The following is a 121,896-nucleotide window of genomic DNA, read 5'->3' on the forward strand; positions in this document are numbered from 1 at the left end:
TTTATTTCGCTATATCTCAGAAATCATATAGAAACTATGGTATTAAAATTCCTTGTCTGCTTGTGTTAGCTGCCATATAACTTCATAATTTTTGATGATAGCTCAGGAACTATTAAAGTTATAAAGCTGAAATTTTGAAAAAACGAATTTGGAGATGTGGCCATTATTTTCAGTAAAACTCTCTTAGATTGTATGGGTTTATATAGCAACTACCACACACGCATAAAATAGCACTACAGCTATAATTAGGAACAAGTTGTACGAAACTTTACGTCAATTATCTCATAGTTGAAATGGTCAACTATATTTAATCTCGTTTTTTTTTTAATTTTTAAAACTTCATCTTTCTAATCGTTTAGAAAATTTATGTTTGCAACTTATCATAATTTATCACCTTTTCGTCACTTTTTAATTGCAAATTTTAAAAAAGTAATTGGTTATACTTAAAAAAACATAAAAGTAAATTCTACTTATATTTTAAAATTACAATTAGAAAATTTCTTTCTCGTCTTTAAGCTTTTTATAAATCTGCAACTTTTTAACATAAATCTTTTTTTCTTTTAATTTAACCGAGTAGTCACGTTCTTAAACAACAAAGAAAATGAAATAAAAATAATAATTATTATTATTTTCTATCATCAATCATATTACTTAAAACCTCTCTATATATAAAATTTTAATGATGCGTCTATTCTATGTCCGCATAATTCATTATTCTTTAAATTAACTCACGATCACTTTTAAATTTAAAAGAAAATTACATGTGATAATTATAAGGAATTGTTAGAAAATTAAAAAAAAAATTGTGAGCAAGCTCACATTATGTACATACATACATACATAAAAAAATCCGCATAAATTTCAGATTGGATTTACCGTTTAAAATATGTACATGTATATTTAGTTGACCAAATCAACTATGGGATACTCGTTTGAACTAAATAATTCAATTGCTCTTATTGCCTTGGGAAACTAATGTTCTCATTTAAAATTTTAACTCAAAGTTTGAGTCTTTCTTTGTTTATCAATATGTGAAGAATTGTAGTATTCCGTATTTTCGAAAACAAAATTTTGAAACCATTTCGAGATACAAGTTTTGATTTGTTGGCATTGACGTTTTGTCTTTTGTGAAAGTTAAATAGGTACATTCTTTTGATCCTGATTAAAATTACCAGCCTAATGCCAATTTTCAACACAAAAATTCAACGCAAAAAGCCAAGTATTAACCTTATATCAATTTACGTACTGCATCGTTTCGTATTTAAAATTTAGTAATCTATGAAATATACATGCATTATGTGAAATATGGATGTGTATGGAAATATGGATGTATGTATGTTTGTATGTATGTATAACACAAATTACAAAATAAATTGAATTTTAGAGATTAATAACTTATATTTGTTTCAAATTTCTAGCATGATAGTTGTAACTAGTTCATCACTAGTTTTAAGCGTACGAGGAACACTATAGACACTAGGGATAACATTTTCATTTGTTGCACTGCAAAAAGATCGCACCATTTTGAATTGTAAAAAGAGAAAAACTGACCTTAAAAAAAATTAGCCAATCAATTTTTCCAAGTTTTTTTTTTTCAATTCTTGTTGTGCTATTATTTCCATTTTCCTCATTTTTATTCTTCATATTTTTCCTCTTATTCATACTAATACATGAATGTATGTATATATTTTCATTTACAGACAATAAGAAATATCTGTAATTAAATATTACAGTTAAATGGTCTGTCTTGAATTTTCCATAAATTTATTTCATGTATTCTAACATGAAACAATACTACATGTACAAACAACAATACAATTTATTTACAAATGCTTAGGCTGTTAAATGAAATGAGAATTTCTGAAATTAGTTTTTATAATTTTAAAATTCGACCTAAATTTTTTGACATTTAAAGTTGCCCATAATTGTTGCTATTTCAAAAGATACATTGAAAGATTCCAAACGGATAGATAAACGAAATTTTGTTTCGTAAAAGATCTTCTGCAGAATAAATTTTGCAAACATGAATTAGTTTTGAAGATTTTTAAAGGATCACGATTCAATCTAACAATATTGGGTATTTCTCCAAAACCTTCGGATCTAATCATTGTACAGGCTATATGATTGTTATCAAGTTGACATATTCATACTCAATATAATGAACTCAAATATAAAAAAAAATTTACTAAGTTTATTAGATTAAAGTTCCCCAATAATATATGAGTGGTTAAAACAAATATGTATCGATTAAATTGAATAGTTTGTTGAAATTAGTGTCCTCAATTAAAATTTTCATTAAAAGATCTAAGCGATTATTGTTTAATGTTTAACAAAACTTCATTTACAAAATTGTAAGTACCTCCACATTTGGGAACAAGCTTCTACAGAACTCGTATACATTTGACAAAACTTACATATTATCTATATCATATAATATGCAGTTAAAACTATTTAATTATGATTAAAATTACTAAATATGGGTATGCCATATTTTACTTTCAGAATTTTCTTCATTAAAAGATTGGCCAACAAAAAACCTGCAATTTTGCCATCATATGTTCTATCAAATTTATTTATATTTTGTAGTTGATTTGCAATTTTAATACAATATAACAGTACAATTATAACTAAATTAGTAATTACATAGCACATGCAAAGCGCGCATAATAATAATTAATGCTCAATTCAAACAATCACTTGTTTGCTTGTAATTCGCATCTATGCATTCAGCTCTCTTATATTTGATAATTCGTTAAAATAAAACAAAAAATTCAAATCACCTAATGAAATCTTTTTGTTCACATTAATTTTTGTTATGTCCTGTAATGCACCTGGCATTTGCAATATTTACATTGTCAATTTCTCATTCCATTACAACAAAAAAGGCAATTATTAGTATATAACATAAATCATGAATCTCAAGAATACCACAATTTCTTGTTAAAGGTAATATAAAAATAAATTTACAATATCAAGTAAAAACTCAGTTAAGAATTTAAAAAAAAAAAAATTGTCCATTTTATATATTCTTTATAACTTATGACTGAGAAACTACACAGGTTGCCGATAATAGCTCTATAACCATACAAACAAATATTTTAAATGTCACATTTAGTTTTTGTACAGAAAATTTTCAAATATAGAAATAAATATTAAAACTGATTGATTGATGTCATAGTAAATAAGCTAAATATAATGTAAAATAATTTTAAATCATATTTGATTACGTACGAGTACATACATATACACACGTACATATATCAACTTTATAAGCGCTACAGTAGATTTCTAAAGATGTAATTTATTTAATCTGGAATATCAAAAAGATTCAAGAAAATTTTAATATTAATAATGACAGCTGCTTTAAACATAATTAAACTAATTCTTACGCACAATTTTATATTTTAAGATTTAATTAGGTTTGGCATTGTTTTTAAACCATTAATCTAAAAACCGCTTAAATTAAAGATTGGATAAACAAAACCTTTTATTAAAATTAATTCGTATATTTTAAAATTTCAACTGTAATTTTAAAAGTCACCATCCCATATACTTGCAAAATCGGAATAAAGTTCATATTTGCAAATTTCTAACTATAATTGCAATTAACTGCTTTTGAAAATCTCGCTTCCGATTTCCTGCAATATATCATATGCCTTATAAATTTCTACACAAAAACAGGCTTAAAAATTTAATCTTATAGAAAAAATCTGATGTGGTCAGTACACAACCGACCGCAATGTATACAGTCTAACTCAGTCAAATAAATTCCATCAATCCGTTCCGTACATATGGTAAAAATCTAAAATGAAAAGTTTGGTTTCAGAGTCCGGAGAATTTATAAATCTTTCCAAAAATTTATAAATTCCTTGCTTTAACTCCCTGAATTTAAATATTAAATTTCAAGTAAATTTGTTCATTATTTTCCTAAAAAATGTAAATTCGGCCCGGAAAAAGGTCCAGCTCCTGAGACCTGATTATAGTATATCCAAAAAGTTAATAAAATCGCGACATAGCCAAAAAAAAACTCATATAAAAAATTTCGTAAAAATTAGTTCAGTCAAACTTGAGATGCGTGCACACACAGCCCGACAAATCGACATCTCTTCAAAAAAGTTTATTATTTACACATTCGCATGGTGGGAAGAAAGTCCGTTCCCACCGAAAACTCGACATCCAAAATTTGTTGCTATCACATAACCTTTCTTATTGTATGCAATGCGGTCGGTAAAAAGTGAAATTTTGAAATTGAAAAATCACATTCTTCCAGATATCGTTTTCATATGAAATTCTCATATGAAAATCCAAATTCTATCATAACAAAGAATCATATAAGAAAAAACATTGTATCTAGTTGTTCTACAATTATTTTTATGAATTTTTTAATTAAAAATGTTTATGCGCATGTATTTAAGTATGTTACTCTCCCTTTTCTACCTACCTTTAAACTTAATATTTGAAATCACCGCAATAGTATGTAATTTGAATGAAAGCACCTTTGAAAGGGAAAAAACTTCTCATTATGTTAAAATGAGATCACCTAAAAATTTTTTTTTCTATTCTCACGATCATTTACAACAATTCTCGTATTTAATTTCATTATAACAAATTTAAAATTTTTTTTAACAAGACACACACACACAAATGTTTAATAACATAATGAATTTTTAATTTCTTTAAAGAATATTAATATTTATGAAGGGTTCTCATAAAAAAGATTTTCCCTCTTTTTTTTGCTTCTATTACAATTAGAATTTGTAATGTTATTAATTAAAGTACATAATCTAATTTATAAAGTAATTTAAAGAAAAATTTATTACATATATGTATATATACGAGTATTCATAATGTTGTAAATAAAGTTAAGAATTTTGAGACTACATACACATTCCTCTTAATTGAAATAAGTAAAGAGTTTGAACGAAATTCAGAAAAGTAAGAAAGGAATTAACTCAATAAGAAAAAATTAAAGAACTCTTATCTTCTTACGACAGATTAAATTTTTTATACTTTAAATTTATTTATATTTTACAAATAAAATTTCAATACACACATATATATAAAAATGTTATTTATAGTGGTTTATATTAAAAATTTCCTTAATTAACCCTTTCGAAACTAGCAAAGTAAAGACTGTACACAACCGCAGAAGCTTTCTCTTTACCTTTTTCTGGGGGGCAAGCTAAAAAGCATTATAGTTCGCTATTTTCATATTTGTTGTGATTTTCATTTGTTACTGCAACTATGAAATAAAACTAATCGCACCATACCAGAAAATTCCATGCAACAATAAAAAATTTCAGCAATCAATTAAACTTTTTTACAGAGCAACTTTTTACCAAAATCTGGAATTGAAGTAGTTAAAAAATAGTGTTAGTTTCTAATAGGCGACTGCTAAAAAATTGTGGTATATGAAAACTTGTGCATATATGGAATGTATTCATTATTTATTAATGACACTCTCGGTCACTTTGCATAAATTCAGTTCTATATTCATATAATTCAGTTTTATATACAAATTGAGTGGAATAAAAAAAACTTTTAGTACTTGCATATTATTCCGAGCTTAGATTGATTTACTCAACACTTATCAAAAGTTTTCCTTCTCGGTTTGAACATCAAATAAAATCTATTTTGTTTTGTTAAATTTTACATAAATATTATTCAAAACACAATATTTTCAATTTGAATTTAGATACTGTTATTAACACTCATTTTACATACTTGTAGAAAAATAAGAAATAACGATAATTTCTTACAATATAAAATCCGTTATTAAGATTTTATTAATTTCTTTTTTCTCTTTTTAACAAAATAATACAACAAAAAAAGAAACAAAAACATTTCTTTTAACAAAAGGTCAAAGCAAATCTAACTAAAAACCCAAAAATTTAAAACTAAACATACAAAAATAACCCCAAGAAAACCAGCATATGTCACACACTAAAATTAAAGCTAGCAACTAAACAATGAATAAATCAAAAAAAAAGCTGCGCTATAAAAGATAATCGGAAATTAGACGACCTGACCTAATATTTTCATATTATTTTCGTTTATTTTTCTTGCTTTTGACAGCAGAGGTGCTGTTATCGCAAATGTACAACACTACTATTATTAACTATTATTTTGTCTATTGTTTATTTTGTCTAAGAAAAAAATTTTTTTTTTTATTTAACATTAATCCGAAAATTATTTTATCGTATCTAGCGTATTTATAATGTCAATTTTCATTCAATCCACAGTGAAAGTAACAAATTTTGTGCTATAAGTATGAATTCAATGTAAAGAATAGACAAAAGTAATAGACAAAGGCAATGAAAAATTAAAATTTCTTAAAGATGAAAATATAAAAATTAAAAGAAATTGAATGAAAGATTGAAAAAGAATCGTTTTCCATAATTTCTATTGTTTATTTTAAGGAGCCGTATAATTTTTAGGAATTTTGGGAGTATGAATGTAAGTACATATGTACATAAAAATCGCAATACATCAGCTTTATTATATTAGTACACAATAACTCGAATAGATATATTATTATCTATACAAAATATAATATTCATAATATGCTTGAATTCATGTAATTATTCATCATTCAAAAAATTAAAGGTTAGGATTTGTTAAAGTTGAACACATACGCCAAGTATAAGTACACTAATATAACATATTACTGTCTAATAACAATAACAACAGTGATACAAAATTTGTATTGAATTTTTGAATTTACTTTATAAATCTCATTACTATTGAATGAATATTCATAATGAAAAATTGTACATTTAGATATAGAGGTGACCATGTTATTACTTAATTATCACTTTTAACTAACTCAACAGCATCCTACAAAACCAGCTCGAACAGGTATTATAAATGCTCTTCTATATACACATACATTATGTCACCTTATGCATTATCAATATGAACATACAAGTTATTGATAACAGCTATTATCAACAAAATTAAATTTTATTAAAAGTAAGCTAGAATGAACCTAACTACTTGTATATAAAGTTTAATGATCTGTAATCTTTAAAAGCTTTGCAGCTATCTATATATGTAGGTAAATAGGTAAATGTGTACAACTTGCAATATAAAATAATTCGAATCAATTAGAATAGACATTCATACATGTATATTTCTATCCTATTAATAATTTAATATCCATTGTTAATTGGTTCCGATATCATATATGTACATATGTATGTATATTATTGGGGAACTTGGTTTTTCAAAATAATATATGTACATAAAAAATCATCTGTTGCGGGAAAATCACTTCGATTAACAAATATCGTGTTCATTCATCGTGTTGAGATTCAAAATAATAAATCGCCATGTACAATACCGGAAACTTTTTTGTTTTTGTACAAAAATATTCAATTAAAAATTTGTATAAATTGCAGAATAACACTAATTTACTCGAATACATGACCAATAATGTATAATAAAATGAGCAGTACGAGTATATAAAATTAGGTCACATTTATAATCAACTAGAAAATTTGATTTCATATTAGGGGAATAGTTTTCTAAGTATTCTAAGTCGTTTGGTTCTTCAAATACACCAGGTATGTATTTCAAAACTTTATGATCGTAAAAGCTTTTGAAAAAAAACAACATTATACACATATACCATAGTTGCTGCTACATCATATTATGTACAAATATCGACAATTTTCATATTCTGAAATAACAACGGTATAAAAAGCTTCTTTTATTTTAAGTGTTACTCGTTATTGGAATGTATAACAGTATACATATAAACAATATACATATATAAATAATCTATATTTCCAATGTAGATTTTGTTTATTTTGTACAATTTGTTCTATATCGTTAGCGGATCAGGTATGTATTCAATTTCTTCTTGAATACTCATTAATTGAATTCATGAAAAGAATTGTATGAAATGTGTCTCTTGCTTCAATGGCATTTCTTATCTATACCCTATATTTCTTGTATTTATTTTTTTAATAAAAAAAAAAACGAACAAACCTAACTTCGAATGCTTGATTCGGTAAGAAAGCTGTACAATTATAGCACCGCTTTCATAAGTATGCCGTCAACAAACTCGTGAAATAAAATGCTAACTCGTGAAAACATAGCAACACACTTTATTACTCAAGAAAATATACTTGTTAAAAAACAGCAAGGATGAGTTTGAGTGTGATTTTTTATTGCAATTAAAGTATTCTGAAAAATGAAAGCTTTTTAATAATCTTTGGTATTTGTACGATTTCTGTTCTGAATTTGTTACAATTTAAAATGTTAACAATTTTAGCTACACATACATACACGTACGTATGTATGTGCATATACATAGATCCCTGTATTAGAATGTAGAATAAACTCTTTGTAGATTTAAATTTTTTATTTTACAGTACCTCTTCTTCTAAAGAACCCTTGCTTCTAAATTCTAAACTTACCAGTATCAAAATCGTCTTTAACGAGCCTTTAAACTTTGTTATTAAATGCTCTACATTACATAACGAGTTTAAAATTTAAATTGTCAAAATCGTACGTTTTGACATTCGCATATGATTCAAAGTTTGACAATTTATAATAAAACTTACCAACTTTTTTACAATTTAAGCAGAAAATAACAAAAGAATTCCAACAAATGTAGTTTATGTTAAACAATATCAAATTGAATGCTTCATCGAAATTTCTGTATACAACAATATATAAGGCGACACTTCGTCTACCAATATGAAAGTGTCTAACAAAACTGTTAATAGCACGTTAATGGTACGAATAGTACATAATAATAACAAATAAACAATTCGAATTACTTTGTGTATGTAAAGTATGTATTTATTTTTATTTAACATTTTTTCTTATTTTCTCTCTTATGAAATCTGCAAACAAATGTACATTTTCAACGGAACATACTCCCTTATGGTCGTCACATCTTGTTAGTTCTCCATATTGTTTTCTTAAAACTTTTATGCTTGGACACCCATAATTTTCTAAATCCAATAAGAAAAACGAACGCTCTGGCATACTTCTTATAATCCAATTAAATTTTTCTTTCCCTTTACAAAAAACAACTCGCGATTTGAGTTTTTCTTCTAAATACTCATTAATATTACTCAATTCAGTTGTACCACGATCCCATGATATACCATGAAAATGCTTACTTAGCCATAAATTTTGTCTTCGAATATCGCGTGGTAGTTCCTTTAAGTCGTATGGCGCTTTTATGATAAATTTTGTTGCAGCATTGTTATTAATATCATCGCCCATTGCGCTACTGACTTCATTTTCTTCTAAAATTGCAATTTCCTTAGGAATAAATTCATTTTCCGAGCCACGAAAACCTTGTAAATCTATTATTAGTGCCATCTGTTTTTCTTTTTTTTTTGCAAAGAAATTAATTTTTATTTTGTTAAATGTTATTTACATTCTACTTATTTTTAAACAGATTGAAGAGAGTTTTCAGCTTTTTTGTTAAAGGTTTTCTGTAAACTAAAAATAAAATCTTGCTGAATACCAAAATATAAACGAAAATCGTATAGGTAATAATATTTTACTATAAAATAACATAAAACAAAAGAAAAACAAAATAGAAAAAATCTACAACCCACGTGTACAGTCAATACTTATATACTATGTCAACGTTACCAACAGGCAAATATTGAAGACGCTCAATAATATGTTGAAATTAAAGTCTATCGCGAAACTTTCTTTATTCAAAAATTATCAAAATTGTATTTTGAAAAAAAATTATACGAAAAGTATGTATAATGTTTGATACGCAGTATGGGAATAAAATTAAGTGTAGGTGTACAATTATTGGGGCGTGTCAGTGTATGCAACATGAATTTTACATAATACTAAAGTAAATTTGCATTTCGTACGGGAAATTTTCCAGTTTGTACCATATCTTTCCTTTTCTAATTAAATTATATGAATTAAATTATGGTATTTTACATTAAACCATCTGGCAACATCATGTAATTTTCTTTTTCACTCTCTTTAAATACTAGTATAAAAATATCAGTGGCTACAAAACAAAAAATTTACGCTACGCGTGGTATTTGTATGTTTTCTACTTTTATATTTAGTTTGTACTTGTGTTGTTTTCGATTCTAATAAATTTCTAAATTTGTATGTATATGTAGTCTATCAAAGTCATCTTCAGAATTTTGTGTTTTTTGTATTGTACGCAAGCTTTTTGTAAATATATCTGTTTATAAACATTTATACTGTACATAATATTCATGTTTCGTAAAATCATTCAATGTCAGACTTGTCTCATCTTGTCTATTCATAAATTTTTTAGTCATGCAATAACATGAGTATTCCCTATTTATTCTAATACAATTAAAATATTTATGTAGGTATTTGCATATGTACAAACATATATGTATAATATGTTTGTATGTACGTATACGATAATATTATGTATGAACTATATAATGTATGCATGAGTATTCCATATGTTCTCACATAGTTAGTTATTTTTTTTACTTTTCCGAAAATTTGCGAAATTTTACTTTTACTGGTTCATGAATAGTTCTTACATCCAGTCAAATTGAAAAATGGTTGTTTAAGTATAAAAGCAGAAAACAAATGTGTGTAAGGCATGTGTTGTATAACAACGTATGTATGTATATGAAATAATTTCAAAAAATAAAGTTATAAATGGCCAGGATTTATTTTTTATTAGACTCGCGTTGCTATCGTTTTTGCACAGATCTAAACTAAAAAAGGGAATTATCCTTCAAATAATTTGAAGGATAAACGCAACACCGCAGTAAACCTCAAAAAATATTTAATTTATCCGATCTGAGAAAATTTCCTTTAAAATTTCAATTCCTAGTTGGATTTGCAAATTTCTAAATATTTATACATATCTTATTAAAACTCATATGTACATATGGATTCGTTTATATAAGTATGTGCATATATGTATATATGTACATATATTATGTAGATTTATGTAGATGTCCATACACGCAAATAATTACTTACAAATGAATATGCTATCCACACAATGCAAAAAGGCAGCTGAGATCGTACTGATTAAGTTTTCAACTAAATATCCTTTTTGACGTATCCTTATTTTGAGAAAAAACCTCTCATAAAATAAAAATATACGCATGTACATAAACATATATATATGCTATACCTACATCTACATGATACATTGAGTGTTGAGTGTTGACATACATACATACATGCCATACAATATGTATATTTGTTTAAAATATGAGTGTAATTGGGATAATGTGTTGCTAATGATAAGTACATACACAAAGCAAGTAAACACAAGTTAACAAATATAAGTGTATAGGAATGCAACATTCAAGCAGAGTTTTGAATTTTGAGTCTGAAATATGAGTACTTTTTTTTTTCATATTCATTTCACCACTGCATGAATTAAAATACAGATACATAAACATGTGAAAAATATAAATTCATACATAGATTTTAAATAATTGTGGTGGGGTGCTTAACTTCTGTAAAATATTTTTAGTCATGCAGAAAACCTTAAAAAGTAATTTAATCAGACGAAAATGGTAGTCATAGCTTTCTTTATTAATGCATAAAGAAACCTATTACATAAAAATTAATGTTTTATTATTTTATAAATATAAAAATGGTGAATATAATTTGTTGAATTGAATTTACTGTACCGTTATTAAAATTTGTATAAATTTAGAAAACTAACAGGATATGTCCTGCGAACTCTCTTTCATATGTTTACGACTCTCTTTCAATTTTTTTTCTTCATCCTAAATGTATGCGACCTTTTAAATATTTTGGTGTATGAATGAAAGCAATTTTAACAATGTGATTATTAGATTGTTTTTAAGAGCATAAAACTTTTCACTTCAAACTTAGTAGTGAAAACGTATTTTTATACCCTGCACTTCGTGAAGGGTATATTAACTTTGGTATGGAGTTTGTAACTACTTGAAGGAGTCATCTGCGGTATGGACATATATATATATTCTTGCTCAACGTAAAATTTTGCGTCGATTTAGACATGTCCGTCCTTCCGTCCGTCCGTCCGATCGCACGATAACTCAAAAACGAATAATGCAACCGACACCAAACTTTCACAAGTTTTTTCTTTTGTGCCAAGGACGAACCCTATTGTTATTGGACTAATTCGGACAACGGGTTCGGGTAGCTGCCATACAACTCAAAGAGTTTATTTTAAATATTTCAAAAACTAATAAAGCTATAAATATAAAATTTTGTATACATGTGTCCAATTATATTCTACATATGCTCTAAAAATTATAATGGGATAGCTGCACCGGTTCGGGTGGCTGCCATACAACTCCAACAGCAAATTTTTTATATTCGGCAAAATAATGAAGTCAGATTCATGCAACTTGGCAGTCATGTGTCCAATTATAGGTTAAATATATTTCTGAAGTCTTACAGGAATTGCTTGACAGGTTCGGGTACCTGTCATACAACTCCGGAAGCTAATTTTAAATATTTCGAAAAATAATAAAGTCAGATTCATGAAACATGGCAGTTGTGTGTCGAGTTATACGTCAGATATATTTCTGAAGTTTTGGTGGAATTGCTTGACAGGTTCGAGTAGCTCGCATACAAGTCTAAAAGCTTATTTTAAATATTTGGAAAAATAATAAAGTCAAATTCATGGGACTTGGCAGTCGTGTGTCCAATTATAGGTCAGACATACTTCTTAAGTTTTGGTGGAATTGCTTGACAGGTTCGAGTAGCTCCCATACAAGTCTAAAAGCTTATTTTAAATATTTGGAAAAATAAAGTCAAATTCATGGGACTTGGCAGTCGTGTGTCCAATTATAGGTCAGACATATTTCTTAAGTTTTGGTGGAATTGCTTGACAGGTTCGAGTAGGTCCCATACAAGTCTAAAAGTTTAATATTTAAAATTTCTTAATATTTGGAAAAATAATAAAGTCAGATTCATGAAACTTGGCAGTTGTGTGCCCGATTATAGATCAGATATATTTGTGAAGTTTTGATGGAATTGCTTGACAGGTTCAGGTACTTGCCATACAACTCCAAAAGCTAATTTTAAATATTTGGAAAAATTATAAAGTCAGATTCATGAAACTTGGCAGTCGGATGTCCAATTATAGGTCAGACATGTCTGTGAAGTTTCTGTAGAAAAATTTCACAGGTTCGAGTAATTGCTACACAATAACGAAAGGTGCAGGGTATAATTCAATCGGTTTATACCGAATGAAACGTTTTTACTTGTTTAAAATTTGTTTAATCACTTATAACTTGTTCTTCAATATTGTGTAACAAGAATGTATAACGATTTTATTTTCAAAGCACAGAAAATAAAATCGTTATACATACATTAAAGAAAATGCAAAGCACAAAGGACAAGCAAAAAAAGTTTTTATTAACTGTAACAGAATCAATCAGCGAAATCAGTAGAATGCGAGGGCAAATAACCGATCGATTTAACTATTTCCTATATGGAATTTACAACATTTCTACTATCGTCTGTAGTAATTTCAAGAACATTAAAAACTTTTAATTAATGTACCCACAAAAATGTAAATTGCTTTTTAATGTACAAGTAAAATGTTTGAAATCCAATTTTTCTATAAAATTTTTTAAACTAATACAATTTTTTAAGCTAATTTGAAAAAGAATTGTTAACCATTATCTGAAATATGCAGATATGTCACAAATTGACTATATAATTTGGCAAGAACTAACTCAATCCGTCATAAGTGAAAATTTGGCAAGTTTTTCATATCCTTATATTAATAACGGTGTTTTTTAACGAAAATCGCTTCAGTCGAAACCTAGATATGAGAATACATATCTAAAATTTTTTAACATTTCCCATTAACCCATATTTGCATTGTGTTATGCAATCGGTAAAAATCAATATTTCTGAATATTCATTCTCTAAAAGACCTAATATAGCTCATATACAAGTCTGAAAATTCAAGCTATAGATGTTATTTCTGCGTAAAACTATTATTTCTGGCTTTATCAAAATAGGCTTTTAATACATAAACATAAACAGAACGTCAAATGAATAATGTCCAACTTGCCATGCCACATGTATAGCATCTATATGTTCAAATGCATATATATAAGATTCCCATGATTGTGTTTTTAAAGTCGTAATTCGTGATTAATTGAAAAGTTCGCATATTACAAAGTATAGACCCTTATCTTTCCGATTATAACTTTTCTCTACATGCTATTTCGAATATCTTTTGAATAGTTATGAATATTTTTTGAACATTTTTTGAATTTTTTTTTGATTTTTTGTTTCATTAAAAATCACATCTTATTGTCATAATTAAACCATAAAAACTGCTATTTAACATAAAAAAGCCTTTAAAATGCATGTTCCCATATTATTTTTTTTTTAATTTTGTTATGGTGATTATTACTAGAATTCATTTTAGTAGATTTTGTATATTCTATACGAATTATATGTGTTACATATTTCTGTTTAAATGTAAGAATTAAAAATGTTAATTCCAATTTATGTTTTTTTTTTTGTTGAATATTGTAAAAGAAAACTTAATGTTAATGCTCACTAATGCTCAAAAAAAAAATACATACATATGTTAATTTTATTGCCGAATATTTTAACACGCTGCTGGCATTTATTTTTCAATAGTTGATTTTTTTTTTTAAGGTGTATTCTATATACAATTATCATACATAATTTATTACAAAAATTTTAATATTAATAGACTGCATATAAATTAAACATAATGAAAAAAAAAACCAATACGAAATAAATTAAGTGATCTTAAGATAATAATAATAAGAAGTGTAATTTAGAGATTTACATAAAAATGTTAATAATTCTATTAAAATAAATATTTGAAAAATCACTAAGAAAATATTTAAATTTCCGAACAGAATAAGAATCAAATAGGCGAAGTATGTATAGTCATTTTTAACCTGTTTATAAATCTCAACAATCAAAGAGTTTATAACCTTTAGAAAAATTGATTGGTTATTATTGTAAGAGTAATGAAAATATGAATGGAAAATCAAGAAAACACAAATATTTTACGTGCATTATTACAATTTAATCTTATAACAAAATAAGGTCAAATTAATAAAAATAGGATAAAGGATTTTAATCAAAATCAAATTGTATAAGAGCATAACATAAACTCAACAGTTTTGTTTTCAAAATTGACAAAATATCTAAAAACAAATTTGTTTAAACCGAAATTAATAAATATTATGCAACATTAGATGGTTTATTTTAAAAATTGCTTAATTTCAATTTTATTGCGAATCAAATATTGCAACATTTGGGTTAAAAGTAATGCAAAAAATCTGGTTAAAGGGATCATGTAGTGTTAGTTGTTCATTTATAAGTTTAAATTCCAACTATTGATACCATTATTGCTCAAAAAAACGAAAAATAAATAAAAATTTCAAATATCACCTTTCAATTTTTCAATTCAGATCAATTTAGGTATATTACGTTTGTATGTAAGCCTAATTGCATAGAACTAATTAATTTTTAATTCCATTAAAAATCATATACTGAAACCACGACTGACAAAAATACTGACCTGGCTGCTGTTTTTTAGTGAATATCGTAATAAAAATGTAAGTCTATTTTTAAGGAGACGACACTTCTAAAGTATTGCTTTTCCTTCTGTTTTTCCTCTTCATATTCATTGCAAATTTTCTAATGTAAACTTGCCTCTGAGAATAAAATTAAAATTTCTAATTTAGTATTGGATAAAATAACGAAAATTTAAATTTTAACTATTATTCGGATAAATCACAAATTTTTGAGCAGCTCAAGTTGTGCAATAAGATAGAATATAAAAGAATTTTGCTAAAATTTTAAGGAGAAACATTTTAAAATGTGGTAGGTTTTAGTTTGATTTTAAAATGTCATGATGAGATAGACCTACAAACATTATGTTTGCTCTAAAAATTTTTAAAGACAAAATTTTAAGATTTGCTATTAAAAAATTTTGGAAAAATTGATTTTTTTTGTCTCTTTCCTCTTATAACTGCCAGTCTCTCTCTTTGCCCAGACCTGCATTTTTGTCAGCCTATTAGAACTGCGTGCAGTTCTAATGTTGAACACATCTATGTACGTCATTCAAAAAAACGAGACAAGCCCAATGAATTTTCATTTACTTGCATAATCTCAAACACTTTCATTGAAAAATCTATCAGTCTGTTGAATTTACTTGTTTTATATCACAAGGTGTTAATAAAATCTTAACACTTTAAACATGTTTCTTGAATGAAACTGCGTTCATTTTTTTATAAAACAAGACATTTTACTATGTCAAATGACAAAAATGTCAAATATTAAATGTCATAGGAAATGTTAAAGTTTTAAATATCAAAAATTGAAACTTCAAGTTTTCACGATGTGTACGAAGTCATCAAACCGTCTAAATATGAAATAATTTTTACACACATATTATTGCAGCCACATTAATATAAAATCAATTTTTTTACGCAAAATTGAATAAAAACCAATTTTTGTTTATATTATCAATTTACAGTAATTAATCACTCACAGAGCATATAGAAGTTGAACACCTTATCATGTTACTAGACTGGAAATATTTTTTGCTTTTACATTTTTCAATTAATAATGCTAAAATTTGTTATGAAGAAAAAAAAATTAATTTAATTTTCTCACTTAATAACTTCAAAATCAAGTAATAAAAATTTTTGCTAATACAAATGCATCCACTGATACACATATATATATATATATACATATATATATATGTATTTAGGTAATATATACGTAGGTATAAGAAATAGTCAAATGTTATCTCTATCTCTTAATAAAATCATTATTACTTTCACCTAAATTCGCGTACGCGTACATTATGTACGCTGTTGCCTCCAAAAAAAAATCTATATTCGCGGACAATCAAAGTCAATAAACTGATTAATCTTAATATTCGCGTTATTTACTTTAATTTATAATTTTATTTTACTTTTTATTTTTTTTATCCATAAACCTGTCCAAATATAAGTATAAAAAATTAATTTTTAAAAAATTACCTTGTTAAATTCCATAAAAAAGCAAAAAACGTTTTTAATCTTGCGTACTAACACAAAATTTGTAAAAAGCGTGTTATCTGATGCGTTAACGTTATATTACATTACAACATTAACGCGTAATATGAGTATCTAGTGATAATGCCGGTTTTGTAATGTAAAAAAATGTGGTATTTTTTTTTTTTGATTTTTCCAAATTAAAATTAATTTTATTAAATATTTTTTTTCTCCCATTTAATTTTTTGGGACCTTTTTTCTTTCGTTTTTGTGATTTTGTTTATTAAGTGGCAATTTATTCTGTACTTCAGTTAGGGCCGTGCTTCTTTAAGTATACAACATACATTTCTTTATACTTCTGCAGTTTGAGAAATTTTTGATTCGCTTTCAATTATTGAGGGATTGTCAACGTAATTATACTTGAGCAGTAAAATAAATTTTATTTGATATAGTTAAGTTACTAAATATAATATGAGCTAATACAAGAAATAAAAAAAATAAGCATACATATCTGGTGGCTGGTTGAATGAGTCGGTCTTATCAAATTTAGAACAAAATTGACTTTAATTGATTTGGTATCTAAAATGCTAACATCAGTAATTTTTGGTACACCTTAAATTCAAATCATTTAAGAATCAATTTAATCGCCGCTTGCTGTAAGAAATGGTCATAACAGTAGTCAGTCACCTAAGTGGCAGGTTCGTGTCCTAGAAATTTAGAATTTTTATTCAGAAAACTGTAATACATTCCTATCTTTAGTAGTAATATATTATTAATTTTCAGTCAGTGCTATTATTTGTGGCAATAGCAGCCTTTATCAATTTTCTTAACTTCAAAAACTAATCTAATTATATTTTCTGCAAAAAAAAACCTAATAATATGAGCTTCCAGCGTGGAAATACAATTTTTAAAGATTAATTTATAAAGATCTAGGATCTTCATCAAGATGTTCAATACATCCCTCTATTACAAATAGAAACATTATGTAAAAGACTATAAAGTATAAGAATGTAAGACTTGCAACTAGGCGACTAAAATAATTTTAATTTATTTTAATATTGGAACTTTAATTATAATTACTTTATTTAAGCTAATTTATGAGTGGTTTATGAAAGGAGCACAATTTATTTAATTTATACATATTCTGTACGCACATACATGTGTACTGAATAAAAATACTGATAACATCTTTGATCCTGAGCATTGGGAAAAAAATTAATTTAAAACTATTTTATTTCTAAATTATTTAATTTCAAACTCTAAAGACTTCAAAATATATTACTGATGCTTTTGAATATAAGTCTTGAACGATCAGCTTATACAAAATTTCAAATTAGATCCAATTAAATCAAAACAAGCTAATAAAAATTATGTCTTTATTATTTCACCTCTGATTTCACTGATAATATTCGCATATTTAATAATTTGATATAGCCCACATATTACCCACTTTTTATGGTATTTGTCCATTTACATCAATTCTCGATAAACCAATAACCGATTAAAAAAACCAATTTTTTTCTTATAACACGTTCTATATTTCCGTAAACAATATTCGCAAGAGTATATTAAAAACCAGTTCAAATTTTCTCATTCACATTATCTTTTATTTTCATAGCTGTGTACTACCATACAAGTATGAAAAGATTGTGTCTCGTAGTGTACATCACGTCATCATTCAATAATATTGACATCATAAAATATTTTTACTTTTAATTTTAATTGAACCTCAAATCTCTAATTAACAAAAAATATAAATGAACTGGTAAAAAAATTATTAGTAAAATGAAAGAAAAAAGCAACCAAAGATAACAAAGACCCCATTGTGTACTAAGATTGTTAAGAGGTAAGCATATATGAAAAATAAAAATTAACAAAAAAGAAACCAAAAATCTTAATTGCTTCAAGGCAATTTTTTTTTTTTTGTAAAATCATACATAATTTCAAAAGATTCATCAAAAATTATTCTTATGGTTAAGAAGTGAGGAGGCATATTAGATGAGCTTTAGAAAATTTTTTAATTTTCAATTTATTCAAAATTTATTTGAAGAACTTATAATTACACCATATCACTCAAAGATGTTAGTTCTAAATTGAATACGAGACATTAGAAATGTTCATTTAAGGAATGCCATACATTACAAATGCCTGAATTTAGTACCTTGCATAAAGTATCTGAGAAATAATGTGGTAGCTCAGAATATAAACAAATATACATAACATTTTTGTTTAACGTTGAATGCGAGGCTGGTTAAAACAATGGTATTCTTCCTTTCCAACAATGTCTAGCATTGTTGTAAAATTTGGAATCTACTTAACTTACGTTGTTCTGATCTAGTTCAAATTTCTAACTTACACCGAAATTCCTAATTTAGACTAGATAGGAACAACGATGCAAATAGATATTCATAGAACAGAAACAAAATAAATGCCGAAATGTTCAGATTTTAGAGAAACATGCGTTTAGTTAAATCGGTTCGCTATTTTATTGAAATTTGACTATACAATTGTAGAATTTTTATGCAAGTTACCACAAAACATGACAAGAAATTCGCGCATCACAGAGACCACATAGTAGTCTATTAAAATTTATGTTTTATTATACGTTTCTTGTCAAACAATTCCCTTTCAGCTTAAATGAAATTTAAAATTAGAATCGAAAACTTAAACTCATAACATCTAGCCAATTTAAAAATAAATTTCTACAACGTAAACACAATTAGAGATTTTTTTAATATCATCTCTTCGCACACAATACACACACATAATATGTACATACCTATATAAAATTTGGGTAATTTGGATGAGGTGTTCAACTATGCAATCGATATTTTTAAAATATTGAATTTTTTTCCACTGTTATTGTTATAATTTCACAAATTCATATACACTTATAGACATATGTATTCACTTACATATGTATATCATCTAACTAATGTTAAAATTAGGTATGTAAGTTTTTTTAAACTTCTATCAATTAAACGTTAAATTACTTTATTCAGAAAAAAAAATGACCGGAAGGTTAACAAAGACTCATAATAAAAAAAGCTGAGTTGCCTTGATGGCGAAATTATATTTTGATATAGACGTCATAATACACACCATAATGACTATAATAAAATTTCCTTCTAATTTTCATATCAGAAAGAAATTACTTAGTCTAATAAAACATCGATCATAAAAAAGCAAAAAAAATTTTTCCTATACTTCATAATATTCAATTATACGCCGATTCTTAAAAAAAAGTGGTATAGGATGCACAGCATGTCAATTTCTTTAGCCGGATATTTTTTTCTTTTGGTATATATATTGACCTAATAAATTTGGAACTATTAAGAAGAAATTATTTAGAAGAAAAGGTTTTTAAGTGAAAGAAAGGAAAAGCAACAAGAAAATCGAGTTGGGGTTTTTGCTTATAAAATGAAGAAATACAAAAAAGTAAGTATCAGTATGTAAATTTAATATAGGAGTTGGAAATACGTCCTTACCCATATTACACTAATAGATTACGGAGAAAATTGTCGTTCACTTTAAACTAACTTCCGACGCGCATTTCTTGAAAATGCGTACACAAAAAGACAGGATTTTTTTCATAGACATTACATATGCATTACTTTACATTATAGGTGTCACATAGAGAAATAAGGTTTTAAAAATATGTGCATACTTTCTACGGCATCTGTCACTATAAAGGGAAATATAATAAACGTGATTCAATAACTGTGATCTTGTCAATAAAGACATCAATTGATACTGGTTTACTTGAAACTTTCAACCCAGTTATCATAAAGATCAATGCTTAAATAAGGAGCATAATTGCAGTTTCAATTTGTTTTTTTGTACAATATTCTTTTACCTACGGCATTGCATACAATTAGGGATCTTATGTGATGGTACCGCATTCCACATGAGTAATAAATTAACTAGTTTTAGCGAAATTTCGGTTAGTTAGCTTGTCTGCATGTATTTCAATTTCGGCTGAAATGATTTGATGAAAATTTATATCTATTTATATGTTGGGTTCCAGAAGGTGGATTCATATTAAATTTGAATAAAAAATGTTTAGGTTATTAGCTGACTGTATGAAACTTTTTTTTTCACATAATAGTTGCTTACAGTTTATTTACAATTGTTAGAGTACAAAATTTTTTTTTAAAAAATTGAAAATATTTTTGGAAAAATGTACGCTACATTTCTAATTTTTCTTTACCAATAGCTTACAGATTTAGATATATAGGCACACATGCTACCAAACTAAATCACTGTAACGTATAATAAATATTTGTTTTCTTTCACCTTCACATGTCTCTTTCACACCAGAACTACCAATCCTTTCGTTTACTAGAATTAATCTAATAACATTGTAATTTTACCAAGTTTTTCTGTGTAGATTTTTACCTAGTGAAATAAACTTAATTTTTTCAATGATCTTAAGTTTAACTCAATAAATCATATATGGATCGAATATTATACCAAGTGACGAAGAAATTATTAATTTGTTAAGATAAATCCAAGATATACTTGGCTAGCTTAACCTAAAATTTTCCAATATTGTGTTAATATCAATTAAAAATGAGTGTCAACTTCGCACTGTAACACTCATCTACTCGTCATCTTATCAAAAACTAACTGAAATTTAAATTATTAATGAATTGCTTTAAGATTCATAAAAGTCTTTAAGCGCATTGAAAGTTATTAGGCATTATGTTTATCTGTAAACTTACAATTATTGTAACATTTTCGATCCACGAATTTCATTTGTGTGAATAAATCAATGATCAAATATTTTATTACTATTGTATACTTCCGTTTTTCTATAAAAACACAATTCAAAAATTCAATAGATCTTCATTAATTTTTTTTTTGTTTATAATTTCCCTCATATTAACTATAATTTTGATCATACAATGAATTAGATTTTTAACTATTAAAATATAATTTAACATGCTGTGAGCAAATTTCTCCAAGGTGTCAAAATTTTAATTTTTTCATGATTTATATTTATGGCGTTTGTTTTTACATGATTGTGGAAATTTTAATTAAATTTTAATTGAAATATTTATAAAAACATTCAATATACATCAAAGACTATACGAGTATTAAATTAGTGCCAATACTTTATGGTTATTGTTACTAGAGAGAGTTATTAATAAAAAAAACACCCCGTCTTCGATTTTCATTTTTCCCCCTATTTGTCGTTTCTTTTAATTTTTCTTTGACGTATTTTCCAATTCGGGGATGAGCTACTACCGAAATTTTGTGGTAATTAGCTTTTAATTTAGTTAAATTTTTGCGGTGACTAATGACTGTGTATCGTTCATAATTTTTGATCAAGTTTTTGTATTGAGGAATTTTCAAACATATATGAAAAATTCCTACTGCATAAATAATATTTTTAGCAAATTTTTGATAAACAAACAATCAGTATAGTAAAATGATCCTCATATGCTACTTTACGCTTTTACGGGGAAGGAGGGTATTCATAATATTTACTACTATTATACTTTACAGTGGGGCAGTCAGAAATGTCATATATAAAAACCTGTTGTAATCAGTGTGAAAATCTCAAGAAATCGAAAAATTTTTGTCTTCTCATTTTTCAATACAAAAGAAATAAAATTTTTACATTTCTAAATCGTATATTCGTCAATATATTTTAAGTTCGTAAAAACGCATGTGGATGCTGGTTGGAAATTGGAAAAGTTTTAAATTTTCCAAAAATTTTGTGACATTTTATAACTAACGTATTATTAAAGTTACTTTCATTCATATAGCAAAATATTTTAAAGATTGCATACATTTCGGATGAGACAAACAAAAATTGAAAGAGGTGTTAACAAAATAGTAAATTCAAAGGTAAATTGCATGAGTTTAGAAAAATAATTATATTTTTTTACGGTATATGCCATGATAGCATGGCATTTACCGTAAGTTTTCTACATATGTATGTTGAAATTAAAATTTCAAATTTTAAATTCATTTAGGAGATCGAGGTGGAAAAAAAATTTTCTTCTAACAAAATAAACTACTTCTAAGTATCTAACAGCTGCAAAAATTGATACAACAACAGCAGACTGATACAAGTTGCCGCCTAGAAACGGATTTTAGATAACGGTTAATTTTAACATTTATTTGGTTTTGACAGTGTGAAATTAAAAATCTCTATCTTCTGTATGAAACGTTCCAGTCATCTAATTTTCGAATCTAGTAAAGTCTTACAAAAAAAAAAATTGCATTCTTTGCATAATATCCTTTCTTTTATCTGAAATATTTTCTTTTGATCTTGTATTTTAAAAGATATTGCAGCATTATGACCATAAAAAACTAAATTAAAAAATAACAAACTGGAAAATTAAAATTAACAATTAATTACATTAGACAATTCTTTAATGCTCCGTAATGGAACTATTGCAATATTTCACACAGCACTGAAATAAATCTCTTTTTGAAACCATTAGATGAAGTATACACATACACAAAATATGTACTATACATACATCTAATAGATTAAGTCTATAATGTATGTTAAAACACAAAATGAAAATGAAATTTTTTATAAGGTATTTTGAGAAATTCTATAGACCTTGAAATATATTTCAAAATGGGAAACACAAAGTCAAAAAAAAAACAAAAAAAAAGAGTAAAGATTTGAAAGCCTAAAAGTATAATGCACATGAGCATATAAAGCAATTGAAAAGCCTTGAAAGAAATATAGAAAAAATATCATGTAGTCCAATTTTCCAAACATTTTTCTTCTTTATATTTTATTTATTTTAGATTAGCTAGATTTTGCATTCAAAATTTAACCCAAAAATCTCAAAAGTACCCTTAAGACATACTAAATTACAAAACAAATCCAAATTTAAAAAATTTACTAAGTACAAATATGCAAACAATCATAAACACTCTATACACATTACATGTTGGGGAACCACATAATTGTTTAAAAGCACAAACATCATTCTCCTAAAATGTAAAAATTGTAAAATAAAAATATTGTTTAGATTAAATTTATGCGCAATTTTACATGCGTTTCTAAACCACTTAGAAACTAAATTGGGCATAATAGTGATTTTTACTTTTTAAAAAACACTTATTAATAATAGTAATAGCAGACATAAAAGAAAATGTAAAACTTACCACTCTTTGTATTTTGAAAACATACAAAAAAAATTTAACGCTTCTTCAATTTTTGTAACAGGTGCGATATGAAAGTTGTAAGGTTTTTTACAAATATGTTGGTTTTCATAGGAGGTTATATTAAATTTTTCTATATCTCATAACACTACTGCATATAATATAAAAATAATGTTATGCTACTGTTTTAAAAAAAACTCATATACTTGTGTACATTATGTATGAAAGTATCTCATACTTTTTGTATTTCATACGTGATCGGAAATTAATTTAATTTTTTAAATGACTGACCATAGCTGGCCATAATGTGCATTTAAAATAAATCGTTGAAAATATACGGGAGGCCTTAATAATTATTTAATATAGGAAATTATATATTTTAAATTTATATTATGTAATTTGGATTGTCTTTATTGAATAAAAGAAAATTAATATGAAATTTTTTTAGTATTATAAAACAATAAATTTGAATGGCAGTTATCCATAGTGTTCATGTAAATATTTAGAAAATTTTTTGTTTATCGTTATGCGTACGTATATATTACATATCTATAGGTAAAAAAATTTCATGATTGCAATAAAAAAAATTATCATATGACCAGCAAATGACCGATAACATTGTATATTTTCCCAAAAGTTATTAACGAGTTTTGTCTAAACTTATTCAAAATTTTGAAGCTATAATTTTAATGATACATTCAAAAATGCAGAACAAGACTTTGAAATTTAGTCACACTGTTATACTTGCACTTTTCTTAGGATATGTAAACTCAAGTATAAATTTCTGATAAATAATAATTCTTTATTCTCTAGTATATTTAATATTGTTGATAGTATTTTCTTCTAGATACTATCAACAATATTAAATATACCCGTCTAGGCCCTAGTTCTTGCTCAATTCTCGTAAAAGTTAATTCGTTCCTGAAATAAACAAATTCAAAATATATAGAATTCCAGAAAAAAAATTTCAATTTGCCTCTGATAAAGTAAAAGTTCCTGGAATGAATGTACCTTTATAAATATCATCCAAATCGATTCAGCCGAAACTAAGTTGCGACACTATATAGGCAAAACGGCAGGTCAACGTCTCTTAAAATAGTTTATTTACGTTTCTGTTTTATGGAATGGAATACTCGTATTAAGAAACACACACACATAATATGTAGATTCATTTAATTAGAAAATTTGAAATTCAGTTTGAACTTTATGCTGCCTTCATAGTATCGATTACGGTCTGTAAAAACTAGAAAATATCTAAATTTAGTTTCAATCATAATATGATTACTCGTAATTATACAACAAAACTTACTAAAAGCATAAAAAATAACATTCAAAAACTATAGTTTAATTCTCTAATTTCGGGAATTTCCTTTCAACAAGCTTTTTCATTCAGCTATTAGTTAAGTTGGCAAAATACGATTATAAGATAGGATAAAGTGATTAATGTTAGGAAAGGAGAAAAATTTTTGCTAATTTTAATATGTGCGTATCAAAATGCATATCATATGTTCCAGTGATTTTTTGTGTACAGTACACCTTTAAAAATTCGTTATCGATTTTCAATCAAAATTTAAATTTTGTTAATTATGTTCTTGCAGTATTAAAATTCCCTTACATGAATACCCTTAGGTATCTGAATTGTAATATCGTAAAATTGACCAAAAACCGTCCATTGTTCGATACAATTGAAATGAAAAATCGAAAATAATGAAATGAAAAATGCCAGATTTTGTTGGCTTCTACTTGAATTTTTTTTATAAATGATTAAAATATAAAAAATTTGGAGTTGTCGAAGTCATATTTGAAGTTTTATTTTTACTACCTCATATTCGTCTATTTCATTTTTACTTGCTTTAATTTTTTCATCATAAATGTTTTTAAGTACATATTTTTAATTTAAACTTTTATTTAACGATAAGTTTTATACTGTTAAAAGATAATCAAGCTGTAATAGATACTTAATTTAAGAAAAATATTTTTGCTTTTAATATAAAAATAATTTGAATAATTTTGCTTATGTTAACTGTAATTTTGTCGTAACCAGCCAACGACGGACCATACTCAATCTATCTTAAAATCAAAAATAAAAAATTTTATTGTAGTTAAAATTGTTTTTTAATTATATTGTGATAAAATATTTTGTACACAACAACAATCCATTTGACATTATGTAAGGCAAATTTAATAATTTTTGTAGGGTAAAATTTAGCTATATACCAATTGAATTGGAAATGGTGCTTTGCTTATGCAAAATTTTAACTTTTCTCTATCTTTTTCCTATCGGAATTTTTCAAAAATTCTCGCAATTCTCGTATACTTTTACAATTAATAAAAATGGAAATTATTAAAATTAAAAAAAAAATTAAATTTTTTTGCTTTTGCTTTGCTTTTTTGTAGGTATTTGACATTTTCAGTTTTTTTCCATTATTTTTTATAATATTTTATTGTTGTTTATGACTTTTGATTGACAATTGAATAATATTTTGCGTATTAAATAACGGTAAATAAACCGATTATAAATAAATTTTGTATTTATCAATTCATGCGAGAATGGAAGAAAAATTAAATGAATTTTTTTTTTAATATTTTTGTTTTCAATCCCGCAAACACAACACCCACAAAACAACATTTGACATAAATTCACGTCATCTTTATTGTACTCAATATACCTAAACAATTAGACTTTAAAATATGAATATGAATATGAAAAATTTACAAAAAAAAATTAGTTGAATGAAATTAAAGAATTATAAGGGTCTATTATAAGAAACCAATACCATAGTAGTGAATAACGTGATTGTATTTACTCTATGGTTAAAATAAGTCACTTGGTTCATTACATTATAGGTACATATGTATGAATAGTGAATATTGGGTTTTGATAAATTTTTGAAGAATTTAAAATTCAAAAAATATTGAACTAATATTGGCACAAAAATTATAATTTAGTTAAAAATTTTATTATTCAGCACATATGTAATTTTGATTTTAAAGTGAAATTAACAATAATTATCCTGAGCGATAAATAAAAATTGAAAAATTAAATCGCTATTTACAAAAATTTTAAGGTTAAAATATTTAATTCGAATCGTAAAAAAAATTTTATACAATCTACTTACACACCAACCCAACTAAAATGAGAAACTTGTGATTAATTTCTTAGATCACAGTAAATATCTTTAAAAATGTTGAGTGCACTCTTAAAATTCTCTAGCAAGACTGTTTGAATCCAAATTGCATACTAACTCATAAAATCGTAATCAGTCTACTGTTCTAAACGTTTAATGAATAACGCAAACCATTTTGAGAAATTTACTTATAGGCATATTTTAAATATTTATGCAAATCATAATTACTTTTTATTTTTGAATATAGAGAAATGAAATTTTTATTTTACATTAATTCATTCACACCTGTTTCGGATTTCGGCTTCTCATGTGCACATTACACATAATTCAAATTACATAGTTTTGATTTCAATGATCTTTACTTTGAACTTTGATCAAGTCATGCACAAACAATATGCTATAACTTCTATTTATGGTTTGATATCGTTGTACACTTCATAATGTTTTTATAATTATTTCTTGAAATAACAAGCAAAAATTCTTGTTCTATTGGTTAAAAAATTCCAATTTCAATTCAAGTTATGCTTGTAAAAAAGCACATTCCAAGCACATTTTGACATTATGCATGTAAAGTAGTAAAAAGGAAAAGATTTTTATAACATTTGATATTCTGATAGTTTCAAAGATAAAATTGTGAATCTGCAATTTTTAAAGTCCTTACTAAATTCAAATTCAAAAAGAATCTGAAAAAGCTTTTGTCTATGCTTTTAACTTCTTACAAATGGCCACGAAATTATACTGTTTAGAAATGATTAGACTTGAGGACAAAATCTATTTTTGCTGTCAATAGTTGAATGGATCTATTCATTTTTTCAATCCTTAAAGGCTGCAAATTTTTGTAATTAGTAAACTAACAGACAGTTCTCAAATCCAACCTAAATCATTAAAAATTTATTAGAAATATATTAAATCACAATAATCCATTTACCTTATTGCATACATAAATATGTACGTATATAATAAAATAATAATAAAACATATTATTGGGCGCAATAATGATTTCATTTCTAAAAAAAAAGAAGAAAAATTGCATTGAATTTAAAAAAAAAAGCTTTTCTAATAAGATTGTTCCTTTATTTTAAAAGATCACCAGCTTAAAAAAAAATTTGAATATCATACATTAATAGCACTTTCCCAAAAAAATTTTTGAAAAAAAGTGCTTTGTCCGTCCGTCTGTTCTTGTATATGCTCACCAAATTTCTACACCTTTTCAGACGCAAACTTGAAATTTTATATGAAAACACATTTTTTACTAAAAACTTTTCCCTGTAGAAACTTTTACCTATTTCGGTTCTCTAAAAGGTACACCAGCTCAAAGAACTAAAAATGACATATTTTGACTATTTATTGCAGTAAAAGTAAAAGCATTTTTAAAATTCTGCAAACTCTAAAAAGTAGTAGTGAACTCCTTCTACCGCCGTATAGCATGGTTAAAATTTTAGCAGCCACTAGATACTAAGAAATAGTTTATTTCGTTAGAAAAAATTTTCTACTTCCATACCTACCTTGACATTGTAAAATTTATAATTTCGAGACCTTATATTTTCGAAATTGCAGGCTTTACCAAATTTCTATAAATCTAGAAAGTTAGAGGTAATTGAAATGCTGTCAAAAATATAATTAATTTTGTTATCTGTCGTAATTAGCCCTAGAATTCGAACAATCTTGTGTTTATGCCTCCATCAATTTTTTTCTTGTCTCATCATAAGAGTATGCAACCTGTGAAATAATTTAGAATATAAAAGACATGTATGTAAACAATGTAAAACCTAGATTGTTTTCATAAGCAGTATTTTCACTTGTTGAAGGGAAAAGTGCTATTGTACAAATCATTGTTTCAACTACTTTTTACTGTTTTTTTCTTTTAAGACTTATTGGATTATAATTGTAAATTTCAAACTTTAAATTCATTTGTCAAATATGAAGTTTATATTTTTTCTAAAAATTAATTTGATTAACTTTTTATAAATGGATTTGTATGACATCATATTTTTTTTTTTTCTTTTTTTCTTTTGAAGATTAAGGTCATCATAATTTTAGATAAATTGCTTTGTTTGTGTACAACAACTTTTGATAAAAGGAAGATAATTATTTTTTAATGAATGATGACAAATTGTATTAATCAGAAAATCCTTTTCAATATTATTTCGCATTTTTATATACATACATATGAACGTATGTAAGTACGAACCAACATGTGTTATACATAACCAATATAACATATGGGTGTGTCTTGTGTAAAATTTTAAAGCGATTTTTAAAATTTTAACAAAATTGACAAAAAATTTATGTCTTCTTATTATGCGTGTGATGTTCTCTAACAAAACAAATTTGTAAGTATGGTAGTACCATTATACACATATATGTGATATATGCAACAAAAAAATTTAATTAGTATTGATTGAGCTATAATTATGATGCAAAATTGTTTGTTATACCCGGACGAGTTAATGTGCGAAAGGTATTACAATATTCACCAGTCCGTGTGTAACAGACGTTTTATACATATACGTATTGTTCTGCTTACCGTTTTAAGTCGATATAGCCATTTCCATCCGTTTATTTGTGCTAGAAAAAACTCAAATTCACGTTGAGGTGAATACTAACCAAATATTTACAGAATTTATTACATACCACATAAAACCAATTAATTTGGATTCAACCGAAAAACCGGTTTGGATAGTTGTCACAAATCTCCAAGAAATAAGTTACCAATATGTTACTATTGGTTGTTAGTATTACAAATACGTTAAAAAATTATTACATGAGTTAATAATAAACAAAGTATGTTATGTAAAAGGTATAAATAGTGAATTAGCGAAATTTATAAAAAAAATTAAGAATAAATGCATATGTTATTGTTCTCAGATATCCGTCATTTTAAAATTTAAGTCCACATTTTGAAATTCCAAAACCAGCCAAAAAACATAACATTGCTGGTTCATTCTTTATTTAGAATTATGACAACACTTACTATCATTTCACTTTTAATTGAATTTATCAAATATTCCTCTAAAGTATTTTAAGCCAGAATTTATTAATATACTATTTTTAACATTTATTGTTATTTTTTAGCAGTTTACATTATTACCAATGCATAATTTTAGTTATTTAAAAAATTTCAAATGTGAAGATTATGAACTTTCACTTATTACACCAGTGTACGTTCATAATACAGAAAAAGGAAAACTATTTTACTCGATTTTTGAGACTATCATCTTATTAAGTATAAATTTCTTTTATTTTATGAATTTCACAAATAAAATTTCTACTATTAGATTAACCATAAATTTATAAAATATTATTAATTATAGTCATCAAGTCTAGCTTGCAATTGATTAACTTTAAATTAAATTACACTTTGAACGATTTGTATAGGAATTAATAGTATTTTATTAAACTCTAATAAATGATATAAAAGAAGGATAATTTGACTGTAGGCCTTTAGTTAAACTTAACAGAGTGCACAGTTACAGAGTCAAAATTAAATAATTTCATTGACAAAATTATAGTTGTAATATAACACCAAAAAATGTCTAACCTTTATTTAACAAATTTCAAAATGCTAAACATTTCATTTCACTCTCTTTTTAAGCTTATTAATGCTTTATTTAGATTTTTAGTATTTTTCTAAACCAAAATTGAAAAAAGTGCTTATTAGTCCCATTCTGTCCGTTCGTGAACCCGTTTACAAAACTTCTGCACCCTTGAAGATAGAATGAAATCTCATATATAAATAGATGGCTTCTCCTACCGCAGCACAACCTAATTAAATATTAAAAAGACAAAATGGCTGCTAAAATTAACCTTGGTACATAAAACCGTTTTTTTCCCATTTTTGACATTGTGTTTTTTCTATGCAATAAAAATGTTTTCAAATGCAATAAAAATTTTTGACAAACGTTAAAAATTTTTTCCACCTCCACCTTCCTCTTAAGCTATCATCTCTCGAATTTTGTAAAATTTGAATTATCGGAACTATATACTTCCGAAACTGTTAGCTTTTCCAAATTTCTATAACTGCAAGGTTTTCCCTTAAATTCGAGTATTGTGTTAACGCCTCTTTCATTTTTTTTCTTATCTCATCCTAAATATATGCAATCTTTTGAAATATTTCTGTAAATTAATGATTTAAATTTTAATAATGAATTAGATTATTTTTAAAAGCAGTATTTCGACTTCTTAAAGGGAAAAGTGCTACTTTACAAACCATTGGTTTGACCCAACTTTATTTTCAGTTTCACTCCAACTTGAAAAATCTACAACATTATTTTTCATTATAAATACTTTTTGTTCAATTAAAATATTTGAAAATTTTTTATTAATATTATATTCAAATTTTTATGCAAACTAGTAAATATAATATCCTCTGTATTTTTGCTTTCATTTTCATTATATTTTTACTATTAATTTCATTTATTATCTTGACAATGCTCTTGTCTAATAATTTTCTAACATTAAAGCCAACCAAGTCTTTAACAATATTAATAGACTTAGTACTTCAAGTGCAACTTAATTTTGCAGGAACATGCATAAAATTTTTATGTAACGCTCAAGTTTATATAAAGTTATTAAATTTATTGTATATAGTTATAAACATACTTAATAAGGATGCATAGATGGACTTCACAATTTGAAAGCTACCAAAAAATTTCACTTTAATGTAATTAAACGGCTCCTCTCTTAAGTCAGCTCCTCTTCAAAACGTAAGAAAGCAAACATTTTTCTCAAGAGCAAATCGAATTTCTTGGTTCATATAAGTACAAACTTTTGAAATACATCTTTGCATCCTGATAAGGTTTATAACTCTATTATTTTGGTTCTTGTATGATATATTAGAATACTGTCAATGCTTAATTAATTCTGACAATAAATTATCACTTAGTTTCCGGCAAGTAATTACCTCAAATGGTGAACATGGAAAATTATTTTTTTAACTTTTATCGTTTTTATTTCCAATATGCGAAGAATTTTAAAATTTTGAAATTTGAAATAGAAATTTATATTTAAAGCTCCCAAATATTTAGAAATTTAACACAAATTGAAAAATTCACAATTTGCAGTTCCATTAAATATTATAATAAATTTCAAGTTCATAAAACACTGCCGAATTAATCAATAGTATACGACAACTTTCCTCAATTCAACCAATACAAAAATATTGTACAAATGCTTAAGTTACAATATATTTATTACAACTTAAATTTATCTAGATATAAATAATTATCAATCGGGTGTAAAAAAGACCTGTTAATTTTATATAAAATATAAAATTTAATAAAACAAAACGCATTCCAATATTGCAAACGAAAACTACAAAATTATTACAGTAAATAATAATTTTTTTATTTATGTTCGCTCACCTCGAGTCTCGATACCATAAATAATTGTATAAATTTTAAATTGAACTTCAATTCTATTACTTATATACGAGTACATACATAATAATAATAATATGTTTATAAAAGTATTATATACAATACATTGTACATACCATTATAATTTAATATTATTATTATAATAAAACATTGTAGACGCAATAATAATTGAAATATTTTACTTTTTCCAAATAATGATTATTATGTGCTGTCTTTAAGCTTATTTAGAAAAGAAAATCTATTTTTTGCATCTAGACCGTGAAAAATTAAAAATTGAAATTTTTATTGATGTATTCTATAAATTACTATAACAAAAACAAAAAAATTATCATAATGAAAATAATGTTTTTGAAATTTAATAATATGTTAATAATCACAATCTAATAGATTAATGATAAAATTTCTATTTTGAATCATTAAGTTGTAAAATGAAACAAAAATAAAGAATAAAAAGAAACAAATAACAAAATATTTATAGACTTGTACAAATTAAAATTATTTTATAGACCAACTTATTGCACTATGAAAATTATTTAGTATTGTAAATAAATTTTTAAATGATAATAACACTTAAACTAAGTATTTATTTAAATAATAAAAAATAAATGTTTTTAGCACAACTTTCTTCAAAACTATATTTAAACGTAATGTCTGAAGAACTTATGGAACTCTTTGGAAAATATATACCATTAATATTAAGGATAAATGTGAACACCAAAATTTTGAAACAAAACTACTGACAACTAAAATTATGCTCATAAGCGGTGAGCCTAAGCTCATAAGTAGTGAGTATAATCTCTTTTCCAAATTTATAAAGCTGAAATTTAGTATTAACTAATGTTTGATGTCAAAATAGATCGATTTAAGATAAATGTTAATGCTAAATAATCACAGAACGAGACTCTAATTTAATTTGAATGCAAATTGAAATTTCACTAGGTGTATATTAAAAATTAAATAAATAATTATTGTACAAATAATGTACCACGGTATTATAATTTATAACAATACAGGATACCTATACGTAAAATAGGGTGTGCAATCCAGTTCCTTTGTAATCAGCCGTATTCTACTAGACCCGCCGCACTAAAAAATGTGTGAGGTGGCAGATTTTCTACTCTACTAGACGCGCGTTTGACTATTTGTCACAAAAAGCTTCCTAAAAATGATTCTACTAGATGTATTTTTGATAAAGGTTGCATTTTTTTGCCACATTAAAAAAGTTTCTGTAAAACAAAAATTAAAGGGAATGGATAAGATCGAAGTATAATAAAATATTTCAATAGCAATATTCATTAATTTTGTTAATTAATATTACTAATAAAATATCTAATTAGTGTTTCTATTACTTCTCTTATTGTGGCACTAACTTTGTTGAAAACATACGTAAAAGATTTTTAATTCACAGTCAATTAGTTCACAGTTTGTTATTAGTCAATTAAATCAATTTTAAAGTAAAACAATTTTCTAATTTTTTAACATTAAAAAATTTCGAGTCTTGCTTCTACTGTCGCGTTCCGATCCTCAAATTTCGCGTCTAGTAGAGAATGCCAAAAAAAAAGGTGACAATCACACATGCGAGATACGTCAAATATAAATTAGCCTGAATATTCATGAATACTTTGTTCCCTTCTAAACAATACCAATTGCTTTCTACTTGTTACTGCGTGCTCCCGAAATTGTTTTATGCTAAAGTAAAACCAATATGATAATTTTAAAGTTAATGTAATGTTAATGCTTTGCATAATAAAAAGTGTTCCAACTAAATTTTAAAATTAACTATACTTTAAAATGGTGATTTATAGATTTACTTTTATTACAGATTTACAATATTACAATGTAACAAGCATACTTACCGTGACTGTGCAACAATAACAGAAGAAAGAATTCTAATACGAATCTGTCATATTTTAATTATTCTATTAAAGAAAATAATACTGGAATAAATTATATATAAGAATTTGTCAGATTATTAATACCAAAAACATGACTAAACAATATCGGTTTACTAAATCACATGATTACTTTCGATGAAGGAGTATAGAATCACTCGAATTCTTTAAGTAACGGGAGGTGAAATAATAGGCAGTTTGTATTACCAAGAAAACCTCTTCAAATTATGCAAAAAAAAATTTTTTTTTAATAAAATTTTTCTCAAATATTGTACAATGCATAATACTCTCACTCAGTGGGTTATTCAAGAAACAACTTTTTATTAATATGCAAAAATATCAACCTAATTCATCACTTTTACCACTCCTTTTCGGTTATTTTGTGTTTTCAGTTCTATTAGTGTGTTTTCCTCTCCATTTACTTAATGTTGAAGTGTGCGTTTATTGTATTGCAATATCTATGCATATAGCGTAAATTCGAGAAGTGTTAATTTAACTACATATATTTAAATGCATGTTTGTTATTAAAACTAATTTTATATTGAATTATTGGTAGAAATTTGGAATATAAGGCAAATGCACTCTGTTAGTTCAATCGATTGAAGCGCAACACCAATATTATAAACTAAAAATATAATTACATAAAAAAATTAAATATGTATGCATATGTGTATGATTCTTATGACTCTTATGTCTAAGCGTAAAAGTACATAGAAATTTCAGCATACATAGATGATGAGAGTTGAACTTGACTTGATAAACTTGAAACCATTATTATTTTACATTTTTTGTTATTTTGTTATTATTATTATTATTGCTTCTTCGTGAACAAGTCTTTTGCTATTTTGAAGACGATGTCGTTGATGATGATGATGATGATGATAAGATCCTACGCGAATTTATATTTTTTCTTTTTAAGTTATGGTTTTTAGAGTGTCAAGTATTTGTTTTATTTATTTTTTTTGTATATTAACATAATCTTGTTGTACAAGAAGAGTCAGAGTTTTAGTTACCTTTTGACTTTAATCATATATTTGTTCAGTTTTTTTTTGGAATTAAAAAATAATAAAAGTAAAATTTCAAGAGATCTTTTTCAAAAATCATGCTTAATCCTTATACGGTCAAAGTGCTACTACTAGTCTTGTATGATCTTGATTATTGTACCAACGTTCACAATAGTAAATCTTATCGACATTTTTATCAATAAATGTTTTGTTATTTTCTTTCATCATGTTTTTTTTTTCTCTCTTCTTTTGCATGAAAATCGTTGTTTCGAATTTTCCATACATTTAAGAATGAAAGGATCTCTGATAAAATATTTAAGTACATTTAAATTTTTGTTTGCCTTTAATTTTGCATTTAAATATTTTAATTTTTTTTTTTATTTTATTTCTATATAGTGAGTTATCATCTTATTTTGCTGGATATCAAATGGCACCAAGTGTATGCCAAAATTTAACTGGTCATAATATTGATGGTGGTAAAACGAATGCAATAACAGCAACAAGAACAAATTGTGAAGCACAAATTGTGAATGGATCCCCAAAATTAGTTCAAGCGACAAATATTGCATTAACGAAAAAAATGACAGGAGATACTTCAGTACCATGGCAACAACATTTTACAACAAAGGTACAAATTACAAAAAATTTTAATGTTTCTTTGAACTTTAAAATTATTCTTCAAGAATAATCATTCACTTTACTAATCTAACGTTTGATTGACTTTTATTAATAAGCCATAGCATGTAATCTATTAAATTGAAACAACTAATTTTATCTTCTAATTCAAATTTTAGAATTCACTACATCACTACAAATAATCTAACTTATTTGCTATAGTTAAAAGTGTACATAAAAGTTTAGAAAAAGGCGATTTTCATAGAAAAATTAATGACATTAATGCTTCTTAGGATCTGAATTTTGTCCTTATTAAGAAATATGAAAAAATTTATGATAAAGTGCACAAATATTTTAACAGATAGTTTAATTTTTTAGCAATTTTTAGCAGATTTTTTAGCAAATACGAGTATCTATTGAAAACATTTTCCTTGAAGCAAAAGATTAGGTTTGACGTTTTTAAACTATTTCTCTAATCTTTACCAAATAAGCAAACATTATAAAAAATTAAAAAAAAAAAAATACTATAAAAAATAAAAAAAAAATAAAAAATTTCCCGTACCGGGAATCGAACCCGGGCCTTCTGGGTGAGAGCCAGATATCCTAGCCACTAGACCATACGGGATATATTAGAACACTTGCCATACCTTTATTTTAAATAGTGCAAATGATTTTTCACTCAAAACAATACTTTTAATAAAAATTTCACTCTAATATATTTAGTCAAGACATAAACCTTAAATATTTATTTTACTTTTCAATAGTTTATTATGTTTTATCATTGAGTATATTTCAAATTAAAATAAACTCAAATTGTTATATTGTTAAATTTGGTTTCACTCATATTGTATAATTTCACTCAAACCATTTTGAAAAACAAAATTGAAACACATTTTAATTCCGAATTTCATTTTAGGAAAATCAAAGACCACCGGTATTCAATCCGGAAGACTATGCATCATCATTGAAGAAATATGGTAAAAGACAATTAGGCACAAACATTAAATCAATTTATGAGACATTAGATTCAGCTGAAAAATTACAAGATTCATATAACAGATATGCTACATTACCAGCAAAATGTTCCGAATACAAGTACTTCAATTTTATTTTCAGCAATATTATTTTGTAGTTGCAATTTCATTTATGCTTTTTTTTAACAATTTATTTTATATTTGCAGGAGCCCCATTCCATCACCCCCGGAGACTGAATCTGAAATGACTCTACGACAATTTGGTTCAATCACAGATTTATTAATAAAATTGCGAGCTGACCTAAGACAATCTTTTCCCAGGTAGAAATAAGATGCTCAAAATAAAATTTTTTTCTTTTCTTAATAAAATTTAAATATTTTTAGTTTTGTGCAAGAATTCGTTTCGCCACCATTAGATGGCGTTAGTCTTCTTTTAGAAGTTTTACGTGCAATACAACTAAGTCAATCTTTGAATTCACAACATCATAACTCGCAACAAAACCCTACGGCATCTATGCCAAGGAACACACAATCTTATCATCGTAGAGCCTTACTTGATGAACTAGCATGTTTGCAATGTTTAAGTATTTGTTGTTGTCGTTCTCCAGAGGCAAGTTCTAGATTGGGTTCAACGCCAGTAGGTTTATTACCACTTGCAGCTTCGGCTACAGGACAAGGAATACGTTCAAGAATTTTAGCATTACAACTTTTAACAGCTGCTTGTGATAGATGTTCAGCAGCACATCAAACACAACGAACACTTCTAAATGGTCATGCTGCTGTTTCAGAAGCTTTATCAACTTTAAGACTGAGATGCGGAGAGCCAGTTCGTTTCCGTTTATTAATCGGAATGTTAAATAGTGGTGGAGGCTCCGGAGAATTACAAGCATATGGAGTAAAATTTTTAAATACTTTTATAGAAAGTGCAGAAAATTTGCAAAATCGTTTATATTTACAAGCAGAACTATTTCAAGCTGGTTTTGATCCAAATAACATGACGAAAGTATGTTCTTTCATTTTTTTATTTTTTATAAACTTTTTTTTACAAACTAAAGACATTCTTAAGATTTATTTATTTTCATTTACTCTTACAAATAGACAATTTCTTCAACGTCTCCTTGGCTAGAAAAACTTAGGGCGGAGATCAGACATTTTGAAGAAATTCGAATTGACGTAGATAAATTGCAATCTTTGGCAAGAGAGTCTGAAAGAATTCGTAGTCAGATGGTAATATTAGAAAGACGAGTACAGGTAAATCAATTTATGTTTTAAAAAACTTTTAGTACCAAAATCTTTGTTTTTGTGATTTTAGATTCTGCAAGAAGAAAAGTCTGTGCTAACATCAATGGAACGTCGTCTTCAAGAACGATGCGCTGAGCTTCAACGTCAAGTTTTTCGTCTCCAAGGTGTTCAAAATGATACATTACGTAGTTTGGATAAACGACCAGTTGCACTTCCACGCCATGTACCACCCAATAGTAAACAAAGCTCATCAGAGCATGAAGATGAAGGGATAAGTAGTTCGGAAACAGGGCCCTCATTAAGTCCTGTTCCAATATTAGTCTTACCTCAAAATAATTCTCTGAGTATTGTACTAGCAGATGGCGATGAAAAATTTGATTCAAAAGAAAATGAAATATCAGATTCAGAGAAAGATCCTAATTCAATGAGGAATATTAATATTGAACAATTAAAATATATTTCGACATCAAAAGAACAAGAAATTGTACCTGTTAATTTGTTGCCACAACCGCCAAGAAAGTCACGTTCTCTAGCACATCTACTCTCAAATGGTGGTTCTGATTTAGATCCATCTGAATATGGTATGCTATTAATACAAAATAATAATCGTAATATGTATTTTGATGATATCGAATATGATCCAGAAAAATCATATCAACCACATAGTGATGAAGAATCTCGAGATCATATGAATCACCATAATGGTCATCATAACCATCATCAATTATCTCAAACAATTAATTCAAGTACAAATCGTGAAATATTAGATGTTATAATGAGAGCACGCGAAAATGAAGATGATCCAACTATGAATGCATTAAGAAGAGCACAAACAATAACACCTATACAAAAATCAAATTCAACTACATTTATTCAAAGCCAACAGCAACAACAACAATATTATCACCATCAATATCAAACTGTTAATACAAGTAGTAGTATTGTTCATAGCCAACATCATTTACAATTACAAAATCAACAACCATCGCTGCCAACTCTACCACCACAACAGTTTAATGGGGTTTTCTTTATGGCAGAAATGAATAGACCACAAAAATATCCAAAACCAGATATTACAAATGCTATCCAAACCCGAAGGATTACAAAAAGCTTAGAGAGAATTGAATCTTGTGCACTTGATTCAATGGTTGATATTGTTACAAATGGTCCAATGGAAAAATCACTTAATAATCCACAAATATATTTTGGAACATCACCAACATTAAAAATTGGTTCTAATAGTAGTAATATTATAGCTGGTAATAATAACAACAACTGTAGTAATAACTGTACAAATCAAATGGTTAAGGAACAAGCAACAACATCGAGAACAAAATCACATGCAGGTTCTAAAGTTACTGATATCCCATCAGGATTATATTAGTAAAATAAGATTATAATATAAAAATAAAAAAAAAAATAATTATTAATTTTGAAATAAATTGTTTTAAATACTGAATTATTATCAAATAATTTAAATTAATGTTCTAAATTAAAACTTCTCTACTTTAATCCTGTACAATGTAAAATGTAAATCCTTCAATCATATTATTAACTAGTGCAATATACTTCTAAACAAATCTTCGGGAATTGGGTAAATTTAATTTTGTTTATAAATACCGCAATTAAATTTTGGGTAATCTTTTTTTTTATTTAACTTTATAAGTGTTAAGTGTTGCTGACAATTTTGCACAAGAGTTAAAAGTTCAATTTAATTTTCATAATTATTAAGTATATAGATTAATATAAACATTATTAATTATTAAAATTTTTAATCCACACAATATATATAGTATGGTACGTACAGCTATAAAAGTGGTCTATTATTAGACTATTATAAAATAAATTTAAAATTAATTGATTTCATATACAATTGTAAGAACCATAACTGCTCTATTCTTAGCATAATATGTAATATTTAAAGTTAGATTATTCAAATCACAAGTAAATTTAAATACATTAATAAATAATGCTAGTTTATATAATATATATAAATATTATTATTATTTTATTTAAATAAAAAACTATTTCAAAATGAGATTTTGTTCAAATTATTGTACGAATTCTTGCTTTATAATAAAAAATTAAAATATATACCTATAGTAGATTTAATAATATTATAAAATATATGTTTTTTTTTAATAAAACATTCTATAAAACGAATATTATAAAATTTTTAGTATAATCTAAGATGATTCAATAAAATCTAATTCTAATTAATTAAATTTCTTAAGTACGCTATCTATTAGGGATTTAAAGATTTTTGATTCACAACAAAATAATAATTCGGACACCATGGTTTAGGATTATAGGAGAAAATATGGGGTTTGTATAGCGTATAGATAGATTTGAACAGTATGTGGACAGTATCCGTGACTTCAATAATACGCTTACAGCGTAAACTTTACAAAGAAACACATACCAAAAAGTTTAGTAAAAGCTCTTGATATTGAACACTTTTCCTGTCTATACTTAGTGGATACGTAAATTAAAAGTAAATTGGGTGTCGAAAAAATTGAGCACACTTTTCTTGTACGTGTCATATAAATAATGACACAAATAACCAATTAAATAAATTATCATATATTTTCAGCAATAAAGTGATAGTTATTAAGTTTTTTTCTTATAAAAGTGCTATGTTTTTAATGATGTGGTAACGTTTGTTAAAAATTAACTTTTGCACAGAACTTTAAATTGAAATTTTCAAACAAGTCTGTATTATTGTTGTAAAAATTGTATTCCAAAATTTATCAAATAGCTTTAGCATTTTTTATTACAATGTAAAGATATTGAAGACTCTGAGATGGTAGTACAATCATATTAATACCGTACTCAAACTTTTTATAAAGCAATATTGAAGTCACGGTATATTATGATATAACGAAAGATAAGTCTATGGTATCTTACACAAGATTGAAAGTAAGTAAGAAAAAAAGTTTGGTTAAGATGTAAGCTTTTGTAATTTAGTAAATTTTCATGTTCGATATCAGTTCTTCAAGAATATTTTGGCCAAAAGTGGTTAAACAAATGGTCTTATCGTAGTCTATGACGCCGCAGAGTATATATTCACTAACTACAACCACCTAATCGCAGTTAAAAACCGAAAATATTACTACTATGTAAAAAAATGCCTAATGCTTGTTTATTTTGAAATTTTAAACATTTCCAATTATAATCTCTTCTAAATAAGTAAGATCAAAGTACAACCAGGTACAACATTTTAACAAGTTTAATAAATTTGATTTTTTGCATTCTTCGATATTTTTTTTTTTCAATAAACTTTTTTATTTTTACTATATAATTTTTTTAATTGATGACAAACATATTAAAAAAAAATTGAATTTCCTTCTTATTTAAATCAAAATTACAAATACACTCATTATACCTCAGATAAAAATAATTTCCGCACTTAATGCTTATATGAATACATGAAATCTATGCACAAACAAACTCGTTTATTTTACTCCAAACTATAAACAAGTTTCCTATAAGCATTGAAATAGTATAGAACTAATAATCTTTTTTGGTTAATATGGAAGCTTGACATTGGGCTATAATCGCATTGAAAGCATTTTATATTGAAGAAAAATTTTGGTTTATGTCGTGTTTTTCCAATAATTTTTAATATTTGTGTTTGTCTTAACAATGGTAACTATTTTGCATCTAATTTCTAGGCAATAATTGTAAGAGTGTATTTTGTAACAATTGAAGAGGTAATAAGTGGACAAAGGAGTTAACTTAAATTTGTATTGTGACACATTTTTTCATTAACAAATTGTAAAAACTATCTCGAATTCTATTAAGTTTCTACCCAATCTCGTCTTCTATTAAGTTTCTAGCTATAAGAGTAATCACAGTCGAAAATATAACAAATTTAATGGTGTTCTATCCGAAGAGCTCGATTTTCGTCAAAATGTTAGTTAACCCCTTTGTCCACTTATCTCTTCAATTATAATTGCGAGCAGTACGATGGCACATTTTATTTTTCTTACAGCAGAGAAAAATTTAACCGAACAAATACAAGGGCTTATATTTTAATTGTTTTTTTTTTGTATTCTTAAATCTATAAAGTATATATATTTACCTCCAAGTTTTACTTATTTTCCACTACTTAGTATAACACAATTTGCATTACTAATTTAATATACAACTAATGTGGCAACAAAACAATTAGTTATTCGATTCAATCATTATTAAAAGAATTCATTCTATGTGATAGACAGCTAACATGTTGTATAAAATATACAAACAAGACGTATCTATAATAGTTATGTGGAGAATATAAAATGGGACAGTAGCTATGTACAACAAAAAAGTTTTCTGAAAAAAAATGGTTAAATCAGGTTTTTTTAAATTTACTAACTTTATTCTAAAAAAAATACATCACATTATTAATTCAGGAAATTTATAGGTACACGTGAGTTGTAATTGGTCATTCTTGAATTTTATATGAATAAAAATCATAGTGATACCTAATCAGTACTACATACACTCTTTGAATTTAAAAGTTTTTCGAATATTAATTCGAAGTTTTTCTCAGTTAGTCATACAGAAATAAGCGCTCAAAAAATTTCTGTTTTGCACAAAATCACAATTTCTCTAGATTGCAAATTTTTGATAACATAAATTTTATAAAGAAAAAAATTATTTAAATGAAATTAACCTCGCAGTTTTCTTAATAAATAAAAATGACTGTTGAAGCGTGTTATATCAGAATAAGTTGGCTTGCTAATGCCGCCCATACTTTTTATAACTTTAAGAAAAGTTTTAATTAATTATTAAACAAATTTTTTAGGCGTAATGAACTATTGGGCTTTTTTCATTCGCAGCTCTTTAAAACTTTATCAGGGAGCATGCATACATACTTATGAGGTCAACTTGTTTAATTAAATCTAATTAATTTAATTTAAATCTAATTTACATTTTTCCTACTTAATTATTCACCACACTTTTCTTGTTTAACTTTGTTTTATTTTCTGCTATTTTTATAATGTTGTGCAAGTGCATTTATAATATATTTTAATTGTGTGTTTATTTTTATATTAAAAATTTTCCAATGAAAAATTGAATTTTGTTGGAGATTTTGTTAAAAACCCATTTTTATAATATTTAAAGGAACATGTTAAAATTACCAATTTTTATTTTTGGTGATAATTGAAATTCTCTCTCAATGTACAGAGCTATAATTTTGTTATTTCGAGATTTATAACCATATACCCGTAAATCTAAACACGTAATAAAAAAAAATTAACGACATCATTTCAAAACAACATTACTTATATATGAAGCAAATCTATAATTAAATTTGTAAATAATTATAAAAAGAATATTAAATTTTTACTCTAATATTAACCATAATTTACAACCCTCAGTTATTTTGGAAATCGAAATTTAACGCAGTTGGTAGAATTCGACTAAAATCTACCATTTATGGCAGGGAACACAATTAAAGATCTTACATTCTTTAAACATTAATATTGATTACAATATTATGTACGTTTAAAGAATTGACTGCATAAAGCATATAGTAAAAGATTGAATATTCGTATCTTCGTTTTAAAGATTTTATATCTAAAAATAAAAACCAAAACAGTAAAATAATGAATTCCCAAAAATTTACTTTTCGAGAATTGGATTTGATATTAATAGGTTGTACTCGTAATTAATATGCGAGTCGCAAGGTACATTTCTCTTTAAAAAATGAACGGATAAAACTTGACTTGTTCTAAAATTCACTTTAGATTAAAATATTATAAAAACTTACATGAAATTTATGATATAACAGAAATAAAATATATAATGATAAAGAAAAACCTGTTATAAATTCAAATTTATATTAAATTTATAACAAAGACCGGTTACTTTTAATTTGTACGTCAGTCACTGTATCTCTTAGTAAAAGCTTTGAAAATAGCAGGTAATAGAAAAAAAAATAATCAGCTGTATTAAAAAATAAGTCGATAACATATATGAATAAATAATACCCGCCTTAAATAAAAGGTTAAATATTACATATATCGTTTTTAAAAATTACACCTATTTTAATTATATTATGTAATTAAAACATACATATACAACTGAATATTTCTTACGGAAATAATGATATAGAAGAAAATTAATTATTCGAAAGGACTGTATTTAAAACACTAAACTCTTGCTACCGAATAATTAATATGATATCGAGCGTAGGATTTAGTAAATAATATAATTTTAGAAATTAGTTATAAACTTCATAATATAGTTAATACATATTAAGACTATGTCACATGCATCAATTTTTGATATATTAAATCGCAAGCATACAAAATTTTCGAGAAAATTTATGTCAAATTAATTCTGATGTTTCTATTTTAAATTTTTTTAATATAAGAACCTTGAGAATTCATAAAACAATAATGTCACATTGTGGTCAAAAAACATTGTGAAGGAACTACCGAACAAATCCAATATTTTTAAGTCACAAGAAAAATATAACAGTATCGCATTGATTCTTTAAACATCATTCGATTCTTAAAAAACTGTAGGTACAAAATAATGTAAAAAACTGTTTTATAAAAGAAAAATTATTTTTGCTATAACATACAACATAGCTTTTTTATATAGGAAAAGGGTATGCTGTCTACGTTTAATGTTAAACAAAGAAAACATTGTCAAAAAAAAGTTTTTGTTATATATGTATAAGGTGTTCGCTAAACTCCAACAGCAGTGGAATGCGTCCAAACGAACAAAAAAAAAACACCAAGGCCAACATGCAGAATGCTCAATATACCTGGATTATAATTGACTTATAGTAAAAATAGAATTGAAAATTTTTGGTATTGAAATAAAGGTGACGCGAATACCTTTCATTTTAGAAAAGAAACGGTACTATAATTATACTTTGTTCTTATTATTTTTTTTAAATTTTGACTTCAGGTTTTTGCTTGATAGACATGTTATTCCTAGATTCTTGATACAATAATGTTACATCAGAATGAAGGTCAATATACTAGACATCATTTCCTATAAAAAATCGATAGATTAGGGACGTTTAATTATGAGTAAATTGCAATTAAAGAAAACTTTTTTGGAAAAAAAAATTCTTAAAAATTTTGGTCTTGCACTTATTAATATCACTGAAACTAATAAAAATCTTTAATATTGTTATTACACCGTTAGAAAGAGAATTTTATAAGCTTTAAAATTACTTCACACCTAGTTGTTGGCTTTGCCTATTATATTTCTCAAGTTCCCAATAATAAATGTGTAAGATTTGGCCAGTTTTCAAAAAGACTATAATTTTTTTTTCATCAAGACTAATTTTATCATCATTGTGTTTCGTGAGCATAATCCAGTCTCGGACACCTTATATGTATATACAAAGTGTAATTATTCCAACTTTAATATAATATAACAAAATTTTTGAAATATAATCTGATCAACTTATGAATACATTGAATATATATGTACATAATTTGAATTTGAACTTGAACTTCAAATTAATAATTTTGGGAGTACGCATGAGTAATTAATAAAATTACTTAATATTACTACTTTATTATATAATACAGACACATACATATTTACATGATGGTATAGTATACATTGTTACAGTTTTTATTGTGAAAGTCAACTAATAATCATCGAAGCTAGTGTATCTTTTTTTCTATACTACAGTCTACAGTACAACTGAAAATTCTACCCACAACTTAATGATGTTATTTTGCGAATTTATTGTTCTGTGTTTTTTTTGTATCTAAACCTCAATCAAGAAAAAAAAAAATAAAACAATCATAATTTTTAATATGTGTATAGGGAAATAAGTTTAAAGCGCTTGTTTTCAATTAAAAACAACATCAGTCGTATTTGAAACGTTGATGAGTTTAGAAATTGAAAGCTAAAATTTTTTATTAAAAAAAAAGTACATAACATTCCAGTTTTTTTTTTTTTTGCTCTTTTTTATTCGTTTAGTTTAGATTATTACGTCTCTATTTAAAATTAGAACTATCATTAAGAATAATTGGTGATACTCGTATTATAAAATAGAAGTAGTTAAGGTAGTTAAATTTTTAGATCATTATTTAAAAACAAATGAAAAAAAAATTATGGAAACGCGTTTGATTTTTACAAAATTAAAGTAATTAATTACAATTTTATTTTACACAACAAAGCTACAGCAAGTTTTGTAAATTATTATGAGATTTAATTGAATTACATGAAATAATTTTAATATAACAGTGCTATAAACTTATTGTCAACGGTATATGAACAATATGCTATTATAAAACATTATTTTTGTATGTATTATACAAAGATGAACAAAATAGTGAAAACAAGTACAAAATATATAATTAAAATTTAATTGCAATGAATTGGAAATAAATAATGTTTTTTTTTTAAATTTAATAATTCAGCAATGAAAATATCAAAAAAATATTCTTAAATTATTGTGTTATACAAAATTAATATGTGGGATTAAATAATTTTGTTAAATATATTAAAAAAAATCACTGCCCTGGTTAGTAACCAATAGGGCTGTACAAAAGGAATAAACCATTTTTTTTAAATTTCACTTCATACTCAAATAATTTAATTCAATTTTAAAGTTTGCTTTGATTTCCGCTTTAAATTTCACAAACCAGTTTTTGCCCTGTTCTTAAAATAAATTATATAAAAGTTAAATAAGATTAACATTTATGAGTTTTATTATTAAAATAAAGCCGGTTTTGTATATACAGGCTTTTATTATTAACAGAGCATTAATCTTAAAATTTTCTTTTTGTGTCTGATATCTCATGTTTTTCTGTAAAATTAAAATTGGATAAATTAATTTTAATTTCCTTATTTTTATTCAAAATACAATAACCTCAAATATTTTAAAACTGATTATATGAACAAATATTCTGAGTACAGTTTAATTCTTCGGAAATTTCATACAATGGACGTATCGAAATACGTGGATATTAAATAGTGTGACACAATTTTTTGAGTTTGCATATTGTTTAATAAATCTTTGAATGACGGTTTAACATTTTTAAGGATGGTATACATGTAGTTGGTCACAAATGTTGTTTAAAAAATTAAAATAATTATGAAAGTTTTTAATATTTTTTTTTTTAATTCTAATAAATTAATTTGACTTTAATGTATTAAATTATTTTATTTTATTCTGATCGAAAATTAAAACCTGATTTCGAAGTGATTCATATCGCAGTTTTCTATAAATAGAATATTGAAAATAATAAGTAAATAATCGACCAAACTAAATTGATATTTTAAAAAAAATTATTGTAAAAATATGTTAATAGTTTCGAGCAAATAAACCTTAGTGAAAACGTTACTTCTCTAGTTTAAAAAAAATTCCGTACCTCCGCACATCTTATTCAAAATGGTAAGAGTGCAATTTTATAACATGCAATTGTGCCTTAACTGAAAAGCAAGAGGGTCAATATAAATTTTTGCTATTTTACCAAACTATGAATAAATTTTAAACTTTTAAGCAGGTGTTTTTAATGTCCGTTATATATGTATCTTGAACCGATTTTTCGCTAATTTTTTCTATTACTTTTCTCTTACACGACAACTCCTCAAATCTACCATCTAAATCTACAATTTCAACAGTTTATAGACAATGATTAAATGGTTTATTTACAAATTCTTTTTACCTACTCCTGTTTCATAGTTATTACAATTTTTTCAGAAGAAACTAATTAGTCACATATAGTAATAGACAAAATATTATCTATTAAAAATTAAATAGAACCTAAAAACGAACTGAGAAATTTGTAACAAGATCTTGTTGTCCTTCGTCTTTTATGAGAGTAAAAATAAAAATCTATTTTATGAGAATAAAAATCAAAATTCTGCCCCCATGTATTAGAGAAAAAAATTTCAACTTCTCGGCAGCGTTCCCATTCGTATACAATAATTGTATTTATTTGGATACATTTTAGCTTTAAAATTAACAAAGATACTCAAATCTGCCAAAATGCCGCAATAGGCTACATTTGAATATTTTTCTGAAATATGAATGCATTTCTTGCTCAAACACTAAAAATATTTTTAAACTGTCAAATTGTTGCTAATATTAAATCGCGAAATTACTTTATTTTCAAAAACAAATGTTATTTGCTTTAAAAAGATTTACAAAATAAATTTATTTTAGAAGAAAATAAGAATGAGAATATATTCAGTTGGTGCCACCCTCCTTCTGTTGAAATCTACAACTTTTAGACAAAAATATACTAGAAACATACTGGTGTAAGCTAGATATAGTAGAAAATGCATTTCCGGGACAATCTTTTTTAAATTTTCATGGTAAATAACCTTTACCGGAGTTACAGAATGTATATATTCTGACCTTAACTTTTACAATTAACATGCAACAGAAATTGTATGTGATTTCTCATTATTATTTCTAATATAAATCTTGTTTATTACTATAAATAGTAAAGCTCACATTACAGAATAAAGCAAATTAATATTAAGTATGAGTTAGTTTGTACAAAATAAGACGACTTAGTATATAACAACTCTACTTTACGAAGCGGGATACATTTTGAATACATTTTTTTCCTCGAAATTAAACGCATTTTTTTTACCGAGTTGGAACACTGCTTCTCTAATTCAAATTTTAAGGCGACAATAAATTTTATGTACTTTAGTAATAATGTGAACATTCAAATTTAATAGTATAAAATATTTAAATTTTTTATAAAAATTTTATTTAAATTTTGCAAATGAAAAAAATTTACCAACTTATTTTTAGATTTTCAAATTTTAAACAAAAAATAAAAAATAATGGCTGTGGAGGAACATGATTTTACACCAAAAAATCCAACATTACAAAAAATTGTTAGAGAAGAATTAAATGAAACACAAACTCGTATTAATGAAAGTTTAGAACATATTAAAGAATGGCTATTAAAACAACCCCATATAACACCAAGATTAGGTATACTATTAAATAAATATATATAAGTTGTGGATCGTAGACATATGTACTTACATACATGCATATTTTAATATTTTTAGATGACAAATTTCTCATAGGATTTCTTAGAACATCAAAATATAGTTTAGAAGCAACAAAAAGTAAATTAGATACATATTTTTCATTTAGAAGTCTGGCACCGGAATTCTTTAGAGATCGTGATCCATATGATATAAAATTAAAAGGACTTCTAGAAAGTGGGTAGGTTACCCTTTTTATACTATTCTCATATGAATTTTTTATTTATGATTTTTTTCAAATGTTTTTTATTTTAGGACTTATTTTCCAACACCAGAATCCCATCCAGATGGATCACGCGTTAGTGTAACTGTAGTATCTAATTTACAAAAGCATGATTGTGGTATTATAGATATAATTCGCATTACTACTATGGTAAATGATAGAATTTGCATATATGATGATCATTTAACAATAGCTGGTGCCCATGCAGTTTTAGATGTCGAAGGTTGTACCATTGCATTAGCAACACAAGTTTTACAATTGGCTAAGTAAATTATTATAATATTTCATCAATATATTATTATTAGTACCCGATTCAATATTATTAACAATATTTTTTCTCAAAATTTTAGTAAATTAGCTTTAGGAATACAAAATGCATATCCAATTCGAATTAAACATTTTCACTTGATTAATGTTGACAAAACTCCACCAATTTTTCAGATGGTTTTAAAAACGTTTAGGACTCTTTTCAGAGATAAAATGGCTCAAAGAGTAAGAAGTGTTTTTTTCTTATTTTATTTATTTTACCGTTATATGTGTGTATACAATTTTATAAATATTAAGATAGCATTTAAAAAAAAATTTTTTTGATTTTAATTTATTACACAGATCCTTATACATGACAATCTTGAAAGTTTACATAAATGTGTTCCGAAGAACATATTGCCAAACGAATACGGCGGTGATGCTGGTACATGTGCAGAAATATCAGGTTCTTGTTCATTTTAAAATTTAAAACTTAATTTTAATTAAATAAAATTTTTATTTCCATTTTAAAGCACAATATATCCTTCCAATTATGTTAAAGAGTAAAGAATGGCTTCAAGACGATGCACAATACAAAAGTGATGAATCAAAAAGAGTTGGACAATCAAAAAACAATGATATGTTTGGAATTGAGGGGTCTTTCAAGAAACTGGAAATTGATTAATTTATTCTGTGTTTTTCTTTTTTAATTCATATTTTTGTATGATTAATATTATTTAACCTTATAGGTGGTAAATTAAAGTTAATTTTTGTATTTAAATGTTGAATTAATTTTGTAAAAAGTGAAATTTTTGTAAAAGGTGAAATAAAATATAAAATGTAATGAAATTTCAATAAATTTTAAAAATATTATATTTGATTATTTTTCATTATTATAATTGTATACCTATATATACTCTTTCGGAAATTTGTGGCATTACAGAGAAACTCATAAATATACAACGCGTTTAGTCAATAAGTAATTTTATTGAATAAATGTAATTTATCACTTATTTAAGTACGTTTCACTAGTGAATTTTCTAAGAATATTATCCTTAAAACCTTTTTGGTCCCAGAGTCTGAATTTTAAAATGAACAAACAAGCCTTTTTCGTATTCATTTTAACTCATACTAAATAACGTATCATCTTCCAAAATCGTTGTTTACCGACCGCATTGTGTATACAATAAGGTGGGTTATGTGAAAATGAGAATGATTTGAGAATGGTTTGCTCAATCTTTTTATGACAATTCAGATTTCCGTAGTTTCACAAATTCATAAGAAACGCAAAATAAGCCGATATCCTATAAATATGCAACATTTTATAATGTTATGCCGAATAATACACAAGTTAATATTAAATTTAATTGAAATTGATAATTTGAATATAATTACAACAATATAATACTGCTATAATCAGTGATGCCGTTTAAGCGATTTTTTGTCGCTATATTTATAGAGACTATACGCGTCTTAGCTCTAAATAATGCCCCTAAAATAATAATAAAGAAAGAGAAAAATCAATACATTATTGCCATTTTTGATGGATTAATAGTATAGTAGAAGATTTCGTATTGCTTAAATTTTGTTTTTTTTATAATTTTTTTATTTGAAATGATTTTGTTTTTCAATATAAAAATATTAAAATGAATTCAAAATTTTAGTTTCTTTTTCATAATCAAATAGGGTTGCTTATGTTTTGGTCTATTCTAGCGGATTGTCAGCTTTGAAAATTATTTGAATGTAGAATTTTAACGTATATAAAATGGCGATTTTCCTACTTCTGTGACGGCAACACTGGTTATAATATAAAGTAAAAATACTGGTTATAATTATACAATCTAATAAAGGAAAAAATATAAAACTTAAGTACTAAAGTTGGTAAATCATGAGTTTTAATTCAAAATTAAAATTATAGCACTTCTTAAGGAAATAATCCTTGTCAAATCAAAGAGTTTTTGCGTAAATAATTCAATTATATTCCTTTCAAAGTATGTGTGTTTTTTTTAAATATTGTAAAAGAAGATTCAGAAAAAAATGCCCATAAAAAAAATTAAACGATAATAAAGTAGCCAAACTTATCTAAACTTCTTGCAAAAATTTGCAGCATACGCAAATTTTATACAGTTAAAAAAAAAACTCTCTTTTATACTTTTCCCTTTTAGCATAAGTGCTGTGCTGTTAGTGCAAAATTTGTATAAATTTACATTTTAATTAAATACATAAAATAATTTATATGCAGCCGGAAAGGTCGGACATTAAACATTTATACCTAATTATACCAAACTAATTGGGAAATCAAAGTTTTCTTCACTTTTCCGCTCATTCATGTTTGACAAACCATATAAAATCGAACCTCACCCAAATAGAAATTTTTTTCAATTAGAATACAATTTTTTTAATAATTCTCATTTTTTCCTAATAAAATATTTGTTATTATTATACATATATTAAATTTTTGTAGTATAAGAGAAATTTTCCCATAATAGTAATATAGTTATGTTTACATTATATAATACATACTATATAGACCGATATGACATATCGTCATATCGTTATGCGATTGTAGTTATCAAAATATAAACATAAAATTCAGTCTGTTTAGGTTTTTCTTCTTTATTTTTTCCTATTATAAAAGCTCTGTCGAAACTTATATAGAGCTAGAATTGAAGTGAATTGTATATAACGCTCTTTTTTTATAATTGACATAAATTTTTTGTTTTTGTTCTACACTTTAAATAAAGACTTTCCTTTAGAATTAAAATAGTAACAAACTGAAATTTCCCATTTGAACTGCATATTAGCATACAATGTACAGTTGATTTTAATTAATTATTATTGTTAAATTTTTTTTCTCTCTTATTTTTTTAATTTTCAAAATTAAGGTGTACTCGCTTAAAAATTTTTTTCCAAATTTATACAATATCAGTTTAGAATAAACTGAAGAAGAGACCAGTCAAATTAATAATATAAATCTATAAAATAAATAAAATAAATACCTACATACGTACACATGTATTTTAATTTGGTTATTTAAATAAATAACTTAGTGAATATTAAAAACAATATATTTTAGTGGAAAAATTAAGTTTTTGTTTTTAAGAAAACGAACACATAAGCATATACATATATATAAAAATATTTAACCATGACAGCCGACAGTGTTCCAGAAATAAGAGAATTATCACCCGAATTGACAAAAGTAGCTAGAAATGAATTAAATGAAGATCCTCTTAGAATTGCAAGTGATTTGGAACAATTGAAAGAATGGCTTATCAAACAACCGCATATTAAAGCAAGAAAAGGTGAGTATAGTATGAGTATAGTAGATGTGTGACTGATATTGATATTGTTTTGAAAACTAAGTTATTGAGTTCGAGTCCAGATTGAGGAGAAGAATTTTTCAATTTTTCTTTCTTGATTTCTTCCATTAATTACGTCATCAATCTGCTCTGCAATTGTATGAAGGAATATTTGTTGTTTATTCTTTAAAATTTTATTAAAACCCATAAGAAACTAAAAAGGTACGAACTTATTGATTTTATGTCGGAGTATAGTTTATTTAAAAAACTATAGAGTTTCTTATTGAAAAATAATATTTATTAAAAAATACCCACGTGATACAATCCATTTCGTTTCAAAAATTTAAGCCATAATTAATGCTATTGAAGTACAAAAAAAAAGATGTACATGAAAGCAAAAATAACATTAAGGTAATTTGTTTTTCATATTTAAATTTACTCAGACATTATAAATCTAAACAAAATATGAATACCAAGCAAATACTAATGAATGTATAAATCGATTATTAATACTCGCATCACTGAGATTACGAAAATATTCATTATGGCAAGTCACCTCAAGTTTGCATTTCTACTGTATAAAAGTGAGAAAATAGCATTTTCAATACGATGGCATTCGGCGGCGGTTTGTTAATTAAAAGTTATATTAGTTATATGAAGTAATTTATAGGTACATTTATAGTAATCTCTAACTTTTAAGTAAATTAGTAGTCCAAGATTTCCTACATTCTTTTATTTTTCTTATTATATTTCGTAGACACTTCAGATATGATGCAAAAATGAGAGCTCTAATAATTTTTGTATTGAAAATATATTCTTCCTTTTAATTATATGTAAACTTAACATATATGTTAAAGATGCAACTGTACATTATTAGTAGCAAGTCATTATATAATATTTCTAAACAATTTTTGATTATTCCCCTTGAAAACTCAATATACTTACCATATATTTGCAATTACGGTGACATTTTTTTTTTAATTTCCACGTTATTTTTAATACTTTATTCATAGTTTTTGTATACGTTAAAATTCTTATCACTTCTATATTTCTCATATTTACTAAGCACTATAAAGTTCTTTAAAGTATCTTTTTTTTTAATATCAGTTTTTCAGTTTAGTGTAATCTTATCAAAACTTTTGATATTTTATAACCTATATTAGACATAAAAAATAAATTGTAAGCATGTGAATTACGGAAAAATAATATTTAAATTTGGGCAAAGGTACACATTTTGTTTCTTTTTGTTATTATTATTTAAATCAAAATTCAAGAGCTTATACACAACAATATGCATCATTAAAAATACATGTGCGAACGATACTAAAACAAGCACTGTGTGTCATATAAATGTACACTGAATGGAAAAAAATTTAAGCTTTATAAACTATTTTCAAAACTACTGCATTAAAATTTTACTCACTCAGAAAATTTACAAGAATATGTACTAAAAGAGTATAGTAAAAGTAGATTTCGAAGAGTATAGTTTATATGGTTAATATTTGTATTTTTAAAACTTTTCAAAAAGAAATTTTGAAAAAAAGTTCTTATTAGTTTCTTATTACACTGCTCGTAAGTTCGTCCATCTGTTCGTGGGCATGTTTACAAAACTTCTACACCCTTTAAGATGAAACATGAAATTTCATAGATCTTTACTAGAAATTTATTTCCGTAGTAGAAGAAAATGTTTAGTTATCTCCCCCCGTCCCCCTTCCTCAGCCCTTCTTACTCTTGTTGAAGGAAAAAGTGCTTTTTTACAAACCATTGGTATGATCCGACTTTATTTGTATCCAACTGAATTAAGATACAAAGGTCTACTGCACCAAAAAGTTTTTAAATTTTTTTTCAATATTATTCAAAAAATTGCAAAGTTTCAATTTCACAAGGATTCAAAACATTAATGAACTATATATGCATAGTTAAAAACTCGCGTTCATTATGAACAATTATGAATATATAAAATTTCTTCACCTTGTCTAACTTTATATCTTCCATAATAATTTTTGTATTTATAGATGACCAATTTTTAATAGCATTCCTTAGAGGTTGTAAGAATAGTATAGAACGTGCAAAAGAAAAATTAGATGCATATTATACTTATAGGACAACAGCTCCAGAATTTTACGCAATACGTGATCCCTTCGATAAAAAAATATTAGAAATTTTGGAAAAAGGGTAAATATTATCCGTACTTAAACTAAAGTTTTATTTGACATTAAATTTATAAATAAAAAACTATTCTATTCTGTACAGAGTTGTTATACCATTTCCTGATGCACTATCAGATGGCAGTAGAGTTCTTATTAATCGAATGTGTTTATTTGATCCGAAACATTTTGATATGAATGAAGTTGCGAAAGTTGGTTTTATGATAGGAGATCAACTATTAGTCGAAGATGATAATTTTGTTGTTTGTGGAACCGTTGTGATAGTTGATGTTAAAGATTTATCTCTTGCTCATGGAGCACAATTTACTCCAACATTTGTGAAGTAATGAAAAAATAAATATGTAAAACAAATATAAAAATGTTTCTTTTACAGGAAAATGGCTCAATTCGTTCAAGATGCATATCCATTTCGATTGAAAGCCATCCATTTTGTTAATGTTCCCTCAGCTTTTGATTTCTTTTTTAAACTTTTAAGTGGATTTTTAAGTGAAAAAATAAGAAAAAGAGTCAGTTTCATAATATTTTCCTTAACTTTGTTTAGCAATTATGCTAAAATTTTTAAAAAATAAAATTTTATTCTATTACAGCTTTTTGTTCATGATAATGTTGCAGAACTAGAAAAGCATATACCAAAAAAATTACTTCCAAATGAATATGGAGGTGATAACGGTTCAATTAACTTATGGATTTGTAAGTTATCTACTAAATAAATTAAAATTTAAACATGTATCAAGAAAAAAAAATATTGAAATTTTATTGCAATTTTTATTAAACGAAAACAAGTTTTTTTTTTTTTAATTTTTTTTTATTTTTAGGTAAGTGGAAAGATGATTTGTTATCAAAACGAGAATGGTTCTTGGACGATGAACAGTACAAAACTGATGAATCGAAGCGGATAGGACCAGTTAAGAATCCAGAATTATTATTTGGTTTTGATGGATCATTTAGAAAATTAGAAGTCGATTAATAATGTATTTAAAAGAAAAATATTTAAAATCCAAAATTCAGAAAAAATTGTTATCATTAAAACGTAAGCAAAAAACGCTGTAATAAGAAAATAGAAACAAGAAATTTAATGTATTTAATTTTGTGTGTTCTAAGTAATCTAAGTGATTAAATTCGATTTTTATGTAAACAAATTTTTCTAATTACAATATTCATTTTACATTTAAACGAGTATTGGGGTGATAAGTATTCAATTATCTCATGAATTTTTATTATAATGCGCTTTTGTGTAGATTGTGTTTTATTTTTAGTAATTTATACAAATTTTACTTTGTATAAAATATTATTCACCCATAGTCTATTAATCCCATCAGAATGGGATATTATTGAAAAGAATTTTGTTTTTTAGTATAGAATTTCGAATATCAAAATTGATTTTATTCAAAAAATTTCAAGATTTTTTAATAACAACGCCTCACCTCAAGTTATACGACACTAATAAAATATATGTATCCGATTATTTAACATTGGTTTATCATTATTAAAGAAAATATTACTAAACCTACATACACAGCAAACTTACAAAAAGTAATTTTCTGGCTTTCAAAAAATTGTTTTTTTATGCGTCTTATAAGATTAACTCATTTGAATCTGCGTGAAATGAAGGAACAAAATGGTTATCAAAATAAACACAAAAAATTTAATAACCAAGTACATATTAGTAAGTATTGGAATTTTCGAAAATACAATTCTAACTTAAATCTTAATTCAAAGTACATATGTTAAAAAACTACAAAATCTTCAAATGTCGCATGTGCGGTAAATCTTTACTAAAAACGAAGCATGATTGAAAATCGTAGCGTGCTTAAAGATTTTTTTAAAAGCTGCAAAAATATTAAGTTTAAACAAGTAAAAACGTTTCAGTCGGTATAAACCAATTGAATTATACCCTGCAACTTTCATTTTTGTATAGCAATTACTCGAACTTGTGAAACCATTCTGTAGAAACTTCACGGATATATCTGACCTATAATTGGACACACTTATTCATTAATCTTACTTTATTATATTTCCAAACATTTAATATTAGCTTTTGAACTTCTATGGCAGCTACCCGAATCTGTCAAGTAATTCAACCAAAACTTCACGAATATGCCTAACCTCTAATTGGACACACGACTGCCAACTTTCATGAATCTGGCTTTAATATTTTTCCAAATAATTTAAATTAGCTTTTGGAGTGGTATGGCAGCAACCCGAACCTGTCAAGCAATTCCACCGAAATTTTGGAAATATATCTGACCTATAAATGGACACACAACTACCAAGTTTCATGAATCTGACTTTATTCTTTTTCTAGCTATTTAAAATTTGCTTTTGGAGTTGTATGGCAGCTACCCGAACCGGTTCAGGGATCCCATTAAAATTTTTAGCGCATTTGTAAAATGTAATTGGACACGCGTATACAAAATTTCATATTTATACCTTTATTAGTTTTTGAAATATTTAAAATAAACTCTTTGAGCTGTATGGCAGCTATCCGAACCCGTTGTGCGAATTGATCCAATTACAATAGGGTTCGTCCTTGGCAGAAAATAAAAAACTTGTGAAAGTTTGCTGTCGATTGCATTATTTGTTTTTGAGTTATTGTGCGATCGGCGGAAGGACGGACGGACGTGGAAATGAACGCAGAATTTTACACTGAGCAAGCATATATATATATGTCTATACCGCAGATGACTCCTTCAAGTAGTTACAAACTTCATACCAAAGTTAATATACCCTTCACGAAGGTGCAGGGTATAAAAAAAAACTCACATGGAAAAATATAAGCTGTTAAAAAATTTGCAAAAGTAAACTACTTATTTAGTTCCTGTAAATCTGTAGTAATGCAAGGAAAGATTTTTAAAATTTAACTCTAAGTGCATATCTGAATTATCGAAAATCCGCTGAGCTATTCACGAATATGTATAAGTTCCATGCCATGCAACTTTATATTGTAACAGAAAAAATTTACTAACTTTTTGTAAACTTCAATTCAAAAATACTGCTTTGGTCAATTTAAGTATTCTAAATTTGAAAAAGATTATAAATTAAAGGTCACGGATTCAACGAATCAAAATTTTAACTATACTGAAATCAAAATATTTTTTATTATTTAAAACGGAAAGATTAGACTTCATTGTGTCTCAAATAAAAATAAATTATTCAAAGAATTCTACAAAAATTTTTTGTTTTTATTTTTGATTATTTTTATCATTTTTTTTTTCTTTTTTATTTACAATTTGTATTTTTCTTCTCTCATTTCACTTATTATCATTTCTTTGTTTTAAAGATTTAAATTTCATGTTACATTTCAAATTATAAATATATATATATATATATATATGTATATGTATATTTGTATTTATATAAATATATATACTTAAATTATTTACTTATAATATATGTATCTATATATATTTAAAAACTTTCAAACTGATTAAAATATGAAAATTGTTAAAGAATTTTCACCTTTAAAATTTAAAAACTTTGTTTTTTTTTTTCATCAGTGTGAATTGTTTGTATTTTTAAAAATTTTCTTTTACTTATTTAATAATTAATTATTTATATTGTTTTTTGTTTTTTGTTTTATATTTTTTTTTTATTCAAAATTAATTTTACAAAATTATAATAAAAAATATGAAGGCATGAATATATAAATTTGCATTTTCACCAAAAAAAAAGAATTAATTTTCACAATGATTAAATTCTAAATTATTTCAAAATATTTGAAAAATTGCTTCTACTATATTAATTATATTAAAAGCACAAAACAAAAATTTTAATTAAAAAAAAAATATCATTTCATCAAATAATCTCTTGTTAATTGACTGTCAACAATAATTATAGTTTGCTCTATCATTAAATTAACCGCAATTTGTCGTAAATTAAACGTTAAATGTTATTTTAATGTTAAAGCACGAAAATTTTTTATATCATAAAGGCTCGAATTGCAGTTCGAATCATAAAACTATATCATGTTAAGCAATATTTCTGCATTACAAAAAAAAAGTTATTGTTACGTACACACTACATTTTTCATTGAGACAGTCATATATGCACTTATTTTTGTAAAACTTTTAAAATTTCATCAACTCAAACAAAATAAATCAAGTATAACACCAATAATTAATTTCTTTAAATTTCTAAGGTCTTCTACAAATTTCATAGTGTGAAAATTTCATTTTAAAATATTTGTTAAATTAAGTAGACAGATATTAAATCCAAAATAAAATATATTATAAGCAAATTCATGCAAAATTGCAAACGCTAATGTAATAAAGAGTAAAATATATACATTATACAAACTTTTATAATATTTATATATGTATGTAAATGAATTTTTGTTATATATCATTCGATAAGTGCGGGTTTGTATGCGTTCTTTTTTATTACTGAAATATACGAAAACATAAACGCAGATTAAAAAAAAAAATAGCAAATAATTATAAGTACAATATTATAAAACCAAACAATCAAACAAGTTATGGTTTTTTCTTAACCAAAGAAAATAAAAGAAATTCTAAATTAATACTTTCATTTCGAAAGTAAAAAGCAAATTTTTTTTAATCCACACTTGATATAGTCTGTATGTTATATTATATAATTGATATACATACGATGACTACCAAAACGCAAATCTAACGTCAACTTGACTTATTCAGCAATACTGTTTTCTAATAACGGAAGAAGTCAATTTGATGTTAGATTTGCATTTTGGCAAATTGATTATTTTTTAACAGAAATTTATTAAAGGAAATTAAAAGAAAAAAATTAATCCAAAAAAAAAAAGAAAAAATTAAATTACTGAATTAATCAATATTGTATTGATCTGCGGGTCCTTAAACTATTTTGTGATAACAGTGCAAAAGACTTTTTGTTATTTTAATGCTCAAATTTCTGTTCATACTTATATGTATGAATGTATATAAGTATATATATGAATTTCTTACTTTAATCTTTACGAAGAAAATTATTTTAAAAATGACAAAAATGCCTTTGTCTGCAAAATTTTTTATACAGCATTATTTTTTATATTCTTGTATGTTTATATATATGTATATGTATATATATCTATACATATTTTATATAATTTTTTAATTACTTTAAAATATAAATTGTCCAATTCATTTGATAAATTAATTATTTACTATTATTGTTTTATCATTTTATTTCAATTTAATTACAATATTTAAATTTCATTTTTAAATCCTTATAAACTAATTTGTTTTTAAAGTTATTTTTACTTTGTTATATATTTAATCTTACTTCTTTCTTTCTTTCTTAAATTTTAAAAGCTACATTTAATATTATATGTATTTATTATTGTTGAACTCATGTAATGCATTCAAAATCTTAAAAAAAAATATCAATTTTTCTATTAATATTTAAAAGCAAAAAATTTATGAAAAACTAAAAGTATGTGTAAAAGGAAATGACAAATAATTAACAACATTTGATTGTGTTGCTTTATATTTCTTAAAATAAATACATTACAATTTAAAACCTTATTTATAAATTAAAATTTAAAAAAAAATCAGAACTAAACCAAATTTCCTTTTTTACAAAAAAAATCCTTAAAATAATTTTTATTTATAAAATTAATAAACAACAAAGAATTGAAATTTACTTTTGAAATATATTATTTTATTTTATTTGATTGCATTACACTTATTATTTATATACAAGTACTTTTTTCTATATTATATTTTATTTTGAAATATACATTTTTGAAGGTAAATTTTAAAAACTTTTGTAAGTTAGATTCTGTTAATATCTTTGAATAAATAAAATTTGTAAATATTTAGTCAAAATTAAAACAAATCAATTTTTTTTGCCTCCCTCTTTTACCTGTTTAAAAAAAAATAATAGCATATTTTTTAAATTTTTTTCTCTTTATATTTATTTAACATATTGTAGCTTAAAGTTTATTTATTACATAAATTATAAAAATTTTACATAAAAATTATTTAATATAAATTCATAAAATATTGAAAAATGATACTCAAGAATAGATATTTGTTAAATATATATTTTTTAAAATAATTGCTATAAAATTTTGTTCAATCATTTTGCTTATTTATCATGAGATCTTATAAAGATATTAGTATTTAACAATATTCTAAGCTCGCAAATGAAATTTTACAAAACATATCAATGCTTTCAATACTATCCACAAGATTGTTTTTTTTTTCAAAATACTTATTAAATAACTTATATTGCAAAAATTTTTGTAAATAGAATTCCGTCATTTCTTAAATTCATTATTTCAATATAAAATAAAACTTAACCAAGAGAAAATAAGTGAAAAAAGATTGAATTTAAGGGAATCTGTAATAAATGATATACATATTGAAAATTTCAAGGTAATCAAAACAAAAAATTAAAATATTCCTTTTTTAAGTTTTGTCAGCTTTCAAATCCTCCACGATAACAAAATTCTATTTTAGGTATCACAAGTTCCAATTACATAAAATTGTAACTCATCCGAAGGCACAGATCCCAAATTTGATAATTTTATTTTATTTTTTTTTTTTATTAATTCTTCCACTTTTAATTCGCCTCTAATGTTAAACATAAAATTATAAAACGAATTTATTTTTTTTGTTGCTAATTTCTTAAATAAAATTAAATTTTAAACTTTTTGATTAAATATTATAAAAAAAAAAAAACAATTTTAATAATTTTCTTTTTTAGAAAATTCTTTCGCATGTGATAGTCTCTTGCAAAATAATTTCGAATCTGGAAAAGCATTTTCAATTAGAGTTCTACAAAAGTTATGAAAACTCAAAGAAAGCAAAACAAATCAATTAATAAGATTACTATAAAATTAGAAAAATCAAACGCGTTCTAAGCAACTTAAATTATTAAAAATGAAAAATAAAATATTTTAAAAAAATTTAATATTTGTTAGTTTTCACTTTAAAAAAAATAAGAAATAATATTTTAATACATACATTGTTTTTATTGTAATTTTAATTATAATATTAATGTTTGCTTGTTTTTATAATTTGACTCTTAATGTATAAATTTAAATATCTTATATCAACACAAATAACAAACATATCTACATTTTAATTGAACTAAATACTAGTTTTAAAATAAAGAAAAAGATTAAATTGATATTTTTTTATTATAAATCTAAAAAAGATACAAAAAAATTTCTTGCTTATATGAAAATCAATCATATTTTGTTTTATTTTTTAAAATTACTACGAGCTTCTAATTGTAAATACAAAATCAAAATTTATGAAAATCGATGTACATGTATAAGAATCTCCTGCACATGTATATTAATTAATTTTTAAATCACCAACTATTTGCACTTGGATTAAACTTAAAAACTAAAGCATTTAAATAATAACTAGTAAGGGGAGACTCGTTAAAAACCGAAGATCAAAAACAAATTACTTTTCTGTACAAAAACACTTATTCTTAATAATGTATACTATAACATGTTCTCAAAATTGAAATTCCTTTGTTAAAATCAAGACAAAGTAACATTATTAATAAAATCTTAACTCCTTTATCAGCAATTAAAAACTCTATTCAAATGAATTCAATTCTTCCCAAATGATCACGGCTTAGGATCTTACCTTTTCAAAAATTTCACATGAAATGTACGTTTATAAATTGTTTATGTTTAATGTTTAAACATAAGTTAATAATTTGCAAATTTATTTCCAATAACATTAAATTTAGATAATATTATTGAGAAATTGAGTTTATTTAACTTTTAAGATTAAAAATTACAAACAAAAAGAAAACAAGCAACTTGAAGGGTCTTTAATAAAGAAAAAACATTTTCAAATGTAAAACATATATAATTGCTGTGGTGTACTTTTCTTTTTATCATCAAAATAAGTATTTTTTAAATGTTCCTTAAATATCTCGCTACAATTCTTTTTATATTTAAAATATCTAAAATTTACATATAGATGTGTAATACATAAATAAGTGCTGGTGGTAGAAAATAAATGACAAATTAATGCTTTATTAGTAAAAACAATATTATTTTTATAGAGGTTGCAAAATTTTACTCAAATTTAACTCATTATAAAAAAAAAACTCCAAAAAAGAAATTGAATAACAGAAATCTGAAGCCGGTACAAAATCTGTCATATAATTTCAAAATACATTTTTCCAATTTATTTTGTGACACTTAAGTGTAATATTCATAAAAGTAGAGTTTTTTTATGCAGAAATTTTCTTTTCATTTCCGAAATTAAAATAGATAAAAAATTGTATTTCAAGTTTCACTTCATTTTACAAGATTATGAAGTGCATAATTCACTGTTTTTTATTTGAAATTATATAATAAAATAGATGTTGGGTTAAATATTTCGTATCTACACTTTATGTATGCATACACATATACATATATATATTTATGCATATATATAGATATATAGATATACGTTTATATTTATATATGTATGGTTGTGCACCCAAATATTTTTTAAAAATTCAAAATTCTTATTTTCACAAAAGGGGATACCCACGTAATCTGAAGAAATTATAAGTTACATATGGTGTTGTAAGTTAAAATATTGCTGATATGTGATACACTTATAATTTTTTAAGCAAATTTGTTTTATGTCTAAATACTAATAAAACTTAATTTGTCAATTTTTATATTTGAAATATTTTCACTTTCTAAATATTTGCGGAGACCGGAAAAATTTCTTCTTTATATTATATTTTCATTCTCCATAAATTCAATTTTAATTTATATTTTCCTTTTTCCGCTCTTTTGTACACGTCTCTTCTTATTCTCCTGCCCTGCAGAAATTGTTTCAGCATTTGTGATAACTTGTGTGATATTACTACCAGAATTGGGACTACATACACTATTTGCAGAAGAGTTTTGTAATTCTGTAGCCAGAGTCGACTCATTAAATGCCGAAATTGAGGAGGGATAAAATGTGGATGGATTTATAGTTGGAATCGATTTTAACGAATTTTTAACGTTCGCACTTCCAGCAGAGATCAATTGCTCAACATTTGTAACAGTTGAAGTTATTGCTGATTTAGACGAAATTGCAGTTTCAGTACCAATACTGGCCGTGGAGAGTTTGTTAGCATTGGTATCAATACTGCAAAAGGCTGATGATTCATCACTATTATGTTTTTGATTAAATTGATTTTGTTGGGGATGTTGCGTTTTTTGTGATGATTGTTGTTGTTGTTGAGGTTGGGAGCATTGTCGTTGCAATTGTTGATTTTGTTGTTTCTGTTGCGACTTTTGCTGCTCTGAATGTTGCTGATGGTGATGATGATAATGATAACGATGATGAAGTTGTGAATTGCTATAATTTTCAATTGATTCCATAAAACTTGTTTGTGCTAAATTATTACTATTAGAATTATTACTAGTACTATTACTAAAATTAGATGACTCTTTTAAGCATCCTTTAGAATTTAATTGATTAAAAGCATTATTTGATATTGTTGTAACTGTTGAAGTGGATGGCGGAGCTGACGATGTGAGACTAACAACTGATGTTCCATCATAATTACGTTTTAAATTTTTAATAGAATTTACAGCTAGTAATTTGGCTGTTGTCGTTTCATCAGGAAAAACGAATACATTTGTTGATTGATTTGATGTCATATTATTTGATGATGCAACACCTTCTGTGCTGTTATGTTGTTGTACTGTTTCTGCGTTTGTTGGAGTTCCGGTTGAAGTATCCAAATCTGAATCGCACAAAGCATTATTACTGCTAGTGTCACTGTCTTCGACATCATCTATACTAATTATATCCTCAGGTTTAACACCTTGGTTAATCAATGCTTGAAAATCATCTGGCGCTATAACCGGGGTAATTTTGTGTCCACAAGAATTACATACTTGAATTGCTGGTGATTTTGAACGCCAATATTGTAATTCAGTTTTACATTTATTAAGTTCCTGAAATTGTATAATATAGTTTTACTCCTTTTTAAATATAAATTATATTAAATGATTGACTCACTTGAAGTAAGGTTGAAAATTTCCTTGACATTTCTTCATTTTTCTTGTCATTTTCATCTAAACGATTTGCATATTCCAATGTTTGTTTCTGTTGATCAGCTAGTAGTTTTTGCTGTTCAGCTATTTGTTTCCCTTGCTCAGAAGATTTTCTTTTACAATTTCTTAATTCACTTCTTAAAACTGTCAACTGATTGTTATACATTTTCATGCCTTGCTTAATTTTGCGAATACCCTTTCTTAATACCATGTTACTTTGTGGTGGAGAAGATGAAGAAGAACAACTTTCAGATATGTCAGAAATAGCTTTCAACGAATATGTCTGTTTACATTTACCTTTAAGTATATTAGCATATAGACTCAATTAAAATTAAGTACAATATATTATACAATACTCGTATAATACACTAAAAACGTTATATATATATATTTTTGCCAAATAATTTAAAAACTTACTCGAGGAACCAAAAAAGTCCTTATTAAAGTAAGCAATTTCAGGTAAATTGGGCTCAATATGTTCTTTAAAATATTCCATAGCCATAGTTGAAAGATCAAATAATTCATCTGTAACCCTATACGGTCTTTCCAATTTGGGTGTAGTGCGTATATAATTTAACACATTATACACTTCATCCAAAATCTTAAATAATAGCTACAAATTATAAGATTTTCTTCAAAATCTTAAAATACTTACGCCTCCCGGAAAAAAACAGCAATGTTTACGCTCGATATGTTTACCAAATGTCATTTGCAATAATGATAGCCTCATATGGCATGTTTCAATAATATCGCATTCACATGCTAATGGATGATTACGTCGAGCTGATTCACGTCTAGGCATTTTTGCTTTAACTGTTTGAAAGCGATTCAACATTTGAGTTTGCAATTTTTGAAATGTTGAGTTTAAAATTGTTCCTCCAATTTGATTCATTTGCTTTGAAACCTATTAAAAACATATTTCAAATAAAATACATTTTGAAAATACATTAGAAATTACCACACGTAATTGCCCAAGTTTTTTATATCCAACATATGAAAATATTTTATCAAGAATCTCAATTGGTAAGTCAAGTAAAAAGATTGGTGACGCAGATGTAGTGGATGGCGAAAATGATTGGCTGTTGGAATGCCTTGTACTAATCACCGAAGTATATCGAGCTGTTGTTGTGGTTGATGTTGTTGCTGTGGTTTGTATACTATAATTAATAACTTCATCATTTGATGGACCTGTTGTTGGTGCTGCAAGAGTTGTGCTCATTTGCCTTGTTGAAACCATTTTTATTGATAAATTTCTATTTATATTTTCGAGGTAAATATCAAAGAAATTAACAAGTTATCGAACTTCCTAAAAATTATTATAAAAATGTTTGATTATTTTGTTTTCTGATTTTACATATATGCAATATACGTAGGTATACGTAGGTATATTGCATATATAAACTAGTGCTAAAGTAATAATAAATAGATGCCTATAAGATAGATTATAAAATGAGATATTTTTATCTTGTATTTTTGTATTAAAATAATTTTCCTTATCTAATTTTAAGATATATTTTTAGAATAATTTAAGTTACAGATACTTCGGTTTCAAGAGTTCGACACGTTATATTATATATTTAGGTATATAGGTCCAGTTATTTAATACTCTAATACCTACGTATTTATATCAATTTTTTTGTGTTCATTATTTATCTAGTTATAGTTTTGTGTAATATTAAAACTTAAAGTTTTATTTACTATGTGTACCTACCTACTTAAATATCTAAAAAATATATAGGTACCTAAAAACTATTTTCCAGTTGTTATTAAGAAATTTGAGTCGCGCTATTATTCCATTTTAATATTGTAACTTTTGAAAATTCAAATAATAAACTTAATTAAAAACACATTCAGCAACATTAATCTTAATTGAATAAGAATATTTAAAAATCAATATTAAATCCATCGGTTAAATATTAGCTTAAATCCACTTGATTCCTTATTTTAATCAATTGATGGATGAGTTTTTTTGTTTAAAATTTAATTACAAATTAAAATAGGATAGATTATTTAATAGTATGTATGTATATATTTTAATCCTTTTATATGAGAGATAAAATATCCTATTTAGAATTTTTAGCATTATTTAGATAAGAAATACCCATCAAATTTTGTATTAAATAAATAAAAATATTCAAATTGCATTACTTTTTTTATTTGTATTTCAGTATTTATTTATGATTATAAGAATAAACCCATAAGAAGCTTTATTGTATATTAGATTTTATCAACCTTTAAAAAGGAAAACAAAAAAATATAAACGCAATAAAAAAAAATATTAATAAATAGAAATAAGTACCGCATTCGCCATATTGTATTTGGGCGCCTGCTACTATTGCAACTCCCGCTGAGAAAATAATGTAAAAGCTGATGATGGTTTGTCCTCAGGAAATAATTTTTGTTTTTTTATGTTGTTTTTTTGCTATTTTCTCTGATATATGTTATACATAATGTTATATGCACATATATATATAGTTAATTCAAAAAATTACCTACATAAATTATATATATAAATATAAGCATAGGTTTCTACGTAATCCACTCGAATTGGCCTGTAAAAACTACTTTAAAAGTAGGCAGGTGGGGTAGGTACCTGCATAAAAATTTATAATAGCATAACCTATTGTGTTACACATATTAACTTCGAAGGGCAATAATTTCAACACTTATCTTTGGATGTAAATTAAATAAAATTTAATTTATTGTCTAAATACAATTTTTATTCGTATACTCTTAATGAATTAAAGAATATTTTAATTAATTGATAACTATGATCAAGAAAACCACAATGATGAGCAATTCGAAAACTAGCTTCCTGCTTAACTTGTTAGGTACTTTTTTTCTCTTTCAACTTGGCACAAAATTTTATTACACACAGTTTTATAAAGATATGAATTATTACGAAATCGGATTGGTTTATAAATAAAATAATCTTTTATACCTATTACTTGAACAAAAAATATCTAGACTTAAATTTGTACTCGTTCAATTAATGTTTTTAATAACGATTGAATGATAGTTAAAGGTCTTTAGTTAAAACTGGTTTTCGATATTAAAATTTACCAAACTTGTATAAAAAATATTATCATAAATCCTTTTAATGTGGTAGGGAGATAAGTTCGAATTGCTAACATTGCTGTTTAATATCATAACATTAGATTTAAATCAATAATTTAAAAGCACAAACTTTATCAAATGACATTAAAGTTAACAAAAAAAATCCAAATGGGTATAGATATTTAATTAAAGCATATTTATATATATTTTTCAATCAACCCTTTTAGTTACTCATTATTTTATTTAATAGGTAGGCCTACCAATCTACTTAACACGAACTTAACCCAAGTATTAAAAAAAATTACAAAATTTTATATCTAAAACAAGCCTAGCTAGGTACAGGGTATTTTACCATTAAATTCACCTACAAAAACTTTTGTTTTTTCTTACACTATAAAGTGCTACCAAACACTTTTCTAATCTGTCCTATAATCAATTTTAATTACATATACATTTTTACATACAACAATTTGTTTATAAAATAGTATTACACTGTGCCTATTTCTCTTCTTGAATAAATATCTATACATACATATATTTTTTATACAATAGGTTTATTTAAATGTAAATATAGAAAATTAAAAAAATACCTACCAAAACTTTTCTTGTTTTCCTCAATTCTAGCAGTGTAGTACAAAATCGATGAAATATTAAAAGAAAACTTTCAATTTATAATATTTTTTTTTGTAGTTTTGCTGTTTTTCTATACAATTCTTAGCTCGATTTTTTTTAAATTCTTTCATTCGGCTAATTTAAACATACAATTTTTTTTTTTTGTTTGTCATAAATTAAAAAATTTAAATTTAAAGAATGTAGATTATAAAAATTTTTTGTATTTAAAAAAGTTGTAATTTAAATTTAAATTTAAAGGAAACAAAATTTATTTGAAGAAGGTCTTATTTATTTATAAAGAATATTAAGTTAAAATTGTATACTTTTTAAATACATTAGATTTAAATTTCACCTTTTTAGACTTCTCACTTTCGTTTCTTCAAAAAAACAAAAAAAAACAAGGATTTCCAAGCTGATATTTGATTTTGTTAAAAATTTTCATGGAAAACCTTTCTTTTTTTTTTTAAATGTTTAGCTAAAACAAAACCAACTCTTTTTTTTTAACTTTTTTTTTTTTGCTTTAGTTGATAAATGGCTGCTCTATGCTGAAATTCTCATCAAATGGAAGCAGCAACATATTTTTTTCCATCAAAAAATATATTACTTTTTTACACTGCCGATGCAAATATTTCTATTTAATTTTAAACACAATAGTTTTTGCTATATTTTTAACATATTTCTTTTTATTTTTTTTAAATAATTCTAATTAATTTTTGGGAAAAAAATTTTAATGGCGTAAAAAATGAAATTTTTCCTATTTGCAAGAAAAAATTTCTTTCTTCGTTCAACCCTATATAAAAATGCTATAGATGAGTTTTATCGTAAAAAATATATCGTAAATTATTTGACAGAATTATTAGAAGTTATGAGTTTGTCCACTTTTGTATTATACAAATTACAAAAAATATTTACGTAATAATAACGCTCACAACGATTGAGATTGACGGTCACATCACAAATATAGCATTCAGCCGTTTAATTTTAATAGGCTGAATGGCATTTTTGTGGGAAGTGACTGTCAATCTTTTAAAAAATCTTTCGCATTAAAGTTGAAGTTGATTCAACTTTTTGAAAAAGGCAAAATAAAGATAATATAAAAAATTCAAGTTGTCATGCAATAGTACATCAACTCCTTGCTAAACTGATGAACCAAGTGATTTACATACGTTCACTTCACACAAAAATATCATTCAGCCCATTAAAGTTAAACGGCTTAATGGCATTTTTGTGGAAGGTGACCATCAATCCATTGGTTCGTTTGGAAAAAGCTGAGCGTTGTTTTTTTTGTTAATATGCATTTATTACTTTTTTAACAAAAATAATGTACAATTGTAGTAGTCCAACATATGTAAATTTGACGTTTTAAAAGATTGATGGTCACTTCCCACAAAAATTCCATTCAGTCCATTTAAATTAAACGTCGGAAACCATAAATCAACCAATGAACCATCAAGACAATAGTTCTACTTTAAATAGCTCAGCTGAAAACCGACTACTTCACCTTTATATATTACCTGAAATAGTTTGATGAGCTCAGACTTTACGTAAATTTTTAAATTTACAAATTTACTAGGAAAATTTTATCCGAAATAAAAATTAGATGCTCAAAAATTTTGTTAAAATTAATTGTCACCATTTTATTTCTAAGAAATCTGATAAGAATAGAGTAAATTCTATTATTTTGCCGTCGGACAGAGCCTAATTTCAAACAGTGTATAAACTTAAAGGCTCAGATTAAATCTTACATTTTATCATATATGTAAAAAGCAACTTAGTTCTATTATTTGCCGTTGGACAAAGTCGGATGCCAAATAATATTTACACACACGACTTTAATATAAAACTAGTCAAATTTTATTTGATGTAAACCTAACATTTATTTAATCTGCATAATTTTTACTTTCACATCAAGTCCGTTCTTCGCGCAATGTGACATTTCTCTATTTTCATTTCCTGCGATGTCGTTTTGCATGAAGCCTCTTATCGATTTGATTATTTTAGGCACAAATACTGTATCACTTGCACAAAAAAAATTAATAAAATATTGCTCAAAAATTTTATTTATCAAAATACGAGTAGATACACCCTAATCCAATAACTTGAATATAGAAAATGCTGAAAGCTCTAATATTGCGGCTTTTTCTCACCAAAATTCCAAGTTTCCGATTCCTTAAGTTAGTTAATTTAAGAAATAACAGACTGTAATATTCTATATTAATTCTAAAAAAGCAAGATATTTTATATTAATCAAAAAGTAATTATTTTAATTTTAAATTAATCAAAAATTATTAAATTAAAAAAGCTGTTGTCCTGCTTTCGACTTAAAAAATATTTTCGGATTTATACCACGAAAAATAAAGATCTGTTTAAAATTTGAGAGTTCTGACAATTTTCTTTAAATCCCATAAATTTCTGCAGATGAACACTAAATAGAAGTCGCTCAATTGAAGCTAGGTTTAAAAATAATTGATTCTAAGAAAAATAAAAGATGTGGTAATTTTTTTCATAATTCAAATCATTGATGGCTTCATTCAACGCACTACTTTCATATCTCAAAACTTGCAAGGAATAGCATTAATCTTGAAAATGTTATCATTGGATAGAAACTTATTATGGAGGGAAAAATTGCATTACTCTAACCCAGCATTTACACGTACAAGTTACTTGCAAGAAAGTTGCAATACATACAAAAATTTTACTAACCCATTGAAATATTTCTACTTGCTTGTTTACTTGCAGTTCAACTTGCAAGAAAATTTTGCTGCCAGTAATTTGAGCAAGTAATTTGACATATTCAGAAATTCACAAAAAAAAATTTGTTGTTTTGATTTTTTTTTTTTTTTTTAATTTAAAATTTTTGAATTTTGTTTTGAAAAAATTAAACTTAGCAAACTTATGGTTTCTAAAATTTATAAACAATTATTATTGCTAGTTGTTTTCTTCTCAAAGACATTTTCAAAAATTAACTTGCTAAACGCCTACGTCATAATAGCAAGTAATTTGACATTTCGAAAAACTAATTGACAATTAATATTATACAAACTTGCTTGCAAGTAACTTGTATGTGTAAATGCTGGGTAACGTAAGTGAAATAATTACTCGATAAGATCCGATATCATTGAAAGGACAAATGTCATAAATTATGCGGCATTTGATTAAGTCAAATTAATTTAATAAATAAATTTTTAGACCATGGCATATCAGCTGTTTCAATTGATTCTCTTATTACCTTTTTTTGCAAGATAATTTTTTTTCTACTTTTGGTAGCTTTATTTTAAATTCGGTATCTGTCCTATAAAATTCTTCTTTTTTCAAAGTTAAAATTCTGCATGACTTTCAATGACAAGTACTTTATTTGAAATTATGTCTACTTTTAAAAATTTGAAACTTATTTTAAACCAAACTTTCAAAATTTTTATATGAAAAATTATATGTATGCTGTAGTTTTTCATATTTAACAATAATGTTGACAAGAGCCGGAAGGTAGCGTGAAAATTAATTTGATAAAATATTTAAAGCTGTTTTAATTATTGGCTGCCCTGTATCACTGTCATACGAATTCGTGGTGAAGTTGAACGTTTGAATGTCAAAGTCAACTTCATAAGCGGTTGAAAATTCAAGTAATTCATTACATAGTTATTTTTGAAAAGTATAAAAAAATAAAACATAATAAATAAATATATAAATTAATTTTCAATCAAAGGGAAATTGACTTAAAAGTTTGTTTTAATTTGTATGACTTTTTTATATAATTTAAAAGAAGCATAACTATAAAATGCCAAGAACAAAAATTTCAAAAGCCAAAAGAAATCGTGATGCCGCCAAAGATGAGAGAGAAGAAATTAAGAATGAAAGGCTAAGACAGTTCGATAATTTGTGGGATCAAATAGAAGAAGAATGGATATGTTCATATAATAGTCTTATCGAGGAATTCAACGCAAAGAGAAATATGCTTAAATTGCAATTAACTCCAAAAGAGTTATCTATGAAACTTTATGACAACATGGTAAAAATTAAATTATTTTTGGTAGTGTTGAAGAATATTTTTTATGTTACTTATAATTTAGAATGGAAATGATCAAGAACAAATAGCTAAAGTCGATTCTAAAAATGTTAGCACATCCAGTATTTCTAGTTTAGCACCAACATCATCTGTGTTAAGTGCATCCAGTTGCATTAGTAAAAAATCTAATGACGAAGGTAAAATTTTAGTATTAAGTTGGCATTAAGTATTTTAGTTAATAACACATTTTTTTCTTTATGCACTTGAATTTTTGGTGTTTATAGTAAAATTGCTTAATAATAAGTAACATTATTCATTTAATTCTTTATATTAATATCATATTTTTATTCATTTTATTTTAAATGGCTATGGTTTTTCTTTTGCTTAACAAACTATCTCGTGAATCTCATGATTTTGCAACACAATGTCTTCGATATCTAATTTTTTCAATATTTGGGAACCTATCCTTATTGTAAATATGGTGATCTATGATTTTTTGTAAAATTGTTTGGTTGCAAAATTAAAAAAATAAGGATACCTTACAGAAGATAGCGGAAATGCCAGAAATTCAAATCTACTACGATTACCAACTATTCCAACTCACATGGGCAGAACCCCCGGTCCACTTAGTTCAGCTAAAGCTAGACCCCGAATGCGACGTAGCAGGTCAGCTACTGGCACTATTAACAGTGCACAAAAAAATCAAACAACATCGATAACTAGTGAACACAACTCACGATCTAAATTACGTACACCGTTGCTGCAACAAAAATCGTCCGCACGAGCAAAGGCAGTTAGTGCTGATCGCATTTCAGCTTTGGTTTCAAACATAAACAGCGATGCATCGCCAATTTTAAGAAGATGGGCCAGACCTGGTGAAACTATAATTTCTCTGTCAGGAAGCCCGATAGTTATTCCAATGTAATTTATTTAATTTTATATTTTTTTTATTTTGATGTTATTGTTACTTAAATTTTCAGGATTCCTGATTCTTTCGCAAATGTTAATATTCCAACAAAAAGTGGAACATTTTCTTTAAGATCAAAAAAGCTAGATTCAACAGAAATTGGAAAAATGATTGCGGAAAATTTAAGTCCTGAAACATTAATGGAAATGAAGCAATTGCAGGCTAATTTAAATGTAATTATGAGCCATGCTGATAAGAATTTTTAAAATGTATGGGTAATGTCGATAGATTAACTTTAACTTTACTAGATTTAATTTGTTTCTTATTTTTTTTTTGTATAATTTTTAAATACTTTTCAAACTTTGAATAAACTGACTAATTGCAAAAATTAATAAAATATATTAATGAATATTTTATGTACATATGTGTACAAAATTAATGTAATTATCAAATTGTGTTCATTCACATCTTTGTAAAAAAAATTTTTGAGAGTTGATTCCTAATAACTTTGACTTAAATTTTAGTGAAAGTTTTTTTTATAAAATAATAATTTCTTTATAAAAAAGATTTAAAGTCTTTGATTTGATTCTACAGAAATGGTTTGTTTTCTTAGAAAGTAAAACTGTGTAGTGTTACTATAAAGCAAATAGTAATATAAAATAATATTACATTTTTTATGTAAAAAGTGGGATCATTAATTACTTTTCACTAATGAGACTAAATTTTCTGTATAATGTATAAAATGAATAAAATAAAAATGCATGAAATTTTATACATAAATTTAGTGAAACTATTTTTTTTTATTATTTACTTAATGCTCTTACATATTTGAATCCAACAGAAATTAACTTTGACAATGTAACTTTCAACACAGTTCATGCGCAAGAAGAAGGCAAACAAATTATCTCTCATTTTTTTGCTAAAAATATTTATTTAATATTCTGTATCAATAATTTTTAATTTATAAATTTCAAAATTTCTTAAAATTTAAAAACGTAACAAAATAACTTACTTCTATTTAGAGAATAATTACAACTACATACCTATATTTATATTCTATCTTAATAAGATTCACAGGTTTATTTAATTAACTCCTACTTTATTCGTATAAATTATAGTTATTAAGTGTTGAAAATGGTTTTATAAGAAACGTTGATCAGTTGTTAGCTAAATTTCTTACAATGCCTAAAATTTGAAACATGGGCTTAAATTTACGTTCTATCTAAAAATTAAAAAGCAATTATGAATAATCAAAATCAAAAGAATATTATTGCATTTAAATGAAGATACTCTTTTAAATAAAATGTAATTATGAGTATCGGTTTTAAAAACAAGACACATTTTTATTGATTCATTTCAATTAAATCCGACTTTTTTAATAATATTTAGTAACAATAATACAAAAAATATTTTCATACGAATAAAATAGGATTTTTCTATAAAATTTCATTTAGTAATAATTGAAATAAAACAAACTTATAATTTGTAATGGTTTTACACAAAATATGTATTTTGTGTATTATGAATTAATGCTTTCTATATTATAAATATAATTTGAGTATTTCTTTTTTTTTAAAAATTGCTTGTAAAATTATACATATAAAATAATCTTTTAAGGACTGCATGTTAAAAATATAAATTATTTATAATTATGGAATGGAAAATAAAGCAATGAATGAAAAAAACTAGTTTTTTAATTTACAAAATATATAATATTTTTAAAAGTAAGAATGCTGCTTAAGAATTATTTAAATAATAAAAATTTTGCAATATGATTCGTTTTCATTTTATAAAATTTTGTCCTATTACACTAAATAAATAAAATTAAATATTATGTACAATGTATTGTTGTTGCTCAAATCATAAAAATTTTTAGAAAACGCATTTTATTTATGTAATGCGTTTTATCCGAGCGGCATTTTATCCAAGTCCATTCATAACATATCTTGGCAGACTAGTAATTGATGTAATTAAATTCATTCTACATTGTATATGAAATAGAAGTTTGTTTAAAAAAAAATAAAACAGAAAATGAACTGCATACATATAATTAAAAATTTTTAAGAATTTTTTATTAAAATAAGAAATAATTTCATTTTACAAATTAATATTTAAAAATCTTTACACCATTTTGTCTTTTTAAGTTATTTAAAAAAATGTTAAAACGAACTTATGCACTATATAAAAAATAATCCTTATTTTTACCTTGTTCCATTAAATATCCCATAGTTACAATTTAAATTTTTTATATAATAATATGTTTCAATAAATAATTATGTAAGTATATTAGAACCTTTACCCAAAGTTTGAAAACATTCAAACTTAAAATCTTAGTCAAATCTAGTACAGCTATGATATCTGATTCAAATTGACGGTATGTTGTAAAGTTGGTTCCACTTCATTTGTTAAAACTCTCAACCCATTAGCTCTAAATTGCAAATTACAGTTAAATTTATGCATTATTTAATCATTAAAACTAAAGTTATAACTTTTTTTCCTAAAATAATGTTAGTTTTAATTGTAAACTATTTACAAAAATATTTTAGATATGAAAAAAAATTCTTATTTTTCAAAATTATGTTAATAATATTGAAGAATTATTCAGTATAATTTTTGTTGAAACAAATGAATTTATTAATAGGAAAAACGAAAACCTTGGCAATGTGTGTAAGCATTTTCTTCTATTTATTTTGATAAAGTAAATCTATAAATTGTTTCTGAAAAAATAATCTAAAGATAAGTAATTTAGATTGAAAAATCGGCATATTCGAAATAGATCCATAATTATTGAATAATGCGTTCGAGTAAATGTTATTAACTTATTACTTAAGCCACAAGCAGGCAATACCAAAAATGGTAATGGTTACCCTACATCAATAGATTTACTTATCTGTTTAAATCACCTCATCCTTTTGAGATTAAATCAATCGGATATTTTTTTAAGACTTCATACAGTTGCTTTATTCAACTGAGATACAAAAAAAATTTTAAATATAAATAGAAAATTTAAATACTTAATTCGAAGATGTAATTTTCAGTACCATAATTTTTACTTCTATACACAATGTTAAAAAATCCAGTACCAAATTATGATATGAATTTCGTTATATACATATTAAAATATTACCATAATGTAAAATACAAAAATGGATAAAAAAAACACTATTAATTCTAATCTAAGTTGTTAACATTACATACGATACACTAAGTCCACGATAAAACCATTGTTTCCAGCTTTTTGGCGAACTTTCATCAACTTTTGATTCAACATCTTCACAGAAATGACGTCTAGCATGACTTCGACCACTTTTACTATCACATAAAGTACGTTTTTTGCATTCAGCATCACAAGATGGGCGAACTGGAGAATTTTTCCAATAGTGTCTGTCATTTAAATTTAAAAAAAAAAATTTATAAAGCACAATATTATATATTATGTATTTACTTGTAATATAAATCAAAAATTTCTTGATTATTTGTCATTTCATTGATTAGATTATCCCAATCGGAAGGTCTTAAACCTTTCATGGCATATGCCGATCTAGTTGTATATAGTTTATACCATATTGGATAATCATATAAATTTGCCTCTTTCAAATTCATTATCCAAGATTCATGATCAATGACCATTCTCGTTGTTGCATCGTGGTCCCCATCAATATAATAAATTCGATAACCTGGATTTAAATCATAATATGGTGTAACTGAGGGTCCAATGTAAGCTATACTGGTTGCGCGGCCTAAAAATTTTGAAATATTCATGATATTACTTTAAAATTCTTTCAATAATAATACAATTTTATTAATATTTTGAATATTTGCAACTTGAAATATAAAATAGAACTAACTTAAATCATTTGGATCATAGAACAACTCAAATTCATCATAATGGGTGTGACCATAAAATTGAGCCGTTACAGTACTTTCATATCGATTTATAATTTTATAAAAATTTCTTGACCAAACTTTTAAACAATCTGGATGTCCTGGTGGTATATGACCAATTACATGAACTTTTTCATTTGAAAATTCAGCACTTTGAAGCTCGTATATGAACCACTGCAATTCAGTTGCAGGATCTGTAGAATTTAATAATAGCCACCAATTTTTGTTATTACAATAATTCATATTTAACGATATTATTCTAAAACCAGGCCTAACTAAAACTGAATAAAAAGCTCCTCTTCGAATTGTATGGGAAACACTTGCAGGTAGCCATCTTCTCCATTGTAAATCCAATTCATCATACAACCATGATATTGAATTGTCCAACTGATGAACATATGGTGGGGGAAAACTATTTACTGGAGCACTTTCATGATTTCCTAAAGCTGGAAATATTGGTATACCAGAAAATTTCTCAGACATTTGTTTAACAGTATCTTTGATTATTTGTAAGTTTTCCTCTCGTGTTTGATTCCATACGTCATGTGGTGGTAAATCACCAGTCCACAATATATAATCAATATCTGGATGTGTTTCAGCAATATGCTGAAGCAAATTTTCAACAGTTCTTTTCGGTGTATCACATTTGCGGTAATCACCCCACTTGCCTGCTGCATTATTTGGAACGCTTGGTCGACCACTAGTCATTCGGCAACATAATGGTTCATTACATTCAGCATTTGATCCTTCAACATAAAACGGGTCGTAATGGGTATCAGATAAATGTAACACTTTGAAATATGGGGCATTCTCCTTGGGTAATGGAATTTCTTTTAATTCTGGTTTTGGTACTGGTGGAAAAGTTACTTCCCATTCATGATATGGGTTATACACATCACCACAAGCATCACCAATTATAAAACTACAAATTTCATCTGGACCCAGATTAATTCGTTGTAAAACATAAATAACTTCAGACTAAAATAAAGGATTTATCATTAGTATTTTTCATTTTTGTTTATTTATTTCTGTTGAATTTAGCTCACTCCGAATTGATTGCTAACACCTTCACATACTCTAGGGGATTGAATTTGTAAATTAACGCAAAATTGATAGATTGTTTTTACAATTTCCTGCTGACTTTTACCAGTTTGAATGTAATGTTGTAATAAGCCAGCACCTAAAAATAAAATGTTAATTAAATTCAATATTATAATATGAGATTTTATATTTGACAAATATTTTCATTTACCAGCATTACATGCGGTGCATGATACTTTTGACAAAAGACTATTTTCAACTTCATAAGCAACTTGTTTTAAATTAAATAATTTAAGTGCTTTGTCCACAAAAGGAGGAAAATGTGATTTATCGGAGGAATCATACCATAACATTCTTGCTGTTACATTATCTCTAATATGTTTCAATCGTTCTAGTAATTCTTCATCATTACCAAGTAGTTTGTGTGTATGATTATTTTTTGGTTCTAAATGAGGTGTTATACTACGTGGGACATTTTCAATACTCCATGTATCTTCTGGTGTTGTCCAATTTATCACATAACTTCTTGATATCGTAAATGGAAATGTAAATACTAAATGTACTGATTATAAAAAAAAAAGATTTAGGTAAATATTTTTTTTAAATGGTAGATATTTAAGTACATATGTATGTATGTATGTATATTTCAAGAAAGTATGTTTAATAGTAAACATACTTTCTTGAAGTAGGTTTACTCAAAACCTCCCTCTCTTTAAATAGGCAAGTTTGTAAAATATTTGAAACACCTTTATTTATTAAATTTCTCCATACTGGGAAATAAACTAATTGCCCTAAATAAACTATGTACTCGTATTTAATTTTTGGGGGATATTGTCTGTTTATAAGTCTGTCTATGCAGATTAGTATCTCAAGTTCGGCTGAACTGATTTTCAAGAAAATTCAAATCCGAGTTTACTTTTAAGATGAGACGGTTTGATCAAGTTTTGGGATATGTCAGGTTTCTGGAACTGGAGCTTTACGACAAATCGGTTTTACATTTTGATCATATCTCAGGAACTAGCTGACGGAATCTATTAAAATTTAATATTTGAGTTCTGGTTATTTTTTTTCCTTCTCCACTCCTAGGAGGAGTAAAGGGCTAGTGCATGATATCTATCATGCCCTAGTTTCTATAGTCATAGAGAGTTAGCTAGGTAGGTGACTAGCCCGCCGTAGTTTTTTTTTTATTTATATTAAATATTTTAGTTTATTAATATTTACTGTTTATTTTTCTTAGTCTTTAATATCGAATATTATGAATATTTGAAAATTACTTGTATAACCACTGCACAAATGGTCAGGTTAGTTCTGGTTATTAACGAAATTAATTGAGAAACTTTGCAACGAAATCGTACGTATTACCTATCTAGGTATACGTAATTAAAGGCTATACTTTCTCTTGATATAAATATTTATAGCAAATTTTCATGATTTTATTCAACTTAATAATAGGCTTGGTTATGTGTTGTTCACATTAGAATTTTTTTTTAAATGATTGCATATTAGGGTTAACGATCAAATTTTTTAAATATTAAAATTAATTTTGCAAATCTCTATTTATAAATTTAAAATATTCTTTTTTATAATTCAAAAAAAATCTGATGAAATTAAATTTTTTTTAATTTTATAACGCAAATATAATTGGCACGTATTAGTATTAGTAATTATTATAAGAAAAAAATATTGATATTTATTATAGTACAACTTACCATTTGCTAAGCTAATAAGTAAACTAATGACTAAAGATTTGTTGAGTGTTTGTCTCATTATTGACTTTTTTTTGCTATATTGTTTTGTTTACGTCGAATTCTTAAGTTTCCGGTTTTTCTCGTAAAAGTATAATATTTGGCGTAAAGTGATGAGTGATGACTAACTACTGATGTCTTTTATAATGAGTATTCCAAATTATTTTTGTATTTTCTCTTAGACTTATATTTCCTGTTTTACTATGGTTGGCGTATCGACGAAGTCATCGACACATTGGAAGTTAAAAAAAATACATTTCAAAAATTCCAAATTTGCGTTTTACTTCTTCTTTTCTTTTTCTACAATTTGTATAAATGAAAATGAAAACAAAAAAAAAGTTAAATAAAAATATTAATTAAAAATTAAAATAAAATTTTATTTGCGTGTATGTTTATCAAATGCGAAATTCGTATTAAATATTTTTTCGTATAAAATTGAAAACTTATTTTAGAATTGATAACGTTCTTATTTCTTCAAAGTAAACGTTAATGTAAACGAGAGGTTAAAAGATTATCAGGAATTGCAAAAAACCTTGTTTACCCGTAAATACATACATACAATAAATTATTATTTATTATTTAGAACAGTCAATTCTAAGCCAATTGAGTTAAGATATAGATTCTCAATTGCATATTGTTACTCCATGAAAATTCAAAAACTTTTGTTTACAGCTTATACTTACAATTTTAGTGTATAGAACCCAGACCTTTCGTAAAAGAATTATCACTTTCTCTTCCATAGGAGTTTGATAAAAATACAACTAATGCTATTGAAGTATTGGAATTTAAAAAATCTAAAGTATTTCGTAAATTTGCTTTTACTTTTGCCTTAAAAGCTATCAAAAATTAGAATAAAAGAAGCTTTTTCTTTTGTGTGAGCAGGTACTTACTAATAATATGTATGTATAGATGTATTAATTTTTTGAAATATTTGAATAATCTTAGAATATATTATGTAGTTTTGAATAATCAATGAACCGATCATGTACATGCATAATCATATAAGTATATTTTCTGTAATATTTGTTGATATATTGGGTAGTATTATTAATACCAAAAAATTGTTAAATTCTTAGTGATTTTGTTAAACGGACATTTGAACAAAATGGTACATACATACATATACATTCACACTTACTTACGTTTCTGAAAAATCTATATTATTCTCATATTTTATTTTATTTAGCTGAAATGGAATATTCATCTAATAAAACGTTTCATTAAAACCCATAATCTTAAAGAAAAAATATTTTCAAAACATATATGTATGTACATATAAGAGTATATGCTTCAAAAGTCTAAATTCTTTAAAGTTATTTTAATTACGACATTTCTGCAATTATCAGAAGTTGTACTTGTTACATCCATGCTTCTGATATTTGCATAAAAGTGTTGAGAAATTTTGAAGTGGAATTATCTGAATTCTATTGTATAAAAGGTCCCTTCACAAAATAAAAATTTAAAAATAACTCAGTTAAATTTTAATAAATAACAAGATCTATAATTCCTCTTAAAAATATAGGTGGATTATTTTTTGGTGAAAAAAGCACGCTTACGAGATAAAGCTAATTATTTTTTTAATAAAATAATTGAATTAAAATTTAATAGGGTTTCGCGAAGAAATTTGTGACTAAATGAGTGAGCCAAATATTGTTAAAAGCTCGATAGTAAGACCTATTTAATTTCAATTAAAATATTGTTAGATTTAAAATATTTAAAACGCACATAAAAATTGTAAACCTATAGGAAGTTTTTGTCACTCGTTATTTTTTTTTATTTTGTCATTATTGTTGAAAAAAACCATTGGAATGGGATCATTTGAAAAAATTTATATATAAAATATTTCAAAAATTTTTTAAATCCGGCCGTATGCCCTTTCAACAAAATTGGCGAATAAACATAATCTCATTCTTTTTTAAATCGGTCAAAAAAATTGCATTGTTCATCCATTTGAATTTACATATATATATATATACACACATATGTATACGTATTTATATTTATATTTCAATTAAAATATGTACATATTTTTCATAATATAAACCTTATAGTTAACAAAAATAACATAAAATATTCATGGTGAATATTAAATGACATAAACAAATATTTTGCTTTAAATTTTAAGGTTGGCTCAAAGAGATTTCAAAATAGATTATGTAATTGTTTGCTTCACATTATATTATAAGTTAACATATAAGAAATATACAGTTATGCTTATGTAAAAGGAAGTAATGCATGCGCTACACCAAAATTGCTGACCAATCAATTCTTTATGGAAATTTTTTCTCGATAAATTTGCAGGATCAAATTTATTGTTTAAAAGATAATTTTGCTTATTAATCAAATTTTATTATTTTATTATAAAAATATTCACACGTTAATTTTGCTTACTAATCAATTTTAATGTATAAATAACTGGAATTGGTAAGATTAGTTTTAAGTTTAATTTTGTAACTCGATTAATGTGCAATGAATTTTACATTAAAATCAAAACTTGGTGACGATTAATCTCGGTAATTGGCGTCCGAGGAGCAAGAAACAAGCTCAGCATTTACTATCTTGAAAAAAGTGAAAAAGTGATCGTTATAGCGTTAACATCATAATTACAAGCATCAAAGTTTTACCTAAACTGGAAAATTACTAGCATTTAATTAAGGTCATATCAAAAGGAAACGACAAACCTTTTTTATGAATACGGACGGACTCTAACATTAACACCGCCAGTGAAGATAACAGAGAAAATTAATTAATACGAAATGGAAGTGATTCAAAATATGTTAACTCAATTAACTGAGTCAGTCAATTCCCAGTTAGAAATGATTAAGAAATTGGAAGAAAAATTGAATCAAATGGAAAAAACTATGAAAAATCTTGTACCTATAACGGAAATTATTCAACAAGGAAGTGTACAAGAGCTAAAGGATAAAAAGGAGTTACAAGAAATCAGTAAAGTTCCCGCCGCAGTTAAAGAATTAAAAACATTCAATGGGAATCCGACAAAATATGTGTCATGGATTCATGCGGTCGAAAGTCTGCTAAAAGATTACGAAATTGTCAAACATGAGCCTATTTATCGAGCAATAATGAAACACATCAGACAAAAAATTCGAGGTAATGCCGATTTAGTGTTAATTTCATACAACATATTTGATGAGGACTGGAGCAAAATAAAAGCATGCCTTTCTCTACACTATGCTGATAAACGTAATATTCGTACTTTAGAGCGTCAGCTATCAAATCTAACACAGGGAAGACGCAGCATTCACGAATTCTTTGAAACGGTTAATCACCATCTTTTTTTAGTAATTAACAAAATACAAACACAGAACTTCTCATTAGAAACTGTAAATGCCCTTATTGCATTTTACAGAAATATGGCACTAGATGTTTTCATAAGAGGGCTAAATGGAGACCTCGCACGTATGCTGTTGATTCAGAAGCCACTCACACTACCTGACGCCTACTTTTCCTGTATGGAAATTCTTCGATAAATTATCGTTCAAAAGGCAATTTTACGATTTTGGATTAAAATATATTTTTTAAACTTAACGAAGAATAATCTTGTTAACTTATATGTTACTATAAATATACAGGGTGATTCAGTAAAGAGTACAATATTAAAAATAATGTAAAGAGTGCAATATTGTTTATGGCATCAAAAATTGGTAAAATTTTTGTTTGGAACTAGTTGTCAAAAATCAACGGTTTTCAAGATACAGGGATATAATATAAAACTCGAAATTTCTTGAAAATTTTAATATATTCCTGTATCTTGGAAAATTGAAAGAGCTGTAGAAGTTAACCCATGTAAAATTTTCCATTATCTCTCATGTTTTTTTTCACCAAAAGGTTTCAAGTTCCACGCAGTAGAAACACAAACATTACTATTAAAAAATTTGGATTCCTTTTCACATAATGTTGGGTGGTCAAACAAATTCATATAATAGGTCACATAACGCTAATTTGATAATTAGAATGATTTTTTGGATTAAGTTTTGGATTAAGCACTGCAATTGCAAAAATTGTGTTTAAAGCTTTAAAATATTCTAAAAAACAAATTGATAATTTTCCAAATCCTCAATTTTTCCAAAAGTTAAGAAAAATTATCTTTAATTGGTAAAACGATTTTTAAAATTTTAAAATTTATCAATAGTTTTTTTAATAAAATTATTCGTGTTACCTTATATTAACAGTCTGATCCCGCAATTTTACTCACTTTTTATTCACTTTCAAATTAGAATTCTCATTATTTTCTAAAGGATGCTTCACTTTTCCAATAAGATTACTTATCTTTTTAATTGGATTTTTGAATTTTTTTTCTCAAATTACCGACTGAACGTCTCACTTTAAAAAACAAAGTGAATAAATTTTGTATATAAAAATTTAGAAAAAAACGAGATACGCAATACCAAATAATTCTTCTCACATTATACAAATACGCGACAGTTGCTTACTTTTTTTCCGACTAAAATGGCGAGATAGATGATCAGGCCCTTAAGTACATACATTATCCACTTTAAGAAAGGAATATTTGTTTTTTTCTTCCTTACTCCTAGGAGGAGCATAGGGCTAGTGCATGATATCAGGAATAGTCATGCCCTAGTTTCATTGCGTCACAGAGTCTTAACTAGGTAAATGCCATAATTTTTTCTTTTATATCAATTATTTAATGTTATTAATATTTATTGTTTATTTTTTCTTAGCTTATTGTGAAAGGAATATTATTGAAAAGTTAAATTCAAGATAAAAAGTAAACACAAAATAGAAAAAATTTATAATAATCCTTTATTAGTAAGTAAAACAAATAAAACAATAATGAGTGAAGTAGCTCCTTTTCTCATCATTCCAAAAAGAGATATTTTAATATACTTTCCCTTCAGTTTGATTTTTTAAACATTAAAGTTAAAAAAACAAGCAAATCTCTTTTGATAAAAATTTCTCCATATTCTTTTAACTTCTTCAGTTTTTCTTGATTTGCCGAAAAATAAAATTTATTTGTTTTTTTACCGACCGTATTGTGTAAACAATAGGTAGGTTATGTGATGGCAACAAATTTTGCATATCGAGTTTTCGGTGGGAACGTACTTCTCCATAGTAGGGAAGTGTAAATAAACTATTTTTAGCAACCTGTCGGTCTGTCGGTCTGTCGGTCTGTCGGTCTGTCCGTCTGTCCGTCTGTCGGTCTGTGTGTGCACGCGTGTATCTCAAGTTCGGCTGAACCGATTTTGATGAAATTTTATATGTAAGTTTGTTTCCACCATGGCACGGATCGATCAACTTTTGGTATATATCAGGCCTCGGGAACTGCACTTTTTAGCGGGCCTGTTTTACATTTTGGAACATTTTGAAGAAAGTATTCAACCGATTTACTTGAAATTTTATATATAAGCTCAGGTCGACTATCCGCAAAAATTCGTATGTTTTGGAAGAAATCAGGCATCGGCAACTAGACGTTTACTACGGGCCAAATACACATTTTTGTGTATATAAAGAGAAATAATCAACCGATTTCATTGAAATTTAATGTATGAACTCCTCGTATTAAAACAATGAACATATAAATTTTTTGGAAAGATCAGGGCTCGAAAACGGATTTGCGGGCCGATTTTACATTTTTCACCATTTTGAAGAAAGTATTCAACCGATTTACTTGAAATTTCATATATAAGCTTTGCTCGATCATACGCAAAAATTCCTAACTTTTGGAAGAAATCAGGCATCAGCAACTGGGCGTTTACTACGGGCCAAATATACATTTTTGTGTATATAAAGAGAAATAATCAACCGATTTCATTGAAATTTAATATATAAATTCCCCGTATTAAAACAATGAACATGTAAATTTTTTCGAAAGATCAGGCATCGGCAACTGGACGTTTACTACGGGCCAAACATACACTTTTGTGTATATAAAGAGAAATAATCAACCGATTTCATTGAAATTTAATATATGAACTCCTCATATTAAAGCAATGAACATATAAATTTTTTGGAAAGATCAGGGCTCGAGAACTGATTTGCGGGCCGATTTTGCATTTTTCACCATATCTACAGAACAAATTGATGGAATTTCTTGAAATTTGATATTTGAGTTCTGGTTGTTGCCGAAACTAACTGGCGAGCATTTCAGGGAATTCGGGTAGCACAAAGCGAAACTCTACTAAGAGCCAAATTTACATTTTTCTAAGTATGTTAACTATAAGCTTACTAATGTCCTAAAAATTGGAAAGAAGTATTTAACAGACATTTTTATAATATTCTGTAACACTTTCATTTAACTAGACAATACACAATGCGGTCGGTTATGTGCTGACCACATCAGATTTTTTTTGGTTGTTTTAAGTATTTTTTGATTATTTAATAACCTCCGGGTTGAAAATTTTAAATTACCTTGACCTTAATCCCTGATGAATTTCACAAAAGGTTAGGGAGAAATGCTTATGATTTAAGATGAAAGACAAACATTTAAATATCGTATTTGTTGTTTTCATTCCTTTTTCTTTTTTCTTTTTGTTGAAAGAAAAGCATTTTTAAATTACCGTAAAATTTGAAAAAAGGTTTTATTTGTGCAAGTCATTGAATTGGTTTTGCTTTTGTATGTATATGTTTACTTATCGTTTACTTTTTCTTATTTCGATTTAAAAATATTGTTAAAAACTGCTTAAAAAACTTGCTACTTAAATAAAGTTGAAAAGCCATCCTGGTTTTAACAACAAATCAAATTTTATTTGTGCATTTTAAAATAAAACTATAATTTGAATACATTGTCCATAGTTCACTGAATTTCCGTACTATTTTACAATATTAGTATTGTAATATCATTACGGTTTTGTCGTAAATAAATATTTGTCTTTTTTTTAACAAATCAAGAACAGAGTGACTGAAAATAAGAGCATAATTATAAATAATAAGCATTAAATAATATATTTTCGGTATACAGTCGCAATTGTATATTTACAGTTACACAGTTTGAATTTACAATTCTGATAAATCTTAAGAAAATAAGTAACAGTAGATTTCTTTAAAATTTTATATTATGATTTCTGACTGAAAATGTGACAAACTAGGAAGCTTTTGGGGAAATCTGGTACTATAAACCGAATTTTTATTAGGGGTCAAATTTAAAGTTTTACCCTTATTCAAGGAAAAAGTCAATAGATTTTCATGAAATTTTATATTTCAACTCATAAATTCGATATTGCTATTCAAAATAAAATTCTGCACATGTTTCTGGTTAAAAATTTATTTAAATTGGGAAAGAGAAGAATGCGGAAGATTGATTGAAAATAAATAAAATTAAAAATGGTTTATTTAAATTTTGCCAACAATTCTTTTAAATAAGTACGTAATTTGATTGAATTTGTATTAGTTTTGGTTATTAAAAATCTTATTGTTTCATTTCTCAGCTGAATAAGTCACACGAAAAGCTTTATTATATGCAAAGACTAGAAAGATGTACATATGTATGTATATGCAATAATAATAAACTTCTATTATTAAAATATTATTTAGATTTCGTTATAGCTAATCATGAATTGAAATTCTATATTTATGGAAAGTTTGCTATAAATTTCATGTTCTATGTAAACATTAATTTAAAATTATCAACGTATATACATAAGTACATGTACACAGAAATTGTGTTTCTATACTGTAAGTCCTATTTCCCATGATTTTATTGAATAAATGAAATAAAACAACTTTTCAATAGAGTAATCACTTATGAATGTTTAACGGTTTTAAAAAATTTTCTATGTACTTTTTCAACTATAAAAAAATCATATAAAAAAAAGTTTAAGCAAAACTCCACTCATGAATGAAATTATTAAGTACCAAGATTTTAATGAAGAATTTATTTTTATAAAATAATGATGACACAGCCAAAATTTAGAATTCAGAATGTAGGAGTGCATTGACTTTCAAAACAACTCTTGTTTCTTTTTTTTTTTTTTTGTAAGTTCTTCTTTAAAATTCCGACAAGTTTTTTTCTTGAAAGAAATAAACTTTGAAGGTAGAAAAGTAAGCAAAAAAGTTGATTGTTTTCTGAAGAAAAACCTACTGACACTTTTTGTTTTAAGGCGAGATGAATTTAATAAAATCTTTGAAGCAAAACGAGCAAAAAAATTTGAGATTTTTAAATGAAATAAAACAATGTCACGTTATTTGTGGTCATAACAATTTAGAATTGAATTAATGAATTATTAATGCTAACTGACAAGTTGTGAATTTGCAGTATAGGGGTGACATAGCATTCTGGCTCATTATTGGTAGGATCTGTTGTGTTTCCTGAATAAGTATCAGACATGCTGCAAAATTACTCCGCCGAGATCAACCAGTGTATTCCCTGTGAATTCAACCCATTGCAGCTATTAAGTTTACGTCACGAAGGGACTGCTTTCTCTTGTGGATCAAATCTGTACATTTTAAAAGAAGATACTTCGAAGTTTCTCCTATTTAATGCAGAATTTGTCAATATGTGCTCCAGACCCAACTTTAGTAAGTCCCATTTAAACTGACAATGCCCGTTAAGAAGACCAGTGAGGACTATTACTTTACTAAATTTACAATAAATACATTTTAAATGTGCATTACGATTTCTACTTTATGATGATTAATGCTACATTGCTATAATGGTGCCGTAATAATTATGTATTGTATTGTGATTTTCTTACACAAAAACGTATGTATGTATGTATACCTATGTCACTTCTGATACAATATTATTGTTCTCACAAGGAAACTTTAACGCTACTTGAATTCATTAATTTTGTTTCTTGCTATTGCAATTCATACCCCACATTTTAAAAAATGTGCTCTAATTTATTTCGCAAAATTTAAAACTTGTACAATAAGATGGGAAATGCGATCACTATATAAAAAGCTTTTTTTCTCTATTCTTTTATTTTAGTTTTTGTTACGACATTTTGATAATCAATTAATTTATTTTTTTTTAATTCAATTAAACGTGCGCATTCAAACAAAATAGATAAAATGTGAATCATAATTAGGAAAATTATTTAGAAAATAGAAGAATGATTGCATAATATAATTTTCTTTGTCTTACTATTTTATTAAACATAGGTTACCCGGACGTAAAATTTCAAATTAATGCACGCATGTGTCTCCATATTTAAGTATTTATAATCACATAACCATTCATAAAAAACTTTTTATACACATTTATCCCAATCTTGAAAAACTAAACTATAACAAAAACTGAATAACAAGAAAATTATTAAATAAAAAGTGTGAAATAAAATAAAAACACTACATTTGACACGTTTATTTAACTTACTTGCAGATATGCCATGCTAAGCTTAAATCGAGATGTTAAAAAAGCAAGTATATAAAGCATATATGAAATTTAGTTACCGGCTTGCCTGTTGCATTTTATGGTTTGCTGAATTACGAACAATTTGTATTTCTACATTTGTGTGATTGTTTAATATGAATAATGTAAAATAATACTTACGAGTGAATACACTCAATAATGTTAATAATAATGTACATTCATATACATATAATGCATACGAAATGTTATGTTTATAGAAATAGTGTACATACGTAACGTGTATAATATATTTTCAACAAGAAGAATATGAGGGACAATGTGACTTGAAAAGCGTAAAATTTTTATAGGAAAATTGATCAAAAATGAGCATTCACATATTTTTATACCCCACACGTATAAGGAAAGGGTTTATATTATCTTTGGTGTAGGGTTTCGAACCACTTGAAAGAGTCTTTTGCAGCATGAACACGCATAAATATATTCTTAAGTAGCGTTAAATTTTACAATGATTTAAATATTTCCGTCTATCCATCCGTTCAATCGTTCTATATTTAAAAACGCAAGAAAGGCTATATATAGCAATTTGCGCAATTCGAATAAAGCGGTTAGGTCATACAAGTTAAAGAGCTAGTTTTAAATATTTAAAAAAATTAAAAAGCTTCTTAATCAGATCATTTCGTTATGGTGTAGGGTACGGTATAATTCAGTCACCTCAGATCCAATGAAACGTTTTTCCTAGTCTCACTCTTATTCTGCCATGATAAATAAGAATCCAAGGGACTTTGTGATAAGGTCAAGATTTCACAATAAATTTGTAATTTTTCCAATAGCTTATAGAAATTTATGATGTGTTTTGTTTTAGCGCTTAGAAAACTTCATTAGACCATGTCGCTATATAACCTTTTTTAAAAACAATTGAAAGGAACCCTTGATAAAATTTGTTTGATGATTGTAAATTTATAGCAATATTCAACCCGATTAGTAATTTTTATTAACTTAATATTTTAGAAATTCGTTACATAATATATGTATAAATATATATATGTACATACATGCATACATTTACTAATCTGTTTTCTGTAATGTTGAAATCAATAATTTAATTAAATTAGAAAATTTTTATAATTCTGAATTTATAATTTACTTACAAATTTTTGAAACAATTTTTTTTCAAACAAATTTTAATTACTCAATGTTTTAATCCTTATGGATGATTACTGACTTTGAGTTTCATTTGAGTCAATATATTTATTGTAAAATTATTGAAATATTTGTATACCTTTAATTTGTGAAACGTACGTACATATATACATAATAGTTATGTACATGTACGTATGCATATAATGGAAATATGAAAAATTAAATTATTTAATAAGTAAACGCCTAATATTCTTGTGCAATTTTTTCAACTTATTCCATATTTATGAGATCCAACACGGATATATGCAAAACTACCATTTTATTGACCTTTTTGCATACATGAAGGGAATTCAGAAATCTGGATCACATCAAATTTCACATATGTATATATAGAGTTTTCAAAGAAAAGACATTTCTGCAAGATTCGTTACCTAAATTTACTACTGGAATATAATAGATTAAGAAATTTTGTTTCTTTTTATAACAATTTTTGGTATTTTGTTTCTTTAATTTTTTTGAAATAAAAATGCGCAGTAAATTCAGCTAGTTCAGAAGTCTCGCAGTGCTTTGCTTATTTAGCCCTTAGTCGCTGACTTTAAGTAACAATAAAAAAAATTGAGTTTCCCACCGTTGGCCTAAGTGTTTGTTTTTTAAATTTGAAATAAGTGAAAGCTTTAATATACAGCATAAATTGCCTTACCGAGACAAAATTTTGGAAATAACTCAGTTAAATTTTAGTTCTTGAAAATCAACTAATTTTATTCATTATATTTTATATCCAATTCATTGTCGGTACTTATAATAATGTTGGATCAAATCAATGGTTTGTTATTTAGCACTTTTCACTTTAACAAGTAATATTTAACAAGTAGCTTTGATTCATATACCAAAAAATTTTAAAGATTGCATATGTTTAGAATGAGCAAATGCATGCAACCTTTGAAATAAAACCAAAAAAAAGTTTAAAGAGGTGTTAACGTTATGCCCGAATTTAAGAAAAATTGCGTGAGTTAAGAAAAATAATTATATGCATATTTTTTTATAGCATGACTTTAACGTTAGCTTTTCCCATTTATAGAAATTTGGAAAAACTTCCTGTTTCGAAAATATTGAGCCATTTTGTTTTTTTAAAGTTCAAATATGATATAGCGCTTCAAAAGAAGCGAATGACTACATTTCTGCGTTCGCAGAATTTAAAAAATGTTTCTGGTTATGCTACAATAATTACTCAAAAAATAACCTTTTGTTTCTTTTAGAGGGGAAGAGGCTACAATTCTTTAGACGAGGCGGGAGGGATATAGCTAAAAATTTTCTACGGAAATAAGTTTCTAGCAAAGATCTATGTACGGACAGAGTGAAACTAATAAACATTTTTTTTTTCAATTTTTTTTGGAAAAGTGCTAATAAAAATGGAAAATATTGCCATAAATAAGTAAAATACATATATACCAGCATACTTATGTATACGTAATTTGTTTCAATTAATTTAAAGACTGAAATACTCAAAAAGGTTACCTACATTGAATATTAAATAATTATTTCATTTTTGGTATATTCAAAATCGGCCTTTGTATTGATAAATAAGTACACAGTGTCTAATTAGTTTTGATTTCTTTATAAAATTTTCAGTTAAAATTTATTTCACCTTCAGAAATTTGATTTCATTAAAATACTAAAAATTTCATTTTAAAATTTTTTATATGAAAGTTAAACATTAACTGCCAGTTTGTTTTAAATCACTCACAGATTATAAAGAATACAGATGTACGCACAGATTTTAAAACGGCAACAATTACAGAGTTGAGTGGGTCCACTCTGTTACAGTTGTATGGATTTCTATGGTTGCATTAAAACATGTACAATTTTGAACCTATGTAGCAGTTTTTCGTTCTATTGACTTGATCATATCAGAATTAAATAGAGCTCCAACATTTACTATTACAATAGAATTTAAATTTCTGGTCAGTTTTAATTTAATTAGTGTTTGTGTTATCGTTGGAATTGAGAAAAGTACAGGCAAACAGATATTTATGTAAACACACAGGCAATTCGAATCAGAAATTAATATTGAGCAAGTATAATTATATGTAAGTCTATATTTCAGACTATTAATTCTTAAACCAATGTCATAAACGACATGGTAAATTTTCAATATTCTACGAAAAAATTTCAAAATTTTTAAAATTAATTTTTTTTATGACTCCAGAGTCATTAAATTACGTCAGACATTTTTGATTGAAAACAAAATTTTGTAAAATGTATAGGTGCATGTGCGTGTGCATATATATATGTAGGTACATTTTATGTACAAATAAATTTCTAAGTCTTAATTAAAAACAACAATTAAAAATATTGCTAATTAAACTTTGTTATTTACAAATTTATTGAACAATAGGTGCATATTTATAATTATCAATAAAATTCATGGACAATCGCATGTGATTGCTATTGTTTCACTATTCCGAAAATGATTTTAAATATTAAAGTTTTGCATTAAACAGTGATGCTTTTCTTTACTGTTTCAAATTTGAACTTTTATTTTGAATTTTTTATTTAGAAAAATTGCTGAAACAAATTTGAGAAATAGACCGGAAAGGAATATTGAAAAAACCTAAAAATAAAAAATAAAATGTTCTTGAGATTTATTCTTGAAAAATTAAATACTGCAGCTCATAGTTTAATTTATGTAAAACTAATGAAAAACCATGAAAGACTAAATAAGAATAACTGAGAATTGAAAACTTAAATTTTTGTTACTACTTTCGTTCTAATCAAAAATTAAATAATTTATTTCTCAATATTAATAATTCTGATACATTAATTAAGTTTTTAAATAGCAAAAACAGTATTATCTAAAGTAGTAGTGTATAGTTATAGCAAAACCGAATATAACATAGAACTTAGATATTAAAAACTCTGTGGTTACAAACAAGCTGAGTTTATTTAATTACGAGTATAAGGAGAATCTTTATTTAATTAAACAGTTGACTTCAATTTTGGTTCCATAAATATTTTATTAATATTTTACAAAATGCTAATAATTGTGTGTTGTATTTCAAAAACAAATGGGGTTAGGTTGTCAGACAGCTGTATAGTTTTAATTTTGGCGCCTGTGTTGTAATATATCGAGAAACAGTTTAAAACAATGTTGGGTTTGAGAGTTGCATATTTATGTTATTATTGATGGAATAATTACCTGTTTCAAAACATATGATTGAGATGATCGAATTGATTTGAATAAATCCCAAATTCTCTTAAAACGTTTTTAATATTTCAACATTTTAGCATTTTAAAAAGTTCTTCGAATAATGCCAAAAATTAATTATTTCTCATTAATTTAATTTTTTCTGATTGTTTTTATTATTTATTAATTCATAGAAAGTTAGCTATCATTTCTACCTAATTATAAGTTGATATCCTAACTTTTTATTCACTTTTTTTAAATAAAAAAAAATTAAAAGTTACTCAACCATAACTTTTTTTTTGAACAATTTCAAATGGTCCCAAGCAGAATAATAAAAAAACACCTAATATTCATTAAACCTTCAACAAAAATAAACATTAGTTGTATTAAACCAGTGTTTCTTAATCTTCCTTTTGTATTTGTGGCTCCCATATTGTCTCTTTAAAGATTAATACTAAAGTAAACATACAAACTCGGTTTGAATGAATCCAAAGTTAAGTTAAATCAGTTGAGGATGATCTGCACTTGTAAAAATTAAGAACCAATAACATTCGTTACCAATACTTTCATAATAAAATCTAGAATAGATAACGAACCGGAAAATTAATCAAATTTTATTTCAGATTTAAATGAAACATGCAACTGATCTAAGATATTCTCTATTGTGGGAAATTTTCTTTATATTTTTTTTATTATTGTTTAAAATTATTTAAATTACTATTTGAAATGTTTTTTGAGAAAGCATATGTGTTCTAAGCATGTACACATTTTCTGGTAAAACCGAATTTGATTTTGATTTAATGCATCATGTAGATTTTGATTTGCCACAGATATGATGAAATTCCTATAAGAAAATAATAAACAATAATCTAATAGGATCATCAACCTAAAATTTATTTGCTCGAGTTACAAGATCAAGGTCTAAATAAATAACATGTTTTACACTCTAATTTAAATTTTTAATTTTGGTTATACTTTTAAACAAATACCATCCGGTCAAATAAATTTTCATTTCGTGGAAATTATGTCACCATACACAATAGCAAAAAAAAAGTTTATTAGGTATATTTTTTTTATTCATTCATATAAAATGAATAATTTTGTAAATATTGTAGTACTTCAATACTACTGTTAATACTATTGTTAATAAAATGAATTTAAATTGTGACTCACTCACTATTAATCAATTTTTTGAATGTTTCTTACTTTGCAAATATTTTCTAATTAGTATGATAGTGACTTTGTTCTTATAAAGAAATCGTTTTGCTAATATTTCGCACCGACATTGCAATAATATTGTAAAATGGTTTTTTAGAATGATTGTTAATTTTGTGTGATATTTCTCTAATCCAAAGTTATAAGAATGGCCGCCGTAATTATTACTGCACTTCCCTTTTAAAAACCAACTTATGAAATAAGTTTGCCTTATGAAATCCGAATTTGTTTTTAAAATGAAGTTGTCAAAATTAATAACACAAAAATAATCTCGAGCCAAATTACTGAAAAAGTCTTAGAAAGAAATTGACTTGCAGGTTTTTACTTAAACATGGCGTTAGTCGAGTGCATCTTCAAAAATTTACAAAACTAAAATATAAATCAAAAAATTTCAGTTTGTTTAAATAGACTTTCGTAAGCTTGATGAGCTTAGTGAAATAAAAAGCTACTCCTTTTTTATTTACTTAGACTACACATATAAATATGTTTTTTTTTCGTTAACTTCCATTCAACTTTCCATATTGAGAAATTTTTGTTTCGTAAGTCTTTATGATTTCATAATATTTTTGAAATTGTATTAAAGCGAAAGGCAAATTAAAAGTTTTCATTATTTGGTATCGAATTTAAGTTAAAAATATCAGATGCTTGCCATAGTTATTTATTTTCATGTATATACATATATGTTAGTACATATACGTATAAATAATATAGGGCAACGAAATATCCTCCCGACGGTTATGTATATATAGTTAATTTATGAAATAAATAAAACACATCTGTATTCTCTTTTACCCTTTAAAGATTTTTTCACCTTTGTTGACAAAAATAATATTTATCTTAAACCATCGAATAATTTTGTGAAAATTTTTTTTAAATTTCTTAACTTCCATTTTGAATATATTAATGAAAATTATAAATTTACTTAAGCAATTTGTGCAAAAATATTTGACAAAATGAAATCATGAGTGGATTCCATATGTTTCGTAACCATTTTTGATATATAAACAAAATTTGTGAGGTCCTATTTGACTAAATATTTATAAATATTTTATAAATATGAAATTTAAATAGAGAAAATTTTTAAGTTTACATTAATAGTTTACAATAATAAAATCGTTAAAAAACGTAGTTCTACAAAAAAATTAATCATCATTCGTTTTAAGTTAATCTTTCTTAAAATTGAACCAGCGAAAACACCATGATCGTTGCAATAATGTAAATACAAACTAAACTGGATAAGTATAAATTTTAACATTATATATGCAAATAAAGAATAACAAACTATACTTTTAACGGGTATACATAAATGCTCTACAAATGCTGAAATAATGGTTTAAGTTATAGACATATATATGCATGTATGCATGTACAATCGTCTTTTGGGTCGAATTCTGGGTTAATTCAACTATATCTGTCAGTAGGCCGGCCATTCCTCCAACTCACCGTAAAAATCAAATTACTGTTTTGTAATATTAAATGCTAGAACAATATTGAATTTGTATTTTGGACAAGAAGATGTATAGATTAGAAAGATCTTTTGAAAAAGAACATGTGCAAATACACGTGTAAACATATGTAAGATTAAGAATAATCTATGATTATATGATGAATATTAGAATCAAGTGTATTATGGAAAAAAGCTGTTTATCAGCTGTTAAAATACAATGGTAGTAGAAACAACTGCTTTACTCAAATAGAGCAAATTGTTAACAATAATAAATTTTCAGGGTAACGAAGTGCTATGTATGATAAATACATAATTTTCTTATATGTAGAACCATTCATAAAATAATTGATCTTGTAAGTTCTATATTTCTTGAAATATGTTACAAAATATGAAAGGCATTGCATTAAAACAATATTATAATTGAAATTTCTTGAAGTAAACCCATTTGTATTGGTAATTCTTATTTCCTTGTTTATATTTTCTTTTATCTTAAAGAGGTAGATAAAATATTTAACATCAATAATGTTAAGAAACACAGATGCACACTTTATGAAGGGTTTATGATTCTTACTATTTATCACATGTTATGTTAAATTTATTATGTAATAGAACAGAATTTAAAACTATGATGGCAATCAATAGTAATTATTGTCGGAAACTGACAATTTAATATTTTCTTTGAGGTTCGAACAATAGGTTTAATAATATTTTTCATAGATTTATCACATATTACTATTACGATTGTCATTCTTGTCATTCAAAACCCGGATTAAATTTGAAAAATGATAATAAAAGAAGATTCTAATTATAAAATAAAATTTTATCAAACAAAATCATACAAAGTTTATCGTAAAAGTATGCATTTCCTTAATTCCAATTAAGTTTAAGGTTAAAGTTTAAAAAAAAAATAATGTAAAAAATAAATAAACTTAGTATTTTCTTTGTACAAGAAAATCTTTCAATTCTGAATTAAGTATTTATTTAAAAGTTTTTAGCATATCAATAGTAACACTTGAATTTTAATAATGTAAATTAACAAGCTTTGAAAATTGCCACAAATGTCGCATAAATTCAAGTCTACAAATTTATTTACATAAGTACATAAATTTTTTAATTAAAGTTAATTTAGAATTGTTAAATTTCCTTTCTCATTATTTGCGCATATGTAACGTCATAGAACGCGCTGAATTTATTTCAGTGCTCAAAACAAATCACGTTTAGTATATCAAATATTAAGATTAGTTCAATATTCAGTAACACAAATGCTCCTCTTTTTGACAAAATAGTAAGTTTTGTAATTAATCAAAATAGTAAGAAGTAAAATTGTCACTGCACGCATGGTTATTTTAATTTTATATTCATTACTTATTATCTGCTACTTATCTTCAATATCAAAATTTGGCATATGTTTTGTGGTTTAGATTTTGGTTTTAAAGAATCATTCACATTTTAGAGTAAATCTATTTGGAAATCAAAACAAAAATTTTGCTTTCCATTTTCATTCACTACGTGACGTGTTCTCCAAAATTTTTTTCTTTGTGAATGTACGTATGTACTTGCAGATTTACTATTTTATTCTGAAACATATAAAAAGTTGGAGTGAAAAAAAGTATCAATTATTCAAAAAATGGTAACATTAATTTATAAATCGCTTTCAAAAATGCCACAATAATTTGTGCCACCCTTCAATCAAATTTCAATAGCAAGTCTTGAATATGTATAACAATGTTATTCTTCAATGATTTCATCTCAATTCTTTCATTTTAGAAACAGTTCCACAATTTCACCAGTTCTTCCAAACTTACTCAATATAAATATCATAACCTAAAAATTCTGGTTGCTTTTGCCATTTTTATTAAATTCATTGAATTATTCGAAATTTTTTATTTCCAAATTTCATTTCTTCATCCTAAATCCGTGTAGCTATCTGATCTGGTAACATAAAAATTTGATTTATATTCAAAAATTTTTTCGGAATGTCAAGATTTGTATGATAAAACTGTTAATGTTTACTTCTGGCAATTAATTTTAATAATTTTAGATGCGAAATTATGCCTTCTTTTTGAAAATATTTTTTTTAAATTTTTCAACTGCACTCAGTTCGAGAAAATCGCATTTAAAAAAGTCGCACCATATAGGTACCATTTTTTATACAAATTGGGAAAAATAAAAAAACTATTCATTTTTTTTACCAAGAAGAGTTTCGAAAAAATATGTTGTGAATACTAGATTCATTTTTTTTGTACTAGAAAATTCTAATTTTTTTTTTGTATAAAAAGTAGCTTTCAAAAATAATAAAAAAATATTTGAAAATTTCTGAATTTTAAAAATTAGATCTAGTTTGTTTTATCAGAATTTTATTTGACTTATTTTTTCTATATAATTATAGGTATACATATATTTTAAATAACAAAAGTTGAGGAATCTACTGAAATGGTAATCATTCTTTATGGACAAATCGTAAGGCTTTTAAAATAAACTAATTGCTGTTTTACATCAAAAATTGGAAAATTTTTTTTTTTCCACTATGTGTTTATTGGAACCGGGCCTGATTGCACCTATATAGGTGGGGTGCATTTATTATAAGTAAAGGACAATAGAAACTACTACATGATTGAATCTCCCACTATTCAACGTCATTGATTAAACTTTTAATTTTATTTAAAATATTTCTGCATTCTTGCTTTTCATTTACTAGAACCAACTAAACTAGTCTATCAATAGTACGAGTTAACTAACCGACAGGTCAAAATTAACACGAAAATAAATAACAAAAATATTGAAAATGAAAATGACTAGCCCGAGCACGCAAACGTTTTTCTTTCCTCTTTATTTATTTTTTACCTTTCACAAAAACATATGTACATTGTTTGCATATGTAGTAGTAAATTTCACTTTCAAAGCAATTTTTAGTGAGCTGGGAAGACAAGCAAGCCATTCAGACACTGATCTTCGTTTGTTTTGTAAATTTAAATGTGTAACAAATTAGTAAATATAAATAAAGTACATTTCACCTGGATAATATTCCAGTACAAAATATTAAAAAGAAATAAAAAAAGTAAAAAATGAGAGCAAAACTTCATACAGCTGAAAGCATATGGAAGTGTGTTTGCGTATGTTTTGAATAATAATTAATATAGGTTATCATTTTGAACTTCAACGCGTCCAAATCAAAACCGTGATCAATAGGTAAAATATGAATTTTCTTTTCATTTACAATTAAAATCATATTTATATCACTTCGGCTCAAAAATAACAAATGTAATTACACAATTTTTCCTCATTATTATTATATTGATAACTTTCATTTTAAGCTAGTACACTTTCGTGTTTATCATTCGTGCTAATAAAAAAAAATCGCGCAAATGTAAAATTTTGTAGAGAAGTTAAATGGGAAAAATTGAAAAACGCAAAATCAAATTTAAAACGTAATTTAAGTTCGCCATTGTGCCAAGTCAAATGATCATATTTCAGTTGGACATTCAACTCAAAACTTTTGAAGGTTTCAATTTCTACTGAAATGTTACAGATGAGGTGATCGAAATCATTGAATTTTATTTTAAATAATAATATTTTTGTCTTGTTTTATTTTGTGTATAGAGAAATTTTTCTCGATATTTGATGTATCAATGAAAATTAAACGTATACGTACTCATACTAGCAATAAAACAATTGTTGGCCACATACTCACAAACTGCTGAATTGTTACTGCTTAATGTGTAATAAAATCATTTGATTTTTTGAGTAGATACTAAAGGAGGAAGGAAAGAGTAAAAAATAATGATACCTGTAAGAAAGTCACACAAGATTTCATGAAAATTTTATCGTGACTTAAATAATTATAAGAAAATAACTTTAAGTTGAAGTGAAAATAAAGTCAAGAGTAAATGAAAATAAATTTGGAATAATATTTGGCAAATTTAATGGCGTGATTACTTAATTAAGTGAAAATAAAAAAAAAAAATTGCGTTGACAGTATTTCTTATTAAGTATACAAGGGTACTTATTTTACATACTGGTGTAAGTAAGTTACAAATTCAGTTTTGAAAATTCATTGATACACAAATTAATTCTTAAAATCGTAATCCAGTAAATTGTAATCGTAAGAAATTTAACAAGAACTATAAATTTTGTATGTACGTACATACATATGTATTGACAAAAATAAAAACAAAAATCTAACGCATGTTCATATAACATTTATATACATACGAACGTATGTTCGTTAAAACATTAAAAAATAATCGTCTGACATATTGACAAAAGTGTATGTTTTTGATCATAGTTAAATTGGGAGTCAATTTAACTATGTCGGTTCGACCGTTGGTTGTCCTACAACTTCAAAAACTATTTGGCTAAATCTCAGAAATTATTGAATATACTTAAATAACTTTCTACTTAAATAACTTTCGTGAAATTTCGTGACTCCTTGTAGTAACTGCCATATAAGTAATTTAAAAAATTACATGATCATAACTTAGAAATTGTTAAAACAACAGTACTAATTGAAATTTTGCAAAAACAAATATGGGAAAACGGCCATTAATTTCGTTAAAAGCTTATAATCTTATGATGATAATCTTATGATGATTGTCATACAACTTCAATATGCTTCTAAAAATTGATATGATTTTGATTACAGAAAAATGTGCATATTTCTGAATTTTTGTTTAGCTTTAAGAATGCGTCATTATTTTATACTAAGCCATGCTTTATTTTTATTAACAGTAAAAATTAAAATTTAGAAGCATGTATAACATGTGCTCTGCACGCTTTTTTCTATTTGTGCCAATAACATTTATTGTATGTAGAGTGAATATACACACACATATTGAAATATGGATTGATATAAGTAGTTTATGTCGATCACTTACAATAATATTATTTCATTGGATATTTTATTCGTAATATCGGAAATTGGTGAAAGTTTTTTCCTCTTTTGTTTTCAATTTCTTTATTAGTTTATTTATTTATTGCTTCATTATTATTTTAATAAAATATTAAATAAACACTGTAATTTTTATATTATACTTTATTCACTACTATTTTCTATATATGTATGTACAAATATTGTACATACATACATAATTCAAAAAAATTTAATATGCACTTATTCTGGAAAATTCGAGTATTTAAGTACAATTATTGGAAAAATAAGTAATAGAAAATCTTGAATGTGTGAAAAACTAATTAAATACATTTTACGTAAATAAAACTTTATGTAAAATTAAGTAATAGTTATTTATTTGTGTAAATGTTTATAATCTACGTTTAATTAAATTCAGCATTATTTGAGTAGCTCAGAGCCAGAATGGCCTTCAAAAAAATATTTCCTTTTTAGAAATAATTGAACAGTTTCTAGAATTTATGATATTAGTTTAGTAATTTTCTGAAATAAGTTTTTCTTATATTTCAATTGTTTGGTTTTATAAGTTTATTAAAGTAAAATAAAAGTTCATCAATTCTTTTTAGAATTATGAATATGTTGAATTATGAATTCTGTGTTTTTTTCTCAAAAACAAAATAGCGAAAAGATTTGAAAATTAAATTTCTTAATTATTTTACTAAAATTTCCCATAACTTAACCGCTATAAAAAAATACTTTTAGCATTAACGCGCATCATAAATTTGAATTGAATGTGAATCAATAGTTTCAAGGTTAAAAAATTTAATGTGATAAACTACATTCTTAACTCTGAGTTACTTATTTAGAGTCCTTAAGTTCTAAAATTTCTGCAAAACAACCACTAAAGATTTATTTAAACTAGTTAACATTGCTTGCAGATTTACTATTTTATTCTGAAACATATAAAAAGTTGGAGTGAAAAAAAGTATCAATTATTCAAAAAATGGTAACATTGATTTACAAATTCCTTTCAAAAATGCCACAATAATTTGTGCCAACCTTCAATCAAATTTCAATAGCAAGTCTTGAATATACATACAAACAGTATTATTCTTCAATGATCTCATCTCAATTCTTTCATTTTACAAACAGTTCCACAATTTCACCAGTTCTTCCAAACTTACTCAATATAAATATCACAACCTAAAAATTCTGGTTGCTTTTGCCATTTTTATTGAATTTGTTGAATTATTCGAAATTTTTTATTTCCAAATTTCATTTCTTCATCCTAAATCCGTGTAGCTACCTGATCTGGTAACATAAAAATTTGATTTATATTCAAAAATTTTTTCGGAATGTCAAGATTTGTATGATAAAACTGTTAATGTTTACTTCTGGCAATTAATTTTAATAATTTTAGATGCGAAATTATGCCTTCTTTTTGAAAATATTTTTTTTAAATTTTTCAACTGCACCCAGTTCGAGAAAATCGCATTTAAAAAAGTCGCACCATATAGGTACCATTTTTTATACAAATTGGGAAAAATAAAAAAACTATTCATTTTTTTTACCAAGAAGAGTTTCGAAAAAATATGTTGTGAATACTAGATTCATTTTTTTTGTACTAGAAAATTCTAATTTTTTTTTTTGTATAAAAAACAGTTTTCAAAAATTTGAAAAAATTTTTGAAAATTTCTAAATTTTAAAAATTAGATCTAGTTTGTTTTGTCAAAATTTTATTTGACTTATTTTTTACTTTATATTTCTTAAATTTCTATTATATATACATATATACATATACATATATTAAATAACACATAATTGAGGATTCTACTGAAATGGTAATCATTCTTTATGGACAAATCGCAAGGCTTTTAAAATAAACTAATTGCTGTTTTACATTAAAAATTGGAAAAAAATTTTTTTCCACTATGTGTTTATTGGAACCGGGCCTGATTGCACGTACATAGGTGGGGTGCATGTATTATAAGTAAAGGACAATAGAAACAGAAAACGATGCATTAATGGGCATCATAAATTTGAATTGAATGTGAATCAATAGTTTCGAGGTTAAAAAATTTAATGTGATAAACTACATTCTTAACTCTGAGTTACTTATTTAGAGCACTTAAGTTCTAAAATTTCTGGAAAACAACCACTCAGATTTATTTAAACTAGTTAACTTTGCAGTCATCTGTAGTGTTTTTACTTTACATTTTAAATTTTTCGCTACGGATCGTTTATGTAAGAGAATATTTCTTGATTAAATTTAACTGTTATGTTAAAACTCTTAATACTTATATTATATAAAAAAAATTGGTAAAAAATGAAGTGCTAAGTTTGATGTGATTTTGAAGCATTCATAAGTAACTGATTTTATTTACAAAATGTAGCCTTAAATGTATAATACTCTTAAAAACAATTCGTATACAATTTGTCAAAGTTAAGGAATTCAGTCAGTCCTTTATAAGTATTTCTGATGCTAATTTTTCAACAAGCCAATAAATACATTTATTTTTACAATGTGTAGTCAAGTTACATAATCTGCGTTTTTTATGCGCAAGGACACTGCACAAAGAAATTTAATATATTAAGTTAAAGTCTTATAAAATTCAATAAATTTTCATATTTTTCATGTTTTGGCGACTTTATAATCTTATTAATATCATGCATGTATTTGTATATGTGTGTATACATATAATTCGCCAAATAAACTTATAATTTTCCTTATAATTTAAGTGTTGCAATTTATGTAAGGTGAAATAACACTATTGCAATATGAAAATGAAAAAGAAAAATTCAAAAATTTTCTGTGGTTTAAATAATATAGCCCCTTGGCTTTATTCATTCTACATGATCCAAAGCAAGAAGCAACAGATAACTCTATCCATCTACATATTGTAGATAGATATATATAACTACCTATACATGTGTATATGTATATACATGTACATATTATGTAGGTTGCTAAATTGGGACTGTAAATAAATTTAGGTCAAATAAATTAGAATAAGAGTTGATGATATAAGGTTATCATTTTTAATTTAAAAAACAAATATGGGATATAGTTCACACATGTAATTTTAATTTTATGTTACTGCAATCAATAAATGTAAGTGTGCACTTTTTTCTCTATAATATGTACGTAAATAAGATTAACGACATATCCATATATACTCAAATAAGATTAGGTTCTATTTGATTGTATTCTATTCAATTATATACGTTACAGATATAGCGAGAATAAAAGAAAAGAGAAAAAAATTAATTCAAACTTTCTTTTATTATCTTTAGAAGAAAGTATCATAAATCAGAAAGCAGTAGTGATCATTTTAGAATTTTAAAAAAAATAACAGCTCAGCATCACAATTTATTTTGCTCCTTCTTAACTTATCAATTTAGTACAGTTTAAACTGCTACTTTTAGACTTCATACAATTTAAATTTTATCTATTCTGCTTGTATTATAAAACTATGTATAAAAAATTTCAAATTATTTACATACTTAAATATATAAAAATATATTCATGGGTCAATCACAAATATGTAAATGGTTATGCTTATCAGATGAAAGCAAAAATTTTCATTATAGTAGAATAACAAATATTAGTATAAAAATGTATGTAGATTTGAAACTAGAATTTTATCTAGGCTATGGCTAAACTAAAAAATAATACTAAATTATTTTTTTTCAGTTTTGTATTTTTGTCTATTCTTTGATAATCTATCCAATCATTAGGCTTTTTTTTTACAATGACAAAATGGATTTTTTCAAAATAAACATAAAAAACAAAACAAAATACATAAAGAATTTATATCCGACCTTCCCAAATATTTTCAATTTATTTTACTCCCTTTATTTTCTATAATAGCATAAAATTTCTGGATTAGAAAGCTTATATAGAAATTGTAAAAATGAAATGAAGAGAAGAGAAAGAAAACTAAAGAATTGTATGTAGTTTTTATTACTTATACAAAATTTACTTTAGGTGACCCTGAAGTGAAATTTTTCTCATTTTTTCAACAATATTATAATAATATACATATAGAGCAAATTGCTTAAACTGTGTAAAACATTTAATCCACATATTCTACACATAAAAAATAGATAAAAGTAGTTATGTAACATGATGTGACTTCGAAATGACGAATATGAGCACAACATTTAGATTTTTCATTAAATTGTATTCGTTATGAGTTGAGGTAGTTCAAGGATTATTAATTTGGTTCATTTGGTTTTTGTTTATTCGAAATTAATTATTTTCAAACTTATTTAATGTTAATTTTTTTTTCTAATAAAAATGAATTTGGGATATTATTAATGTCGTTTTACTTATACTAGCTCGTAATAACCAATTTTTAAATCACAATATTATAAAATAATTCAAAACGAATTTCTTTTACGAATTTGCTAAACAAATACATACTTACGTACATATATATGTATATAGATATAATAAGATTACAATTATTATGAATTAAGAAATTGAAATTATGTTATAAGTACTGATTGATATGTATGCAATTGTAATAACAGAACAATGTCAATAAATGCATATATTCAATAGTATTATAATCTATTAATACCATTGCAACTATGTATGTATATGAAATCCTTTTCAAAAGTTGGTGCATGCAACTTAGTAATATGCTTACTAAGTATATGCTTACTAATAATTTTTAAATTTATTAGCGTACAATACTGATGTTTTTAGTTAACATATTTTAAACTTTTAAACATCAAATCACATAATACAAAATTCCAAAATTGTAACCATTTTATATACGAATTTCTATACACGGAAGACTTAATTTTAAATAATATTTATGTTTTCATCACTTCAAAAGACATATTTAATTAGTATTAAATACAATATTATATTTTATATAAATACACACGTATACATATATAATATTTTCGAAATTAAAAATATATTTTTGAAAAATTTTAAACAAACCTGCAAATTTATTAAATTAAAAATTCCAATCATGTATTTTACACACTGATAAATATGTGTATCAGTTGTGTTGACATTAACTTTCCGCTTATGAGTGAATATTATTTGTAAATTTCACCGTATCAAATTAATATTATAACACTTAATGTTATTTATGTGTTTTTAAAATATATGTAAGTAAATAATATTCATAATAATAATATAAATTTCAAATGTGACAGATACTAATGAAATTATAATAAAATTTTTATTTTCATTTCTTCATATTTTATTATTAGCACCTTAATTTTATTTAAATTCTTTTATTAACTGTAATATTATAATGTACATTTTACTATATTCAATATTAACACTATTTTATAACATAATATGTTATTTATAATGTACATATACATATATACCTACATACTTATGTGAAAAATATACAAAAAAAAACAAAAAAAAAAACGAAATTTTCTTTAATTATATGGGGAAAGGTTTACAAAAATATGCATTTAACAACACATTCATATATACATACATACATATAAATCAATATTATGTTTTAAAAATGTTAAATTTTTGTATTACATATAGACATTTCGAGTATTACTTGTTATTGAATTCGACAGAGATAGGTGAAAATTTTATGTTTAAGTAAAAGGTAGGTAAGGTACCCTTATATCATTCCAATTTTAATAATATTGAAATTAATTTTAAAATATGTATGTATGTAGGTATGTTAATATGAATGAGTTTTTATATTGAAATTATTAATTTAATATTAATAAGTATGGTACTGTATTGCCGCTTTTATATTATCGACGACACAAAAAATCACTTCAAATATAAAATAAAAACAAGTAGGTATGTATGTATGTATGTATATTTATTGTGAATTAAAACATAAAACTACCATGTTAAAAATGGTTATTTTTTTAATTTTTTCCAAAAAATCATGTTGCGCAAAAAGAAAAAAACACAAAAAGCAAAACATTTTCTTGTTATCAAAATCTTTAAAAAATCATAAAAAAAAAAACAAAAATAAATTCAAAAAATTTTCACTTTTTCTTAAAATATTTCTGCAACTTTTTAATTTAACAAGTTTACAAATTATCACCGAAAAAATAATAATAAATGTCCATTTACTTAAAAAATTTATATGTACCTTCAAACATATGTACATACATACATACATATGTAAGTATTCTTTGTGAATAACCAAAAAGAAAAAACAATTTTCGATTTTTTTTTTTGTATTTTTAAAATGAAATTTTTTTAACACACAAAAAAAAAATTTTTATGACAATCCAAATCCAATTGACAAAGAGGTGAAGTTAATCGTGGAGCGCATACAAAATGGTTGTATGTATGTACGTAAGTACCTATGTACATATGTACATATTTTATTTATTGTTAAAAAGATGAAGAAATATAATAATTATTTTTTTTTTGCAGAATTTTTTCTTTTCGATTTTTATTTCATAAAATTAGGACACCGTTTTTAAAACTAGTTTAAAACTTTATACAATTAAAAAAACTTCATTTGACAAATAAAATTTCTTTTGTGAAAAAAATTAAGCATAAAACAAATTCTTTAATTTCTTCAATTGTTGATAGTTTTAAAATTAATTAAATTTTATTACTCTTAACTACAATGAAAACACTTTTTCCATGAAGATTTATTAAATCCAATTTAAAACAAAACGAAAAAATACACTTAAAATATGTAGTTATTAATTTTAAGCGAAGATACTAAAGAAAAACTATGTATAAATTGTCTACGCAAAAAAAATAGAAATAAATAAATAAATAAATAAAAAACTTATGAACATATGTATGTATGTACACAAGATAATTTATAGTTGACGTATGTATAAAGAAGCGGTAAAAGTGTGTAAAAGCAAGAAAAACTAAAAAGAAAACTAATAAAAATTTAAAAAAAAAGAATACACAAATATTTCAGTAATTTATACGCCGTTGTACAATCTGCGAAACGCGAATAGCAAATAAACTGATAAAATAAACGAGAAACAAAAAAAAAAAAAAGAAAAACAAAACTGACAACAAGAGAAGTTTTTTACTAAACAAAAAAAAATCTTTGTTTTATGCCTTCTCTTATTGTATAAAAAAATTCAACTAACCAATCCAACGGCTAATGTACAACTGAACTTATCGAAAATATATTTTTCAAAGCTAAGCTTTATTTTGCAGACTACAATGCTTTAAATCTTAATCTTATACACAGTTAAATATGATCATCATGCTATACCATATAATTGTATTCATGTAATCATAATATCACACCATAGAAATTTCACATAAATTGGAAAATAATATGACTAATATGAGTACATAAATTAAAGCTCATACAAAATTGAGTAGGAAATTTAAATTTGATAAGTAAAAAGAAAATGAGATTATTTTAAGATTGTATTGAGTAAAGAGTTTATGGATTGAGTAGAAATGATTGAAAAAATTAAATTGTTAGCACTTTTCCAAAAACTTAAAAAAAATTCTTGATTATTTTATTCTGTTCGAAATAAAAATTTTTCAAATTATGCAAACGCAGAAAAATAGTGACTGGCTTCTTCAAAACGGCCACTAAAGTTTACCGTTATCTAAAATCCGTTTTTCTAAATTTTTGATATCGTTTTTCTCCTTCTTCAGGTTTTAGGAGTCTAAAGTTGTAGCAGATACTAACAAATAGTTTATTTTGTTAAAAGAAAATTTTTTTCAACCTCCAATACTTTTCAATCGCCCTTTGAAATCCGTAAAATGTCAATTTTCGGTGTCTTATATTTCCGAAATTTTACAAAATATTAATAAAACCGATAAAAGATAACTGTAATCAAAAAGGGTAATTATTTAACTCATTAACTTAAGCATTCAATCCAGCCATGATGTTAGCGCTTTTTCAAATTTTTTTTCCTTTGTTCATCCCAAAAGTATGCAAAAAATTGATTTATTTTGGTATATAATTAAAAGTAGTTAAGATAATGTAGCAGATTGTTGTTAAAAGTAGTATTTTCATTTTGTTTAAGGGAAAAATGCTTTTTTACAAACCATTGGTTTGATCCAATTTTATTTATATATTAGCCATACAAATATTTATAACAAAAATGTATAACAAAATTTTTTAACAAAAGGTAACAAAAATTTTTCGAACAGGCTGACTTCAAAGGTTGGAGTAAATCGTTGTTGAAACATTTTTCAATTTATGAGTGTTAATTGCTAGATTGAGTATAATTTTAAATTGTAGCTTTTAAAATTTCGAAAATGTTATTGTTTTTTAATTGGTAAAAAATAATAAATTCAACTTACAATTGCATTCAGTAATCATACACAAATATACATATATATATATATCTTTAATTTAAACAAATTCATATATTTTTCAAGTTTTAAAGAATGTCAAGAATTCAATAATAATATTGTTTAGAAATATTTACTTTGAGGTTTAAGATCCAGAAACTTATGAAAACAATGTTGTTTTAGTATGTTTTTATGTACATACATACAAGAATTTTTCAGATGTTTACATTCAACAAGAAAAAGACAAACTATAAAAAAATTTTAATCAGTACACAAATTTTTAATGCGTGAATAAAATATAGAATAGATCTATCATTATTTCAATTGAAAATGAGTGTAAAACTTTAATTTGCTAGAGAATTAATTTTTAATAGTATACTAAGCATTATGTTAAAGTAGTATCAGTGGTGCTGTTTTGCTTGTATCACAGTAATACATATATTGCAGTAATATTTTGCAGTTTTCCAAAAAAAATCTCAAAAAAAGTACTTCTTAATATCACTCTGTCCGTCCGTATTTCTATTTACAAAAATTACGCAAGCTTTAAGAAAGAAAATTGAAATTTTACATGCACATAAAAACATTTTCACCAGAAGAATTTGTAAAATCTGAATTTTCGGAACTTTATATTACCGAAACTGCAAGCTTTTTCATATTTCTATAAATACAGAAAAGTAAAAAGAAATTCTATCCCATCCAAAATATAAATATTTATCCTAACTCATGCAATTAACGGTGACTGAAATAATGTGCGAATTTACAAACCATTGGTTTGACTTTATTATATTTGTCTTTCTTATTGTTTACATATTTTATCGTTTCTTATTCGGTTATATATGGAAGATTTACTTCTACGACAAGTATAAAATTGGTCATTATTAAAATATTGTTATACAAGTCACTGTATGGCAAACTATATTCGTAAAGTTTGAGAAGGGGACTTCAATTAAAGAACGAATACTGTAGCTAAAGTAAGTTGGCAATACTACTTTTAGTTGAGCTTTGGAGAATTTATTTCTAATTATGTTATTTTCTCTTTGTATATTTGTATTTCTTGCAGTTTTATTGAAATAAAGTATCGTATATTAATCGGAACAAACTATAAAATTGGTATACTAATCCGAGACAAGGGTTAGTTTTATGCTACGTACGTACACACACATTAAATGTACATACATGTGTATATAATGTGTTTATACTCAAAATTAAAAGAGAAATTGCAGATAAAAGAGAGTAAAAAGTAAACGTGTTTAATTTAATTTTAAACACAATGTTTACTTTTCTTTCTTTAGAGTAAAACCGTTATTTAATCTTACTTTGTCAAGCAGAAAGTGAAAAAAAAATAAAGTTGAAAAAAGTATGTGTTGGTTTTTGTTTTTATAGATTTTTTTTACTTTTAGAGAGAATTGAAATCTCATCGAGAGCATAATATGCTACATGACTTATGATTTCATATGAGTAATATTTATTTTATGTGTGATATTTATGTTACATAAGTATGTACATAGGTACTACATAGATAAAACTTATTTTTTAATCATGTATAAAAAATTTTATGCGAGAAATAATACAAAAAAACTTATTAGGAATTTATCTCGACGATTATGCTTTGATAAAAATTAAGTTAAAAAATATTTTAGAAAACGTTTTGCAAGTGCTCTTTCTCTCAAAGATTTAAATTGAGTTCTCTTATGCACAAGAACAGCTGTTTGAAAAATTTTAGAAAAAACTGGAAAAATTTGAACTTAGTTTTAAACTTCTGAAATAAAAAACTAAGAAAAAGAATAGTTGAAAAATACTGTTATCTCTGAGAAGAAGAAATAGCGTCTAAGCTTGTACGTTGAGGAAAATATGTTTATGCAAAAAATTATGATGTATAAGCGAAAGGTTTTTTTAGAAAAATAAAGCGATTATTTAAAGTAAAACTAATGAAATATAAAAGATAAAAGAAAAGATTTTTGCTACGATACAGATAATGCAGTTGTTCAATCAAAACTAATGCCGGTTGAAGATCATAAAAAAGAAATATATGTACACAGTAAATGACAAAATTAATAAAATTAGAAAGTAAAAATCGACTTTTAACAAAATTTCTCAGTTTGCTGGCGAATTGATGATAAATTGACTGTAATGGGTTAAAGTGATTTTTTTCAAATTGCTATTATTAAGTCGGAAAAAGCAATGCATTATATGACCTTTTTTCCATTCTTTGCTAAGCATATGGTTATCTCGGTTTGAACTAAGGATAAATGTAAACCAAAAAATCTAGATACAGTAAGTGCGGGGATTACTTGTGGATTATTTTTTCTGTTAACTTCGTTATCTTTAACCAAAAAGATAACGGAAAAAAGGATGTCGCAGATAAATGTATCGTAAAAAGACAAATTTGAAAAATTTTCAAAATGTGTGGGACATTTATACCACTAGTGAGGTAATGGTGTACCATGGTCTATTAAACAAGTATAAAACTTTTCTTATTTTTTTGTATAATTTTATTTAAGTTTTATTAAGAAACTAAAAATGCAAAGACAATTAATTGATAGTATTTATAATGTTAACTGATAATGGTAGACCACGGGTTAAAATATTCGAAATTTGGTTTTCACAATAGACGGAATTTCGATCTTTGAAAGAAATATAAATTTTATATTCAAAAAAACAATAGACATAGTTGACCACGTCAACTCTGAGATACTCCTACGAATAAATGATGTTAAATGTCGGACATATAAATAACATACAGTTAAATACAATCTCTTTCGCTTTATATGTTTAGTGCTATTATATACATATATGGTAGTTACCAAATAAATTGATACAATCTAAAAGAGTTTTAATGAAAATTATGGCCATATCATTAAATTCCTTTTGTAGACTTAATAGTTTCTGGGCTACGAACAAACAGCTTATGAAATTGTATGGTTTATTAGATAAAGTCTATTAGCTGTTCTTGTGCATTTATGTATGATTTTGAAGATGAAACTTTGCAAGAATTCAGTTATATCGCACTGAACTCAAAGTATGGTCGAATCATTGTGCATGAAAGTTAATGCATATTTTATTTATATTGCTTTTGTTTATATAATTAATTGTTTATAATTATAATATTTTAAATAGAATAATAAGTTAGAAGGTACTGAACACAATCAGGATTTCAAATTGAATTTTATTAAATTTATACTTGCAGAAATATGTTTAATAAGATTAAACATTAAATTACTTTTACTTCATTATAATATGTTCATAAATTAACTTAATAATAAAGTTTATATTAAAACTTTATGTTAAGGTACATGAATATTAAATAATATTTAATTTAAATGTCCTTGTTCCTTTTCATTTAAGTATTTCTATGATAAATTTTATATTTTGAGAAATATTCTTAACTCTTAATCAAAATGTATTCTATATAATCTTTGTCAAATATATGATGTATATTACGTATATATGTGAATCTGGATATACTTTTCAGTAAATATTGAAAAAAAAATTTTTAAAAAATATGTCTATTAGTTTAAGTTTGTTCGTCTGTATGTCAGAATATGTACCTCTTTACAAAACTTCTACATCGTCAAATATTTTAGTTGGTGTTTAAAGCAATTTTTCTTCTACACGGCAACTGGGATATTGAGTCTTAATGGTTTATCGGCAAAGATATCGGTAAATATTCTATTTTACTAGATCAAAAATTCTTTGTAGCTCGTCCCCCTTTCAAGTTATTATTCGTTAACCCAGTTGAATTAAAATATAATTCAAACTCAATAATAAATTTTTCGAACATAATTATTTTATGATTTCTTCCAAATCTATGCAAATTTTTATTGTATTAAGAAATATGCTAGAAATTGTTGTTTTCATAGATGACTTTGAATTGTTAGATGACTTTCATTAGTTAACTCTGAAGCAATATCTAAATACAACTTCTAGACTTAAACTATTAAGGAGAAATGTGCTAATTTACAAATCGTAAGACTACTTTTGATTGACTCTTTTTGATAGTAGAATATAAAATCTATTTTGGTTAACCTTAAAATCTATGTTTTTTTGGTAACATTACTTCAAAAATTTAGTAAATCAAATTAAATATCCTTTTTTTTTGTTTATTTGTATTTTTTCTTTTAAATAATTTAATAAATAAATACAAATGTACGTTTACATATGTACATATAAATATGTACCGATGTACACCCTACCCTGGAGTACATATATACATCAGATTCTACAAAATCTTTATTGTTGGGCAATATTTAGTGACATTAGAAACTATTAGGATATTCTTTTACATATCGTAAATATTTTATCATATTTCAAGTTCTATACTCCTAATGTCAATAAAATACGTAAGTAAAAGCATTCGAGTTTGCAAAGGTAAAGTAGTAAAAAGTAGACGGAAACAGGTTATGCACGAAGCACAAGTTTGTTTTTAATTTAGAGATAAAACTTTTTATACAGGTCTAATAAAATTTATTTAAAAGCCTTGTATTAAACTGGACCCCTACCTTAGTCAGTGTAGCTGAGATTAGTTAAGAGTAGTAGGCGTTATACACACTCAATATATCTTCACATAAGTTTATTGCTTATTGCTACGGGTATAAAAATAAATACCAAATATTTTTATATACCAAATATTTTTCTGAACATACAAATGTATATATTGTAAATATAAGTTATGTAGATGTACACGTATATTGATAATAAATCAAAATTTATTGTGTCATAAAATAAAAGAAAAAAAAAATCGTCAAGAAGAAGAAAATTTTAAATAAACCCTTTGCTTTTTATAATAATAATCGTTTTTGTATACCCTCAATAAGTGAAAATTAAGTAAATTTAAATATCCTTATTATTTAGGTATAAAAAGTATGTATATATAAAATATTTCCTTATAAACTTTAATACCAGACATCCTTAAAGTAATAAATATATCTGTATACACATGTGTATGTGTATGTTTGTCTATTCAATGAAATATTCACTTAAGAATTATGGAAATGTGTATTTGTCATTATATCCTGTTTCTTATTTTTTGGGGAATTTAATTTTTTCCTTTTATTATTCTCTACTTAATGCTATGTTCTTATTATTTAATTTTTTTTTATTATTCTTGTTTTTATTATTAAATTACTGGTTGTTATTTTGCATTCGAAATTTTATATCCCAACTAAAATATTATTTTTCCTTCCAAAAAGTTTAACTTTTTCCATAGCTTGAAATTTCATTTCATTATATTGTTTTTTTTTTTTTTGTTACTTCCTGGCAAGGAAAAAAAACACAATTACATAAATGTAAAAGTTTATATAAAAAAGCAAACATACAAACACACGCTCATGTACTTAAGATATTCAAGTAGTTAAAAAATGTTTTTTTTTTCTTTCTTTCTAAGGGTAATAACCCTTAGCAAGGAAATCTCCATCGAAAATATTGAAAAAAAAAATCCAAAGAACGAAGAAATAGAAAATTTAAATTTAGAAGAAGGAAAGCACTTTTTCCTCCATATGTACATAGTTTGTGAGACACAATTTCCTAAAAAATTAAGCAATAAATTTATAAAATATTTATTTTAATTTTGTTTGTATAGCAGGTTTAGGAATTGAAAAGGTGGAGTTCAAAATTAATTAGCTGTGCTTACTCATTGCCTCTGGTCAAAAAACTAATTTTGTGTTTTTATTGTTGTTGTTCTTGAAAGAATTGTCGTCTAAACATATCCATTACTAGACAAGCTCAGAAGAGTAAAAAGATTAAGAGTAAATTAGAGAAAATTGAGTGTCGTGAATTTAATTTTGAAATTTTTGCATTGGAAAATAAAAAGATCAAGTCAATTTTTTGATAAATCAAGGAACATGTGAAAATGTTTGAGATTTATTAAGTTAAGAATTTCATGCTTTTTTGGATCGATTTATTTTTGAGTATTCGAATAAGTTACTGCAAATATTTTACATTTTAATTCTATTTTTTACAAATTTAGAAAAAAGTATTCTTGTATAAATTCTTTTTAAAGTTCTCAAATGAATCTAGAACCTACATATCTATTTTTACCTTTTATCAGATTAACAAAGTTTAAACGTAGTAATTCGATTACAACTCTTAAATAATAATGTGCAGTCAAAGCCTCAAATCTTCTTTTTATATACGATATGTAAGTTCAAATCCGGTTTTCTAATCTACTGATGAGTTCAACTAGTTGAAAGGCTCAAATAAATTGAAATAAAATACGATAAGATCATATTTATTTTAAAATTTGAAACAACTGCGTTTTTGGAAATCAGGAATAAAACTATGACAGCATAATAAGACTGACAAAATAAAGAAATTTTAATTTTGTCTCTAAAAAACGTGAAAGACATTTTTAGCAAATGAAAAAAATTTTCATAAAAAAAAAAGAAAAACAAATTAACAACCAACCATAAAGAAAAGTTTTTCTTTAAGTAATTTTTATTTACTTTATCAATCATTTCTCTCAATAAACATTTTTTTTTTCCAAAATAATTTCAAATCGGAATATACATACATACATACATACTTACCTCCACATTCATAATTTTTACATATTCATCGTAAATCAAATTTAATATGCAAATAAAGACAATTTAATAAAAGCAAAAAATTACAATAAAAAAATTGTCCTTATAATTTTTTTATTTCAAAATATATAAAAGTAATGCAAGTAAACCATAACTGGAAAAGATAATGTAGTAAAAGGGCTTTTAAAATGGGGAGACAGCAAAAAGATGGCAACAAAAAGAATTAAGAAAATGTTCAACAAACCAAATAATTCTCTTTTTTTCTTTTCTTGAAGTAATCCTTAGGACACATTTTTTACTTTCCTAAAAATACTCATGCACCTATATATATTATAATATACCTATATACCTATATATGTATATATAAAATATACAATAAGTATTTTTATGTATAAAAAATTGCAATAAAAATTTTTAATTTTTATTATTACTGTGACATTATTAACTTGAACCTTGACTCACTTCTTAAAGTTTTGAATGCATTTCCATATAGATTGCTTTATATTTTTGACAAAAAAAAATAAAATTAAAGGAAATAAAGTTAACAGATTTTATTTTCCAATTGTTGGTCCAGTTTCCTACAAGAATCTTATATATAAGATTAATTTAGAATAGCTTGAAGTTTTTCTGCATAAGATGTTGCCTAATATAATTCAATTTTAATTTTGGACAACTCATTTTTTTAAAATATCGTATAAATTCATCAATTTGCTACTGTTCCTCTTAATTATCTTATCATCCTGATGATATGCGATTGTGTAACATTAATTGTAATATTAATTCGATGGTTGTTTTTCAAATAGTTAATATCATTTTAATAAAATATTTTTGCTTCAAAAAAAACTTTATTAGAATCCGTTGGTTTGATTCGAATGCTTTGGTTTGGTTTGAACATAATGAATTTATTTTAGTAGTAATACTAAAATAAATTAAACTGGTCCATTGACAAAATAGAAGAACTCGTTTAATATAAATCCATAAGTTCTTTTGCTGGAAAAAATCATAAAATTCGAAATTATTGAAATTTGTAATTCGAAAATTTTTAATTTTCAAATTACAAATCAAATAAAAACTTGAACAAATTGAAAAATTTTTTACTATACGTCATCCATAATTCAAGGCTCTGTTTAACTCAGTTTATACTTGAAAAAATTAAATTGTGCAATATTTGTATTGTGCTGCCTCTTAACGAAGGCAAAGTTAACAATATTCTTTATAACCCTTATCTAATAAAACTATTCCGTAAAAATGCAAAAGAGCTGTGTATATTTTTATGAATACAAAATTTCTAGTAAAGTAATGATGAAGAATATCGCATTTTTTGTCTTAAGTAAATTTTAAAATAATGCTCTTTTGTGAACTTGAATTTCAATGTAACTTTGTTTTTCTTCACATTTTTAGAAAATTTATAGATGTTAATTTTTCGAAACATCTGCATAAGTCAACTGAAAATTGAAAAGAGGAAAACAAAAGTTAGAAGTAGAAGATACTGTACTATACGACTAATGTTAAAAATAAAAAAGAAAATAATTCAGTCCTTCATAGTTTCTTATTGGTATATGTATAAAAATACATACATTTTATTTAAATGTATAAAAATATTTCTTGTAGCTTCTTACATGCTGTGATGATTTTCTCCATTATTAATATTTCAATCTTTATTCCATTAGGACTCTCGTGTAAACTCTGCTTACTTGCAAGTAATTTTTTTTTATTTTTTTTGTTTTCCAATTCGAATTCATTTCATTATAGTAACAAAGTAATAACACACACCATGCTATCATTTTACCATTTTTGAAAGTAATAATAAATAATAATGCAAGATTTTATTTGTCATGAAAAATTGTATAAATTTCTTTATCAGCATAAGATGCATCCTGGTCACAGTTATACGTTTTACATTGCATACGTCGTTTTAAAAAAACTTTATTATTACTAGATTTATTATTTGGAATTTTAAGTGTTTTTAAACCAACAACATTAGAAGAATTCGATGATGAATTTTCTTTATTATTAGCAGTGGATGAACACGCATTATTATTTTCTTTTGAAATTTCTATACTATTATTATTTTCATTATTATCCTTATTTAATTTATTTTTTATACAATACCAAATGCAAACAAATGGTCTAAATATAATATCACCAAAACATTTTATGAAATTTTTAAATATCTTTGCAGTGGCGCATATAAAGCGTGTCGTTTCAGCCATAAATGTATAACAGAAAGGATTCAAAACACAATTGAATAATGAGAGGATACCAAAAGAATAATGCATTATCCAATGGATAGAACGATTATAAACTCCATATACTCGCATTAAAAGAAATATCCATGTTGGAAGACGACATATTAAAAATATAGTTATCAATAGTATGATGACAATAAAGAGACGTAATTGACGTGTTTTACGTCTTTTATGAGTTGGATAATTTTGTAAGTGCTTCATGTTCTCATGATTTACTCTTGATGGTAAAGGCTGCTTATGAAATTTGTATTGATGTTGCTGTTGTTGTTGACTTGATGTGTATTGCATTTTAACTCCGACTGTCGTTGAAATAATTTCGGATTCAATAGCTTGATGTTGTTTTGATGTTGATTGAATGTTGGAAATATTAACGGAAACTATAACGTTGGTATCATCCAATTTGTTTTGAATATCATTTATATCCGCAATATTACTTGTACTATTTTCTAAAGTAGTTTTTAAGGTGGATGGTGATGCTAAATTTTTCGTTGAACTACTTGTTTCGCTTGAATTTTCAACGGTATTTTCACTGTTCTTGCCAAAAACTTTATTGCAATCAATAATGGAAATTCTTTTTAATGACTTAATAGTAACTGGCGACTTTGACAGATTTATTGTTTCTCCTCCTTGCATAAAGCCTGCTCCCGTTGTTGTAGCTGTGGCAGTAAATTTAATGTTTTTTGTTTTATTACAATTTAAATTTGCATTAAATTTATGTCGGTTCCATATTTCAATCGCGACGACACTATTCAACCAAATGAAAGTTAAAACCGTTGGTACAAATACAACAGAAAATATAATTATAAAATAATATGAATTTAAAGCCTAAAAAATGATTGTATTAATTAAAGTAAAAATATATTAAATTAAAAATTTAAAGAATCGATAATTTGATACCTTATCTGACGCACACATTTCAACGCTCTTTGCTTCAACACATTGATTTGGATCATTAGGATTAGTAATGATCAAGAGAATTGTTCCAGTATAATATGACATTAACATTGGACTAGCTAAACCAGCTGCTGTACCCCATACTAAAATAACAAACGCAAAACAACATAAAATACCCGGCTCCCAATTAACACCAGAGACAACTTTAACTACAGCCATATAACGATCAAATGCAATACCAACTAATGTCATACTATTAATTAAAATTGCAGCTGTTGACATAAATGGTATACAGGCGCACATAATATCTCCCAAATGCTTAAATATATACCAATTTTTATATTAAATTTTTCATTTACTTGACAATATAAAATATTTGTTTACCCAAATTTGAATGTATTTAGTTGAAAGCTGTGATATATAACCTGTTGTTGAAAATATTGTAGTAATAAGATCACTGGCAGCCAATGAATACAACATAATTCGAAAAAACATTCTCATTTTCCTAAATGAAAGAAAATTAAAAATAAAATCCTTTTAAAAGAAAACCTTTTTTAAAAATATTAAATATTAGGAATGATAACCGTTGATAATATTATTTCTACATATTATTTTCAATCTCTTAATTAATTAGTTAAAAAAATACCCGTTCATAATTTATTTTCTATAGTTTTTTATTGCACATACCTCTTTTGGCACTAATTAGTATGATTCATTTTTTTTTATCATTAATATTATAGTTTATTGATTTTTATTGAAAATTTCTACTTTTAATTATTTTAGCGGAATAAAAATGCATATGTAAAGACATAAGAGTGTGAGAATAATTAAAATATCTAATTATAAGTCTCGACTCTTGAGTACATAATAATATTTGATTAAATTATTAACATGGTAACAAAACTTTTAATTAATTTAAAAACATTGATAAAAGTAGTCAGAAGTATTCCTTCATTTGCAAAAGTTGCCATATTCAAAATAGTTTGAAATTCGATCGAATTATTATTTATTCCTTATTTTTAATATTTTTTTCAAAACTCATCAATTTACATTCTGAACAAGTTAAAGTTTAAAATGAAATTTCTATTATATACCTTCTTGTATTCACAATAATTGTTGCAATATTTGCTACCACTGAAATTATTAAAAATGCTGAAGCAAATCCAATAAATATGTGTCGAGTATGTTCAGTTAATGTTTGAAGTTTATAATCGGGATATCCTTGTTTCCAACTTATATTTGATATAAATATTCTCTCATAGCCCAATTCACGATTTTTTATTAAGCATTTATAAAACATTTCTTATACAATAACTAACTTTATAGCAAACAGAAAATATTTAATTTTTTAATATTATAATAACCTATGAATTTTGTTCGCCTAAACATAGGCAAAATTTTTAAATATGCGATAATAAAGTAATCCTATGATAATGAAAATATTATAACGTTTTGTTTGTATATTATTCATAAACTGAAGAAATTATAATTATTTCCTAGGTCTAAATATGTTTTTTTTCGACCAGCTATTATAAAATAAACCCATATACACATAATGATTATGAATATATTAAAATGAAATTATCTTTTTTTAATATGTTATCATTATCATTACATATATAGATATTCATTGACAATACTGTGAAATTCAGTATGATAATGTCAACTTTATTACTAATAATGATAAGAGCTTATGACCACAAATTCAAGTGTCTAGCCCAATCGATATAAATGTACTAGAAATATTTCTGTTCAATATTTTTTTTTCCTTTTTTAAATAAAATAGGAAATGTTATAAATAAGTTGTATTGTATATAAAATTATTATTAAAATATATCACACTCTTCAATTTATAATTCTTCAAAAATTTTTTATACTTCAATTATAAATAAGATAAAAAAGATGTAAAAATAATATATTTCATAAGATAAATTATCGGAAAATGATTTTGTGTGTGTGTGCGTGTGAATATGTGATTCAAATTTGTGACGAAAATGAATATGGGTTTTTTATCAGAAAAACAGAGAGTTTAATACAAATAATATTTGCCTAATTAAACTACAATTATTAATTTGCAAACTTAATTTATATTTTTTATTTATTAGTAATAATATTTCCTATACATTATTATTATATCCTATGGTTTCCTATACATATATAAGTACCTACATTTATTTAAAATAATAAACAAAGCTGAACAATAATAATAGATAAGATAATGTGTAATATAAATACCATAATAAAGAATTTGTAAAAATTATTAGAAGTATTGAATAAAGGATATTTTTGAATTAGTCACTTTGTTCAAC

General features: G+C 25.2%; 8 protein-coding genes and 1 non-coding gene across 11 annotated transcripts; 4 read left to right on the plus strand and 5 right to left on the minus strand.

The window, feature by feature from the left end:
- Nucleotides 1–8,800: 8,800 nt before the first annotated feature.
- On the minus strand, nt 8,801–10,992 carry LOC129606435 (uncharacterized). Its single transcript, XM_055516767.1, has 2 exons — nt 10,975–10,992; nt 8,801–9,465 (listed from the first exon to the last, which is right to left on the minus strand). The coding sequence occupies exon 2, from the start codon at nt 9,340–9,342 to the stop codon at nt 8,818–8,820; it is 525 nt and encodes a 174-aa protein (XP_055372742.1). The 5' UTR covers nt 9,343–9,465; nt 10,975–10,992; the 3' UTR covers nt 8,801–8,817.
- Nucleotides 10,993–35,213: 24,221 nt separating this feature from the next.
- On the plus strand, nt 35,214–40,142 carry LOC129606464 (uncharacterized). The gene is made up of 8 exons (XM_055516805.1): nt 35,214–35,232; nt 35,366–35,456; nt 35,933–36,164; nt 37,068–37,246; nt 37,333–37,446; nt 37,510–38,128; nt 38,224–38,376; nt 38,438–40,142. Exons 1-8 carry the CDS (start codon nt 35,214–35,216, stop codon nt 39,749–39,751), a joined length of 2,721 nt encoding a protein of 906 aa, XP_055372780.1. The 3' UTR covers nt 39,752–40,142.
- Nucleotides 36,705–36,776, minus strand: Trnae-cuc (transfer RNA glutamic acid (anticodon CUC)). The gene has a single exon. It is a non-coding gene; the product is annotated as a tRNA-Glu (tRNA).
- A 6,082-nt stretch (nt 40,143–46,224) lies between the features above and the next one.
- On the plus strand, nt 46,225–50,686 carry LOC129606427 (alpha-tocopherol transfer protein-like). Its single transcript, XM_055516757.1, has 7 exons — nt 46,225–46,403; nt 49,115–49,300; nt 49,381–49,540; nt 49,615–49,848; nt 49,933–50,074; nt 50,192–50,294; nt 50,362–50,686. Exons 2-7 carry the CDS (start codon nt 49,147–49,149, stop codon nt 50,511–50,513), a joined length of 945 nt encoding a protein of 314 aa, XP_055372732.1. The 5' UTR covers nt 46,225–46,403; nt 49,115–49,146; the 3' UTR covers nt 50,514–50,686.
- Nucleotides 50,687–52,856: 2,170 nt separating this feature from the next.
- Nucleotides 52,857–56,599, plus strand: LOC129606347 (retinol-binding protein pinta-like). The gene is made up of 6 exons (XM_055516628.1): nt 52,857–53,133; nt 55,146–55,305; nt 55,384–55,620; nt 55,672–55,804; nt 55,886–55,988; nt 56,114–56,599. Exons 1-6 carry the CDS (start codon nt 52,977–52,979, stop codon nt 56,263–56,265), a joined length of 942 nt encoding a protein of 313 aa, XP_055372603.1. The 5' UTR covers nt 52,857–52,976; the 3' UTR covers nt 56,266–56,599.
- A 4,368-nt stretch (nt 56,600–60,967) lies between these two features.
- On the minus strand, nt 60,968–69,716 carry LOC129606182 (intermembrane lipid transfer protein vps13B). Its single transcript, XM_055516329.1, has 7 exons — nt 69,320–69,716; nt 68,950–69,102; nt 66,257–66,604; nt 65,954–66,202; nt 65,716–65,899; nt 65,264–65,595; nt 60,968–65,199 (listed from the first exon to the last, which is right to left on the minus strand). Exons 3-7 carry the CDS (start codon nt 66,533–66,535, stop codon nt 64,015–64,017), a joined length of 2,229 nt encoding a protein of 742 aa, XP_055372304.1. The 5' UTR covers nt 66,536–66,604; nt 68,950–69,102; nt 69,320–69,716; the 3' UTR covers nt 60,968–64,014.
- A 2,880-nt stretch (nt 69,717–72,596) lies between these two features.
- On the plus strand, nt 72,597–74,247 carry LOC129606426 (borealin-like). The gene is made up of 4 exons (XM_055516756.1): nt 72,597–72,973; nt 73,035–73,167; nt 73,504–73,891; nt 73,951–74,247. Exons 1-4 carry the CDS (start codon nt 72,743–72,745, stop codon nt 74,141–74,143), a joined length of 945 nt encoding a protein of 314 aa, XP_055372731.1. The 5' UTR covers nt 72,597–72,742; the 3' UTR covers nt 74,144–74,247.
- Nucleotides 74,248–75,708: 1,461 nt separating this feature from the next.
- On the minus strand, nt 75,709–106,949 carry LOC129606262 (sphingomyelin phosphodiesterase). 3 transcript variants are annotated; one of them, XR_008696757.1, is made up of 9 exons: nt 106,630–106,947; nt 80,513–80,848; nt 79,015–79,365; nt 78,809–78,942; nt 77,726–78,740; nt 77,323–77,617; nt 77,076–77,261; nt 76,083–76,305; nt 75,709–75,858 (listed from the first exon to the last, which is right to left on the minus strand). XR_008696757.1 is itself a non-coding variant. In XM_055516486.1 (8 exons), the coding sequence occupies exons 2-8, from the start codon at nt 80,568–80,570 to the stop codon at nt 75,798–75,800; spliced, it is 2,100 nt and encodes a 699-aa protein (XP_055372461.1). In that variant the 5' UTR covers nt 80,571–80,848; nt 106,630–106,949; the 3' UTR covers nt 75,709–75,797. The 3 variants fall into 3 exon arrangements, 2 of the variants coding, with proteins under 2 accessions (XP_055372461.1, XP_055372460.1); XM_055516486.1 differs by lacking the exon at nt 76,083–76,305 and having other exon boundaries at nt 106,630–106,949; XM_055516485.1 differs by lacking the exon at nt 75,709–75,858 and having other exon boundaries at nt 75,910–76,305.
- LOC129606465 (5-hydroxytryptamine receptor 1A) lies at nt 84,497–120,887 on the minus strand. The gene is made up of 6 exons (XM_055516806.1): nt 120,682–120,887; nt 119,972–120,092; nt 119,591–119,905; nt 119,399–119,518; nt 118,552–119,227; nt 84,497–84,555 (listed from the first exon to the last, which is right to left on the minus strand). Exons 1-6 carry the CDS (start codon nt 120,885–120,887, stop codon nt 84,497–84,499), a joined length of 1,497 nt encoding a protein of 498 aa, XP_055372781.1.
- Between the last annotated feature and the right edge of the window lie 1,009 nt (nt 120,888–121,896).

This window comes from Condylostylus longicornis, unplaced genomic scaffold (assembly GCF_029603195.1).
Source record: "Condylostylus longicornis isolate FDR11 unplaced genomic scaffold, ASM2960319v2 ptg000018l, whole genome shotgun sequence".
Lineage (NCBI taxonomy): Eukaryota > Metazoa > Arthropoda > Insecta > Diptera > Dolichopodidae > Condylostylus > Condylostylus longicornis.

Excerpts from the sequence above, each read along its gene's own strand:
- LOC129606464 (XM_055516805.1), top strand. Across the intron at positions 36,165-37,067 it reads AACAACATTTTACAACAAAG|GAAAATCAAAGACCACCGGT; the intron begins GTACAAATTACA and ends ATTTCATTTTAG. Across the intron at positions 38,129-38,223 it reads ATCCAAATAACATGACGAAA|ACAATTTCTTCAACGTCTCC; the intron begins GTATGTTCTTTC and ends TCTTACAAATAG.
- LOC129606427 (XM_055516757.1), top strand. The coding sequence starts at position 49,147 with ATGGCTGTGGAGGAACATGATTTTACACCAAAAAATCCAACATTACAA. Across the intron at positions 49,541-49,614 it reads AAAGGACTTCTAGAAAGTGG|GACTTATTTTCCAACACCAG; the intron begins GTAGGTTACCCT and ends TTTTTATTTTAG. Across the intron at positions 50,295-50,361 it reads TACATGTGCAGAAATATCAG|CACAATATATCCTTCCAATT; the intron begins GTTCTTGTTCAT and ends TCCATTTTAAAG.
- LOC129606347 (XM_055516628.1), top strand. The coding sequence starts at position 52,977 with ATGACAGCCGACAGTGTTCCAGAAATAAGAGAATTATCACCCGAATTG. Across the intron at positions 55,621-55,671 it reads TTTACTCCAACATTTGTGAA|GAAAATGGCTCAATTCGTTC; the intron begins GTAATGAAAAAA and ends TTTCTTTTACAG. Across the intron at positions 55,805-55,885 it reads GTGAAAAAATAAGAAAAAGA|CTTTTTGTTCATGATAATGT; the intron begins GTCAGTTTCATA and ends ATTCTATTACAG.
- LOC129606435 (XM_055516767.1), bottom strand. The coding sequence starts at position 9,342 with ATGGCACTAATAATAGATTTACAAGGTTTTCGTGGCTCGGAAAATGAA.
- LOC129606262 (XM_055516485.1), bottom strand. The coding sequence starts at position 80,570 with ATGAGACAAACACTCAACAAATCTTTAGTCATTAGTTTACTTATTAGC. Across the intron at positions 78,943-79,014 it reads ATGCACCGCATGTAATGCTG|GTGCTGGCTTATTACAACAT; the intron begins GTAAATGAAAAT and ends TTTTATTTTTAG. Across the intron at positions 78,741-78,808 it reads GTGTTAGCAATCAATTCGGA|TCTGAAGTTATTTATGTTTT; the intron begins GTGAGCTAAATT and ends CCTTTATTTTAG.
- LOC129606182 (XM_055516329.1), bottom strand. The coding sequence starts at position 66,535 with ATGGTTTCAACAAGGCAAATGAGCACAACTCTTGCAGCACCAACAACA. Across the intron at positions 66,203-66,256 it reads AACTTGGGCAATTACGTGTG|GTTTCAAAGCAAATGAATCA; the intron begins GTAATTTCTAAT and ends TGTTTTTAATAG. Across the intron at positions 65,596-65,715 it reads GGACTTTTTTGGTTCCTCGA|GTAAATGTAAACAGACATAT; the intron begins GTAAGTTTTTAA and ends ATATACTTAAAG.
- LOC129606465 (XM_055516806.1), bottom strand. The coding sequence starts at position 120,887 with ATGTTTTATAAATGCTTAATAAAAAATCGTGAATTGGGCTATGAGAGA. Across the intron at positions 119,906-119,971 it reads CTAAATACATTCAAATTTGG|CATTTGGGAGATATTATGTG; the intron begins GTAAACAAATAT and ends TATATATTTAAG. Across the intron at positions 119,519-119,590 it reads AAATGTGTGCGTCAGATAAG|GCTTTAAATTCATATTATTT; the intron begins GTATCAAATTAT and ends ATCATTTTTTAG.
- LOC129606426 (XM_055516756.1), top strand. The coding sequence starts at position 72,743 with ATGCCAAGAACAAAAATTTCAAAAGCCAAAAGAAATCGTGATGCCGCC. Across the intron at positions 73,168-73,503 it reads TAAAAAATCTAATGACGAAG|GATACCTTACAGAAGATAGC; the intron begins GTAAAATTTTAG and ends TAAAAAAATAAG. Across the intron at positions 73,892-73,950 it reads AGCCCGATAGTTATTCCAAT|GATTCCTGATTCTTTCGCAA; the intron begins GTAATTTATTTA and ends TTAAATTTTCAG.